The 121,896-nt window shown below is 44.3% G+C and overlaps 2 protein-coding genes and 2 long non-coding RNA genes across 5 annotated transcripts; 3 read left to right on the plus strand and 1 right to left on the minus strand.

The window, feature by feature from the left end:
• The first annotated feature begins 64,307 nt into the window (after positions 1-64,307).
• On the plus strand, positions 64,308-75,040 carry LOC132341486 (uncharacterized). The gene is made up of 2 exons (XR_009490235.1): positions 64,308-64,512; positions 73,559-75,040. It is a non-coding gene; the product is annotated as an uncharacterized LOC132341486 (long non-coding RNA).
• On the plus strand, positions 64,519-68,032 carry LOC132341487 (uncharacterized). The gene is made up of 2 exons (XR_009490236.1): positions 64,519-64,827; positions 67,379-68,032. It is a non-coding gene; the product is annotated as an uncharacterized LOC132341487 (long non-coding RNA).
• Positions 75,041-78,429: 3,389 nt separating the features above from the next.
• LOC132341484 (uncharacterized) lies at positions 78,430-88,717 on the minus strand. 2 transcript variants are annotated; one of them, XR_009490234.1, is made up of 3 exons: positions 88,329-88,705; positions 87,860-87,985; positions 78,430-81,902 (listed from the first exon to the last, which is right to left on the minus strand). XR_009490234.1 is itself a non-coding variant. In XM_059873067.1 (3 exons), exon 3 carries the CDS (start codon positions 85,082-85,084, stop codon positions 84,161-84,163), a length of 924 nt encoding a protein of 307 aa, XP_059729050.1. In that variant the 5' UTR covers positions 85,085-86,195; positions 87,860-87,985; positions 88,329-88,717; the 3' UTR covers positions 82,056-84,160. The 2 variants fall into 2 exon arrangements, 1 of the variants encoding a protein (XP_059729050.1); XM_059873067.1 differs by lacking the exon at positions 78,430-81,902 and adding an exon at positions 82,056-86,195 and having other exon boundaries at positions 88,329-88,717.
• Positions 88,718-113,166: 24,449 nt separating this feature from the next.
• Positions 113,167-120,574, plus strand: LOC132341482 (uncharacterized). The gene has a single exon (XM_059873066.1). The coding sequence runs from the start codon at positions 113,167-113,169 to the stop codon at positions 114,568-114,570; it is 1,404 nt and encodes a 467-aa protein (XP_059729049.1). The 3' UTR covers positions 114,571-120,574.
• The last annotated feature ends 1,322 nt before the right edge of the window (positions 120,575-121,896 follow it).

A 121,896-nucleotide genomic window follows, 5' to 3' on the forward strand; every position in this document is an offset into this window, starting at 1 on the left:
ACCTCTGAAAGGTCAATGCCATGATGGAAAGCATGGGAACATTGCAGGCGGGCATGCCATCACCTACCATGCTTTCCGCAGATTGGCCAGTCCTCATCATGGGTTTGAAGGATTGTTTTTTTACAATTCCTTTGCATCCTGATGGCAAACCAAAATTTGCCTTCTTGGTGCCAGCAATTAACAATACTGAGCCCACACAGCGATATCAATGGAAGGTTTTTCCCCAAGGAATGTGAAATTCTTCCTCCATATGCCAATGGTATGTGGCCTGTGCCTTGTCTGGAGTTCACAAGCAGTTTCCTGATGCTGATCTTTACCACTATATGGACGACATTTTGGTGGCTGTGTCCATCCAGGATGAGCTGCTGAGGATACAGCCTCAGTTGCTCTATGCTTTGCATTCTCATGGGCTGGAGGTGGCTCCAGAAAAGGTTCAACAACAACCTTCTTGGAAGTATTTGGGGGTCAAAATTCTGCAACAGACAATCCAACACCAGGAGGTGCAATTTGTACGTTCGGTGAAGACACTGAATGATGCCCAGAAATTGGTAGGTGTCATCACTTGATTACGTCCGTACTTGGGACTGACTGATGCACAACTGTCTCCTCTGTATGATTTGTTAAAGGGAGACTGATTTAAAGTCGCCTCGCACATTGACCCCTGAGGCATGTCAGGTGCTGGAGGAGGTTCAGCAAGCTGTTTCTGCTTGCCAGGTTTATCACATTGATACTTCCATTGATGTCACTGTGTTCATTACCACTCCAGATTCGCATCCCACAGGCATCATTGGCCAATGGAGTGACAAATGTTCAGATTCCTTGCACATCTTGGAATGGGTCTTCCTGCCCCATCAGCCGCAGAAGACGGCAATCACATTGTTTGAGCTAATTGCTCACTTGATAATCAAATGCCGGCAACGGTGTTTGCAATTGATGGGTGCAGATCCTGCAAAGATCATACTCCTGGTACAGCGGGAGGATTTTGCCTGGAGTTTTGCAAACAGTGTGTCCCTGCAAAGTGCTCTGGAAAACTTTTCAGGCCAGAGCACTTATCATCTGCTCAGACATGGGCTACTGCATATGGCGAAATTCACACAAATCTCTTTGCGGCCCAAAAATAGTCAGGAACCAGTGCAAGGACCCACTGTCTTTACTGACAGTTCGGGGAAAACAGGGAAGGCGATTTACTTGGAGAGATGGATCTGAGTGGCAGCTCCTGTAAGGTCATGAGGATGGGTCAGCCCAATTGGTTGAATTGAGGGCTGCTGTCATGGCATTTTCAACATTTTCCCAGGAACCTTTCAATTTGGTCTCGGATTCTGCCTATGTGGCCGACATTGTGCAGCAGTTGGGTTATTCAGTTTTGAAGGAGGTCAGTAATCCTGCCTTGTTTCATTTACTTATGACCTTGTGGTGTGCCATTCAAGCCCGGGTTCATCCATTCTACATTCTGCATGTGAGGAGTCACACCAATTTGCCAGGGTTTGTAGTGGAAGGTAACGCGAGGGCTGACAAGTTAGCTAACCCAGCGTGGGTAGCACCTCAGCCGGACACACTCGCGCAGGCCAAGGCATCGCATGGGTTTTTCTATCAGAATGCACATACCCTGCAGAAGCAGTTTCAGTTGATGCCAACTGAGGCTCATGACATTGTTGAGTCGTATGATGATTGTCAAGCGCTTGCTGTGCCTTTGCCGGAAGGGGTAAACCCCAGAGGGCTTCAGGCCTTGGAGCTTTGGCAGACTGATGTCACCCAGATTGCCAAGTTTGGCCGGCTCAAGTATGTGCATGTCACGGTGGACACGTTCTCCTCTGCAATGTGGGCTTCGGCTCACACTGGGGAGAAAGCCCGTGATGTCCTTGCCCACTGGAGGCAGGCCTTTGCTGTTCTGGGCATACCTTCTGCTGTGAAAATCAACAATGGTCCTGCTTACGCATTGCAGAAGGTGCGGCAGTTCCTGCAGTTGTGGGGCATGTCACACAGGTTTGGTATCCCTCATTCTCCAACTGGTCAAGCTATTGCAGAACGCCCTCATGGTACTCCGAAGTGGGTTCTTCAAAAACAAAATCGGGGAATGCAGGGTGAAACCCTGCACAGTCAGTTGGCAAAAGCTTTGTATACCATCAAGTCATCTTACTGTGCCACAGAAGTCAAATAATCCTGTCATTTGAATCATCACCTTTCGTTGCAGGCTTCCGATGAGACACATCAGCCTCAAGCAAAGGTTCGGGTGTGGAATTTAGTCACCAAAGAGCGGGAAGGTCCCTGTGACCTTATCGCTTCAGGGTGTGGGTATGCGTGCGTATCCACAGATACTGGGGTATGCTGGGTACCTTCGAGGTGTGTTTGTCCTGACCTGCGACCACAGAGACAGAATCTGGCCAACAGGCAAAATGGAAACTGTGACCAAATTTAAAGTCATCAAGTGGATGAATCATTGAGTGATGACTAAGATGCAGACGACGCGAGTGATCACTCCGATGATTCCTCCACGAGTGGACACTGAACATTGTTCATTTTTCCTTTTAACATTGTCAATTTTTCTTTTTTCTTTTTGTTTTTTAAACTGAATAAGGGTGAGATGTCACCCTGTTCTTCTAAAGTTCTTCTAAGCCTTCTGATGTTTACATTTTTGTAATGGAGTTTCTCACGCACTTTTCATGTAAATAATGATTGTTTTGCATTCCTTTCTGGAGGAGGAGAGAATTGATGGACTGTTGGTTTGACCAGTATGGTTGGAGATGTGGCAATTTCATCCTCCAATCCATGGTCACTTTTGGAATTCTGTAAATATCAAGGTCAGGAAATAAATGTGCCTTTTTTTGCCTTGGACATCTCAGCATGTGAGTGTCGTTCATTTCATCTCGTATTGCGACAGTGACTCTTGATTTTTTTGTCAGTTTTTGGCTTTGAGGGTCCTTCCCCCAGATCATCATCATCGTTGTCCACTGGCCAATCAGTTTTAAATGTGTGTTTTCCACCTCTCATTGTAGGAGTAACAGCCATTGGTTGAGGCTCACTGTCTGGTTTAGCTGCGGGCTTAGGCTCACTGTCTGGTTTAGCTACAACCTGAGTAACTGAAGTGTTGGCTGCAGCCTGAGTAACTGGGATAGCTGTTGATTTCTCTCCCTGCCTCCCCGCCTCTATCTGCTGCCCTACAGTATTTAGCAGTATGCGGTAATCATATGCCAGGGCCCAGATTATTGCAATGATCTTTTTCTCCTTAAAGTCATAATAGCACTTTTCTTTCAGGTATTTCTCCACGTCAGCTGGGTTCTGTATTTGTTCACGTGGAAAATCCCAGGCTATAGGGTCAGAAAATTCCTTCAGGGTTTGGTCTATATCCTCCCATTTCTTACACCACTCAGGATTTTCCACGCCTGGGTCTACTTCTGGGTCAGGGGTCTCATCAGCTCCTCTGGACATACCAGCCCTCACTCTAGACACACTGCAGACCATATAAAGGGAGTTTACCAGATGAAATACCAGGAAGGTGGTATCCTTGGCATTCAGGGGAAACAACATTCTCAAAAAGCATTGTAACAGATTCAAAGGAGAAAAAGGAAAGGAAAGGCTGAAAAGCCTTATCCCCCTCTCCTCCTCTAATAAACTGGGTGCAATTACTAATAAACCCCTAAAACCTGCTACTGGAACTAGGACGCAGGGTAGGACGAAGAAACAATAAGCCATACTTATCTTGAACAGACTCCAGTACCTTTGTAAACTCCCTATAAATCATTATCACCAAGCCCAGCACAACAGCTGTTGTAATCCATGCCCCTCTACTGTGAAAACAACATGTTAGGGACAATACTGGAGCTATCTCTGGATAGGAAAATAATCCTAGGGAGCAGAAAGGTATTAAAACCTCAAAAAAGCCTAGGGACCAGAAACACATGAAGGCCTCCAATCTGAGAGACATTATGAATTCAAGCAACATGGCTACTGACTGCTTTATCCCAATACAGAGTAAGTACAACAAAAATGCAATCAGTACAGGTTTCTTCCACTTTCTTGAGCCACGCGTTGGGCGCCAATAATTGTATTTGTCCTGGTTTAGGGCAAATTTGGGAGAAAACCTCCAAAGGGGTTTACTCTAGAAAGCAAATTCTAGTGGCTCCTCCCCCAACTGGTTTGGGAAAAAATATTTCCTTGGAGAAAAGTGGAAAAACTATTTATTTAATAGGCAAAGCATTCGCTAGCACAAAAAAGACAAAAATATTAAGCAATAAAACCTCTTGCCGCTCCAAAAGAGATGACAAACTCAGAAAGTCCCCTTCATGGGTTGCAGCTCAGCTTACTCAGTCTTATCAGTACCTCTGACGCTGTAAATGACACAGCCCAGGCCCGGCCTGGTGGGCCACAGGTGCGAGCTACCAGTGCTCTTCTGAGTGTTCAGTCCTGAACAAGTTCAAACAGTTCAAAGAAAAAGAAAAACTACAGTCCAAGGAACTTCTCTACCTCAGCTAGCTAAAAACTAACTAAAAGTAGAGGAGAGCTCTGTCTCACTGTCCATCCGTCCATCTGCGGACAACACAGTCCAGGAGCAGGAATGTGGAGGAGTGAGTGCGGTTTTTGATAACAAACTCTGTGCTTCTTCTTCCCCCCTCCCTTTGCTCTCAGAACCAATCTTAAAGGTGCAAAACTTATTTCTGGGCTAAACAGACAAATGGGGATACGGGCATCATAAAGTCACCCCTGGACATTATCACATAATTTATTTGTCTACCATCACTTCATTCCCTTTTCTTTTACTCCTAATTTTTTATGTTCTTGTAAAAATGTTAGGTATCAAACTCATTTCCAACGTGGAAGTTTTGGGCCTTTTTTGCTCTTCCTTTCTTTGGTACTAAGACCCTTTTTTTCCCCCTCGCTTTCCAAGGTCTCTATTCTTTCACAACCTTTTTTAATTGACCTTCTGTATACTATTTTTTTTTCCATGTTGCCTTATCTTTATTTCTTTCCCAACTTTTTCATTTTCTGTCCCGACATACACAGGGTCTTAGTGTTTCTGTGGTGTTATAGAGCTGTGGAGCAATGATTTTACAGGAGCCAGGTCTTTTCGTTTGCTAATTAGGTTTTTTCCTTTTTGCTGCCATCTGTGATTTTGCAATTTGTGAAGCAATCTCTTTCCCCGGCTGCGGCTTGTGGTTTTAAATCTTTAAGAATTTTTCGTACAAGCACAACTTATTTCATGTATATTTTACACAGGCATCAATTATTCCATAACATATATCACAATCCCTCCCCTTCTTCATAGACACATTAATTCTTGCTCCTTTCTATAATTTTTATACTTTTCAACTAATTGTGAGATTTGCTAAATCTGTATAACTACTCCTATTTCTATAACCTATTTCTTCAGTGTTTTTTTGGAGGAGAAAGGGACCCCCTTAGTCCTCTTCGGACTCCCCATTTTTATCTCATTCTCCTTGTGGTATTTCCTGGTATATTCTATAAACAATCCCATCTTCTTTTATCTGTTCCTCAAATTTAGCCAGGGCTTCTGCTGCCTTACTGTTTAATTCTCTTTCTCCTAATGTCATTATTTTAGCCACTGTTTCAGATTCTATTACCATCTGTGTAGCAATTGTCTTTTGTCAAGTAGGCAATTTTCCTTATCTCTCTCTCTGAGTGATCACAATCACTCCTCCCTTGGGAGGGGACATCTGCTGATAACAGGCTATTGAATGTCACTGCATGACTGATAAGAACTATAACATCCCATTGTGAGATGCTCCGCCCAGAAAGAGGAGCCAAGCATTGCTACTCAGATATAACGGGAGGTTCTGAAACACCAGCACAGCTTTCTCCATTGGATTCCCCAGAAGAACAGCAGCTGCCTCTTCTGGATCTTCAGAAGAAGAATACATCCTTTTCTACAGGACCCCCTGCTCCAACAGAACCACACCTGACACTTCAAGAGGACTGCAGCCACATTTCCAGTTAGACTGCTACTAACACCCTGACCAACAGGGTGCCAGGTTGAGTTCTGACTCTGTCAGTGTTGTTCTAGTGTACTGCATTGTTTATTTTATCCCTTTATTTTTCTTCCCCATTAAAAAACTGTTATTTCCTGCTCCCATATTTTTTGCCTGAGAGCCCCTTAATTTAAAATTTATAGCAATCCAGAAGGATGAGGAAGGTTTACATTTCTCCATTTCAGAAAAAACTCCTGCCTTCCTTAGCAAACTCCTGTCTTTCCAAACCAAGACAGATTTTGGCGCCCAACGTGAGGCTCGAGGGCACATAAACAAAAAAGGAATAACAGTTCTTGAGTAATCTAATTTTTGTGTGTGGCTATAGAAACCTCGTTAAGCAACACCATGTGGTCCATCTTGCCCTGGTTTGGGTGGCACATGATCATGGCTGTATTTCTCCCATTTGTAGGCCCTTATCTAAACATGAGTCCTATAACGAAGGCTACTGTAGCTATTATCCAGTTTGTTTTATGGGTAAATAAAGTGAGGAATTCATAGATTTTTAACTTCCTCTAGAAAGCAAGCACATAGATTCACAGGTATCACATATTAACTGTATGTTTTTAAAGTTACTTTAATAATGGCACCTGCTGTAAAGAAATGACACTGGAGAAAATCTTCTCCCAACCCTTTAACTATCTCTTTAGGTCCACCCCACCAGTTTTTGAAGAGTTCAAATCCACTCTAAATATTAATGATATCATACAGTGGCTGGTGTTGCTGATAAGCCTGTTCTATTTAGCATTTAGAGAGAAGGAGAGACTAACCCAGATAACTACCCTGACACCTACCCCAGAACCTAACATGCCACCAGAGCCTAAGGATGCTGCTGCCCCAGAGCCTGACCCTACACTACAGCCCACCCCAAATGTGAACTACCCAGATTAAGTAAAAGGTCTAGTGAAAAAGATGTGCCAGATGCTGAAAGAATACACTTCCCCAGCTAGTGAAAAGCCCTCTCCCTGCCTTGAAGAGGGAGAGTCTAATAGTGCAGCAGCGAAACCCACAGATGTTACAACTGTCCAGGCTCAAGCTGAACTGCAAAGGCAGTCACAGCCAGCAGCAGTTGCCCCTGTAGAAACAAAGAGATCTAAGATGAAAGCAGAGCACCTAGATAAAAGAGAACCCTCACAACCCACAAGAGAGCCAGAGGTTGCAATCATCACCGAGTCCCTGACATACGAAAGTCTCAGTAATCTGCACAAAGACATTTTATGACGGGGACGTGAGGCTTATACAACCTAGCTACTTCGGGTCTGAGATCTTATAAGTACAGGCGTCCAACTAGATAGTAGTGAGGCAAAGAATCTGAGACCCTTGACCCAAGACTCAAGTATCAATCAGATTTTTGTAAGAGAGCCAAAGTCCCTTTCCCTCTGGAAGCGGCTTTTAATAAGTGTCAGAGAGAAGTTTGTCCACCAGGAAAGAATGCAAGAGCACCACCATAAAATGCTCTAAAAGACTCTTGAAGAAAAGATCAAACAGCTGAGAGAAGTAGCAGTATTAGAAGTACTCTTTAGGAGGGATGGACAGCATGATAATGACCCCAACAAAGTCAAGTGCACAGGGCAAATCTTGTAGAGTCTAGCAAATGTAGAGCCATCTCAATACACCACCTTCATTGCAACAATTAATGCCAATACCAACCGAGAGACAGTGAGTTCTGTTGCCAACAAGCTTAGAAATTATGAAAGTATGGTCAATAGCCCGATGCAAGCTCACGTCTCTGCCATAGTCCAAGAACTCAGAGAGGAGATGAGGGAGATGAGGGAGGAGGTAAAGAAGAACAGTTCCCACATTGCACCAGTGCAAGTCACAGGCCCCAAAGTCAAAGCCCAACGTTCCCCAGCTAGAGAGAGAGAGTACACCCCACAGGCTGACCTGTGGTTCTTTCTGCGTGACCATTGAGAAGACATAGAAAAGTAGTCTATTTTCATATTTCAAATTTCTTCCCACCCAGTAAGTTTTCCCGCCCATCACACACATTTCTAACTGAGTGTTGTCACAACATAGTTTGTTACCTTGGAAATAGGCTACAAATATTGATTTCATTTTTCCCCTGATCCACATCATTCAATTACATTGATTACAAGTAGGAACAGGTATCTGCTCTGCATCCCTCTTATACATTTTATGTATGGGTGTTTTTCCTTCTGCAGATAGTGTTTCTGACTGCCCGTCCTCAGAAGTCGCTTTTTGGATATAACATACTGTTTTTCCGTCCAATTCACATATTCTATATCGAGTGCCATTTAAGGTACAGTGCCCACTACTGCAGTCTTCTGGGGCTTGGTATGCTGAAGTTTCTGTTACTCCTTGTCCCTCCAGGACAGTCTGTAGGCATCGTCCACACTCATTACCGAGACTCTGCCTCTCACTGCTGGGCAGATTTTCTGGGTGCAGACTAGTTGTCCTGCACATGACTAGGCTCAGGCCCATCAGGATTCCCCATAGGTGTACTCCTCTGCCCTTGCCTACCCCCACTGGGTTGCCACCAGTGGCAAGGTAAACCATCTTCTTGGCAGCAAGAATATTTTTCTGGGGTTCCATAACCGGACCGAGCCGCATACCACCTTTTAAAAGTGCCCCACCTCAATAGCTTGACTGCATTGGCTCTGCAGGGTACTTTATTCAGCCTCCGGCACTCGATTGTTAGGACTTGTGCTTTTGAATCCAATTTTCCCCCTATCCCGTTTTTAAACAAGTGATACCACTCTGGGGAGTCTAACTCTATTATGCCTAAATCAGTAGTGAGTTCTAAGATACGGCTATTCAGATACTGTTTGTCCTCTATACACCTTGTGCACAAACCCTTAGGTCATTATCCTCTCTTACAATGTGTGACCCAAATCTCGTGACAATATTCGCACTTAAAATAGGCTAATTGATAGCATTCACAACCAGTCACTATACAACTTATCTGATCCCTCTCGATCATTTACTGGGCCTGCACAATTTTATCTTTAAGTCTCCAGGGGGAGAGGTAACTTTCCACTCGTGTCTCTTCCCAGTGTTCGATCTTTTTCACCCGAGATGCATGTGTCTAGCCTTTCTCTGCTGTTCGAATTGCTATGTCTGTGGTTAAAAGGACAAAAAAAGGACCTTCCCAGTGAGGAGTGAGGAGGACTTCCCTCCAGGCTTTTATAAGCACTTTATCTCCTGGTTGTATTTTATGTATGGCGGACTCCAAAGGAGTGCTCTGTGTTACTACCCCATGTTTTCGCAATTCCTGTAGATTTTTATTTATTGCTATTAGATAGGGTCGTATTTGTCCATCTTCTATCCCAGGGTGTCCTACTGGCATCTCATGTTCATAAGGCATTCCGTATAACATCTCGAAAGGTGATAGCCCTGTCTCAGAGTGAGGCATGGTCCGGATGTTTAGTAAAGCTAAGGGGAGACATTTTAACCAGGACATCTTAGTTTCTAGCATTAGTTTTGATAATTGGGCCTTTAACGTCTGATTCATTCTTTCCACCTGTCCTGAGCTTTGAGGATGCCACGGGGTATGGTATTCCCACTGGATTCTTAAAGCCTCTGCTAGTTGTTTAATGATTTTTGAGGTGAAATGTGTCCCTTGATCGGAATCTATTTAATTTACTATTCCATATCAGGGTACAATTTCTTCTAGTAGAACTTTTGTCACTGTCTGAGCTGTAGCCCTAGAGCTTGGAAAGGCCTCTACCCAATGGGTTAATTTATCGACTATTACCAATAAAAATTTATACCTCCCTACTTTGGGAAATTCAGTAAAATCTACCTAGATCCTTTCAAAAGGACAGTATGCTATTGGGCAACTTCCCAATACTGCCTGTCATGCCCTGGCCCGATTGATCTTCTGGCAGATCATGCCTCCTTGCACCTCCTGCTTGGCCAATTTATAAATCCCCTTACATCCAAAGAATCTCAGAAATTGTTCTGCAAGGGCCTGAGCCCCCTAGTGAGTCTGCTGATGTAATCTCCTCAAAATTTTTCTGGTATAGTCCTTAGATAGTAGTTCTCTCCCATCTGGCAATCTCCACTTACCTTCCTCTAACCTTCCCCCTATTTTCTCATATCTTTCAATTTCCTTTTGGGAAGGATACGGGGGATATTCCCAGGTCTCACTCTCCTCGACTTCTGGGGTATGTACCTTTGATAAAGCTGCATTCTTAGCTTCCTTGTCTGCCAAATTATTTCCTCGAGTTCGAAACTGTATTCCGGCTTGGTGTCCTTTCACATGTACGATTGAAATCGCCTCTGGCTCCCTGATAGCTTCTAAGATTTGTTTTATTATTTCCTCATGAACCAACCCTCATCCTCAGGTATTAATTAGTCCTCTTTCCTCCCAAATTTTTCCAAAGGTGTAGACTACCCCAAATGCATATTTTGAATCTGTAAAAATTGTTCCTTTCTTTCTTTTTAATCCTCTTAAGGCTCTTAATACTGCACACAATTCACATGCCTGAGCTGACCAACTAGCACTCAGAGGTCCTGACTCTACTACTTCTCCCGTCTTGCCGTCCACAATCGCATATCCTGACTTTCTTTTCCCCTCTATAACTCTCGCTGACCCATCCACAAACCATTTTTCTCCTTCTTCAAATTCCTCCTCCTCCAAATCCGGCCTTATTTTTGTCTGCAGTTCCACCACCTCGGCACAATCATGAGTAGGCTCCCCTAAGGCTTCTCCAAACAGAAACTGAGCTGGATTTTGTGCAGTAGCTGTCCGTAATTCCAAATCATGTGAGTGGATCAATATAGCCTCATACTTCAAGAGTCTAGCATCTGTGAGCCATTTGTCTGCTTACTGTTGTAATATACTTCTTACGCTATGAGGAGTATAAACTACCAACAAAGCCCCAAAAGTTACTTTCTTAGCTTCTTCTACTAACAGTGCTACTGCCACAATTGCTTGTAAACAAGTGGGCCACCCCCTGCTCACAGGGTCCAAAAGTTTTGATACATACCCCACTGGTTTCTTGGCCCCTGCCCAATCCTGTGTTAATACTCCATGGGCAGTATGACTACTAACATCCATGAATTACTGAAATGGCCTTTTTACATCAGGAAGGCTCAATACTGGAGCTGCCATAAGTGTTTCTTTTAACTCTTTGAATCCCTCCTCATCTTGTTCTGTCCACTTTAACCCATCAGTACTGAGTTTCTCATACAGGAATTTTACCTTTTCACTATAGCCCTCAATCAATTGTCTGCAATACCCTAGAAGTCCCAGTAGCTGTCTAATTTCTCTTTTTGTCGGTGGGGAGGGTAAGGCAACAATTCCTGCTACTTTTTCAGGGTCTAACTTATTTTTTCCTTTTGTTAACCAATGTCCCAGATATTTAACTTCGGGCTCAGTAAACTGTAGTTTTGACTTTGAAACCTTTAATCCTTTATCCCCTAAAGAAATTTAGTAACACGATGGGACTTGCTCTTACGTCTTCCTCTTTTAGACCAGCTACTAATAGGTCATTCACATATTGTAATAATTTAGTTCCTTCTATTGTCACAAATTGACTTAATAATTGTTCAAGAGCCTGACCAAACAGATTTGGTGAATCTACAAACCCCTGAGGCAAAGCTGTCCACCTGAATTGCTGCTTTCTGTTTGTCTCTTGGTCTTCCCACTGAAAAGCAAAAAAGTCCTGGCTATCTTCAGCTAAGAGCCAAGTCCAAAAAGCATCTTTCAAGTCTATCACACTATACCAGCTATCTTCAGGAGAGATATTATTCAACAAGGTGTAACGATTTGAGACTGTAGGAAATAGAGTTTTAGTCCTCTTATTCACAGCCCTCAGATCTTGTACTAACCTATAACTACCATCAGTCTTTCATACTGCCAAGATAGGAGTGTTATGCCTAGACATGCAAGGTTCCAAAGCTCCTTTTTTATTAGCTAATCTATCACAGGTTTCAATCCTCTCCTTCCTTTCACAGGAACGGGGTATTGCTTGATTCTAATTGGATCTTCTGGTCTTTCAATTTCAATATGGATTGGCTCCATTTCTAGCCTTCCAGCTTCCTCTTAGGTATGCCAGACTTTAGGATCTATTTTATCCTCATCCTCTGTGGTTAACCTATATAAACTTACCACAAGCTGGGATTCTTGCACAATCAGACTTATTTCCAGAGTATCAAGTCTCTCCCTAGCAGATTGTAATCTGCTTCTTCGACCAGCAGTATATTCCCTAAGCAAAACCTAGTTTCTGATTCTATTTCTACATCTTTAATAACAGGACTTTGAAGGGCTCCCCTTTTGCCCCAATTACCATCTTAGTATCTTTGCTTTTAGCGCACCCTGGTGGCAACTGCTGAACCATACTCTGCTCAGCTCCCGAATCTACTAAGAATATCAGTTCCTGTTTTGGGGGTCCTATCTTCAGCTTTATCAAGGGCTCTCTGGATGTTCTGGACCCTAAATTAAAAAGCCCCTGACACCTCTAATCTTCCTGGAAGATTCTTTCATCTTTCATCCTCTTTTTGCATTATTTCTTAAAATGCCCTTTCTTCTTGCAATAAAAGCACTCCGGGATATTTCTCTGACTGTCTGAGTTCTTCTGGGAGGGGTTCTGTCTCCTCTGAGATTGGTGGTTCTGTGTTGGTTTTACAGGGTCTTGGGCATGTTCTTGTTTCTGTGCTTCCCTAACTGCTGCTACTAACACTTTTGCTTGTGACTTCTGCTTTTCTTCATCCCTCCTCATATAAACCCTCTGCACCTCTCTAAGTAATTCCTGCAATCCTTTCTCCTGCCAATTTTCTATTTTCTCAAGTTTCCTCCGTATATCTTCCCACAACTTTGCACCAAATTGTGTTTTTAACAGGATCTCCCCAATGGGGGAATTGGGGTCTGTCCCTGAATACATCTGGAGACTTCTTCTCAGCCTTTCTAACCATTCGGTGGGCGTTTCATCCCTCCCCTGGCATTCCCCAAATACTTTGCTAATGTTCTGCCCCTTTGGTACCACCTCCCATACGCCTTGTATTACCATATTCCTTAGTTCTATAATTTTCCGCCTGCCTTCCTCTGTCTGAGCGTCCCACCCCGGTCTCTGGCTGGGCCATTTCTGTTCCCCTTGCACTCCCTGGGGGTTTCTATGTTCCCAATCTTGTATCCCGGCTTGCCTTATCATTTCTCATTCCTCGTTGTTGAACAATGACCTCAGTATAGCACTAATATCGTCATACGAGTATATGCTAGTTCCTAGGAATTCATCCAGTCTATCTGCTACCCCCAAAGGATTGTCCATCAGCCTTCCCATTTCTTTCTTAAAGGCTCTTACATCCCCAGTATTAATCGGTACATTTACATATCCAATAATTCCCGGAGCGGTTGGCACTTCACCTAAAGGGAGGAGATTACGCTTATCTTCCTCATTCTCACTGTCATCATTATTTACCTTCTTTGTTTTATGCCGTGTCCTGCTGGCTGGGGGAGAACTGGTTTCCCCAGTAGGGAGGGTTTGCTTTTTCTTTTCTGCCGGCAGTGGTGGGGGTGGGGGCTGGGAATAATCCTGTGGATACTGCAAGGCAGAAGCCTGCCCTTGTAAGGGTGGGACTTCTGAGGACAATAACAAAAACGGGGGTACCTGGGCTTGTATGGGTTGGTGCGGGGGACCCGTGGGTATGGGCAAAGGGGCCTGAGCTTGCATGGGTTGAGGTGGGTGACTTAGATATGGGGGCGTGAGGTTATCTAAAGGTTCCCATGCTTCACTCTGGGTTGCGGCACCTTTGTGAGTTTTCATCGGGAATAACCCTGTTCTAGCACATTCCCATAATCTAGCATAGTCCCTTTCCTCTTTATCCTGTGAATTCTTACCGTCCACATAATTATTTAAAGCTTGGCAAGTCCATCTTTCAAAGGTGCCAAACATGGGCCAGACTAGATGTTTTCTAATTTCCGTATCTCCCCATATTTCTACGCAATAATGAATCATTTTCTCCTTAGATTTCCTTCTCCTTCTGGGACAATCCTCCCAATGTTCTAACATCCACCCCAACGGGCTGTGTCTCTGAATCTCGGGTAAACTGTTTTCTCATTCCTTTATGGGTTTCTCCTGGGTTTTTCCCTGAGCTTTACTTTTTCTCTGTCCCATCTTTCTTAGAAATACAACAAACTATTTTGCTAGCGTCTCCTTACCGTAACTCTGCTGAGTTCCAAAAAGGAATCCTAAATTTTAACCCGTACCGTATTTATGCCTAATCTTTATTCAGTATTACCAGTCTACTAGCCTCGCAGCAAACCGATCTGTGGGTTTTTTGGCTGGTAATGAGCTCTCTATTACCTCTCCTTTTTTTCCCTTCCTGGATTTACCAAGTCCTGGATCAAAAAGGTTTACCAGTTCCCAAACACCAGAGAACGTACCTTCCCTTTTGATCTTCCCTGTGATCGACCTCCGAACTTCCTGAGTTTCAGGCTTTACACGTGAAATAAGTTTTACCACATTACGTCCGCTTCCCCCTTGACCGACCACTTCCCTCGCGGTAGAGTGGAACTGCGATCTTGGGGTCCACATTCACCTTGTGATAATATCACATCTCGCACACGCACTCGATCACACCTCACTCAACCACGCGATACTTACAGTCCTTTTTCCCGCGTGGGCTCCTCGTGCATGTAGAATTTTATTAGTGAAAAAAAGCTGCACCACCGCTCCAAAGACCCTTCCCCAGGGTCTGTCTGAGTTACCTGAGAGCTCTGGGCCCATTTTTACCCCCTCTTTGATTGTGGCTCTGGCTTAAATTTAGTTTGAAATCTGATTGTTTCCAGGGGGTTTCTCAACCCCGTCAGGCTGCTGAAATCAGTGGGGCGCCTCCTGAACAGAGAAGGGGATCCATGGACCCCTAAATCAGATCACATCAGGGTCACCAAGATTGTTATAAGTAATAAATGATAAAGCCAAATCAATAATCAATAAAAAGGGTTTTTATTTCATGACCAAGATTTGGTCTCCGATAGCCACAATCAAAGGGACAACGTCGAGCCTGGGATCGGCACTGGGTGAACACTGATCCGAACTCTACCACTTCGGATCCCCTCTGTTCACGAATGCTGTCTCTGCTGGGCTAGTTTTATACAGTTTTTTCTGCCTGGGGCAGAGTTTTTCCTATTCTTCTCGTCACTTCACATATTCATGTAGTTTCCTTTTCTCTGTGCTGGGCTGGACAAAACCGTTTCTGGGAAGCAATGAATGCCAATTGTTGAGTTAGGGGAACCTGGTATTGGGATGTAGGCCCTTGACGATGCCGACTATCTTGATCATGGATACTTATTGGGTATTCATCGCTTGGGTGTCTTCTGGACTGTTCTGGGAAAGGACCCATCTCCTAACGGAGCCAGGTCTTTTCATTTCTAATTAGGTTTTTTCCTCTTTGCTGCCATCTGTGATTTCTCAATTTGTGAAGCAATCTCTTTCCCCAGCTGTGGCTTGTGGTTTTAAATATTTAAGAATTTTTCGTACAAGCACAACTTATTTCATGTATATTTTAAACAGGCACGAATTATTCCATAACATATATCACAGTGAGGAAACTTAGTGTGTCAGTACTTAAGGTTCTGGGGTGTCAAAAAAAGGTATATTAAAAGGTATATTATATTATATTATATTATATTATATTATATTATATTATATTATATTAATTTATTATATTAGTTGGAGAGGGCGAGACACCAAGAACAAGAGAAGTATGAATGAACAGGCCTGAAGTGTGAATAGACAGGTGATTGAATGTGAGATAGTGTCTCTCCTGCAGAGTGTGTGTGAGTGAAAAAGAGTAAGTACTCCTTAGATAAGGAGCCAGATAAGAGTGCCCAGGGGCACCAAAGGCGATTGCTACAAGGAGACCTTTCTGCATAAACAGAAAGAGATTAGAAAGATATACTCTCTTAAGTAAAAAAAGAGTATAACAGAACTTTTAAAGGGCTGGTAACAGTAAGTAGTTTTATTTACCTGCCCGAAAGCTTGTAGTAACTAAAAGTCACTATGGGCCAGAGCCCCAGTACATGGGGGTGGTGACCAAAGAGAAGTAATTAGAAGATTCCTCCTGGAAGCCCCCTAGGTGATTTACTGGATTACTGGAATAAGTGGGAAACAACTAAAAAGTTAGATCAAGTAAGGATGGTTTATTATTGTGTGGAACATTGGCCAAAGAGGAAATTACAACAGAAATCCTTAAAGTGGCCCTGGTATGGAAGTAGAGATAAGTGGTTGAGTGATTTTTTTATATCAGCAAGTGTGTAACCAAGAAAACCTTAATTCAGAAGAAGTAGAGTATATTACTTGCTGGGTCAAATTCTTAGGAGATTCTAAGATATACAAACTAAAAAAGGATAAAGAGCAGAAATCAGAGGAAAAAGAAAATGAGGGAGTTATTCAAAAAAGGTGTGATCCCTTGGACTATGTAGCCCCACCAACTCTCCCTCCAAACTTTCAAGCCACCCCTCCACTTAACACCCAGCCTCCTGCTTCTCAAAACCTACCTTTACCCCCTCCAATGATCCCTGCCTCTCCTCTATCTCCTCAGGGAATCTCCATGTCATTTTTACCTCCTCCAACAACCCCCCTCCCTTGTATATATCCACCCCTTGATGCTTTTTCCCCTCTGCCTCCTACCCCCACTAACATGCAGCTTGCTCAACCTGTAAGTCAGGAGACAACACCTTTCCCTGAGAAGAAACCTTTGGATATATCCTCCAACCTAACAACGGAACCCACCCAAAATGATAACAAAGAATTAGTGAGCCAGTCAAATGACCATTTAGATGCTGGCCCTTACTGTAATACCAGATCAAAATGTGGTGTAAGGCCAGAGGTAGATCCCGACAGGCTGTTTCCCCTGTGGGAACCTCCACTAGGTGGGGGGGGTAGGAAGATTAACTCCAGCCCAAAGATATAAACACTTATTGGTCGTAGTTGACCATCTAACCCAGTGGTTTGAAGCATTCCCCACAAGAAGGGAGACAGCCCAAACTGTGACAAAACTTCTCTTCCAAGGAATTATTCTGAGATTTGGGCTAGTAAATATTATTGATTTGGACTGTGGCCCCCACTTTACATCCAGTGTTCTGCAACAAGTCATCAGGGCCCTGGGAATAAAATGGTAGTTACACACCCCTTGGCACCCTCAGAGTTCTGGGAGGGTTGAGAGGGTGAATCAAACCTTAAAGAATATCTTAACAAAATTGGCCTTAGAAACCCAATGGAATTGGGTCAAATGTTTACCACTAGCCCTATTACGAATAAGAACCAGACCCAGAACAGATCTAGGGGTCTCTCCTTACAAAATGTTGTTTGGGCTGCCTTTCTTGCTTACCCTGTACAGTATTGGGGAACAACTAGAGGGAGGGACGACAATGCAAAAATATGTAGAAACAGTAACAACAACCCTAGAAGAACTAAGGAAAAAGGGCTAGCTTCCCCTAACTTCCCCACTGAACTGTAAAATACATGGTATTAACCTGGGAGACTGGGTATTGATTGAATCATGGAAAAACCCTCCACTAACTGCTGACTTTGAAGGCCCCTTCCAGGTGCTGCTTACAACAAACACCGCGTAAGAACAAAGGAGCGGGGGTGGACTCATGCAAGTCGAGTGAAGGGCCCAGTACAACCCCCAGGTGAGGCAGGCAAATGAACCATAGCCAGTAGAAACGATAAAGACTTGAAATTGATCCTGAGGAAAACACCAAAAGAAGTGCAACCCTGAACACAACCCCCCACAGGAAGCATCTACATTGTTATCCTTATATCCTTGAAGTGTGTTAATGTTTGTTATAGTTATACTATAAGTTTAAGTTTTAGTTCAGCTAAGAATTACATCTCAGTTTCTGGTACTATTCCATAGAGCACTCTCCTTGCAACCCTAATTGGGACCAAATTGAAGACAGGGAGTCGGTACAATAAGGGTCATGGCAGAATGTCTCCAGAAGAAGGGAAAACCAGAAGTGGGAGGCAAGACTGGATCAGGAACTACCTCCAGGAAAAACTCTCTGGGCACCAAGAAAACCCCTGTGGTTCCAGAGGTGAGGAGGCCAGCCCGTACCAGACTCCCACTTGTAGCAATGCTACTACTCATCCACTTCGGTGGAAGTGGAGGAAACACTTGTGAGAAGTGTTACTATCCCTTGTATAGAGGAGATACACTAAGTGTATTAATCAGAGTACACACAAACATGAATCCCAAATGTATCGATCACTCCCAGTTAACAACCTGTAAAAAAGATAATAAAATATATTGGCTGGCTTAAAATATTGCAAACCCAAGCCAGAGGATGTCAGGAGAGTGTCCAATGAAAGAAAGTTGGGTATGTTTTGAACAAGAAAGTTAAACCAACTTAGAGGATATATTCAAAGAGAAAGAAGTGCAATTGAAAAGACAAAGGGATAGAGAGGGACAAATATATGGTAAAAATATTTTTATTGATATGGTGGAAAAGATTACAAAAAAATTAATCTGACTGATTTTTGGGTGTGTGGGGGGACACACTTAAGTGACATTTGGCCATGGGATGGTATCAGTTTAGGTCCCCTAGACATTCTAAAATGGATTACATCAAGAAAAAACATGGTAGTACCCAAAAGAAGGGAAGGAGAGTGGAAGCTTAAATCAACAATAATGGGGGAAGAGTGTTTATCAAGAAAAGGGAAAATGTATACTATAGAAGTAGGAGAAACTCCATGTAAAAGATATCAAGCAGCAAATGATACACACACCACGTGGATCCCAGAAACTCCCCATTCATATTGGTCAATAGAAAAAACTGAAAGTAGATGTGTATACAGTGAAAAAGAAAAAATGTTTGAATGCTTAGGGGATTATATCAACCTATTCTGGGCAATAGAAACCTATTCATTCTAAAGCTATAGTTTCAAAGATCCTTACTACAAGCAATATTTTAACATTATACTTCAAAACTCTTTAAGGCTTAACTACAAGCAGAAAGTTCCTGTAAAAAGCAACATTCTTAAAACTTTAATTCAAATGCTTCTAAATCAACTTAAGGCTTTATAAAGGTTAATTGCAAACAAAGGATAGGTTCAAAGGCCTTCTTCCATGCTTTAGTTTTGTCAGTCATTATTAGAATTCGTCTTTATAACTGTCCCATGGTCGGTTTCCACACATATTACAATCACAAATACACACGTTGCCTGTACATACCTGACACAAAACACAGCTTTGTATTTCACAAGACCAAGGACGACAAATCTGCTGAAAACCACCCTTTGGTGAGTAAGAAATGGGAAACCGATTGTCTTTAGCAGAGCAGGATCTTTATTTTTATTTGAACTATAAGCTAGAAAGTCAAGATATAAAGTTTGAGAAGAAACAGCTTAAAAAACTTATCAGATGGTTTTCACAGCATTCCCAACCCTAGATGTGTCTGAGACACTCACTCCGCAATTTTGCGATATGGTTTGACTGAAATTATATATTAGGGAAAGAATAGGAGGTCCAGCTTGAAGCTGCGTCCAATATTCAGGACGGTATTGAAATAAACAGGGCAGGAGATATTTCTCCTTTTTGATGCCTTTATTAAAAGTGATCAGCTCCAGGTTGGGAGGCCCGACGCATCCAGAGTTTGGCCGTGGCAGCTCCCTGAAGTGACTCGGGGGAGGAGGCAGATGCAGCTTTGTCTACCAGGGGGCAGAGCTGGGAGGTCTATCCTCATGAGAGCAGACGGGGGTATACACACCCCTGGATCCCGATGTTAAGTTGGCAGTCTTGGGTCCTGGCTCCAAACAACATCTTCTAAGTTGTGGTGAGGGGCCATTAAGGTTTTCAGAGTCTTTGCTGGCTTCTGACCTCACCCCTGATGTCTAGAGACCACTTTGATCTCTGAATTCCATATTGGCTCGCTGGTTTAGGGGTTTATTAATTGCGTTTGGAATAGGGGCTTGCCCCATTGCATTTTGGCTCTAAACTTATCTGCATATCAACTCCTGGTCCCCTCCCCTCCACCGTCTGGGGGGGATGCCATCCTCCCACCTGGCCACAAGCAGGGTGATGCTGATACAATAGAGTGAATTCTCAACAATAGATGGCTAACGACCCGATACTTAACAGATGATTACAACAAGCAGCTAACAAAAGCACTCCTCTGCCAGAACTGGTTAAACTTGTAATTCTACAACTTTTGGGAAAAAAATGGGTAACCCTTTTTTTGTTCATAACTATTAAAATTTGTAACCTTGGAAAGTGAAAAGCAAACGAGAAGCAGCTGCAGAACACCACAGAGCAGAGAGAGGGCAGCCTGCAGCAGGAGCAGGAGGGGAGGAGAGAGAGAAGCTCCGGGGGGAACCAGAACCTTTCCCCGACCTGATCCAAAAAGCAAAAACCCCGGGACAGCAGAAGGGGGGGAGGGCCAGGCTAGCCGTTTCCCCCCCCGCCCCCCCACTCCCACCTTCAGACAAGGTGCAGACTCGTCCTGGCCAGGCTTGTCTGAAAACTACTCCTAGATCACATACCCCACAGATTTCCCCTCATTTTCCTCCCAAAAGTAGCCTCTGACACACAAAATCGGTGAATTTTGGCAGTAAAATCGAAAACAGCCAAGGAAACTATCCTCTCTGAAAACAATGGAGCACGTGGCAGAAGCCATAATGCCCAGAGGGAGAGCTCTGCCCTCCATGGGCAGGGTCCACCATCCTCCTCAGGCTCCCAACATTTCCTGTCCGAATCATCACTTGGCCTCTGCCCATCAGATGAGGGACACACCCCTTTTGTGGGCCGAGCCTGGTCGGTCTCCCTGCCCCTGCTCCCCGCTGACTCCCTGGGATGGCACGCCCCCTCCCTGCTGAGTGTGGGAACCGGATGTGATGCCCTGGAAGTTACCCCATCCAATATGGCAGTGCCCATATTGGCAGAACACCCCGACCAAAACAAAAGTTATTACTGCACCCCACAGTGTAATCCCCAAAAATCTGAGGAAGAGTTTCATATACCAGGAGGCACAGATACCTGGCAGAGGATAACAAAGGATGCAGTCCAGCAAGGAGAGTGGGAAATTGCATCGAAGCTGAAAGTGTTTCCTGTGAGATATACTCCAGGTGCTGTGCCCAGACCACATGGGCAACAGATAAACTTTGCAGAATTAAAAGAGATATGCAAAACATCCCGTTTGTATGGAAGGGAATCTGGATATTTCAGAGGTCTGTTACAAGCCACCTTTGCAGCAAATGTATCCACTCCTCATGATTTAAAAGAGCAGTGTACATCCTTGCTGTCTCCAAGAATATTCTTTAGGAATTGGCATGGAAACGTTTATTAAATGACCTTTTAAGAGGTTATGCAGGAACTCCAGCCACTGCCAATATAACTCTAGATCAACTCTTGGGAGAAGGAGCTCACACAGACCCACAGGGACAAGCCAGGGCACTCAATAGACAAATCCTCCAGGATGTCAAAGAAGCTGCCAAGACAGCCCTGTTACAAGTGCCTGATGGGAACAAACCAGAACCAGATTTCATAGAAATAAAACAAGAGATGGATGAGCCATGTGTTAAGTTTTTGGACTGTTTAAAAATGGCACTGGATGAGCAGATTCCAATAGATCGTGCCAGACAAGAGTTATTAAAATGTCTTGCAATATCTAATGCAAATCCAACCTGCAAAAAAACATTACGTGCATTGCCACAAGACCCTGAGCCCACCCTAACACAGCTAGTGGATGCTTGCAACTGCCTGGGTACCCCTGAACATGCAGCAGCCATGCAGGCAGAGATGCTAGCTAATGCCATCACAACAGCTCAGGAAAACACCCTAAAGCAGCAGGAAAAAGCTGTAGAAATGCAGACACAAACACTAGCAGAGGCTCTAACAGCATTTCAAGGGGCAATTGAAAACTAACAGAATCCAAGGGACATGTGCTATTCCTGCAGTCAAAGAGGGCCTTTTCAAAGGGAATGTCCAAGAATACGAAGGAGACCACCTCCAAAAAACAGCGGATACAGAGGTCTCTGTCAAAATGCTAACAGTTTTTGCCCAGTACAGGGTTGTCCATGCCATCTGCCGGGAAACGTGCAGCCGAGCACGGCTCAGTGGCATGCCATGACACAAGAACCACTGTACCAGAGGCCAGAGACCACCACAGGCCACCAAGTTCAGAACTGCAGCAGATAGTTGCAGGACTACCGAGCACAATGTCCCCAGTTACCAGACTGGAGCTGTCTACAGCCCAGCCAGTGATGCTAACAAATGCCATTGCTCACACAGTATCCAATGGACAGCTGGGACCTGAACCACAACCACATCAGTTCCTAATAGTGGGAGTGAACAGATCCCATGCAGAAGGTTTCCATATCATTCCAGCTGTGTTATCTGTCACTTGTTCACAGGAAATTACAGTGTTACCTTTATGTACAGACCCTCCATGCTTTTTACCCAAAGGACTAACCATAGCACAAGCTTTTCTCCTACCAGAGTCACGGAGCAACACATCCTTCATCGCTTGGACCAGGCACATCAGCCATAGGCAGCCTACACTCACCTGTGTCCTGAAGCACCTCGGGAAAGCCATCACCCTCGTTGGCCTGAAAGATAACGGAGCAGACGTCACTCTGATATCGAAACCGAAATGGCCACAGGACTGGACCATCGTGCCTACACTGGACCAACTGGCAGGTATTGGTGGTCACTGTGAAAGCTTTCGTAGCTTGCACTCAGTCACATTTGAGGGACCCAAAGGTCATGTTGCCACCACAAAACCATTTATAGTAGGAGCTGATATAGTTCTTTGGGGAAGAGACAGTCTCTCACAATGGGGTCTGAGACTAGAAACCAATTTTCAACAAAGGCTGTTGATGGACATAATACTCTAAAACTCACATGGACATCTAATACACCTGTCCTGGGATGACGTTATGATGCTTGTATCCCCATTTGTGTGTGCTGTTTATGCTGGATATTATGTTCTATGCCTTCAAGACTGGCTCTGAAGAGTGAATGTTTTGTTTTGGTTTCTTATCAGCCGCTCCCCCACGGCTGGCGAGACACAGAGACGGGACAGTACACAGTGCTGCTTTTGCTTTTTGCCCTGCTTTTCTCTTTGCTCTCGCTCTTGCTTCTGCTTTGCTCCTGCTTTGCTCTTGCTTTTTTGCTTTTGCTCATAAGTTAGTTTAGCTAAACAGTCCAAATTTCTTCCTGGACTGTTTCTTCTTTCCTTTTTGGACCTACTCAAACCTGCTCCGGACTGGGACCTGGGAAACACTGAGAGTTTGCACCTTGTGGCCTGCAGCAGCTACCCCAGCGCCGGAGGGACTGATAAGAGAGCAACCACCCCAGGAGAGACATTCTGAATTTGTCATCTTTTTCAGAGCAGTGAAAGAGTAGTGGTATCTGGTATTGTTCATTTTGTGTGCTGGGGGGTGCTGTGCCTGTTAAATAAAGAGGTTCTTTCAACTTCTCTCCGAGGAATTCTTCCTGAACTGGTTGGGGGGAGGGGCCATGTGGGTTTTCTTTCTGGAGGGGCCCCCCTTTTGAGATTCTCTCCAAAATTTGCCCTAAACCAGGACAAAATTTGGCACCCACCGTGAGGCTCGAGAGACAGTGGAAAAAACTGTTTTGAGTGCATTTTGCTTGTCATTATTCTGTGTTAGCATAAAGCAGTTAATAGCCATGCTTTTTGAATTCATAATGTCTATTGGGGTGAAGGCTTGCCTGCATTTCTGGTCCCTAGGTTTTTTTTGAGATCTTAATACCTCTATGGTCCCTTGGTTTATTTTCTTATCCAGAAATAGCTCTAGTATTGTCCCTAATACGTAGTTTTTACAGCAGAGGGGCAGTGACCAGAATAGCTATCCTGCTGGGCTTGGTGGTAATGATTTGTAAGAAGTTTATAAACATGCTGGGGTCTACTCCAGGTATGAATGGTTTGTGGTTATGGTTATGTTGCAGAAATGATTGAAAATTATATTTTAGTTAATAGATGCCTAGATTAGTGAAACAATATAAAATTAGCATGAGTAGCAGTAGTTATGCTAAGGCCGCAGTAGGCCCGGTAAACTTTAAGTGAACTTTAGTGCATGGTAGATCGGAAGATGTATTATCTAGAGAATGTACTAAACCTTATCTATGGAATGCACCTTTTGGCTGAGTAACGGGTGTCATGGTGTACCTAATAAATCTCTGTTGTTAAAGATGCTTAGCAATGCACATAGATTAAATGAAGCAATCATGTTAACAAAGGTATATAAACCCTGTAGATTCTGTGGCAAAATGGGGCTCTGACTTTGGACGGTAGTCCTCAGGTCCCCAGGGCCCTCAATAAAGCACGGCATAAAACAACTTTGTTGTTTTGTGTCTTTCTACTCGGATCGGGCAACAGTTATGCATCCAGTTTGTTAGAAGAGGAGCAGGGGATGAGGCTTTTCCGCCTTTGCTTTCCTTCTTCTCCTCTGAATCTGTTACATCACTATTGGAGAATGTTCAGTTTCCCCTGAGTGTTAAAGAGACCATCTTTCTGATATTTAATCTAGTAAGCTTCCTCTATACAGTCTGCAGCTTCTCTAGAATAAGGGCTGAGATTTCTAGAGGGGCTGATGAGACCCCTGACTCACTAGACCCAGGTGTGGAAAATCCTAAGTGGTGTGGGAAATGGGAGAATATGGGCCATATCCTGAAGGAATTTTCTGATCCTATAGTCTGGGACTTTCCGCATGAACAAATTCAGAACCCAGCTGAGGTGGGGAAATATCTGAAAGAGAAGTACCAGGATGACCCTAAGGAGAAAAAGATCATTGCAGTGAGCTGGGCCTTGGCATATGCTTATCGCACATTTCTAGATACTGTCGGGCAGCAGACAGAGGCAGGGGGGCAGGGAGATAAATCAGCAGCTATTCCGGTCACTCAGGCTGCAGCCAACACCCCAGGGTCAAAGCCAGCAGCCAAGCTAGATAGTGAGCCAAAGTCAGCAAAACCAATGGCTGTTGCTACTAGCACTAGAAGTGGGAAATGCACAGACAAGACTAATCGAACAGTGGATGATGATGATGATGATGATGCTGGAGAAGGACCCTCAGTGCCTCCTGACATAAAATCAGGAGTCAAAGCAGCAGGTGCAAGATCAGAAGCCAATATGGAGTCCTTTTCCCTGAAGGACCTCTGTGGCCTAAGGAAGGATTAAATTCAATGACCTGATGAATCGATAATTAGTTGGTTAGTCCGTCTTTGGGATGCTGCAGGGGAGGCTACGATTCTGGATGGCACTGAAGAGAGGCATTTGGGATCCCTGTCACATGATCCTGTCATCGACCAAGGAATGATGAGGGGGGTTAATCCTCACAGCCTCTGGGCACGGGTCTTGGACAGTGTTGCACAAAGGTACCTGTGTGCAGATGATCTTTATATGCAGCAAACACAGTGGAAGGCCATAGAGCAAGGGATCCAACGCTTGAGGGAAATGGCAGTGGCAGAGATTGTCTTCTCAGATGACGTAACAACTTGAACCCAGACTTGGCACCATGCATATCTGTGATGTGGCGAAAACTTTTACGACTCGGGCCACGTGAATAGGCTTCTGCCTTAGCCATAATGAAGCGGGATGAGAGGGATGAGACCGTGCTGGATATGGCAAAGAAGCTCCGAGCATATGCAGATGCTGTTCATGGCCCAGCACACGCCAGAATAGCAGCAGTGGAAACACGTCTGCAGAAGTTAGAGGATAAGATAGAGGAGAATCACAAGAAGCTCAGAGAGGAGATTAAAGAAGACCTTCCCTAAATCTCAGCAGTATAGATCAGAAGTTCTGGTACCCAACGCAGACGTTCCCCAGATGGAGAGAGAAGGTACACCCCACAAGCTGAGCTGTGATTCTTCCTGCGTGATTGTGGAGAAAACATGAGGAGATGGGATGGGAAATCTACTGCTGCTCTGGCACGACGGGTGCATGAATTGAAGGAAGACAGGACTCAGAGAGGGAGTTCCACCAAAAGGAAACCAGCTCCAGTTGCCCGTAGCCAAACTGCCAGATATGATGATGATGACGACATGTCCGACCCCCTTGAAGGAACATCCAAGACATATGCCCAATGAAAGAAGGATGACCAGGCTTAGAAGGGCCCTGCCTCTAGCCAGGCAGAGGCTAGGGAAAATCGTGTTTTGTGGTCTGTGTGGATTCGTTTGCCTGGCACACTGGAAACACAGGAGTATAAAGTTTTGGTTGACACTGGTGCACAATGCACATTAATCCCATCGAGACATGTGGGGACAGAGTCTGTTTCTATTGCTGGTGTGACAGGGGGATCCCAGGATTTCACTTTGGTGGAAGCAAATGTGAGCCTGACTGGAAATGAGTGAAAGAAACATCCTTTTGTGACTCGCCCAGAGGTGCCATGTGTTTTGGGCATAGATTACCTTCTAAGTGGGTATTTCAAGGACCCAAAAGGACTCAGGTGGGCATTTGGGAGACCCGCTGTAGTGACAGAGGGCATCCAGCAATTGAGCACCTTGCCTGGACTGTCTGAGAATCCATCTGCAGTAGGACTTCTGAAGGGAGAAGACCAACAGGTACCAATTGCCACTTCCACAGTGCATCGATGACAGTATAGGACCACTCGAGATGCTGTGATCCCCATCCATAAGATGATCCGAGAGCTGGAGAGCCAAGGGGTGGTCAGCAAGACCCACACACCCTTCAACAGCCCCATTTGGCCTGTGCGTAAATCTGAAGGAGAATGAAGATTGACTGTGGACTACCGTGCATTGAATGAAGTGACTCCACCACTGAGCGCTGCCGTGCCAGACATATTAGAGCTCCAGTACGAGCTAGAGTCCAAGGCAGCAAAGTGATATGCCACTATTGACATCGCCAATGCATTTTTCTCCATTCCTCTGGCAGCAGAATGCAGGCCTCAGTTTGCTTTCACGTGGAGGGGAGTGCAGTATACCTGGAACTGACTGCCCCAGGGGTGGAAGCACAGCCCTACTATCTGCCATGGACTGATCCAGACTGCACTGGAAAAGGGTGAGGCTCCAGAACACCAACAGTATATTGATGACATCATTGTGTGGAGGAACACAGCTGCGGAAGTGTTTGAGAAAGGGAAGTAAATAATCCAAATCCTCCTGGGAGCTGGTTTCACCATTAAAAAGAGCAAAGTAAAAGGACCAGCTCTTGAGATTCAGTTCCTAGGAGTGAAGTGGCAAGATGGACGGTGTCAGATTCCTACAGATGTCATTAACAAGATCACAGCAATGTTTCCACCAACCAATAAGAAGGAGACACTAGCTTTCCCAGGTGCCATAGGCTTTTGGAGAATGCACCTTCCTGAGTACAGTCAGATCGTAAGCCCTCTTTACCTGGTCACCCGCAAGAAGAACAATTTCCACTGGGGCCCTGAGCAACAATAAGCCTTTGCCCAGATTAAGCAGGAAAACGCTCATTCAGTAGCCCTTGGCCCAGTCAGGACAGGACTAGATGTGAAGAACATGCTCTATTCTGCAGCTGGGAACCATGGCTTGTCCTGGAGCCTTTGGCAGAAGGTGCCTGGGGAGACTTGTGGTCGACCACTAGGATTTTAGTGTCAAAGCTACAGAGGCTCTGAAGCCAACTATACTCCAACTGAGAAAGAAATCTTGGCTGCCTTTGAAGGAGTCCAAGCCGCCTCAGAGGTGACTGGTACAGAAGCGCAACTCCTTCTGGCACCCCGACTACCGGTGCTGGGGTGGATGTTCAAAGGCAAGGTTCCTTCCACTCACCATGCCACTGACACTACATGGAGCAAGTGGATTGCCCTTATCACTCAGCGGGCCCCTATAGGTAAACTGAATCGCCCTGGGATTTTGGAGGTAATTACAAATTGGCCCGAAGGTGAGAATTTCGGTGTCACAGATGAAGAACCAGAACCAGTGACACGGGCTGAAGAGGCTCCTCCATATAACCAACTGCCACCAGAGGAAACACGCTACGCTCTTTTCACGGATGGTTCCTGTCGCATCGTAGGGATGAACTGGAAGTGGAAAGCAGCCATATGGAGCCCCACATGACAGGTTGCACAAGCTACCCAAGGAGAAGGTGGATCTAGCCAACTTGCTGAACTCAAAGCTGTTCAACTGGCCCTGGACATTGCTGAGAGAGAGAAATGGCCAAAGCTCTACCTTTACGCTGATTCATGGATAGTAGCTAATGCTCTGTGGGGATGGCTGGAGAGGTGGAAAGAGGCCAATTGGCAGCGTAGAGGAAAACCAATGTGGGCTGCTGATAAGTGGAAAGACATTGCTACCAGAGTAGCCTGTGAAGGTCCGCCATGTAGATGCCCATGTCACTGAGAGTAGAGCTAATGAGGAGCACCAAAACAATGAGCAGGTAGACCATGCTGCAAAGATAGGGGTGTCAAAGATAGACCTAGATTGGCAACACAAGGGAGAGTTATTCCTAGCTCGATGGGCCCATGATGCCTCAGGCCATCAGGGCAGGGATGCCACCTATAAGTGGGCACGAGACCGAGGGGTGGATCTAACCATGGACAGTATTTCTCAGGTTATCCATGACTGTGAGACGTGTGCTGCCATCAAGCAGGCCAAGAGGGTGAAGCCCTTATGGTATTGTGGGCGGTGGTCCAAGTACCAGTATGGGGAGGCCTGGCAGATCGACTACATCACACTGCCCCAGACACGCCAAGGCAAGTGCCACGTGCTCACAATGGTAGAAGCCACCATGGGATGGCTGGAAACCTACCGTGTGTCTCATGCTACAGCCCGTAACACCATCTTGGGCCTTGAAAGGCAGGTCCTTTGGAGGCATGGTACCCCAGAGAGGATTGAGTCAGACAATGGGACCCATTTGAAGAACAGCCTTATCAACACCTGGGCTAGGGAACATGGCATTGAGTGGGTGTACCATATTCCCTACCATGCACCAGCTGCCAGAAAAGTAGAGAGGTACAATGGACTGCTGAAAACCCAGTTGAAAGCCTTGGGTGGGGGATCTTTCAAAAATTGGGAGCAGCATTTAGCAAAGGCCACCTGGTTAGTTAACACCCGAGGTTCCACCAACCGAGGAGGTCCTGCCCAGTCTGAGTCCCTGAGTATAATAGATGGAGATAAAGTTCCAGTGGTACATGTCAGAGGTTTGTTAGGGAAGACCATGTGGATCAATTCTGCCTCGAGTACAGACAAACCCATTTGTGGGGTTGTCTTTGCTCAGGGACCAGGTTGCACATGGTGGATAATGCAAAGAGATGGAGCAACACGATGCGTACCTCAGGGAGATCTAATTGTGGGGTGAGATTGATATACAAATATCACTGTTTGTTGGATGTTACTGCCTTTGTCTGTACATTATACCACACAGACAGGAGATAGAGGGAAATGTCTAAGTGTCGAAAGTCTGAGCAAGTGAAAGATGGAGTTTTGAGTGAGTAAAGTAAAAGTGGGGAATCCTGCAGCTCTGTAGTATGGGGCCTGGATTCAGTGGTCTGGTGTGGGGATGTGATGAGGGCATGATGGGTATTGCTTGTAATTTTGGGGGGAACCGAAGGAAGTTTTGTGTGAAAAAATGCATGATGTGTAGTAGTATGTTGATGATACGGGGATAAGGGGTCGAATGTCCTGGGATGATGTTATGATGCTTGTATCGACATTCGTGTGTGCTATTTATGCTGGATATTATGTTCTGTGCCTTCAAGACTGGCTCTGAAGAGTGAATGTTTTGTTTTGGTTTCTTATCAGCCACTCCCCCACGGCTGGCGGGACACAGAGACGGGACAGTACATAGAGCTGCTTTTGCTTTTTGCCCTGCTTTTCTCTTTGCTCTTGCTTCTGCTTTGCTCCTGCTTTGCTCTTGCTTTGTTTTGCTTTTGCTCATAAGTTAGTTTAGCTAAACAGTCCAAATTTCTTCCTGGACTGTTTCTCCTTTCCTTTTTGGACCTACTCAAACCTGCTCCGGACTGGGACCTGGGAAACACTGAGAGTTTGCACCCTGTGGCCTGCAGCAGCTACCCCAGCGCCGGAGGGACTGATAACAGAGCGACCACCCCAGGAGAGACTTTCTGAATTTGTCATCTTTTTCAGAGTGGTGAAAGAGTGGTGTCATCCAGTATTGTTCATTTTGTGTGCTGGGGGGTGCTGTGCCTGTTAAATAAAGAGGTTCTTTCAACTTCTCTCCCGAACTGGTTGGGGGGAGGGGCCATGTGGGTTTTCTTTCTGGAGGGGTCCCCCTTTTGGGATTCTCTCCCAAATTTGCCCTAAACCAGGGCACTGGGTCAGCCAGTGGCCCTTACCAGAAGAGAAACTTGCTGCATTAGAGCAGTTAGTACACGAACAGTTAAACAAAGGTCACCTTACTCCAACTACCAGCCCCTGGAACACTCTAGCTTTTGTAATCAAAAAGCCAAACAGTGGGAAATGGAGGTTATTGCAGGATCTCAGAAAAGTTGACCAAGTGTTTCAAGAAATGGGTTCTTTACAAACAGCTTTACCTTCTCCTGTTATGATTCCAAAGGATTGGAAGTTAACTGTTATTGATTTAAAAGACTGTTTTTTCAATATTTCTTTGCATCCAGGTGACGCACCAATATTTGCCTTTTCCATTCCATCCATAAATCATCAGGCACCTTTAAAAAGATATCATTGGCTTTCTCTCCCAGAAGGCATGCGCAATTCCCCCAGTATATGTCAGTGGCATGTAGCAAAAATACTTTCCTCAGTTTGTGCACAATACCCAAATTCCCTCATCTTGCATAATATGGACAATATTTTAGTAGCAGCAAAGGACCAAGCATCAATGCAGGAGACAACATATCAGGTCATCTCAGCAGTGGAGAAAGCAGGACTCACGGTAGCGAAAGAAAAAATATGGACACTTCCTCCCTGGAAATATTTAGGATACAGGATCATGGAACAAACTGTAACTCCACAACCCCTTCAACTAAAGAGAAATCCAAAGACACTGAATGAAGTACAGCAGCTAGTAGGGACTCTGAACTGGCTTCGTCCACTACTAGGCATTTCAAATCCAGATTTAGCCCCTCTGTCTGACCTATTGAAGGGAGACACAGCTTTAAACTCGCCATGAGAATTCAACAAAGAAGCTCAAAATTCTTTAGATAAAGTTATGTGAGCCATCCAATCACGCCAGGCTCATCGGTATAATCCTAACTTGCCTTTTTTGTTTGCAGTTTTAGGAGAGAATCCACAGCTTCACGGTCTAATATTCCAGTGGGATCTAGAAAAGAAGGACCATCTGATAATCTGAGAATGGGTTTTCCTATCTCACCAGCTGCGTAAAACTATAACAACTTCCCCTGAAATTATTTCGCAATTGATTATCAAGGCTATATCCCGAATGTTATCCCTTGCAGAGAAGGATTTTGCAGAAATCTTTCTGCTTGTCACATCCATCTATTTGGAATGGTTAATTCAAAATTCAGAGATCATGCAATTTGCCTTAGAAAATTTTACAGGGAAAATATCAGTCAATTGTCCCATAAGTTCATCTTTAAAATTAATTCATAAGCCCTTAAGAAGTCATGCACCCCTAGATGCAATCACATTTTATACAGATGGTTCTGGGAAGTCAAAAAAATCTGTGATTGCTTGGCAAAATCTAGAGACCAAAAAATGAGAATCAGATATTGAGGAAGCAGTTGCTTCTGCACAGATTATAGAGTTAACAGCAGTCATACGGGTCTTTTCAAAATTCACATTTCCCTTTAATTTAGTAATGGATTCAATTCCTAATGCAGGTGTAGTGGAGAGAGCAGAAGGGTCTCTGCTAAAAGAGGTTTCCAATGACCAGCTATACGGTTTACTCAAAAAACTAATCTTCCTTCTTTCCATTCAACAGGAACCTTACTTTGTAATGCACATTCGTTCACATTCTTCGCTTCCAGGTTTCTTAGCAGAAGGCAATGCCATGGCTGATTTGTAAGCCATGCCAACCCAGAATACACTTCCTAATGTTGTTAAACAAGCCAGAATGAGCCATGCTTTCTATCATCAAAATGCACCTGCCTTAGTAAGAATGTTTAACATCTCTCAGAATCAGGCAAAAGCAATTGTTCACTCATGTCCAGATTGCCAAAAATTTGCTATACCAACAATAGCAACAGGAGTTAACCCTCAAGGCTTAAATAGCCTGCAGATATGGCAAACTGATATAACTCAATATCAGTCATGTGCACGGTTCAAACATATACATGTATCAATAGACACATTCTCAGGGGCAATTTTTGCTTCTGCACATCAAGGAGAAAAAAGTAGAGATGTAGTTAAACATTTCTTACAGGCATTTGCATCCCTGGGTTTTCCTCAAGAAGTCAAAACTGACAATGGACCAGCCTACATTTCTAATAAACTGCAGGAGTTTTTCAAAACCTGGGGTATCAAACACACCACAGGTATTCCACATTGTTCCACAGGCCAATCTATTGTAGAAAGAGCACACAGGTCTCTGAAAATGGTCTTTGAAAGGTAAAAGGGAGGGACACAAGTGCTTTCTACAATAGAGAGGCTGAATAAATCTGTATATGTTTTTAACTTCTTAAATAATTATTTTATGGAGCAGGTACCATGGATTTTCACACATTTCAGCAATACCAGTCAAGTGAAACTCAAGGAAAGGCCACCAGTCTTCATCAAGGATCCAGAGACAGGACAGATTTTGGGACCCTATCCTCTTGTGGCTTGGGGGTGGGGGTTTGCATGCATTTCTACTAATGCAGGTCTTCGATGGGTCCCTGCAAAGAATGTTAAGCCACAGATACAGCCAATCCGGGAGCAGCAGAAGACACCAGAAGAATGCACAAACAACTGAGTGACAGCTGGAAGCAGAGACTGTTTTCTAAGTTTGTACTAGTTAAAATTGTTTAAAAGAGAGTTTTGCGCTGAAAAAGTTCTGTAAGCTATTGTTATTGTGTCAAAAAGTGGTTAACCTACCTCTATGTTCAAATCATGTATAGCCAGAAATTTGAGGCTTGCCTGGGAAAACACTTCACCAAAGTTAAGACAGAAGATTAGAACCAAATTTAAAAATTAATGGCATAACTACAAATTGTCGACAAGTGTGAGACTTTTTCAGTTCCTGTTCCTTTCTCCTCCTTCTTTTTAGATGTATTGAAAGGGTGAGATATAGTAGTGTGCCCCCTTTTGATGGACTGACAAAACTATCCTTTGTCCCCTCAAAAAGGAAAGAAGCCCAGAAGTTTCTCTCCTCGATTAGGTGAAAAAACCACCTCATAGGCCTAGGGGACTTCACCTCAAACTTAAGGACAGTTAATTGGAAAGAAGCCAAAAAGTCTCGCCTGGGCAAGTTACTAGAAAAAGAAGTGAACAAAGAAACTAATCGCTTTTGTAAGGTGTTTTACCAGGAGCAAGGACCTCCTGCATCTGGCTCGGTTTTTCTCTTTTTTTTGTTTTGCCTTTTATTAAACTTTTTTGTTTCCAACACTGCAACATAAGCCATCCTGCTGATTTTTATGCCTCCAAGGGTAGCCGAGCTATCTTGGGTGTGTTATAGGCCTCCAAGAGCTTATTAGACCTGGTTCAAGGAGGCTAATATAACATATGTAAAGTTACTGGGAAGGTAGACTGGGAGCTGCACAATTGGAGCAATAAAACCATCCTTTTTCTTACTGCCTAAGGATGCAAAATCAAACTTGGGAGTCGTGGTATATGATGATCTGTCCAGAAAGAAAAGGAGTTTATTTTGCAGAACCCAAAATTGGAACAATGAAATTTGGACCCCACAAAAGATTATCAATACTTATGGGCCGGATACCTGGGCCCAAGATGGATCCTGGGGGTACAGAACCCCAGTATATATGCTTAATTGAATCATCCATTTACAAGCAGTACTTGAAGTAATGTCTGATCAAACAACTCTGACCATTGATCTCTTAAACCAGCAGCAACAACAAACACGATCAGTAATTTACCAGATCCGATTGTCAGTGGACTACCTCCTTGCAGAGGAAGGAGGGATCTGCGGGAAATTTAATACTTCAGAATGCTGCCTAGAGATCGATGACCATAGTCATGTAATTAAAAGCATTACTCAAAATATTAGAAAACTAACCTATGTTGGTACGTAAAAATAGACCCCCTTGTTTGAAAACTTGGATTGGTGGGACAACTTGTTCACCTGGAATGGTAAATGGTGGCAGAAATTGGTCTTCTTTGTGGTGTGTGCACTAGCAAGTGTAATATTACTACCATGTGTAATTCCATGTCTAGTCCAGATAGTAGCCAGCATTGTCCAAAACAGCATCATGCTGCGAGGCAATGTAGATGGGAAAGATGGCAAAAAAGTAATGTTAATAAAAGAACAGAGTGATCAGAATGACAGAGATATGCTTGAACAGTACGAGAAACGGAGAAAAGCAGAAGTTGAATTTAAAAGGTTGATGCAGGCTAGAAGCCTGATCAAATAGTTAGAGAGTGAAATTATTAAAAATAGGTTAAAAACTGTTGTAAAATAGTTGATAATTGTTAAGCATGTACTGTTAGTTTGGTTATTATATTTTAAAACAGGTTAAAAGGGTAGTTATAAGAAATACGGTACTCAACGTACCATAAGACACCTAAGTAAAGTGCACCACCCCCCAAGTGAAACGAGCCAGCCCAGACAGAACTGTAACGGGCCAATCAAGCTCCTTAAACCTTCATGCAAATGAAGGATCCAAAAAGAAACCAATCCAAAGGGACAAAAAACAGGCTTCTGACCCAGTGAATCCGTGCCACTCCATCTGGGACATCGGGGACATTGCTACATCACTGCTCAAGAAGACTGCTTTGCAGCATCCTCGATGGGAACACTCCTGCTCGGCCCATGGGGCCCCATGCTTTAGGCCTTTCTTTTTCTTATAATAAATGCTGAAATCACCTTAGTACTGGGAGCCTGGTCCCATTTTTAACAGCCAGTATGATTTATTTCAGCGCTTACGCATGCTACCCAAGGACATGCGCACCCCCGAAAATTCCCAAGTCTACTTTATCCCCTAAACTGTTGCATATGCATAAAAGACATATGCATATGCATTAAACTGTCTTATCAATTTTATGAACTGGCCCAGTTTTTCAGTCACGTAGTTGTAATTTGGTGTTTATAACTCAGATTCAGTTTTTCTGTCTGCTTCAGTCTCAAGATCAGTGGAGGGTCTCTTCTTATCTCTCTTCAGCTTGGATGTGTGGTAGCAGGCCCCCAGCCGGGTAATAATTAGCAATGACTCTGTGATCCAGAAGGCATGAAAGACACTTCATTATTAGAAATCTACAGTTCTTATAGAACCAATGGTGGACCTAAGACCTGATTGGTCTCAAAGTGAAAACATCTCACACACTATTGGTGGCTATCAATAACACACTCTAGACAACCATATCTATAAACAATGGCTACAGAAAGAGAGATAATAATTGCTTGAATTCTTTTCCTCTAAGTTTTCCTCAGCTTCTACACAGCTTCCCAGGATTTTTCTGGGAAAGTCTGCGCCCGGTCTCTGTGGCCAGAGAGCTGCTGCCACATGGATGGTTGCATTCCTTTCTAAGTAGCCTTGAGTCTCCTTTGTTATCTCTGCAGGCCTTTTTGTGAGCACACAAGTTAAAAGACTAAACAAAAAAAAAAATTAAAATTGGTTTCTATCCCGAGTTAAATTTCCAACCCCCTGTTTCATATCCCATTTCTCTGATGTCAGAGAGAACTCCTTACCAGACACACATCTGGCCTGGGTTATCTCACCAATTCATGTGAGAGGGAGAATTCCCAGAGCTATTGCACTAGCTGATGGACAGAACAGATAAGCTGTTATAGATGGATAAGGAGATGATTTGCTCTCAAAATTAAAAGATAACTATTGTGTGAATATTAAGAAAAGCTTTAGTGATGTATAGTAACGTTATTGTAGTTTAGATGTCCTCTGTTCTCCCCATAGTTCCCTTTGCCCCCCCTGTATTGTGACCATGAGACAGCCTGGGGTTGTCTAGGACAGGTAAAAAAGAAGGCATGCACGTGTCCCTTGCATGGGGCAGTTGGAAAGGGAAAAGCTTGTTGCTTAGGGGGTGCGGCATGGCAACACCTGACATCCAATCAAGTTACAAGAAAGCAGTTTCCACCGATAAATGGCAAAGAAGAGCTGACTGACAGACTTTGGGAGGGGCCAGGGTTGGCTCATGCAACCCCCAGGGGTATAAAAGACTGAGCATCCATCTTGAAGATGAACTGGCCACGTGGTATCCACAAGGGGCAGTTCCCAGTGCTGCAGTTTTTTCCTTATGCAGTCCTTTGTTGCATTTTTGTTAAGGTTTAATAAACCTTTTTAAATTTTCAAAGTAAGCAGTTGTTTCTCACAAGCTCTTCTGTGGTAGGGGGGAAGTCCTGCCACAGAGTCAAGTGAAAATATATGAGAGGAACAACTCTGCAGACATCAAGGTTGGGGCAGAAGGAGTGGGAGGAGATGCTCCAGGTCCCAGAGCTGAAACCATGGTGAATCAGCTGTCCCTCTGCAGTACATGGTGAATCAGCTGTCCCTCTGCAGTACATGGTGAAACAGCTCTCCCATGGAGGTTAATGGGGGTGCAGAGATCCACCTGCAGCCCATGGAAGAGACCCATGCCAGAGCAGGTGGATGCCCAAAAGAGAGCTGTGAAGCTGTGGGAAACCCGTGCTGGAGCAGGGTCCTGGCAGGTATCTGCAGACTTGTGGAGAGAGAAGCCCATGCTAGAGCAGGTTTCCTGGTAGAACTTATGAGCCTGTGGGGGACCCACACTATAGCACCCTGTTCTTGGAGGACTGCACCCTGTGGAGAAGTGGAGAAGTGATTCATATTGGAGCAGTTCATGGAGAACTGTTGCCCACGGGATGGACTAACGCTGGAGAAGTTCATGCAAGACTGTCCCCCATGGGAGAGACCCCATGCTGGAGCAGGGGACGGACTCCTCTCCCTGAGCAGCATAAGGAACAACATGTGATGAACTGACTGTAACCTCCATCACCTGTCTCCATGCGCCAGTGGGGGAGAGAAGGCAGAGCTGGGAAGGAGGGAGGGGAAGGTGTTTTTAAGATTTATTTTACTTCTCATTATCCTGCTGTTGGAAGTTATGTAACTTTCCTAATTAATTTTTCTAATTACTGGTTTTAATTCACTTTTCCTTAATTGTTTTAATAATCATAAGTAGTGTATTAATCATGTGAAAAATGCCAATCATTTGTTTTAAAATTTTAAAAGTTTAATAGTAATAAAATGGTTATAAAAATAGTAATACTAATTAGAGTTATAAGAATTTGGACAATCAGAGTTAGGACAATAAAGAACAATAAAAAAACCAAAGAATTACGAATGTTTGGATGCTTTCCTCTTGAAAGCATGGGTCACTAACAAAGGATTAACTCTTAAAAGCGATAGCCTGTTGCATATTCATATATCTCATACATGATTCAAAAATTCTTTTCAAACAAAGGATGTTTTTGGGTATTGTCAACTTTCCCCCCTCATCTTGTAAATCAGTCATCTCGGTCCCCACCAAGTCTGGTTCTTGCCGATAAGAAGGCAATAATTCTTCTCTTGAGATCTTGGTGTCTTGTTGCTGTTATCTCTGTGCAAAGAATTTCTTGAGCTAGTTGGAAAAAGTATCTTAGATCGCATAGTTTCTATTTTAATATTATGTTATAGCCCAAAACTATATATAACACACTACTGAAAAGGATTAATACAGTATAACTTTCAAACATGACACATATAATATTCATTTTAATATTTGCGAAAAGCTAATCATATAATATGCATTTTTCCCAATAATAAGCAGTGCAATTTTCCAATTTAGCCTGCACCTAGCTAAGTTTTTTCATAGGCTATTATTGTTAGAATTTGATTGGAAAATCACTGGAACTTTAGGTTTAGCTAAACTAACCCTGATGACCTTCAATGAACAAAGACTGGGGGAGCTAAAAGCTGGACACCTGTTGTGAAAAATGCCAATCACTTGTGTTAAAATTTAAGAAGTTTAATAGCAATAAAATAGTAATAAAATAGTAATAAAAATTAGGACAATAAGAATTTGGACAATCAAAATTAGGACAATAAAAGACAATAAAAACCAAAGAATTACGGACATCCGGGTGTTCTGCTCTGCCACAGAACATGTTTTGCTAACAAAGGATTAACCCTTAAAGGCAATAGCCTGTTGCATATTCATATATCTCATACATGATGCAAACATTCCTTTCAAACTAGGGATTTTTCTGTTTATTCTCAACTTCCCCCCCTCATCTTGTTAATCAATCACCTTGGTTCCCACGAAGTTTGGCTTTTCCCAATAAGGAGGCAAAAATTGTTCTCTTGAGATCTTGGTGTCTTGTTGCTGTTATCTCTATGCGAAGAATTTCGTGATTATCTTATCCATTCCTTGAGCTAGTTACAAAAAGTCTTCCATCACATAGTTTCTATTTTAATACTATGTTATAGCCTAAAACTATATTTACCACACTACTTAAAAGGATTAATACAGAACTACAAAAAAATTAATACAACATAACTTTCCAACATTACACATATAGTATTCATTTTAATTCTTGTCAAGAGCCAATCATATAATATGCATTTTTCACACCTGGAATGTAGAATTTATACCCCTTCAAGGACATCTCACAGAAAACAAAAAAAAAAAAAAGAAGAGACTAAAAAAGGCATTTCAGCATGAGTTCTGTAAACTCCCTATCTGGGAAAAAGAAAAAGGGAGCAAAAAGACTGAAAATGTGACCTAATTAGTATGATAAGCAAGAAATTGATAACCAATAGAAGATAGAAGACTAAATAATGAAGAGAATTATGTAATTTAGAACCAATGAACATTAGTTTCTATGTTTGCTAAAAATGTATAAATAGGTGAAAAGTTTTGAAAGTCATGTCCATCTAGGTGGAGCTATCCCAGTGCACCCCAGCACTGTAATAAAGCAATGCCTACTTTCTAATACTTAAAAATAGTGTTAGAGAGTTTGATTTATACCAGCACTTCTGGCAACCATTTTTGGCGACCCAGGTGAGACTGTTTCTGAGGCTCCATAAATTCATGGGATTGAGAGGGGGGTCTAGCATGCACCCAAGGTTTTTCAGGAAGATCTTCAAATCCCCTGCTCCAGTGAGTTCAGGGCAAGACTCCAGGGATTTTATTAAGGTATTACTCAGGGTATAGCAGGTATACCTATCCATAAGCAGCAGTGGAAAGTCCCTGCAGAAACTGAGCTCTATAATATATAAGGGTTATAAAAGCGGTGATATAACTGTAAAAAAACAGTGTGATATTTGGGTTATAAAAAGTAATCACTAGTGATTATATAATTTACTTTTTTCAATTTTAAAACATTAGCTACAGCTGCTTGTACGAAGCAGAGAGACACAGAGTCCCCAGGGAGGTGCAAAGGAGAGCTGCTTTATTGCAAAAACCAGGCCTTTGTAAGCAGTTAGCCCACTATCGGTCACATTCCATTTAAGTATAACAAATATAATTCAACCAACCACCATACACCACGATGCGAACACATAATGGTTATATAACTTGCTTTTCTACCTCCAATTCAGCTGAGTCACTTTCCCATAATCCTCTTTTACTTAGCCAAAATAGCAGGCTTGAGCCATGATTTTACAAGAGTAACAAGGCCCTTATTTTATAAGGTTTGACCTATATGCAACATCTCCCCCTTTCTTTGTTTTTTTCTGTGAAGGGTTCATGCACCCTGATGCTAAAATAGTCTGCACCTGTAAGGTCATTATCTTATTAGGACTATTACTGATCATCTGCTGGACTCAGGATAAGATACATGGAATACAGATCGCAATCAATAAAAACCCATCAGATACAACCATGCCACTGACAAAGAGACCCACAGCATAGGAAAACAAAAAAGATGATGTTCAGTGTTCCCAGGCAGTGGAAGTAAATGGCTACTGTTCCAAAGTTCATATGGCTGGAGCTCAGGGGCCATGCTGTTTAGGCAGGAGGAAGTCCATTAGCTGGAAATGCTGACTTTGACATTACTGAGTGTCTTTCTGGAAGCATGGAGCAGAGATTAACTGAAGAAGATCAGCAGGAACACAATAACATGATGGTGGGTGCAGTGGGACACAAGGCCTCTGTTGGCAGGCTTCCTCTGAAAGCCTCCAGACACAGCCATGTTCCTGGCAGTCCTACGCCTGCTCCTGCCTTGTCTATGAGGGCTGGATGGTGATTCAGTCATTTTTCCTCTCACTGGGACTCGTCTACTCGGAGGTGATCAATGTTTGTACGGACAAGCAGGTAACCACCTTAGACCTGTTGGCGATGAAACACATGCATACCTTTTCTCCCAGGTTAGTAAATCAGCTAGGCCTTGCCATTGCACACCCAATTGTGAATCCTTACATAAAACTTTCAGAAATTGGTCCTGCCCCCCCCAAATTTCACCCCCTGGGGCCAAAGAGTCTCGAGAACAGAGATCTTCTTCTTCTTCACTGAAGATCGAGGGCACCACCACCCTCCTCACCCGTCGTCTCTGTTCACGCACTCCTTCACATCACTGCACTCTCTTGGCTCTGAGCCACTGCCTCCCCCTAAATGCAGTCTCTGTGTCACAGGAACAAAAAGTGGTTCTGTCCATGGGTATACAAGAAAAGTCCAGCCAAAGGCCACTCCATCATCTCCTCCCACCTAGGATTCTTCTCAGCTTCTCTCAGACATCTTTCACTTGCACCAACTTGCATCATACTTGCTCATTTCCTGCTTTTCCGTCTCTATCTCTCTCCTCATTCAGCTCCAGGAGGAATCAGCATTTGCAAGGTTTCCATCATCCAAGAGAAGGGTTAAAAGTCTCAGGCCCTGCCTGTCCATGAACTCCCACGACTGCCCTGCCCGGCACCTTCTCACAGCACCCCCCCCGCTTCTCCTTCATGCCAGCCGTGCTACCAAGGCCTGGTCTACCAGTTTGCCTCCTCCAGCAGCATGGCTTCCCCTCCCCCACCCAGCTCAGAGCTGGGCAGGGGAGGTCTGTTCTCTTTCACGAACCGCAACCAAGAGAGAGCTTCCCCCTGGGAGTTCTCAGCTTTTAACCCTCCTGTGTTCTCAGAGGCGTATCCATGTCCTCAGTGGCCACACCAGGTGCCAATATTCAAATCTGAGCACCTATTGGTTTGACCACAGCATCCCAAAAAACTGACTTCCTCTCAAACCATGACAGTGGTAAAACAATAAACTCACACTGAGAAAAAATCATCAAGGTAATACACGTAATCAGTAGCACATGAGAGATAGGATGGTGATTTAGAATGATACACCATCAATTCCCTAAATACTGTACCATCACCCAGAGTCTGCAATAGCTGGCAAGCCCTGTTTCACAATGAGGACCTGGAGAACCATTCCCAGGAAAGGTTTCCAAGTTTACCTCGAAAGGGGGGTCCAGCTGTTATAAGCCCACATCACTCAAACTTTACAGAACTTAAACTGAACAGACTTTAAGTGTAACAGAACTTCAAAGTAACAGAACTTAAACCTAACATCAGTTAGACTTAACAGAACTGAACCTTAACATCACTTAAACTGTACAGAATTGAAACATAAAAGAACTTAAAATTAATATCATTTAAATTTAACAAAACTTAAGTCAGAGTTGAGAGTGTTCCTTTAAAAGTTTCAGATACAACAAAATTTAACTCATCTTGACTCCATCATTACAAGAAAGCTACTGAAAATTTGTCATGCAACAGTTAAACATCACTGAACAATATGCAGGCAAACAACTGATTTGTGACTGAAATAGCAGCAACATGGATTTACTGGAGAGATTATAAGGGTGTGGCCAATACATTTTGATTTTATATAATTTAAGTTTAAGAATAGCTCATAGTCACTGCAAACAGCATTGAAAATACCTGTTCATAGTCAGGACTTTTCTGGTGTAAGAATAACTTCACCAGGGTATTTTAAAGTGCAGCTTTACTCAGAAAAATGACAACTGTGTATATCTTGGCAAATTGCACTTCAAAATCTGCTCAGTTCACAGATGGTAAGACAGCTTTTCAAGATTGCCTATACAATAGATTTGAGCTTGGACTATTAAAAGTAATGGGATATAAATATTTAGGGCTAAAACATCAAGGACCTAGTTATATAATACTGCCATGAGTTTTGCACATGTAACTTGCTTAGATCAGTGGGTGTGTAAGACTGACACTTGTATATAAACAGCTACAAAGTCATGGTTTCAGATTATTCTTATGGAGTGAGCTACTGTTTACTGCACTTGTGGTCCATCGATGTACTTACACTGTTTTGATATCAAGTCCAATTTCAATTTATATGTGGCAAGGAAGAATAACTACACTTTAATCACTAAATAGCTGTACCTGTTTGAAATGCTGTCACATGTTTCTTCATGGAGAAAGATTCACAATAAAATTACCTTATTAAAGCTGTGGGATAAAAAGCAAACAAAGCGGTAAAGCTGGCACAATTCTGTCTGCTTTTGCAATGAAGATTCATGAGCTAATTCTATCTAATTCACAAATAGCTGCTGCAGATAAAGCTCAGGGTTTGCCTTCAAGTGAGCAAAGGAATGCCTGATCTATGAGTGGCATAGGCCTCCCCTAGCTAATTGCTCCATACAAGTAAATCATGCAATGTTTTGAAATCGGGCTTGAAAGTTAATTGCTGTTCTGTTAATATCCACCCAAAATATTTCCAAGGAGGGATGTCCCGAATTTTCTAAGGGGGCACCATATCTTACAAATATGAATCTTTCTGTCCACAAACTAAAACATTATCCACATAGGGATAAATTGTGCTCTGAGGGTACTTGTCGGAACTCAGAACATCCCTTTGGGAGTCCGGAGTTGCTGGGACCCCTGCCAGGGGGCTCAGAGACCCTGGCACACAGCCCAGAACACCAATAGGTTCGATTATGACCCATGGAACAAATTGCCAGCTTTGTATGAAGACCTAAAAGCCACAGCAGTTTAAATAGTGTAATAATAAAGTTATCACTGGGTATAAATGTAGGTTTTGGGATTTTTAGTATAGGGGTTTTTGGGGACAAGATGGAGGAACTTGGGCGTGTCTAGCCTTTCTTCTTCTTCTCCTTCTCTACCTCCATCTTTAGTGGTGATGTTGGCACTTTCAGATTGGTTTAGAGTAGAAACTCACTGTCTAACATAGGTGATAGGTATTGGAAAATAATTGTAAACATGTTACACGTCGTTTTTAGTATATAAAGATAACACTGCCCTGGGGGCAGGCAGAGTGCCTCTGACTGTCCTGCTGAGCAGACCTCGGCTGGGCAGGAGGAAAAATTTTATAGATAAGATAAAATAAACAATTCCGAGACCGAAAACTGAAGAGCTTCGACTCATCCTTTGAACGCATGGGCTGAAGCAGATACTTTTAACACATCTCGGGGTCGCAAAGCCCTGCGATCCCCCGAGAGGTACTGACCTGCAAATACTTTTCCCAGTATACAAGTTTCTAATTTTTGTGGTAGCAGCTAACATCATTATAACTGAGCAAAGAATTGGTATTAATTCAGTGTAATCAGAATTTTAAATCACAATTCCTGAAAAGGGAGTATACATCCCACATCATGGCAAGTTCTACCAATCATGCAATATATCAGCATTTCTGTTGAAGAATTTAGACCTTGCTATGCTACCAGTATGCGGGAAGACACTACATTCACACAGAAAGCCTGGAATCTCTCTAATAAACAGTCCTGGCAAAATACACAGCTCATTGAAAATGCAAGGTTAGTTTTGACAGAGTTCCAGTAATGATGTCACAAATATCGCAAGGATACCCCTCTGCATTCTGGGGTTTGAGTACTCAACGTCACCTGTTAACTGAACGACAAACTCTCCCATATCAATCTCCTCAAGTCTCTGATGTCCATGTTTCAATGCATCCTCTTGGCATTCTGACAGCAATATGCCGTAGCATCAGTATTCAGTGTAGGCTATTGACACATGGAATAGAGACTCCACAACCAACAGGTTTGTGAAGTAGGTATGTTTATTCAGCGCTGAACACATGGGGGGGATGGCTCCACCACAAACATGCACATCAAACAGAGCAGACACTCTGTTTATATACACTTAAGATCATACATTAATGCGGCTCCGGGGTTTTCGGGGTCTCCCCAAAAATGGCTGCCGTGGGTGTCCCAGACAGCGAAGTCCAGTTAAGCACAACCTGTCCAGGCCCCTCAGGCAGGCTCCAGAGCTGCAGGCAATCTTAGCAAGCTCAGCTCTTAAGTCAGATCAGCTCTTTAGTGATTCTCAGCTCATTAGTGATTTTCAGCTCTTTGCTTGCTAAGTGCCTCAGCAGCAGATGCAGGGAGAGAGAGGACAAGCGCTGTATGAGGTTCCACAGAGATGTCTTTATTGGTATCTTCTGCAAAGGGTCTCATTGACAGCTCCTCTCCTGAACTGGGCAGAAGTAGAGGTTTATATAGGGTACAGGAGTTTTGGGAAACAGTCCAATAGTAAGGGTCGAGGCGAAAGTGACCTATAGCCTTACAGAGAGATAACAAGGGTCCCAATGTGGAAGGGTGGCTTCTTAGGTCCAGTCATCATGACTAGGCATTTCTTATCTTAGGCAACTGACTTCCAGGGAGGCCTTGCAGGCCCTGTGCCTGCTACAACACATATTTACGAAAGTTTCAACATTGCCTATACATATTCATGACCTATCCTTGCCTACTCTTGCTTGGTATGTTAATCAGCCTTTCATTATTCTGTGCTTGCGCACTGTCTTCTGATGGTCTCGGGCAGGGGTCACTGGATGAAGTAAGTAGTCATCCCCATGGTGTCCTCTGGATGAACCTTGTCCTTGTGGAGGCTCTCTTGGTGTCTGGTCGTCCTTCAAGGCCTCTGGCCATAGTCCAAACTAAAGATCCAGTTTTTACTGGTTTTTAGAGCACTAGTTCCTGCTTTATCAGTCTTAAACTATAGGTGAAATCCTGTTGTCACAGAGCAAAGGATTATCTGTTCCTAACACACTTGATTACATAGCAAACTACTGTCTCATAAGCTTAGTTATAAGTTCCCTATATCACTATGAATCCATCATGAGCCATGCTTTATGGTTCTGGGTTCAGGAGGGTAGGCCGAGCCAGGGTAGATATCCAAGGCTAACAATTCTCAGGGCCAGCAGGTATGCCAAGAGCTGGTGGTTCGGCCGCAGACCCCAGAGGGGGCAGGGGACCCATGGGATCCAAGGAGGTGACTGTGCCCGGGGGACCAACTGAGGCTGAGGGGGCTGCCACTAGCAGAGCAGCTGCATTGGGGGCAGCTAGCGAGGGAGCTGCTGTGGGGGGAACTGGCAGCAGAGAAGCCAATTGCGTGGGAGGCACTCTGCAGAGCAGCCTGTAGAGCGGCAGCAGTGGGGGAGCGGCCTGCTCTGGGGGGAGCCTCTCACTCCCAGGGGGAGCTCTGGGGGGGCTTCATTAATGCCCATAATATCATGCACTAAACTGAGGATTGATCCATTCACTGGATCCATTCTGTGGATCCGTTCCCTGGATCTGTGCCCGGGATCCATTCCCGGGTTCCTTATCAGTATCTTTTCTAGCACTCCCTGATGCAGCTGCACACAGGAGTTTTTAACATCAAGGCCTCTCTCATTTAGGAAAGAGTTACAGGGCTCTTTAACTCATAATTAAAGTTGCGCCAATGTGGAGAATGTGCTGCTATATCTTTAAGCTGCATCGAAGCTACTGGGACTCCTCCCCAGTTCCAGGATATTCACAGTCACGTGGTTCTTCATCCAGCAAACACCACTGACCGAACCTTAAAGGCATTTTGCTCTCTGTTGGACTGTGGTTCACAAAGAAAGTCCTCTGTTGTTGTAGCAGGGTCTGAACTCTGCTTTCTGCTTGCAGTCTGAGGGTTTTAAGGGTCTGCCTTGCTGAGTTGCAGTCCATCTCTTCATTGCAATCTGGTATACCGGTGTTCTGGGTCCATGGGCTTTGTTGTCGGCCACAGTTCTCCTCCTCACTGTAATCTTATCTCTCGTCTTTCAGGCACCAGTTGTACGAGGCAGAGTTATTAGCTGCACTCTATTACATTGGAGGTCCTTGGGCAAGGCAACAACTTTTAATGTAGGTGCAGGGAACTTTGGGTGGGCTGAGTCTCCAGAGCCCAAGGGAGCATGTCAGCAGGCAGAGAAGGTCAGGCCTGGACTCCCTTCCCAATCTAGACATCACTGAACTCTCTGGATTTATTCCCATTGTCCCGTTAGAGGGCTATTCCATATTTCTGGTATTTGGCATCCCCCAGGGGTATTAGTGCAATCTGTCAGCTGATTGATATTTTCTGAAGTTATTTCAAGATCTGGTTTTGAAATATTGCAATTCTCAACAGTATTTTTCTTGTGTCCATCATAAGGAATATTCCTCTACTATCCCTGTCCAATTGGCATGGGTACTGTTTCCTTCCCTATGTGTTCCCACATTTTTCTCAAATTGTGAACTAAGACTCCCCATGAGTCCCAGATTTCAAGATTTCAAGGCAAGATGTATTCTATTTGCCATCTGTATGGTGGTTGTCTTCTGTTAAGTGGGCAGTTTTCTTTATCTCTTCCACAACCACTCCTCCCTCCGGGGGGGGGGGGGTGGGGGGGGGGGGTGGGGGTGGGGGGGTACATCTGCTGATAATAGGCTATTGAATGTCACTGCATGACTGATAAGAACTATAACATCCCATTGTGAGATGCTCCACCCAGAGGGAAGAGCCAAGCATTCTACCCAGATATAATCTGGAGATTCTGGAATACCAGCACAGCTTCTCCACTGGATTTCCCAGAGGAACAGCAGCTGCCTCTTTTTCCACTGGATCTTCAGAGGAAGACTGCACCCTTTTCTACAGGATTCCTGCTCCAACAGAACCACACCTGACACTCCAGGAGGACTGCAGCCACATTTCCAATTGGACTGCTACCAGCACCCTGACCAACACTGTGTCAGGTTGTATTCCGACTCTGTCAGTGTTGTTTTAGTTTACTGCATGTCCTAGGTTGACTATATGATGCTTTTATCCCCAATCGTCTCATTCCGTTTATGTTGAATAGTAAGTTTTGCACCTTTAAGACTTGCTTCAAAGATTGAGGGGGGGAGAGGAGGCGCGCAGTTTGTTTTCAGACACTGAACTCACTCCTACACATTCCTGCTTCTGGACTGCGTGTTTCTGCGGATGAACAGACGGCAGGACAGGGCTCTTTTTTTTCTTGCTTTTTAGTTAGTTTAGCTAGCTGAGGCAAAGAAGTTCCCTGGACTGTGCTTTTTTCCTTTTTTTTTCCCTTTTCTCTGGACCTGTTCACACCTGCTCTGGACTGAACACCCAGAAGAGCACCAGCAGCTCGCATCGGTGGGCCGGGCCGGGCCTGGGCCACGGCATTTCCAGCGCCGGAGGGACTGATAAGGGACTGAGTGAGCTGAACTGGAATCTGGGGAGGGGACTTTCTGGGTTTGTCATCTCCTTTGGAGCAGCAAGGGGTTTTATTGTTTAATATTAAGTTTTCTTGTTTAATAAACAGTTTTTTTCCCCTTTTCTCCAAGGAAGTATTTTCTCCTGGACCGGTTGGGGGAGGGGTGGTAGAATCCGATTTCCTAGGGGGGCCCTTTGGGGTTTCTCTCCCAAATTTGCCCTGAACCAGGACACTGCATTGTTTATTTTATGCTTTTATTTTCTTCCCTATTAAAGAACTATTATTTCCTGCTCCCATATTTTTTGCCTGAGATCCCCTTAATTTAAAATTTATAGCAATTCAGAGGCCAGGGGGGGTTTACATTCTCCATTTCAGGGGAGGCTCCTGCCTTCCTTAGCAGGCACCTGTCTTTCCAAACCAAGACACCCAAGACACCATGGAACTGGATTTTCTGCTGAGGTTGGCATTGATAAACAAGCTGTTACAGAAACTAAGCAAAAAAAAAAAAAAAAAAAAAAAAAAAAATTACAAATTCCCCCCTCAAGAAATTAAATAGAAAACTTAACAGTGTTAGTTACTCTTGTTTCCTTCATATTTTCATGTGTAAAAGATTATCCACCACTTCACAATATATGGTTGCCGGTTTTACCTGTGTGTGATGAACTCAGTGCTTGATTCCTTCTTTCCTTCTACCTTGAGTGCAGTGTAGGTTACTAGGAGGACTTGTTATGGTCTCCTGGATTGGTCCAAAATTCCAGGTTCTGATCCACACTGTATCTCCTGGTTGGAAAGTATGTACATCCATAACTGTGAAACGTGCTGCAATCAAGCAGGCCAAATGAGTAAAGCCTCTGTGGTATATTGGACAGTGGTAAAAATACAAATATGGGGAGGCCTGGCAGATTGATTACATCAGACTCTCACAAAGCCACCAAGGCAAGCACTACATGTTTACAGTGGTGGAAGCAATCACTGGACGTCTGTGCCTCACACCAGTATCCAGAACACCATCTTAGGCCTTGAAAAGACATGGCTTCCCAGAAAGAATCTAGACCACACATTTGCCATTAAGAGAATCAAGAGTACAAGGGACACTGGTAGTATTAAAGTGTCCTAGGTTGATAAGGAAGGGAGTTTTTTGGGAGGTTGTGGTCAAACCAATCAGTGCTTAGATTTGAATATTGGCATCTGGTGTGGCCACTGGAGACATGAATATGCCTCTGAGAACACAGGGGGTAAAACTCTCTCTTGGTTCTGCAGCTGTAGGCTGGGTGGGGGAGGGGAAGCCATCCAGCCTTGGCTGAAGTAGGCCAGAGCCTTGGACAGAGAAGGGGGGATGAAGGCCCCTGCAGGATGGAAGGGTGGAAGAACACTGAGAGGAATTGGGCAGCCCCCCCCCCCCCCCCCCCCCCCCCCCCCCCCGGGGAGAGAGAGAGAGAGGGAGAGAGCCTGTGTCTGTGCTTGTGCCACCTTGAAATTTGATATCTTGTGCTGGCAGCAAAGCCGAAGGAAAAGGGGAGGGTGCAGCAAGAAGCATGGGAGTTCTGGGCGGGAAGAGCCCGAGATTTTAACCCTTTTCTTGGACAATGAAAACTTTGCAGAACATTAACCCTCCTAGAAGAGAGACAGACATGAAACAGAAGGAAATGGGCAAGTGTAGTGAAGGTCTGAGCAAGTGAAGGATGTCAGAAGAAGATGAGGAAGAATCCTAGGTGGGAGGAGACGATGGAGTGGCCTTTAGCTGGACTTTTCTTGCATAGCCATAGACGGAACCAATTTCCTATAACACAGAGACTGCATTTAGGGGGAAGCAATGGCTTGAGCTAAGAGAGTAACCTGCTGCAGTGGTGCTAAGTGCAGGAGTGGAGAGAACAGAGAAAGATGAGGAGGGTGTGGTTGTGCCCTCTGTCTTCAGTGAAGAAGATCTCTGTTCTCAAGACCCCTCAGCCCCGGGGGGTGAATTTGGGCGGGACTGGTGTCCTGAAAGCGAGAGACTGTTGCTTTTTTTGGAACTGGGCAAAGCATCCTTAAAGGGAAACCCTAGAAGCAATTCTGGTCCATGTGCAGTGGTGAGAGCACTGGACATGGAAAGAAGAGATCACGAGGACATATGTTCTCCAGGTGGTGCCATGTGTGACATGGAAACACAAGAGGTTTCAACTGTGTTTCCTGGGGAAGCCTATGGTACAAGAGGGACTCCTCTCTTCTTGATGAACTGAGAGTTGATTATCTGAGGGTTGGTGATGAACTGAGGGTTGATTATCTGAGGGGTAGTAACTTGACTGACAATCTAAAGTTTTGTCTCACTGTGCTTGGGTGGAAAACTGGGTGGAGGGAGGAGGAATGTTTCAGAAGGTTTTCATTTTGTATTTTGTGTGTGTTCCTTTTTACATATTGTAAGTTAAAAAAGTTTTTTCCTTTATTCCTAAGCTGGAGCCTGCTTTGCTCTATTTCTGGTCACATCTTACATCAGCCACTGGGGAGAATATATTTTCATGGGGGCACTGGCATTGCGCCAGTGTCAAACCATGACATAAAGTTATGTCCCTTGTGGAAGGAGTTACTACTAGGAACTATTGGAATAATTACCAATATATCCAGATGGGACTTGTCTGGGCTTGTCTAGCCTCTGTTGCTTGACCGAAAGGTGGCAACTGCGGTGTTTTCACCTCAGAGACACCTCTGGCTATGCTGGATGCTGCAGCTGGGCACTAGAGACAAGTCCAGACATGCAGAGCTCCGGTTTACCTCTATGCAGATGCTTTAAGGCGAGGTGAAGGAAAAGGAGCCGGGTCCTGTTAGAGGGTTTTGATCCAGAGTTTTATTCTGACCCGCAAGCTTCTGAATCCCGTAACAGCTCTAACAGAACCTCGGGAACCGCGTGGTTGCTGGCTCTTTTAACCTCAGGGAGAGGGGGAGGGAAGGGGTAGGGATCCCACCAACCAGGTGCAGGGTGGGCAGGTCTCAGGTGAACCCCCCAGGGATGCAAGGCATCTTTTGAACTCTGGCAATCACTCAACACCCTTCTGGAATGCCAGGGTTGATAGCACTCAGCAGGGGTCACGGTGGGGAGAAAGGAGAGGTGATTGGCACCTGGGAAAGGACCGGGATACCTGAGACAAGCTATGACATCACACCGCAACAAGGAACTCAACTATGGGGAAAAGTTAAACATGATGAAACTTGGAAATATGTATAGTATGGGAACTATAGTAGGATGGATTTTAGAATCCTTTTTTACTCCTCAGATATCTACCTTTGGGAACAGACTGGCCATTCACAATGGAAACTTTAGCAAATGCAACTCAATTGGGGTTTACTGAAATAAATGAACAGTTGCAAGCTATGACTAAAATGGCTTTACAAAACAGATTGGCTTTAGACCTATTGCTGTTACATGAACGTGGAGTATGTGGTCACTCAAATTTAAACAATACTTGTTGTGAGCACATCCCAAATGTGACTGCTAAATTGGATGATCAGATGGAGAGGATAAAATTGGTTGCCGCATCTAGCAGAGAATTAAGAGCGGGATTAGAAAGTAACTGGTTGAATAGAGTATTTAAAGGATTTGGATTTTCTCTGACTGGTTGGATGGCCTCATTTCTGCAAAGTATAATTGTGATCATAGTAATAATTGTGATTATGATCCTTGCTTTAAGGTGCATAAAAACCATGATTGATAATGCAACACGAGGAACTTCTATGATGTTAGTAAAAAAGAAAAGTGAGGCTTATGAAGGCTTAAAAGACAAGCTTCACAAGCCTCAAAGGGGGGGGAATGTTGCTAGGTGAAAAATTGTTTGCGCCTGGTAGGTTAAATACAATGCTTGTTATTGAAAAACCACTGGCCTATGGAACAGCACATCACTTATTCTGTAGGGAAGAAGAACTGGAGTGCAGCTAATAACTGAACTGAAAGGAGATATTAATGAACTTTCTTCCTGCAAACAAAGAGGAAGATAAGAAGGTGCAGGTAATACACTCCCCAGGGTGTAATAGTAATAACTGGTAACATTACTGATTGACTTATCATGTGTTTTAGGGCACCATAGGGCAGTGGATGAGTTTCTGTGATTGGCTAATGTTTTCGTATCCCCATGGATTTTGACGCTTTCTTTTATTCATGTGGACTCTTCTGCACTGAGTGGGTCATGGGTACGATGACTGTTTCTGGCTCCTGGTGAGGCAGCAGTGGGGAATGGAGGGATTAGAACAAACTGGAGACAGATGTAGGAATGTGCCCCCTGTTGACAGAGTGACCAGATTATCCTTTGTCTCCTAAAAAAGGAAAAAAACCCAGGAGTTTCTCTCCTCAATTTGGTAAAAAGACACCTCACAGGACCTTTGGGACTTCACCTCAAACCTAGGGCTACCAAATTGGACAGAGGCCAAAAGGTCCCGCCTAAGTAATTCACTAGAAAAAGAAGAGAACAAAGGAAATAATCGCTTTTGTGGGGTGTTTTAGCAGGAGCAAGAACCTCTTGCCCCTGGCGGCTCAGTCTTTCTCTGTAAGACCCTTGTTATTTGCCTTTTATTAAAACTTTTCTGTTTCCAACACTACCTCAGAAGCCATCCTGCTAATTTTATGCCATCCGAGGTAGCTGGGCTATCTCGGGTGTGATAGGTTCTCTGAGAGCTCATAAGACCTGGCTCGAGGAGAAAACCCATCAGACAGAGTTGCTTGGGTTGAAAATAGCAGCTATTTTTTGGCCCTTTTCATGCTCTGGAAATTCTTCTACCTGGATATAAAGAGAAGGGGGCTAGGGGACTGCAGGTAAGGTAGACAGGTGGCAGCTAGTGGTAGCTGTGAGAGGCAGCTGGTTGTGCTGTGCAGGGCAGCGGTGGTGGTGAGGTATGGTGCTGTGTGTGCATGCGCCTGAATTGTGGACGTGTGCCTGGGTGCAAGTTGGTAAATGTGAAGGGGATGAGGATGGTGGCGTGTGGTTTATTGTTAATTTGGCTTTTTAACTGACGGTAAGGGGAATGGGACATATGTCTTTTTTGCATGATCTAGGAGGTAACACAGAGGTGGATCAGGTAGAGAATGAGGTGGTATCTTGCTCTTTGTTGTCTTCCTCTTGCATTTCCTTGGGTTGCTATGAAGTACTTGTTTTCCTTGCAGTCTTCTGTAGCACTTTGTTCCTTCAATTTAGAGTGTGTGGTGGTAGTTCAGCTGGGCTTGAATGAAACTTCCACCTGAGCAGTTGAATGGGAGTGATGGTCATGCAATTTTTCATACGCATGTGTGTGTCTCTGGGGAAAAAGGTGAAAAGACAGGTCACAGGGGAAAAGCTTACCTTTAGCAAAGGTTTATATTTAGAAAACGTGTAGATTGTGACTTACGGGGGTGTCCTGGTTTGGAATGGGAAGAAATTCAGGAAAGTGATGCAAAGCTTTTTGTGTAACTGATAGTCTGTAGAACTACTGAGAAGCTGGACACGTCTCTGTGAAACACACATGTTAAAGACTAAAAACTCTGTGAACTCTCTCTTTCCTCTCCGGTCGGTGGGGAGGTGGCGGGCCCCGGCCCAGGTCCCCGGTCCCGGCCCCCGTCTCAGCCAGGCCGTGCCTGGAGGTCCTGCCGCAGGCCAGGCCCCTTTCCCCCTCCCTTGGCCGCTTGCCGGCACCCCCATCGTCTCTGGTCTGGCCAGGCCGGGCCCCAGCAGCTGCCAGGCAGGAAGGCGGGGAGGCTGCAGAGCCCGGGCCGGAGCAGGGCTGACCACGGCTGCGAAGATCTTATCATCAAATCCCCTCCCCCCAGCACGGCTGAGACCAAAGACCTCTGCAGACTGTGCAGAAAAGCAAAGACCAACCATGAGGACGATCCTGACACAGCCCAGCCACTGCTCCCCACCACAAGTTAGGTCAGGAAGGCCTCAGGCGTGATGTTAACCCTTTCATTGCTTCAATCGTCCCTCGAGTGAGAGCAAAGAACAAGATGCAAGTATGTAAAGCAACACATGAAGACATCGAGGTCAGTGAGGAAGAAGTTAAGTCTTAGATAGGAGGGAGGAGGAGAGACCTTGTTTTTAGAGCTGAAATCCTCTTGTAAGCTATAGAGAAAAGACTCTTTTTCCTTATAACACATGAAACTATGAAGAGATTGAAGTATTCAAATTGATATCGAGCAAAAGCCTCCATGCTAAGTGTGTAAAACGTGTATTTTATGATTGGCTTTTTGCAAATATTAAAATGAATATTATATGTGTTGTGTTAGAAAGTAATGCTGTATTAATTCTCTTAAGTAGTGTGTTAAATATAGTTTTAGGTTATAAAAAAAGTTAAAATAGAAACTATGCTGTTATGAATAAAAAAAGGGTTACCCATTTTTTTAAAGGTTGTGGAATTACAAGTTGAGCCAGTTCTGGCAGAGGAGAGTTCTTTGTTAGCTTCATGTAGTAATCACCTGTTGAGTCGGTTGTTAACTCCCTATTGTTGAGAATTCCCCTTTTTGTCAGTACCACCCTGCCTGTGGCCAGGTGGATGGCCCTTCTGGGACAGTGAAAGGGGGGGACATGGGGGGGGAGGGGGCACACAAATAAGCCAGCATGCAACGGGAGAACCCCCCTGTAGTATTGTCCACAAGGGTCCCAGGATGAGGGAAGAGACGAGAAAGTTGACTCCATGTTTCAGAAAGCTTGATTTATTATTTTATGATAGATAATATATTAAAACTATACTAAAATAATAGAGAGAAAGGATTTCACCAGAAGGCTAAGCTAAGAATAGGAAAGGAATGAATAACAAAGGTTTGTCTCTGATCGAGACAGTCTGGCCAGGTGAACTGTGGTTGGCCCTTAATTCCAAACAACCAGATGAGACCAATCACAGATTCCCCTGTTGCATTCCACAGCAGCAGATAAGAATTGTTTACAGTTTGTTCCTGAGGCCTCTCAGCTTCTCAGGAGGGAAAAATCCTAAGGAAAGGATTTTTCATAAAACATGTCGATGACACCCCCCCACCAAACTTAGCAAATAAACCCCTAAAAACAATGAGCCAACACAGAATTAAGAGATCAAAGTGATGTCTGGACGTGAGGAAGAAAGTCCAGAGCCTGCAGAGACACTGAGATCCTTTTTTGCCCCTCCCCCTAGCCAAGGAGGACCTCGGCTAGAGCCAGGACCCTGAAGGTCAAACCGAAAAAGTGTACAAGGGATATCCCTGGTGCTCTTGTGAGGACGGAACCCCCAGCTCTGCCTACTAGTGGACAAAGCTGCACTTTCCTCCTCCTCCGAGACACTCCTGGGAGCAGCCCAGTTGGGCCTTCCCACCTGAGCTGATCACTTTTAATAAAGGCATTAAAAAGGAGAAAGATCTCCTGCCCTATTTATTTCATATGCTATGTAAAACACTTTTTAAAAGAAAGGACTGGCAGCGAGATAGCAGCCACAGGACACCTAAATCTTTCAGAGAGAGAGAATTTATTGCCCTCATATCAGAAGAAACTTCCCGCCTCGAAGGCGCTGTTAGGATTCAGAGGAAGAAGTTGACACTGACCAAACAGAATCCTGTACTTGAATGTAATTTATGCATCATGGATGAGGTGTATGAATATGCAACAGGCTATTGTTTTTAAGGGTTAATCCTTTGTTAACGGGTGTCCTTTTTCGGGCTTATGCTTCCCAGAAAAGGTACCCAGACATCTGTAACTCTTTGTTTTTATTGTCTCATATTGTCCTAATCTCAATTGTTCAAATTTTTATTACTCTAATTATATTCCTATTTTTATAACCATTTTATTACTATTAAACTTTTAAAATTTTAAAAACAAGTGATTGGCATTTTTCACAATTCTTACTACCTTTTTTTTCCCTTCTAGTTACTTTTAATAAAATTTACTTTATACCCTCCTAAAGTTTTGAGCCTGCTTTGCTTTTCTACTAATCCTATCTCACAGCAGGAAGAAATCCCAAAATTAGAGAAATCTTAAATTAGCAAACCAAGACCACTACACAAAATTGGTGTTTCCGCCCGGTTTCTCACTGAAACCGCCACAAGGGGGAATGCGATTTATGAACACACCTTTCATAGGCAGTTTTTTGGACATCAGCAACACCTGAATGGTAGTCGGTCTCAGACAAGTTTTGTCAGTCTCTTCACAGCATTCTGGATCTAGGCCCCTGGCAAGCAACAAACTTCACTAGCTAATAGGTCATGTTGGCAGATGGGTGTCACTGCCCTGTAGGAGGGATTGCCCACTACAGCACTCACTGCATTCTCCTGGTGGTTGCCTGTAGGCAAGACTGGGGGTAGCACGGTCGGGACGGACGGAGACGAGAGATCTCTGAAGCCAAGTCGTGGAACTTGCGGTTTATTGCGAAGGGCATGGGTACAGGGCCCTGCTGGGAGCTGCCAGCTGCAGCTCGGAGCAGGCCCGAGAGAAGAGAGAGGATGAGAGGGTAATAATGTCAAAAGGCAAGAGCTAAGAGCATAGAAAAGTGAGAGTAAGAGCGCAAGAGTAAAAGCAAGAGAACAAGAGCAAAATCAAGAGTATAAGAGAGCGAAGTTCCCGTTACAATACAATAAATCATCTTCTGTGTTGAATATTCTGATTCTCACTAACCAATCTAGTACAACATACAAATCCTATAGCATTTACATACAGCCTATAAGAATCACTACATTATCATATTGTGCTACATTTTAAACCCAAAAAACTACTCTTCAGACCCCTTCTGCCAAGCTGGCAGGGTCTGCTCTGACCCTTGGACCTGCCTGCTTGCAGAGGGTATTGTTTCATCAAAAGGGGATTACCTTCAGCCGGCCACACCATTGTTTTCCTGTTGTTCAGTAACTAAGGGATTGACAGAGTCGACGGGAGACAAGCACATCCGATGATGATCAACAAGTCTCAGTTTATTGATTTAACATGCGTGCTCTTATAACAGTGATAATAAGGCTCATACATATTGCAAAACTGAAGCTCACTATTGGTTCGCTATAAAAGGTCAGCTCAACCTTTGCTATCAGATACTCAGGATGCCTATGTTTTCTCCCCTCATTAGCTAGTCTCTGCTTCTGCATCCCGTTATCGTATAACTTCCTGCTCAAGGACACTCTGGCCCTGCCAAAGGCCCCCCGCCAAAGGCCCATTGCTTTACCAGCTGTATTTTATCACGTCCCTTCTCTTCAAGCCACGTCTCCACAAAACTCTCCACACTTCCCCCGTTTTCTTTTTGAGCACGAAGGTTTGTCTGCCAGGTTTTTTCTATCATTCGACTGACCATATTCTGAATGCAATTAAAAATACAAGGCAAAATAAGCAAAAGCATCAAAACCACGCCCAATATCCCTATAGCATATATTACAAGGTTCCTTAGCCATGGTCCAAGTCCCAAGCTTTAAAGCCATTCGTCAATTCCTAGTCCTTCCTCTTCTTTGAGACTGTGAAGTCCCTGTTGTAATTCTTTTATTTTAGCATGAATTGATACAGAGTGGTCGGACAAATTCATGCAACACATACCTTCAAATTCTTCACATCCATGCCCATGAGCTAAAAGCAAAAAATCTATAGCGGCCCTATTTTGTAAAACAGCATGATTAACACTTTGCACTTCTGCAGTTAGCATATCTAGAATTTCTGATGTCTTATTCAACTCATCCTTGGCCCAACACCCCAATTGCTTTGCTAAGTTCATAGCTTTATTTGCAGCTCCTCCTGGCAAGATAGTTGAAACTATCACTTGTTTTAACTCACTCCAAAACTGTGGGATTCCTATCTGATTGCAGTCTAGGTCGTGCAAGCTGCGTCTCTGCCTGCTTGAATTTCGGCTCAATTGCATCAATAGAGACACATTGGGGTGAAACAATGACAATTTTCCCAAATAGCAAGGTCCTCCCTGTGGTTTGGCCTGTATACCATTCCAAGCTCTGTCTCCACAAATTAAAAATATCCCTGTGGGTAATTTCTTCGGGGCAGTGATATTACTGCCGTTGCATCGGCTATAAAGCTGCTTATGCACTATACCTGATTCCAGGGATGAATCTAGGGTAGCCCATTTCCCTCTATTCTGATTAAGATCCTGGGAGCCTAAGGGCTCAAAACTGATCCAATTGCCCTTTAAGGTGTTAGTCATACTGGCGTTTGCACTTCCAAAGAGATCCAACTCCTCAGGAGGAGAGTGCAAGGTGGTATTAAGTGACAGAATTATTTGACATTGACGGTAGCCATCATTTTGTGTAGGGTTTGTAGGGTCTGTAATCGTCGAAAGGTTTTTGCACAAGGTTTGATTATCTATCAGACCACAAAACTCCTTGGGAGACCACACAGGCAGGCCCACTAAGCACGTTCGAAAGGGGTTAGTAACTCCTCCTAAGCTAAGACAAAGCAATGATTGATTAGTTTGATTAGCAAGCGTTATCCATATATTGTCTCTTGGCTGATTAAAGCGCGTTACTCCTACTACCCCAGCTATCACAGCACTAAGCAACACAACAAAAATAAGCTTCATTTTTCCCTCTTATTTTTCTTCTTTTTCCTTTTAATCTTCAGCGTCCCTAACCGTTGTAATTTTAGATCCTGTAATTTTCTTAAGCATTGATCCAATTCTTCATCGGGATTCCCCTTAATGGGCCCTACTACAGAATGCTGTGTTAAGGGCACCAACTTTCTACACCTTGCAGATGCAATATAGGACCTACTTTGAGCTTTAACCCTTTTTACAATATGATTTAATTCCCACCGATAATAAGCCAAAATCTTTTGTTCAGGCGCTTCAAAAAGATTTAAAGCCGAACCTATGTCCAATCTTGTTTGTTCCCTCAGCTCCCTTTGCCAGCTATCAAAACGATGGTCATACCAGCACGTACCACACCGCAATTGCCGGATCAAGGACTGCTCTATCCAAAAGGTCTTACAGCAGCCCCCACAATACAATGCCACCCAAGCAGCACAACATGAACAATTACAATCAAGACAGTTCTGGCCCGCTGGGCCCCTTATGTAAAAAGATGACAGTGATTCAATAGTTTCAGTCAGCTCCTTAGTAGTCTGGCAGTGTGTCACAGCCCTGTTGATTGCCTTTGAGTGTCCCTTCAGCTGTATCAGTAGTGGTCGTAGGATCACTGGCAGCTTCTCCTCTAGTCGCTTCTTGTCCACTTCTGTCAGATTGCCCACCAACCGCTGCATTGAGAACAGGTTTAGTCCACTTTGCGGGTACCCACACAGCTCCTGCAGGGGTAGAAACACAGAGATATCCCCTTCCCCAAAACAGGACCTTAGCAGGATCCTTCCACAACCCTGTCTTGGGGTCCCTGTATCTTACCCATACTTCTTTTTCCTGCTCAGTAACCTCACTTGACTTGCAATGCAGTTCTGCTGGGGGTTGTCCTGCGTCCCCAAATACACACAAATGATTGATCACAAACAAACTTTTTAACAACCTTGCCTGGGGGTCGGTCACCCCTTCGTGTTTGGCTAGATACCTTTTCAGGGTACCATTAGCCCTTTCAATAATAGCTTGTCCTGTCGGGGAATTTGGGATGCCTGTAATATGTTCAATCCCCCAATTCTTTAAAAATTTCTCTATCCTCTGACTGATATAAGCAGGACCATTATCCGTCTTAATTCTTTTTGGCGTCCCCATTACTGCAAAACAGCTCTACAAATGTCTTTCCACGTGTATTGCTTTTTCTCCTGTCTGTGCTGTTGCCCAAATATATTTGCTGTAGGTATCAATAGACACATGCACATATTTTAGCCTACCAAAACTGGAGACGTGTAACATCCATTTGCCATAACTCATTTGATTGCAAGCCTCGCGGGTTTACTCCCATGCCTAGACCACCACCCCCATTGTGGTGGCTGCAAATTGGACAGGCCCTAACAATAGCTTTTGCTTCTGCCAGTGTCACCTTGAATTCTCGAGTTAGGCCTTTTGCATTTTGGTGAAACATGGAGTGAGCTTCCCTTGCTAGCTGTTGACTTGACATGGGTGTGCTCTGCACCACAGCAACCAATCTATCTGCTCTATCGTTCCCTTCCCCTAGACCAACATTCCATTTGTGGCTTCTAACATGAATCACAGCATAAGCATGCTCCCTTGATCTTGTGGCATTTTTAGCTGTACTAGCAATTCGTACAGTCTCTGATTTTGTACCTCCTTTATGGAGGAATCTTCAATTCTAGCTACAACCCCAGCAACATACAAAGAGTCTGTAACAATATTCAGTGGTCCTTTAAGCTGTGATATTGCCCATACTACTGCCAAAACTTCCATAGTCTGTAAACTGTCCACTGCCTCTGCCTGTAAGATCTGATGTTTCCATGATCCTTTCTCCTGCCAAGTTATTGCGGCAGTTCTTGACTTCCTGCCAGCATCTGTAAATGCAGTAGTAGCACCTGCAATAGGGGAACTTTCTCGCTTAGGGCGAGTAATCCAGTCCCATTCCCCTATCCACTGAACGGGAGCTGGTCAAAGCTTTCCTGTTTCAATAGGACAGCATGCACCTAAAAGTGCCTCCTGTAGTTCTTCTGAATTGTTCAGGTACCAGTCTAAGGTATCTTTTTTCATTGGTATCCTGATTACTGCTGGTTCAGTTCCCGCTACTTGTAACATTCTCTCCCTGCCTTTCTTTAAGTCTGCTAACATTTCGATTTTTTGAAAAAGAGTTTTACTCTGTTGTAACACGGGGGAAATCCATTCCAATACCCTTATCTCCCCCGTTTTCTTTTGCAACTGAGATAGTGCACTGAGAAGGTATTTGGGACCGTTCCAAATGGTTAAGTCTATTGCCAACTCCGGATCACGCCGATGGACCTGTCCTTGGGTAACACAGTCCATTATTTGCTGAAGGGCGTTTTCCTGTTCTGGAGTAGCACGGATTGGACGCGTCGGGTCTGTACCCTTAAGAAGCGGACGTATTTCATCCAATAATTCGTTCGGTATCCCAACAATTGGTTTTAACCACTGAAGATCACCTAATAGTTTCTGAGCCTCATTCAAAGTTGTAAGCTTTGTCTGCAGCTGCAACTTTTGTGGTTTAACTATCTGTTCAGACATGGACCATCCCAAGTATTTCCATGGAGCCGTTGTCTGAATTTTCTCAGGGGCTATAACAAGAGAGTACTGTGCTAGTGTTGCCCGTATTTCCCGAATTTGCTGTTCTGTGAAAGGTGTAGGTTGGGCAAACAGTATATCATCCATATAGTGATAAATTACTGTGCTCGGCCACTGTTTCCTTAAAGGTTGTAATGCAGAGTCAACATAGATTTGACATAAGCTAGGGCTATTGCGCATTCCCTGCGGCAATACAGTCCACTCAAACCTTTGATCAGGCCCCTCCCTATTAATGGCAGGTAGCGTAAATGCAAATCGCCTCATGTCCTGTGGGTGAAGTGCAATAATGAAAAAACAATCCTTTAGGTCAATAATTAGTAGTGGCCAATCCTTTGGAATCATTGCAGGGTTAGGTAATCCTGGCTGTAACGCACCCATAGGTTCCATTTGATCATTAACAGCCCGCAAATAGTGGAGCAGTCTATACTTCCCAGATTTCTTCTTTATCACAAAAATTGGAGTATTCCAGGGACTAGTAGATAGCCGCAGGTGTCCCTGCTCAAATTGTTCCATTACCAATTGATGAGCATGTTGAAGACTTTCCTCTTTTAAAGGCCATTGCTTAACCCATACCGGGGTGTTAATTGTCCAGGTAATGGGAATCGGGAAAGTCCAAGCAATGGCTATTACCCCAAAGGGTGTTCATTAGTTAAGACCACTCCCAACTGAGCCAGGATGTCCCGCCCTATGAGGCACTGCACGGTAGGCGGCAATTGCATTATTGAAAAAATAGCTGTTAGCTGTTTTCCATCTATGTGAACCCGGAGAGAAGGAGAATGACTCGCCAGGGTTAAACGTCCAACCCCGGTCACTGTGGTGGCTGCTGGTTGCAAGGGCCAGTGTTGAGGCCAACAACTAGGGCTAATAATGCTAGAATCTGCTCCAGTGTCTAACAAGCCTGAGAATGACCTTTTCTGTCCTTGAAATTCCACTTCCACTCTTTTCCTGGGTCTCTCAGAAAGATTCAGAGTCAGCAAGGTGAGACCTCCAGTGGACCCAAAACTCTTTTCACCCCTCTCTTGTCCTTTTATTGTTTGTAATCCCTTAGTCATTTGCTCCAGTGGCACCAATTGAGCAATTCTCTGTCCTTTATTAATTTGGAGTGGTGGGAAAGGTGTATGCACCATAACCATAATTTCGCCTGTATAATCCGCATCAATGACACCAGGTAAAACAAATAATCCAAGCATAGATGCAGATGACCTCCCTAAGAGCAAAGCACCCACCGTTAGACCCTGTATAACAACAGGTCCCTGAATCCCCGTCGGGATTTTTTGTGGGTGTGGAGTCATCAGTGTAACCTCTACTGCCGCTGCCACGTCCAGGCCGAGGCTTCCTGTGGTGGCGGGTTGGAGACAGGGGAGGTTGGTAGTGCTGCAGCGACGCCTTGTGTCGGTGCGCGGCCACTGCAATTCGCGCTCCTGGCGGAGTTTCCCGACTTCCGCCGACAAGCGCCTGTATTGTGTGTATTCGAGCGGCATTTCTGGCACCAGATCCCTGTTGCTCAGCATTCCCGACGCATGTGACCCATGCCTCCGCATCGGTAACATCTCATCCAATTTCCTGTCGGAGCCGGGGTAAGTGCAGCTGACGCTTGAAGGGGTGCAAGGGCAGCCAACACCTGATTCTGAGAAGCCTTTGCTTGTTCTTGTAACCCTAATCCCAGCTGATTGATAGCATCTACCAAACAGACTTGTGATCTTACCAGCATCTGTGCCATTCTTTCTAGTGCTTCTTCTATGGTCCAGTTTGCACCTAGTGTATTAATTACACTCCTTGTATCTGAATTACAATTCTGAAGAGCACATTGTTTCAACAAAGCCCCTCTCATATACTCGGGTACCCCTGCCTTCTCAATCGCAGCAGCAGCTTTATCTATAAATGAACCGAACGATTCCTCCCGGCCCTGCTTAATTCCCATATACACAGGTACTCCTCCCGGTTCCTTCACTCTATCTATTGCCAATCTAACCAACCTCATTGCCTCTCGGCACTTGTCCGGTCCAATCAGAGCCTGTGCTTCAGTGCGAAGAAATGCTCCTAAACCCATAAGCTCATCCACAGTCACCCCATGGAGAGGGTCTCCTGGCTGCTGCTGTATCACTACACACTCATTAACAAGCGCCTGCCAATGTGCATTAAATAAAAGTTGTTGATGCTGAGTGAAAATCAACTTCACTATCCCTCTGCAATCAGCAGGCAAAAGTACCTGAGTATTCCAAACATAATCCAACATTTGTCTTGCTGGTTCACTAGTTACCCCAAACTGACTAACAGTAGATCGCAATTGTGATAGCAATTTCCAATCGAGAGCAGTGATTGTTGCTAGTAATCTTCCACCAGCCTGTGCCTGGAAGGTCACTGGGCATGCTAGCTGGGTTGCCGCACTAACTGCACCGTCATCCCCTCTCTCCAAGCCATCTTTCGCCAGCGCAGCCCAAGCCTCCCTTCGCTCCCTGGCAATGGCCTCCGCTAGGTCGCTTTCCGCCCCAGGGATCGGCTCATTACTCTGCAGGAATTCAGCAGTGGGGGGCCTTGGCCATGGCCCCTGCTCTTCGGGGGGTGCAGAAGGCTCACAAGCAACCTCAGGACCAGCTCTGGTAGAAGGTGATGGTGGAGGCGGCAGGACCACCTTTGTGAACACAGGGGGTAAAGGAGTGGTCTGATCCTGATCACTCCCATAACTCCTATTCTTGGTGTGAGCGGCAGATGCCTGCTCAGCTGCTTTCTTTTCTGCCTGATGCTGCAGAAGCTCATTGTGTACCACCCTCCAAAGCTTTCCCAACTTTCTAGCCGTCTTATCGTCCTCTAATGTAGCCTCCCATAATAAATCCCCGAATTTGCGCCACTCTGTCAACTCATGTACAGTATGAGGATTTGCAAAGACTCCCTTGGCATACCCATATGCTAAAAGCCCCGGTAACTCCTTTTGTAAATCTATCTCCTTAACCTGCCGCTTTTGTAAAAAAGCGGTAAATAAATCATATGCTGCTTGCCTTTCCATACCTAATTCGTCAGCGCTGTTGCAGCCCCTCAAGGTCTCGGCAGCACGTATCGGCCAGGCTGGTCTGTACAGACACCCAGGGCACGGCGCGTCTTAACTCTTCTTTTTCGCGCTTTTTTGCCGTCCCGGCTGCTTCGGGACCCGACCCGGTCGTCGCTCGTCCGTGGTGTCTGGCAAGGATCACGTCGGGGTCACCATTTGACGGAGTCGACGGGAGACAAGCACATCCGATGATGATCAACAAGTCTCAATTTATTGATTTAACATGCGTGCTCTTATAACAGTGATAATAAGGCTCATACATATTGCAAAACTGAAGCTCACTATTGGTTCGCTATAAAAGGTCAGCTCAACCTTTGCTATCAGATACTCAGGATGCCTATGTTTTCTCCCCTCATTAGCTAGTCTCTGCTTCTGCATCCCGTTATCGTATAACTTCCTGCTCAAGGACACTCTGGCCCTGCCAAAGGCCCCCCGCCAAAGGCCCATTGCTTTACCAGCTGTATTTTATCATGTCCCTTCTCTTCAAGCCACGTCTCCACAAAACTCTCCACAAGGGATGTCAAAGCTTGCTTTCATTTCAATCTCGCTTATAGTTTCTATATTCTCAAAATCTTTTGCCAGGCAATCATATTTGTAAGGCTTTCCTGTTTCATCTTCCCCAACAGTTGCCAAACTAGTATGGCTTTGTGAGTGATATAACATGCTCTTGTTGCGGTGTGAAGCAATATCCTGTCCCTCAGGTGTGCCAACTTCTTCCTTCCCCTCCCCCTTGCCCTCTTCCTTACTGCTGTCTGTCAAGTTCCACATTCCAGTAAGGGAGTCGTGTGATTGGCAGAAGTTCAAAAGATGCTTCTCAGACCTTGGGTCATTGGCCTGTCCAGGTGTCATTGTCCCCTGAGACCCTCCCCCTCCCACCTGGTTGGTGGCTCACCTATCCTTTCCCTCCCCCCTCCCTGTGGGCTTAAAAGACACTGAAACCATGCGGTCGGTATTCTGTTGGAGCTGTTACCAAGATTCAGAGCTCTGTGACCCTGGAATAAACTCTGGATTTAACCCTCCGGCGGAATCCGCTCTTTTTCCTCTTCACCATCACCTGAACCTTTTCCACTAGAGGTAAACTGAGTTTCTAACGTCTGGACTTATTCTGAGTGCCTAACTGCAACTTCCAGCCAGCCAAAGGTGTCTCTGAGGTGAAACACCACAGCTGCTGCCTTTGGTCCAGAGCACTAGGGCTGGACGAGCCCAGGCATGTTCCACCCAGCAATATTGGGATTTTATTCTATATGCTCTAACCTAGCAAGACGTACTGAAAAATACCTGGGTGTTATACAGTGAGAAGGTCTAGTGATTTCATTTTAACAACACTGAAGGAATGAGAGGCTTGCAACACTCAGATATCTCCATTCAACCAATGCTGCTGAAGTAATGGTAATTAAGTAGAAATACTACTTTAGATAATGGTGAATGTGATTTGTTGAAAAGTAACAAAAGGTTAGCACATAATTCCTAGAAAGCAGTAGATATTTTATATTTTTGATTGCATACTTATGTTGTTGTTCAGACTTAGTCTTGCTAGATTCAAAGTTTGGGGGGGGGTTGGTGGTGGTTTGGGTTTCTTTATTGCTGTATATGATTATCATGTTGAAACAAAGTAGAAATTTTCTAAGTTCCAGGGTAGAAATCTATTTTAATTTAAGTTAAATGTGCATCTTTTAGTTAAGCTTTGAATTTGAAACCTTAGCTATTTAGTCTGACTGCCTGTTCTTGCAAAAACCTAAGCTCAGAGAAACTGTTTCAGTGAAAGACACAGATAAGGAAGAGACAAATCAACTTAGCTTAAGAATTCTTTCTGATAACAAAAAAACTAGCGTTAGTCTGTAAAATGAATATGTATAACCTATTGTGAAATTGTATGCATATGTATTTAGAGAGAGAGATAAAAAGAGACCTGAAGATCCCAGAGGTACGCATGCCTTTTAAGGAGAGTAATCCCCGCATGCGTCCAATGCTGCAATAAACATACCAGCTTTACAACTTTTACAAAGTTGTAGAATTTTTGATTTTCTCTGGAAAACAATGTTCAAAATATCTTTCAAATCTAAACCCAAGAGAGACTGAAGTATTCAATGCCATTTAACACTTGAACAAAAGAGGAAAAAACCCCAAACAACCTGAGAACCAAAACAAACTAATAAACTGAAACTGGTATTTCACTTTGTGAGAAACAACTGCTCACTTTGAAAATTTTAAAAGGTTTATTAAACCGTAACAAAAATACAACAAAAGGACTACATAAGGAAAAATTCACAGTGCTGGAAACTGCCCTAGTGGATAACATGTGGCTGGTTCATCTTCAAGATGGATGCTCAGTCTTTTATACCCCTGGGGGTTGCATCAGCCAGCCCTGGCCCCTCCCAAAGTCTGTCAGTCAGCTCTTCTTTGCCATTTATCAGTGGAGACTGCTTTCTTGTAACTTGATTGGAGATCAGGTGTTGCCATGCCACACCCCCTAAGCAACAAGCTTTTCCCTTTCCAACTGCCCCAGGTAAGGCACACATGTGCACGCCTTCTTTTTACCTGTACTAGACAACCCAGGCTGTCTCATGGTCACAATACAGAGCGGGGAAAAGGGAACTATGGGGAGAATAGAGGACATCTAAACTACAATAACATTACTATACATCACTAAAGCTTTTAATATTCACACAATCGTTATCTTTTAATTGCGGGAGCCAGTCATCTCGTTATCCATCTATAACAATCTCTGCTTCAGAACTTGCTGAAAAGTCTTACTCTGAGCAATTAATGCTTATACAAGTGCAAAAATCCCAAGCTGTAGAACTTCTTTGCTTGGCTAGTGATGATAGTTGTATAAAATGCAGTGCTGAATATATGATATAATGCTATTTATTAATTATACAAAGATGAAATGTAGATGTGTCTTGGGGGGATTTTATGATGATAGTCTTTTCCCTGATCATCTGTTATATGCCCAAAAATGGTTACTGCACTGTCCTAGGGTGACTTTATGTGGCTGAATTGTATTCCCATTTGTCTGTTTAGCCCAGAAATAAGTTTTGCACCTTTAAGATGAGTTCTGAGATCAAAGGCGGGGAGAGAAGAAGAGCACAGTTTATTTTCAGAAACTGCACTCAATCCTCCACATTCCTGCTCCTGGACTGTGTTGTCTGTGGGTGGACAGACAGCAGGACAGAGCTCTCCTTTGCTTTTTAATTAGTTTTTAGCTAGCTGAGGCAGAGAAATTCCCTGGACTGTAGATTTTCTTTTTCTTAGAACTGTTTAAACCTGCTGTTGACTGAAAACCCAGAAGAGCACCGGCAGCTTGCACCTGTGGCCCACCGGGCCTGGCCTGGGCTGCAGCATTTCCAGTGCCGGAAGGACTGATAAGAGACTGAGGGAGCCAAGCTACAGTCCATGATGGGGGCTTTCTAAGTTTGTCATCTCTTCGGAGTGGCTAGAGGTTTTATTGTTTAATATTGTCCATTTTTTGTGCTGGTCAATGCTTTGCCTGTTTAATAAACAGGTTTTTTTGAACTTTTTATCCAAGGAAATCTTTTCCCCAACCAGTTGGGGAGGGGCAACTTGAATTTGCTTTCTGGAGGAATCCCTTTGGAGTTTTTCTCCCAAATTTGCCCTAAACCAGGACATGCACCTTTAAGGTGGGACCCGGGCGAGGGGCGGGGGGGGGGGGGGGTGGAGAGAGTTGGAGCCTTGGGGCTCTTCTGCAGGCTGTTTGCTTTTTCAAAGCCTCACTCCACAGGTGTTCATCATGTGGTGTGGACTGTGGGCTCTTTTGCTTAGTTAGCTTGGCTTTTTTGTTAGCTTAGGCAAGAAGGGTTTTTTTGGTTTTTTGGTTTGTTTTTTTTTCTGGTGTACGTTTGTTTCTTTGTTTGTTTTTCTCTTTCCCTGTCCTTGGAGACTGTGATAGCAATCCTTTGGTGGCTTTTTTTTTTCCAAGTGAATTGGACAGTTTGGTTTTGGTCCAAGATCAGAGACAACAATCTACAAGAGAAAAATTGGCCAGGACCAGCAGGAAGGCAAGGGGCCACTTTCTTTTAGCCCCAGACCTTGGAAGAGCTGAGCCGGGATGAGAAAAGGAAACCAAATCCTCTTGCGTCACCTGCTGTGAAGAGGGGACCAACACCAACGATTTACCGGGTTCCCATCTATTCTGCCCGAGCTGTAGTGTGTCTTTTGTTTTGGACTTTTTTTCCTTGAGACAGGAGCCAGTGCCTTTTTTTTCCCCACCACATTGCTGGCCATTGTGGGTTTTTTTTCTTTCCCTGGCATTTTGGGGTTTTTGTTTTGGTGGGGGAGGGGGGGTGTTGGTGTTTGTTGCTAATAGGTAAAACCTTATAAAATTAGGGCCTTGCTACTCTTGTAAAATCATGGCTCAGGCCTACTACTTTAGCTAAGTAGAAGACTATGGGAAAGTGACTCAGCTGAATTGGAGGTAGAAAAACAAGTTATATAGTCATTACGTGTTCACATCGTGGTGTATGGTGGTTGGATGGATTATGTTTGTTATGATTTAAAACTATGTAACTGATAAAGGCCTAACTGCTTAAAAAGGCCTGGTTTTTGCAATAAAGTGGCTCTCCTTTGTACCTGACTGGGAACTCTGTGTGTCTCTGCTTTGTACAGAGAGTGGTAAGGTCTGACAGTTCAATATCTAGCATTTATGCATCTTTTTTTCCCGTGCAGTGTGGGCACTCTGTCTGTCAATAAATAGTTGGGTTTTTTTCACTCTCTTCCACTAGTACTCGTTTCTTATCAGCAGAAAGGGATTGTTGGAATCTTATATTTTTTTAGAGGAAACACTCATTCCAGAGTCTTTTTCTCCTAAACTTGAGTCCTAGGGTGACGTCATGATGCTTGTATCCCCAGTTATCTGTTCTGTTTATGCTGGATATTATGTTCTGTGCCTTCAAGACTGGCTCTGAAAAGCGAAGTTTTGTTTTGTTATCATCCTGCTCACTCCCCCACAGTCGGTGGGACACAGACGGGGCAGTTCATAGTGCTGCTTTTGCTTTTTGCTCTTGCTCTTGCTTTTGCTCTTGCTCCTGCTTTGCTCTTGCTTTTGCTTTTGCTTGTTAGTTAGTTTAGATAGGCAGTCCAAATTTTCCCTGGACTGTTTTTCTTTCCCTTTTCTTGGAACCATTCGAACTTGCTCCAGACTGGGACCTGGGAAACACCGAGAGTTTGCACCCTGTGGCCTGCAGCAGCCATTCCCAGTGCCAGAGGGACTGATAACAGAGCAACCACTCACCAGAGATACTCTCTGAATTTGTCATCTCTTCAGAGCAGTGAATGAGTTTTGTCATCCAGTATTGTTCATTTTGTATGCTGGGGAGTGCTTGGCCTGTTAAATAAACAGGTTCTTACCACTTGTCTCGGAGGAATCCTTCCCAAACCGGTTGGGGGGACGGACCGTGTGGGTTTGCTTTCTGGAGGGGCCCCCTTTTGGAGGTTTTCTCCCAAATTTGCCCTAAACCAGGACAACTTGTCTCTAAACCGAGACAAAATTTGGCACCCAACTTAAGGGGCAAGAGAAAGTGAAGGAAGAAAAAATTACATTCTGGTTTGAAACACTGTGTTGGGATACAGCAATCAGTGGTCACCATGTTGCTTGCTTTAATAATGGCTCTCTGGAACCTAGACATATTTACCAATTCATATATAGGGGTAATTTTGTCCCTGGTATATGTCTTTTACATATCAGGGACACAAATCAGGATTGCCATATTGATGTGCCCGGTGCTAATAATTTATGAAAGTTTAACAGAGGTACTGGTAGTTATCGAGGATGTGTATGCTCTGTTGTTTTTCCATCCTGGTCTTGGTAGCCTTTTTTGGATTTTTATTAATAATTGCACCCAGTCTGTTAGGGGAAAAGTAGGGGATGATTTTTCCCAGCCCTCTATCTCCTTCCCCTTCAGATCTGGTACGTCACCTTTTGAGAATGTTCAGTTTCCCCTGGATGGTAAAGATACCACCTTCCTGTTGTTTTATCTGGTAGGTTTCCTCTGTATAGTCTGCAGCTTGTCTAGAATCAGGGCTGAGATTTCCAGAGAGGCTGTCCAGACACCTGCCCCAATTGTGGAAAATTCTGAGTGGTGTGGGGTGTGGGAGGACATAGGCCAAATCCTGAAGGAATTCTCGGCCCAAATAGCTTGGAATGTCCCCCCTGAACAATTTCAGAATCCAGCAGAGGTGGGGAAATATCTGAAAGAAAATTGAAATGACAACTCTAATGAGAAGAAGCTCATTGCAATGTGCTGGGCCCTGGCTAATGCTTACTGCATACTGCTAGATACTGTAGGGCAGCAGATACAGCCAGAGGGGCAGGAGGATGGATCAGCAGACACCCCAGTCACTCAGGCTGCAGTTAAACCAGATGGGGAGCCTAAGCCAATAGCAATTGCCCCTGTCCAGAGAAGGAAACACAAAATCAAATCCGTTTGCCCAGTGGATGATGATGGGGAGAAAGTATCCTCACAGGCAGCAGAGGAATCCAAACCAGAAATCATTATTGAGTCTCTGTCCATAGAAAGTCTTTGCAGTCTAAGAAAAGATTATCGCCAATGGCCTGATGAATCTATATTAAATTGGTTGGTCTGAATCTGGGACTCTACAGATGATAGTATGATTCTGGATGGTACTGAAGCAAGGTATTTGGGATCTCTGTCATGTGATGTGAGTATTGACCAAGGGATGACAAGGGGGCCCAAAGCTCTCAGTCTCTGGACACAGCTCTTAAGAAGCATCAAGGAAAGAGACCTGTGCCAAGATCTCCAGCTGCAGCAAAGCCTTTGGAATCCCATGGCACAAGGGATTCAACGCTTGAGAGAACTGGTGATGATAGAGATAGTTTTCTCAGACAACCAAACAATTAAGAGTCCAGACATGGTAAAATGTGCACCAGTGATATGGCTAAAACTTGCTAGACTCGGGCTACAAGAATATGCCCCTGCTTTAGCAGTGATGAAGTGGAATGAGGGGGATAAGACAGTGGGTACTATGGTAAAGAGGCTCTGGGCATATGCAGGCACTCTGCACAGCCCAACACAAGCAAAAATATCAGCTGTGGAAACAAGTCTGTCAGAGCATATAAAGAAAATGGAAGACAGGATTGAGGAGACTCATCAGAAACTCAGGAAGGAACTTAAAGAGGACTTTATCCAAATCTCGCCAGTATAGACCAGAGACCCTGTTACCAGAAGCAGATGTCCCCCAGCTAGGGAGAGAGGGTACACCCCATGTGCTGACCTGTGGTTCTTCCTGTGTGACCATGGGGAACATATGAAAAGGCGTGATAGAAAACCCACTTCTGCCCTGGCAGCACGGGTGTATGAACTGAAGGAGGGAAATACTCAGAAAGAGAGTTCCACCAGAAGGGATGTAGCTCCAGTTTCCCAGAGCCAAGCTACCAGGCATAACAGAAGGGAAGATGACATGTCCAGTCCCCTTGAAAAAATCTCTAGAATGTATGCCCAGGGAGGGAATGATAGCCAGGGCTAGAGGGGCCCTGTCTCCAGCCAGGGAGAGGCACGAGAGAATGGCGTCTTTTGGACTGTGTGAATCCTATGGCCTGGCACATCAGAACCACAGATACAAGGCCTTGGTCAACACTGGTGTGCAGTGCATGTTAATCCCATTGGGACATGTGGGGGCAGAACCTGTTTCTATTGCTGGGGTGACAGGGGGAATCCAGCAGTTGACTGTTGGAAGCTGAGGTGAGCTTGACTGGGAAGGAGTGGCAGAAACATCCTATTGTGACTGGCCCAGAGGCCCCGTGTATTCTGGGCATAGTTTTCCTCCGGAGCAGCTATTTCAAAGACCCAAAGGGACTCAGGTGGGCTTTTGGAATAGCTGCTGTGGAGACAGAGGGCATTAGGCAATTGAACATCTTGCCTGGGCTGTCCGAAAATCCTTCTTCAGTTGGACTCCTGAGGGGGAAGAACAATGAATACCAATTGCCACCTGGACAGTGCACCACCGGCAGCATCAGACAAATCGAGATGCCATGATCCCCATCCACAAGATGATCTGTGAGCAGGTGTCATGGGTTTGACATTGGCCAAATGCCAGTGCACTAATGAAAAAATCATTCACTCCTCCGCAGCTATAGCTGAGCAGAAGAGGAAAGAAAAAGAAATTAAAAGGCTCATAGGGTGAGATAAGGATTAGGAGAAAATACTTTAAGGGCAAAATAGGCCCAAAACTTTAAAAGGTATAAAGAAAAAAATCTACTAACAGACTTAAAAGAGGATAATGACAAGTAAAATAAACTTTTAGAACACCTTTTCCCTCCCCCAGCCCTTCTTTCCTTCCCATCAGGAGCACAGGGAGACAAAACATGGGGTTTTTAGTCAGTTTGTCACTCCTAAAAAAATCATTCTTCAGTTCATTTGGGAGAGGAGTCTCTTTTGCTATGTCATGGGGTCCTTCCCACGGGAGACAGTTCTCTGTGAACTTTTCTAATGTGGTTCAAATTTTCACAAGTAGCAGTTGTCCTGGTTTAGGGCAAATTTGGGAGAGAATCCCCAAAGGGGGGCCCCTCCAGAAAGCAAACCCACACGGCCCCTCCCCCCAACCAGTTTGGGAAGAATTCCTCGGAGACAAGTGGAAAGAACCTGTTTATTTAACAGACACTGCACCCCCCAGCACACAAAATGAACAATATCGGATGACACCACTCTTTCACCGCTCTGAAAAAAGATGACAAATTCAGAAAATCTCTCCGGGGGTGATCGCTCTGTTATCAGTTCCTCTGGGGATGGGGTAGCTGCTGTAGGCCACAAGGTGCAAACTCGGTGTTTCCCAGGTCCCAGTCCAGAAAAGGTTCGAGTAGATCCAAAAAGGAAAGAAGAAACAGTCCAGGAGGGAATTTGGACTGTTAAGCTAAACTAACCAATGAACAGAAGCAAAAAAAAGCAAGAGCAAAGCAGGAGCAAAGCAGAAGCAAGAGCGAGAGCAAAGCAAAAAGCAGGGCAAAAAGCAAAAGCAGGACTATGTACTGCCCTGTCTCTGTGTCCCGCCAGCTGTGGGGGAGTGGCTGATAAGAGACCAAAACAAAACATTCACTCTTCAGAGCCAGTCTTGAAGGTATGGAACATAATATCCAGCATAAATAGCACACACGAATGGGGATACAAGCATCCTAACATCACCCTAGGACATTGTCCTGTCCAAACTTGCTGCAATGTGAGTCCCTCCCACAGGTAAAGCAGTCTTCCCACAACTGTTTTTCATGGGCCATTTGGTTCATGGGGTACAGTCTTTTAAGAATGAGCTGTCCTAGTATAAAAGCAAAGGTCCTTTTCCTCTGTCTCTGGAAGCAAGGGTTTTCCCTCTTTCTGTTCAAGCCTCTCACCAGATCACAGCTTCTCAGCATCCACATGCTTCAGTGTGAGTGCATTTTTTTCACAGGCTGCGGCTGAATTCTGCACACACCCCCCCCCCCCCCCGGCCATGCACTTCATGAATTACAGGGAAACAGTTTGTTGTATTATAGTCCTCACCATGGCTTGCAGAGGAATCTCAGGTATGACGCTCAGAGCATCTCCTCCCCCCCCCCCCCTCTTTTGCACCAACCTTAGTGTAGCCATGTTGTTCTCCTCATGTGTCTTCACCTTTTCCTTTTCTCTGATTTGGGAGAGAATTGGTGTCTGTAGGTTCGTTTGTTCTCAAGTTCTATCAATTGAAAAGTTTTTATAGAGTTCTGCAGTGCTGAAAAGTTGATTCCATCTGGGCTCCACATCAGGAAATTCTTCATCATGCTTCTCACTGCTGGTCACGTGGCCTCCGGCAGCACTGCATGAGTTTCTCTGGCCTCTGGCTTCACTCATTGCCTCTCTTCATGTGGGGCACCAAAAAGGAGAAAAGCTGCTGCCACCAATTTTGCCTCTCTGTCGGCAGCATGGCTGGCTAAAAATGGCTAAGCAAATGAAGTTCATTGTGAGCCATGCTGAAATAGCAGCCGTGTGGCACTGCTCCCAGATGCATTGTCTCGGCTACATGGTTGGTGACATGATCCTGGACATGCTGGAGCTCCAGTACGAGCTGGAGTCCAAGGCAGCGAAGTGGTACGCCACTATTGACATTGCCAATGCATTTTTCTCCATTCCTCTTGCAGCAAAGTGCAGGCCTCAGTTTGCCTTCACCTGGAGAGGCGTGCAGTACACCTGGAACCGACTGCCCCAGGGGTGGAAGCACAGTCCTACTATCTGCCATGGACTGATCCAGACTGCACTGGAAAAGGGTGAGGCTCCGGAACATCTACACTACATCAATGACATCATTGTGTGGGGGAAAACAGCAGTGGAAGTATTTGAGAAAGGAGAGAAAATCATCCAGATTCTCCTGGAAGCCAGCTTTGCCATCAAAAAGAGCAAAGTCAAGGGATCTGCCAGAGAGATCCAGTTCCTGTGAGTGAAGTGGCAAGACAGACAGCGTCAGATATCCACAGAGGTCATCAATAAGATCACAGTGATGTCTCCACCGACCAACAAAAAGGAAATGCAAGCTTTCCTAGGTGCCATAGGTTTCTGGATGATGCACATCCCTGACTACATCCAGATTGCGAGCCCTCTTTACCTGGTAACCACAAGAAGAACAAATTTCCATTGGGGCCCTGAACAGTAACAAGCCTTCGCCCAGATCAAGCAGGAGATTGCTCATACGATAGCCCTTGGCCCAGTGTATTGGTTTTTCACAGCCTAGTTTTGGCAGCAGGGGGGCCACACAAGATGGCTCCTGTGGGAAGCTGCTGGAAGCTTCCACCATGTCCAGCAGAGCCAATCCTTGATGGCTCTGAAGATGGACATGCTGCTCACCAAAACTGGGCCAATGAGGGAGGCTGGTAATGCCTCTGTGATGACATATTTAAGAAGAAAATCAAAATTAAGTAACTGGTTTTTGCTTTGAGTCAGAGAAGAGGAGGAGGTGAGAACATGTGAGGGAAAACAACATGGCGACACCAAGGTCAGTGGAGAAGGAGGGGAAGGAAGTGCTCCAGGCGCCGGAGCTGGGATTCCTCTGCAAGCTGTGATGATGACCATGGTAAAGAAGGTTGCCCCCCTGCAGCCCATAGAGGTCCACAGGGGATGCAGAGATACACCCTCAGCCTATGGGGGGAGGTGCCCATGCTGGAGTGGGTGGATGCCTGGAGGAGGCTGTGATCAAGTGGAAGACCTGGTGGAGAGAGGGGACCCCTGCTTCCAAGCTGGAGCAGCCTGTCCTTGAAGGACTGCACCCCATGAAAAAAGAGACCCATATTGCAGCAGTTTTGGGAGGACTGTCTGCCCATGGGAGGGTCTCACGTTGCAGCGGGTGCAGAAGGACTTCTGCTTGTGAGATTGGACCCAAGCTGGAGAAGTTCACAGGGAACTGTCTCTCGTGGGAAGGACCTGACAGTCTCACAGGGGAAAGACTCCTGTCTCAGAGCATGGGAAAGAAAATCTTGGTGATGAACTGATCAAAACCTCCATGCCCTGTCTCCCCGTGCTGTTGGTGGGAAGGAGGGAGGGGCTCTGGGGAAATGGTGTCTAAAGGGCTTATTTTGCTTCTCATTATCCTCCTCTGATTCTCTTAGTAATAAAGTTACTTTGAAGCTTAAGTTGAGCCTGTTTTGCCCTTGAAATATTTCTCCCAGTCCTTATGTCAACTCATGAAGCCTTCATCAACTTTTTTTCTCTCTCCGCTGCCCAGCTGTTGCGGTGTGATGTCATAGCTAGTCTCAGGTATCCTGGTCCTTTCCCAGGTGCCAATCACCTCTCCTTTCTCCCCACCCTGACCCCTGCTGAGTGCTGTCTGTCAATCCTGGCATTCCAGAAGGGCATTGAGTGATTGGCAGAGTTCAAAAGATGCTCTGCATCCCTGGGGGCCATTGGCCCATCCAGGTGTCCCTTTCACCTGAGACCTGTCCGCCCTGCACCTGGTTGGTGGGATCCCTACCCCTTCCCTCCCCCTCTCCCTGAGGTTAAAAGACCCAGCAACCACACGGTTCCCGAGGTTCTGATAGAGCTGTTACGGGATTCAGAGGCATGTGGGCCAGAATAAAACTCTGGATTGAAACCCTCTAGCAGAACCTGACTTCTTTTCCTTCACCTCGCCTTAAAGCTTCTCCAACTGAGGTATACCGGGGCTCCTGCATGTCTGGACTTGTCTCTAGTGCCCAGCTGCAGCATCCAGCTTAGCCAAAGGTGTCTCTGAGGTGAAAACACCGCAGTTGCTGCCTTTTGGTCAGGCAGCAGAGGCCAGTCAAGCCCAGACATCCCATCCGGCTATATTGGTAATTATTCCAATACCCAGCTATAGCAAGAGAGGGTGAGCAAGCGACTTTCATTGGTTCCTGGCATTGGGCCAACATCAAACCACAACACCTGGTCAGGACAGGACCAGAGGTGAAGAACATGCTTTACTCTGCAGCTGGGAACAATGGTCTTTACTAGAGCCTTTGGCAGAAGGTGCCTGGTGAGACTTGAGGCCAACCACTGGGATTCTGGAGCCGAAGTTAGAGAGGGGCCAAAGCCAACTACACCCCAACAGAGAAGGAAATCCTGGATGCCTATGAAGGAGTCCAAACTGCCTCAGAGGTGATTGGCACAGAGGCACAACTTCTCCTGGCACCCCAACTACCAGTGCTGTGGTGGATGTTCCGAGGAAAGGTTCCCTCTACTCACCACGCCACTGATGCCACATGGAGTAAACAGATTGCCCTGATCACACAGCATGCCTGTATTGGAAACCCAAATTGCCCTGGGATCTTAGAAATAATTAAAAATTGGCCTGAAGGTGAAAACTTTGGTCTCACTGATGAAGAGGAGAAGGAACAGGTAACACATACTGAGGAAGCTCCACCATATATCCAACTGCCAGCAGAGGAAGCATGCTATGCTCTTTTCACTGATGGTTCCTGTCACATTGTAGGGATGAACTGAAGGTGGAACACAGCTGTATGGAGCCCCACATGACAGGTTGCAGAAGCTACTGAAGGAGAAGGTGAATCAAGCCAACTTGCTGAACTCAAAGTTGTTCAGCTGGCCCTGGACATTGCTGAGCGAGAGAAGTGGCCAAAGCTCTACCTCTACACTGACTCATGGATGGTAGCCAATGCTCTGTGGGGATGGCTGGAAAGGGGGAAAAAGGCCAACTGACAGCATAGGGGAAAACCAGTCTGGGCTGCTGACTAATGGCAAGACATCGCTGCTCGGGTAGAGCGGGTAGAGAAGCTGCCTGTGAAGGGCAGTCATGTGGATGTCTATGTCCCCAAGAGTCAGGCTAATGAGGAGCACTGAAACAATGAACAGCTGGATCAGGCTGCAAAAATAGAGGTGTCACAGACAGATTTGAATTGGCAACATAAGGGGGAGTTGTTCCTAGCTCAATGGGCCCATGATGCCTCAGGCCATCAGTGCAGAGATGCCACCCATAAATGGGCAAGAGACCGAGGGGTGGATTTAACCATGGACAGTATTTCTCAGATTATCCATGACTGGGAGACGTGCACTGCCATCAAGCAGGCCAAGTGGGTGACACTCTGTGGTATGGTGGGCGGTGGTCCAAACAAAAGTATGGGGAGGCCTGGTAGATTGATTACATCCCACTGCCTCGAACCTGCCAAGGCAAGCACTACGTGCTCACAATGGTAGAAGCCACCACTGGGTGGCTGGAGACCTACCCTGTGCCTCACGCTACTGCCTGTAACACCATCCTGGGCCTTGAAAAGCAGGTCCTTTGGAGGCATGGTACCCCCCAGAGAATTGAGTCCGACAATGGGGGCTCATTTCAAGAATAGCTTTAAAAACACCTGGGCTAGGGAACATGGCATCGAATGGGTGTACCATATTCCTTATCATGCACCAGCTGCTGGGAAAGTTGAGCAGTGCAACAGACTGCTAAAAACCACCTTGAAGGCACTGGGAGGGGCGACTTTAAAAAACTGGGAGCTGCATTTAGCAAAGGCCACCTGGCTAGTTAACACCCAAGGCTAGTATTCATTTCTTATTGGCAGAAAGTGATTGTTGGAACCCTTTTTTTTTAGAGGAAACACTCCTTCCACAGTCTTTTTCTCCTAAACTTGTCTCTAAACCAAGACTTGTAACCCTGAATTTCTAGAGCTATACATGAAATTTGAATGTGTAAGCTGATCTAAAACGACTATGACTTAATTCTTCAGTTTCTCCACCTGTTTTTAAATATGCTGAGAGGTGAGCAAATAGTCTTTTTCTTCCAAAAGTTAGTTTTGTTATTTGGAATTCCTAAAGTTTGGGAGTTTTTTTGTTTGGTTTGGGTGTTGTTAGGGTTCTGGGGTTGTGACACCTTTGGAAGAACTACTTTTTTTGTATTTGTCATCATTATTGAATTGTTCATAATAGAAAAGTTACTAATTCTGAACTGAAGAAAAAAAGCCACTTAATTTATCTTCCCATCCATTTAAAGTTGTTCAGAAATAATTTAATTATTGGAACACTTTGACTTAAAGCTCTTATGTGACTGGTAATCCATTACTTGAAAAATACATCTTTGGTGGTTGTTTTTTTCTATCACTTTGAATGTGTTTAAATGTCTAGGAGTGTATAATAGATTGATGCAAAGAATGTATTGCAAGTTTTTAGTGCTCCAAGTCATTGTCAAAAGATGAGTTTCTGAAGTTACTGAAATTTGAAGTTACTGAAATTCAAGTGAATTTGAGAAGACCAAAAGCAAATAATCATGGTAAGTCTCAAATTAAATGCATTATTAACTGTCCGAATCCATGTGGTCCGAACAGTAATGGAGTCTGATGACACCTTATAAAACAGAGCCTTATTGAAGCAGTAACAAATATGAGTGACAGTGGCCCCTGCAGTGACTCAACCAATCACTGTGTCGTGGTTTAGGAATGGTGTTCCCCAATTTAATATTCCCCACTGCAACACTCCAAACCACGCTCTGCTCTCTCCTCCCTCCCCCTGGAGGGGGTTGGAGAGGATAATTGGAGGCACAAAAGGTAAAGATCATGGGTTGAGATAAGAACAATTTACTGAAAACAGCAATGAAATAAGAAACAAACAGTAACAACAACAATATTAATTAAAGGGTATACAAGAAAAGATAATTATTTACACACAGGAAAAAAAATCTCACCACATGGAAATTGGTAATACTTGAACCTCTGCCACGCTACCCCCGACCGCAAGTGATGTGAGGTGATATAGAATAACCACCCCTTCTGGCTACTGCAAAAATTAACCCTGGCCTGGCCTGAACCAGGACACACTGATAGCAAACACAAACTCATAAACAATGCCATGGCTCCATTGGACTGCCAGGGACATTTGGTGTCTGGGTCATCAACAGTCAATCATGCAAATGCCTTTTGAATGCACCAGAGTCGCATTGTCCCTTGGCTCCACCAATGGTAGTGTGGTTTGAGAGAATTGTACCATATATGAATAATGTAGGCTGCATCCTACTTATGCTGCTGAGGTTGGCTGGGCAGGGAGGGTGTTGGCAGTCTGTCTACACTGCTGATATTAGTCAAGATTCTTGACCTTTCAGCAAACAATTAAGTTGAACTGTTACATTTAGAAATTAATGCTGATTTGAGGCAGGCATCATGTTGAGATGAGCACGGGCAGGTAGGAGAGACCTTATTGTTCTCTATAACTACCTGAAAGGAGGTTGTAGCAAGGTGGAGCTTGGTCTTTTCTCCCAAGTAACAATTGATAGGATGAGAGGAAACGGCCTCAAGTTGCACCAGGGGAGGTTTATATTGGATGTCAGGAAAAATTTCATCACCTAAAAGTTTGTCATGCATTGGAACAGGCTGCCCAGGGAAGTAGTTGACTCACTATTTCTTGAGGTATATAACACACCTATAGACATGGTCCATAGGAACATAGTTTAGTGGTGGGCTTGGTACTGTTAGGTTAACTATTGGATTCTATGATCTTAGAGGTCTTTTCTAACCTTAATGATTTTATGAACTTTTCCAGTGTGGGTCCCTCCCACGGGCTGTAGTTCTTCACAAACTGCTCCAGCATGACTCCTTTCTATTGGGTACAGTCCTTCAGGAACACCTGCTGCAGCATGGATCCCCCACAGGGTAACAGGTCCTGCCAGAAAACCTGCTCCTGTGTGGACTCTTCACAGGATCACAGCCACCTTCAGGGCACATCTACCTGCTCCAGTGTGGGGTCCTCTATGGGCTGGAGGATGAATATCTGCTCTGCTATGCACCTCCACAGACTGCAGGGGAAAAGCCTAAGTCACCATGGTTTAGTTGACAAGGTGGCCAAAGGTTGGACTCGATGGTCTTGGAGGTCTTTTCCAACCTAAATGATTCTAACAGCTCAGAGACACTGTGGATTAATACACGCTTACCTCTGTCATGTTTCACTTAGAAAGTAGACAGTAGTATTTAGATGTAGAATAACACAGGGAACTTTTATAGCATTCTTCAGAGATCAACACAGTCAGTGGGGTAGGATTCCAGCCTTCCCAGCAAGCCCCCAACCTTTAGCATTCACCCAAATATTTCTGGCTGCTGTTGCCTTGGTGTTTTGGGGTAGCTGAGATGCAGAGAAAATGTCACTGCACTCTGCTGCCTCTTGGCTCCTTAGCCTGAAGCAAGAGGCTTATTGTTCTGTTGCATGGTATTACTGGTATTTGAAAAGTGACTGTGGTGGCCCTTGCAAAGATAGTCTCTCCCCTTTCTTGCCAGCAGCATGTTTTTCTTCTTGTTTTTCAAAATGACTGACATTGTCACAATAAAGAAAGGTCTGCTATGGACAGTTCCTGATAAGAGCAAGGACTGGTCCCTGATAAGAGTAAGGACTAGCTTCCTGGAGCATCTTAAGCCAGCCAAAACTGGCTTTGTGGTCTGAAGAAATGCCAAGGGTCCAAGGAGCATGCGCAAGGAACAGAGGTGAAAAGTTCAGTGCAAAGAAGAGGACCTTACTTCATCTTAAGCCCCCAGCCCATGACCACCAGAAGGCACAATGCAGGCACAACCAGGAGCAGCCAAAGGCTGGGACTATGGAAATTATTTCCCAGAACTCATTATAATAAAACTCTCCTTTTTGGGGAAAGGTTATGAGTATGTATAGGCTCTTTCACAATTATCTTTAATATGTAACGTCTTTATGTATAAAGATCAGGTTAAACACCGCAGCAGGTGCGCACATTTGTGGTGGAGAGATCCCCTGTGCACCCAGCGTGGAATAAACATACGTACTTTACAACCTTGCAGGTTGTGGAGTCCCTATTCCGAGTCAGTCAAATGAGGTTGAAGGCCTCCAGAACAAAGGAGCCCCTGTGAATTGAAGCCAACCAGGATCACAAGCTGGCCTCATTCTCCCCTTCCTATCTATAAGCCATATCAGAGAGCCAGTGGAAGCACAGAGAGATGAGGTAAAAAGACTGGACAGGAATGTGGCTGATTTCCATCCCTTGCTATCTCCTCCAAAGGCAGACCATCTAGCAGAATCTTTTGTCTGTTTGATATAACTTTGGTCAGTGCTGGCGTGCATTCCATTCAAAACCTGCTCTCAGTATAAGGCTGGAATGGATGTTCACTTCATTGGATTATTTATCTATTTATTGAATCACAGAATGGCTGAGGTTGGAAGGGACATTTGGAAGTCATCTTGTCCAAACCCCTGGCTCAAACAGGGCCACCAAGAGCTAGTTGTCCAGGACCATGCCCAGATGACTTTTGAATATCTCCAAGGATGGAGACTCCACAGATTTGTAAAAAAACGGGAGCACACCCCCAGTACTAAAAGTGATTTCAGCATTTATTATAAAAAGGGCCTAAAGCAAGGGGGCCTGCGGGCCGAGCAGGAGCCTTCCTGTTAGCGTTCAGGAGCCCATAATCATGAGAAATGATTATATGCAGGTGCTTTTATTGAAGAGCTCTGGGTGTCAGGGGTACAAACCCAAATCTGACTCCGACATAGGTTCGGGAAGGATATGCTGTTATATTCTACCGTTATATAACTTTCATGTTAATTATTAAACTTGTATTGTTCAATTGTATACATAGATTTCAGCCAAGCATAGCCTCCTTAGATTAGGAACATACAGTTTCTCATGGTTCTTCTTATGATTATACAATGATTATTTTTAATTAGTAAACAATCATCACATCTAACAATTATATCATTTATCATACTACTTACGTAGGTGCAACGCAAAGCTTAACATTTCAGAGTCTATCTTGACATTTTTTCCAGGGCCCCACTATGGTTTCTCCCCCCTTTGAAAGCATTTTCACTTCACTATACGTGCAAATGCTTTTACTTGATACAGTCCTTTACTTGTCAATTTATGCTTGATGTTCTTCAAATCCAGGGTTGATGTAAACATTGTCGTGGATCTATCACGAAGTGGAGAACCAGAAGATAGTGGGCGTGGATCTCGTGTCAGTGCTTTTATTATTTTCTGGTTCCAGGATGTTTTCTTCTGTATTTCTCTCCTTAAGATGCTGTAAACTAACCAGATTGCAAAGAATACAATTAGTAAGATTATCACACTCTCAGTAATAGACTTAATCCATGAACTCACATTCCACCCTAACCCTTTAAAGATTTTTCCTAACCAGCTTGTAGTCAAATCCTTTTGCTCTTCTTGTGTTTCATGCTCTATTTGTTTCAACTGATTGATGTCATATTCTACATCTGCAGCTACATTTGGGATATGAACGCAGCAATGATCAACTCGTCCCTTTTAAAATCCACATAGTCCATGCTCCTTCAGGAGTAACAAATCTAAGGCTAATCGATTTTTTAAAGTCATTTTTGTGGTGGCTTGTAATTGTACGTTTAATTCTTTAAATCCTTCCCGGGTGACTCTTGCCGGTCTATCTACATGACCAGTAAGTTTGTACAGCATCTCTCTACTCTGATAGTTTGCTGTAGGACCAAGCAAAGACTCTAGGGCCCACTCAAATTTCACTCTACTAGAGGGTTCTTGCCAAGTGTCATCTGGATTTTCATTATCTAGAACTTCTCATCTTGTTCTTATCTGCAGAAGTTCATGTTTTGCATTAAGTGGGGACTTTTTCCAAATTGGACATAAGCTTGGGAGGCCCAAAGTAATTTCCTTTTCTTTCCCATCTACAGGCAGATGTGTTGTCCAGGTACCATCGCTTGTTGCCCATACAAATTGTCCTGGACTTTGGTTTGTACTCCTGGTGCAATCTACAACTACTTTATAATTCATTTTGCCTTGTTAATGTTTGATCCCTCTGCAAGCACAACCAATCTGTAGGCTATTGCCAGGGGTGGCATCTGTTTTATCTCTGCATTATCAGAAGTGCAGTCATAAGTTTTATTGCAGGCCCACCAACTTACTTTGTCTGCCCACGTTCTGCTACTAGTGGCAGTGTACGTTACTGCTGGATCTGTTTCATTCTCAGAACCTTCCCACTTAATACACCAAGGGGTGTTTGCCATATATTGGAATTTTTGAAGTATACTCACAGACCACGCACTGTCCCAAGGCTCTGTCTGATCTTTCTGATCCTCGGCCTCACACTTCCATACCAGAGTGGTTTCTGTAACATTTTCTATGATCTTTTTATAGTGTGGCAAATAGCATTGCCATTGTGTGATGCCTCCCGACTGTCCCATAGGGGTTCCTAATATGCCATCACTTAAAATACAGTCTTTCTGGCTCATAGGTCTCATCCATGTTCTTATTTTCTCCCAAGTTTCCTTGACTACTTGCCTCGACTCGGGTACCTGTTTGCATGTAATTGTTTTGTTCTTTTGTATTTCAGGTAGTTTTGATGTTATGATTCTCTAATTTACTGGGTCTCCTGCTGCCTTTGGTATTGGCAGACAGGCAGTTATTCTACTGGTGTTTTGTATTTTGGCAAAATCCTTGACTAATCTAATCATTACATTCTTAGCCCAAACTGCATTAGAAATTTTTATCACTTGTGTTTCTGCCTCTCTCTTCATTCTAGAATGAAGAGTGGTTAGTTGATCTTTTTGCATTCCACATCCCAAAGACAGTAATGACCATAACATTAGCACAATTACTAATAACATTCTCAAAGTAATTAAACACATTATATCTGCAGTCTCGGTTCCACAGTTTACACAGTCTGTGATCCAGGATGGACTTTCTTCACTCGGGTACAGTGAATTCAGGGGTCCACGCCGGCTATTTTGACTGCTGTAAAGGTGGTCAGCAGTACCTGATAGGGTCCACTCCACTTTTCTTTCAGCGGTTCTTTGTTCCAGTTTTTAATGTACACCTCGTCTCCTGGATGTATGTTATGAACTGCATTCTCAAGAGTTATTGGTCTATTCCACATGAGGATGCTCTGGAGCCACGCTAAAGTTTTCCCGAGAGACAGAACATAATTATACACTTCCTGCTTTCCTGTGATGTGTACATTAGAGTTAGGCTCAGGAGATTCAGATGGTTTCCCATAAAATATCTCATAAGGACTGACTGACATCCCGCTCCTAGGTTTTATCCTAATCCTCAACAGTGCTATTGGCAAAGCATGGGGCCACTGCAGTTTGGCTTCTTGGCATATTTTACTGATTTGCCTCTTTAGTGTCTGATTCATCCTCTCTACCTGTCCACTTGACTGGGGTCTCCACGGTGTATGGAGGTCCCAAGTTATCCCCAGCAATCTACTTAGCTCTTTTACTACTGTAGCTATGAAATGGGGCCCCCTATCTGATGATACCCCTAGGGGTACCCCGAACCTGGGAATAATTTCTTGTAGTACCTACTTAACTGTTTCCTTTGCTTGGTTTGTGCAACAGGGAAGGGCTTCTGGCCATCCAGAAAATGTGTCAACCCGCACTAACAGGTATTTGTATCCTCGAGTTCTTGGCAATTCTACAAAATCTACCTGCCAATAGTCTCCTGGCTCTATTCCTATCCGAATTCTTCCTAGCTGTGACTGTCGCCTAGCCACTGGGTTGTTTTTCAAGCAGATATCACATTTTGACATGACTGGTTTTGCCATTGTTAACATCCGTACTGAAATTAAACTCTGCTTAAGCAATTTTACCAATGCCTCTGCACCCCAATGACATTTGTTATGTTTAATTTGTAGAACTTCTCTCATTATCAAGGGGGGTACCACTATCTGTCCTTGTGCAGTCACATGCCATCCTTCCGAATTCTTTTGTGCATTTAGTAAACGTGCCAGTCTCTCATCTTCTACTGAATATTTTGTTTCTGGAGGCAAATTGAATTGGGATACATTGAGCTTTGAAGGTATCAATGCCACTGTTGTTTGCACCTCTCGAGCAACCTGTCGGGCTGCCCAGTCTGCCTTTCGATTTCTTTCACAGATTTTGGAGTTTCCTGATTGGTGTGCTTTACAGTGTATAATTGCCACTTGTTCAGGTTTTTGTACTGCTTTTATCAATTGCAGGACTGCATCTTGGTGTTTAATGTGCGTACCTCGAGAAGACAATAATCCTCTTTCTTTCCACAGTGCTCCGTGTACATGCACCACTCCAAAAGCATATTTTGAGTCAGCCCATGTACTGACCTTTTTCCCTTCACTTAATTCTAGTGCCCTGGTTAAAGCAACCAGTTCTGCGTTCTGGGCAGATGTATTTGGTGGTAATGCCTTTGCCTCCACTACTGTACTGACTGTTGTTACCGCATATCCAGCGTATCTGGTTCCGTTTTCCATGAAGCTGCTCCCATCTGTAAATAGCTCTCACTCCGGCTGCTCTAGCGGGACGTCTTTCAAGTCTTCTCTTGCTGAATAGGTGTACTCTATCACCTCTACACAGTCATGCTCTAATGGGCCTTCTTCAGTTGTGGTACCTAGGAACAAATCTGGATTCAAAAGGTTAGTTGTTTTTAATGTGACATCATCCTGCTCAGTCAGGACTACCTGGAATTTTATCATCCTGCTTGGAGATAGCCAATTGCCCCCCTTCTCTCCTAAGACAGTGGTTACCATGTGTGGTACATAGACTTCTATGTGTCTTCCCATAGTAAGCTTCCTGGATTCTTGTATCAGCATCACAGTGGCTGCGACTGCTCGCAGACATGGAGACCATCCGGCACTTATGTTGTCAAGTTGGTTGGAAAAGTAGCCCACTGGCCTTTTCCAGCTTCTCAGACGTTGGGTCAGGACTCCTAGTGCTAGGCGTAGACTTTCATGTACAAACAGCTGAAAATCTTTAGACAGATCAGGTAACCCTAATGCTGGAGCAGTTGTCAGTGCTTCCTTTAGTTTTAGGAAGGCTTCTTTCTGTGGCTTGCCCCAGGTGAATGGTTGTGTCTTCTGAGCTTCATACAGGGGTTTCACAATCAGTCCATAGTCCATGATCCACAAGCAACACCAACCTGCCATCCCGAGGAAGACTCGCAGCTCATGTAAGTTCTGGGGCTCTGGAATAGCACAGATAGCTTGGATACGGTTAGTACCTAGTTTTCGTTGCCCTTGTGAAATCTCTCATCCCAGGTAAATCACAGTCTGTTGGGCAATTTGTGCCTTTCCTCTGGATACTTTGTAACCTCCCATTCCCGGTGAATTTAAAATCTCAATGGTTACCTTTATACAGGTTGCTTTTTCTTCTGTAGCTATTAGTATATCATCAACATACTGCAACAATAGGTATTGGTCTCTTGGTACTTGCCCATTTTCGGTCCAAATCTCCAGCTCCTTTGCCAGTTGGTTTCCGAATAGGGTCGGCGAGTTCTTGTCCCTTGTGGAAGTCGTGTCTAGGTGAGCTGGGTCTTTCTTCCGTTCCCTGGGTTTTCCCACTCAAAGGCAAACAGTTTCCTACTTTCTTTGTCAAGGGGGATGCAGAAAAAGGCATCTTTTAAATCAATTACAGTAAACCCTTCATATATCTCCTTTACGGATATCAGCAATGTGTAGGGATTTGTTACTACTGGATAAATGTCCTTTGTTATTTTATTTATTGCTCTCAAATCCTGCACTAATCTATATTCACCATTTGGTTTCTTTACTGGAAATATTATGTCCTAACCTGTTTTACAGGTTCTATGTCTAGTCAGCTGCTATATTCTCCCAACACCATCGTCTTGGTAACGTTTTCCGGCTGGAACTGATTGCCCTAGTGAAACCTGCCTGGGCATTCTTGTTACCAATGCTCCTCCCGCTTGCAATACGCGCATTGATTTAGGCTTAACCCTTGCATAACTGGTCCTCTACCACGACTACCTCTGCCACTTCTCCTAAAATTTGGGTTCCCTTTTCTTTGTATTACTGCTAAAAGATTTTGCTGCTGCCTTTTACTAGCTTCTCTTTCGCGATTATTATATACTTTCCAGGCTACCTTCAGGATTCTGAGTTTTCATAACTATTTTTTTTACTACTAGTGCCACCTTATCAGGATTTTCTCTATAAGTTCCAGCTGACTGTTTCTAAATAATTAAATCTGCAGGAGAAAAAGGCACTTTTACATACACTGGCCTTTCTACTCCTACACCTTGTCGCAAGGGAGCAATCACAGTCCGTTTTTGTCTGCCTATGTCTTTTCTTTCCACAACCGGGGCAAGCTTTGACCAGCTTCGGGTTCTGTGGGCTACTGGGGTCGCTGATTCATTACTATTACTATCTTTTTCACTTGCATCCCTCCCTCTCCTTTCTATCACAGTTAGGTTTTGCTCATCTTCCGAGGAAGAGGAATCAGGTGACGGTGGGAGAGGAGGATAAAGAGGGAAAGGTGTACTAGATGAGACAGGTTCAGGATCAGGTGAGGTAGGGGCAGGCAGTGGGATAGGGACAGACGAAGCAGGTGGGATAGGGTTAGGTTCTCTTGGTCTTATTGGAGCTACCTGTAAATCAATATCTGTATAATTTTCCCTACTCAGACTTTCTTTCAATACCAAATGTTCTACAAAACGTTTCTCGCAAACCCCACACTTATCACTTGCAGACGCTCTAACCACCATTAATCCACATTTATCCTGCCATTCTGGCTTTCCCCAAAAAAAGAAAAACAAATCAACATACGGAACCTCATCCATTGTTTTTTTTTCCTTGTTTTTTTATTTTTCTTTTGTTTTTCTTTTTTTTTTTTCTTTTCCTTTTTGCTTACAAAACGACATTGACTGCGAAATGGTGTTATATTGCAACGTCCCGTATTTTGGCCATTTTTCGCCATTCTCCAAGACATATTCTGGCCACCATGTATTGCAATAATCAATCAACTTAGCTTTACGTAATTCTTCCCCAAAATTACCTTGTTTCCAATGTGCTAATAAGAACCCCAAAGGAGAAGTTTGCGGAATAGAGGCATTGCTGCCCAAAATCCCTTTGAGCTTCTCCATCCAAAAATACCACAAATGCCGAACCTGCAACGCTTTCGCGATTGTCTTACGGACAGCGCCTAGGCAATACCACCAGGAATTCCTTAGCCCAACCAAGCGTAGCTTTTGCTGCATCTTATTGGCAGGCACCCAAACCAAAATAAAAGCACCTTACCTCTCTCCTGGGGACGTTGTGAGCAGCAGAGGCGGTCACAGCCGATGGGCTCCCCGAGAATTCCTCGGTGCCGGCTGGAGCGTGATCGAGTCATGAACTCACTCAGCAGCGCTCGCAGGGTCCCATCTGGGTCGCCAAAATGTTAGCGTTCAGGAACACATAATCACGAGAAATGATTATATGCAGGTGCTTTTATTGAAGAGCTCTGGGTGTCAGGGGTACAAACCCAAATCTGACTCCGACATAGGTTCGGGATGGATATGCTTTTATATTCTACCGTTATATAACTTTCATGTTAATTATTAAACTTGTATTGTTCAATTGTATACATAGATTTCAGCCGAGCATAGCCTCCTTAGATTAGGAACATACAGTTTCTCATGGTTCTTCTTATGATTATACAATGATTATTTTTAATTACTAAACAATCATCATATCTAACAATTATATCATTTATCATACTACTTACGTAGGTGCAAAGCAAAGCTTAACATTTCAGAGTCTATCTTGACATTTTTTCCAGGGCCCCACTATCATTCCCATCTGTCACCAACATGTTCTATGAAAAATCCTTTCCTTAGGATTTTTCCCTCCTGAGAAGCTGAGAGGCTTCAAGAACAAAATGCAAACAATTCTTATCTGCTGCTGTGGAATGCAACAGGTGGATCTGTGATTGGTCTCATCTTGTTGTTTCTAATTAATGGCCAATCACAGTCCACGTGTCCGGACTGTCTCGGTCAGAGACTATTGATTGCACTGAGCTAGAGATGACTGCTGGGGATATTTCTCCTCAGAGACACCTTTAGCTTGCAGGCAGTTGCAGCCAGGCAGTCGGAATGAGCCCATGCGAAGTAGAAACTCAGTTTACCTCTAGTGGAAAAAGTTCAGGCCATGGTGAAGAGGAAGAGAGCGGGTTCTGCCAGAGAGTTAAATCCAGAGTTTATTCCAAGGTGACACAGTTCTGAATCTCAGTACAGCTCCGACAGACCAGGACCACATGGCTTCAACGCCGTTTAAGCTCACCGGGAGGTGGGAGGGAGAGGATAGGTAAGCCACCAACCAGGTGGGAGGGGGAGGGTCTCAGGGGACAATGACACCTGGACAGGCCAACGACTCCAGGTCTGAAAAGCATCTTTTGAACTTCTGCCAATCACACCATGCCCTTGCTGGAATGTGGAACTTGACAGACAGGAATTAGGAAGAGGGCAGGGGGAAAGCAAGGAGGAAGTAGAGCTTCACACCACAACAAGAGACAAGCCTTTGTTGTTCATTCCTTTTCTATTATTAGCTAAGCCTTCGGATGAAATCCTTTCTTCTATTCTTTTAGTATAGTTTTTTACATAATATATATCATAAAATAATAAACCAAGCCTTCTGAACATGGAGTCAACTTTCTCATCTCTTCCCTCATCCTGGGACCCCTGTGAACCATGCATCACCCATCAAGGATGCTGCAGCACCGGCACTGGGTCTTCTTGAACAGCAATGTCCCTGATGTGGAGTGGCACGGATTCACTGGGTCAGATGCCCCTTTTGATCCTGTTTTTTTGTCCCTCTGGATTGGTTTCTGTTTGGATCCTTTCATTTGCATGAAGGTTTAAGGCACTTGATTGGCCCATTACAGTTCTGTCCAGGCTGGCTCGTTTTGCCTGTGGCGGGGTGGGGGGGGGTGGTGGTGGTGTGGTGGTGCACTTTACTTAGGTGTAATATGGTACGTTGAGTACCGTATTTCTTATAACTACCCTTTTAACCCCTTTTACAATATAATAACCAAACTAACAGTACATGCTTAACAATTATCAACTATTTTACAACAGTTTCTAATCTATTTTTGACAATTCCCTCCTCTATTTGATCAGGCTTCTAGCCTGCATCAAACTTTTAAAGTTTAACATCTACTTTTCTCCGTTTCTTGTACTATTTAAGCATATCTCTGGCATTCTGATCATTTTTGTTCTTTGATTAACATTACTTTTTCGCCATTTTTCTCTTCTACGTTACCTCACAGCATGATGCTGCTTTGGACAATGCTGGTTGCTATCCGGACTAGACATGGAATTGCACATGGTAGTAATATTACACTTGCTAGTGCACACACCACAAAGAAGACCTATTTCTTCCACCATTTACCATTCCAGGTGAACAAGTTGTCCCACCAGAGTCTCCAAACAAGGGGGTCCATTTTTGTGTTCCAACATAGGTTAGTTTTCTAATATTTTGAGTAATGCTTTTAATTACATGACTATGGTCATCGATCTCTAGGCAGCATTTTGAAGTATTAAATTTCCTGCAGATCCCTCCTTCCTCTGCAAGGAGGTAGTCCACTGCCAATCGGATCTGGTAAATTACTGATCATGTGTGTTGTTTCTGCTGGTTTAAGAGATCACTGGTCAGAGTTGTTTGATCAGACATTATTTCAAGTACTGCTTGTAAATGGATGATTCAATTGAACATATATACTGGGGTTCTGTACCCCCAGGATCCATCTTGGGCCCAGGAAGCCAGCCCATAAGTATTGATAAAGCTTGAGCACTCTGATGAAAAAATTGATGTGATAAAATTGCCTGCTGCAACACATTAGGTACAGTTTTGATTGCAGCAGCAGCTACTAGAGAATCTACATAGGCATTGCCTTTAACAAAAAATCCAGGTAACGATGTATGGCTGCAAATGTGCAGGATGAAGTAAGGATGTTTTTGAGCATCAATAACTGTCCATAACTTCACTAACATGATAAACAATGGTTTCTCTTGATTATTATACAACTCTGCTTGGTCTAGATGCTTAACCAAATTGGCTGCATAAATGGAATCAGTAACTATATTTACTGATTCAGGAAATAAAGTTAAATTTAAAAGAACAGCACAAAGTTCAACCAATTGAGGAGATCCCTGTTGAATCATTGTCTCATATTCCCAGTGATCATCCTTTCTCCAAGCCACAGCTGCTTTTCCAGTTTTCCCGGATCCATCTGTAAAAACTGTTATACCCTCCACTGGAACAGGAGAACAAATTTGTTTGCCTTCAAAAGGAATCTCTTTGGCCAGTTTTAGAACAGGATGAGAAGGCAAATGGTATTGTATTTGGCCTGTAAAACAAGATAAGGCAGATTGCAACTCATTATTATTTTGAAAGCACCATTCAAAATACCACTGTTGTACAGGTATCACAATGGTCACAGGGTCGTGTCCCAAAATCTCATGACAACGCCTGCGACCTTTGATGATAATATCTGCAAAAAGCTCATAAAGTCCTGGAGCTGTTTTTTGAGATCTGAAAGATAAAGATATCCATTCCAGAATATGCAGTTGATCTTCCCAATTATCACTCCATTGACACAGTATTCCACATGGTATTTCATGGTCCTTCAAAATAAACAATTGAACACCAACAGAGGTATCTATCCTGTTAACAAATTTGTGCGCTAAAGCTAATTCAATTTCTTCTAGGGCCTTTTTTGCTGCTGGGGTCAATTGCCTCTCATGAGTAGAGGAAGTGATGCCTGAGAGCAAATCAAACAATGGTTGCATCTGATGATTAGTTATGCCTAAATATGATCAAATCCAACCTATTAAACCAATCAATTTCTGTATAACAGTAGCAGTTTTAACATCAATGTCTAACTTCACCGGTTGAGGCATAACTTGAGTGTTAGTCACCAACATACCTAGATATTTCCAAGGCATGTGTTCCTGCACTTTCTCTGGGGCAATGATCAGACCAAAAGCTTTCAAATTTGTCACAGCACATTGTTTAAGAGCTGATAATTGTTGTTTGTTATCAGATGCCAACAAGATATCATCCATGTAGAGATAACAGTAGCAGTTATTAAATTGCTCCCGCATTTCTGACAAGGCCTGTGCCACAAACCATTGACAATTAGTTGGCGAATTTTTCATGCCTTGGGGAAGTGCCCTCCATTGATATCTTTTATTGGGTTCAGCATGATTTATGGAAGGCACAGTAAAAGCAAATTTTTCTTTGTCTTGCTCAGCCAATGGAATAGTGAAAAACAGTCTTTCAGATCAATGACAACTATTTGCCATTCCTGTGGAATCATCGTAGGTGTAGGAAGGCCTGGTTGTAAAGCTCCCATTGTTGCCATTACAGCATTTATCTGCCGTAAATCATGTAAAAGTCTCCATTTTCCCGATTTCTTTTTTATTACAAAAACAGGGGTATTCCAGGGGCTGAATGATTCTTCAATATGTCCTGCTTGCAATTGTTCTGTGACTAATTCTTGCAGGGCAGTAAGCTTTTCGGTAGTAAGGGGCCACTGGTCAACCCAGACAGGTTTATCTGTCAACCATGTCAAGGCTACAACTGGACGTTCATTGCCCTGCATCACAGTGGCCCCTATTAAAAATCTGTAGTAATTTTGACACCCCATTGAGATAAACAATCTCATCCCCACAAACTTTGAGGAGCATTGGCAACATAGGGTCTGATGTTAGCTTGTTGGCCATCAGGATGTTTCACGTTAATTACAATGGCTGACAAACCACCTGTTGTAGCACCATCCAACCCCAGAAGTCCAAAACTTGCATGAGTGAGAGGCCACGACTGAGGCCAGCAAAGTCACGAGAGTATAGTGACATCTGCTCCAGTGTCAATCAAACCTTTTACTGATATGGTTCCTGGATGACATCCACTGGCAGTGAGAAGGCATGTCTTTTCTGGACGGTTCTCCATTACTTTCTCAGTCCAGAACATTTGAGGTACTCCTGTTGATCCAAAACTTCCTGTGCCGCGACTTCGGTCCACTGCATTTGGAACAGAACTCACAAAAGATACAATTTGAGCAATGCAAGTTCGTTTCTGAATAGTGACAGGAGAGTCATCAATGGATACCATAGCATGAATCTGTCCTAAATAATCAGCATCAATAAGTCCTAGATGCACATGAATACCTCTAAGTGTAGTACGTGATCTTCCTATCAAAAACGCACTCAATCCCCGTCCTATTGGACCATAGGCATCGAGGGGCACTTTATATATTTCTTTTGTCAGAATGGTTACTGTGTTGGCGGTGGGTATATCAATCCCTGCAGAACCACTTGTTGCCCCTGAGTATTGTTGGCAAATGGGTAGCTTTGCAGTGCTGGGAAGGCCTGTATCTGCTGCTGTGATTGTTGGGGTATTTGTTTTCCCACGCGCCCCTTCGTGCTCTTCTTGCCGTTTCTCTACTATAGCTGACCGTTTGCATGATATTTACTCCTGCATTGTTTAGCATCGTGACCAAATTTAGCACAACGATTACACACAACATCACTGCTTGCAGTTGGCTTAGATGTTGTTTTCTGGGTATTACACGGTGTCCTTACATGCCCTTGTTGTCCACAATTATAGCATTTTGATGAAGGTCTTAGAACTGCAGCAAGAGCTGCCATTTTATGCTCGACTGAATGTTGGGAATTGGTTACATGACAAAGGTCACGTAGACATGCTCTGGATAGCTGAGAATTGGAAAAGTACTGGCCCAGCTAATCTGAGGCCCTGCACCTGCAAGGCCGCAGTGGCCTTGGGTATAGCTGTAGTCGGATAACAAGATGATGTAGCCGAGAGCAGAGCATGAGAAAAGGGAGATGTAAGTTGTAAAGAATGAAGAAGTAAGAATAACCAATAGATTTCTTAGCTTAAAGAATATGCATGAGCTTATTACATGTTGTGCTTAAATGTCTGATGCTCTAATCAATAAACGAAGCTTGCTGATTCTCACATTGAGATGACCCGAGCTTCCCACACTGCGACAAATGGCGCCTCGAACAGAGACCCTAAAAGAGGGGGGAGGCAAAAGGGCTGGTGCTCCGCGCCTTGAACAAGGACCCTAGAGAGGGGGGTTGGCAAAAGAGCTGGTGGTCTCCGTGCCCTGAGCGACCCTACAGAGGAGTCTCGGCTTGAACCTGTTGGCCACGGTCCAGTGCAGTATCCGTGTGGGTCCCGCAGCAGCACGGGAGGCAAAGAGCTACTACTCCGGCCCCGAGCGACCCTAGAGAAGAGTCTCGGCCGATGAACGCCGCCAATGTCTTGGAAGGGCTGCAACAGCGCTGACGTTTAAATTGAAAGGTATGAAAAGACAAGGCGCGTATGATTTTTTTTTAAATGCTTTTTAGAAAAGTGGGGACTATAAAGTATTGACCTGGGAAAAGAGCTCCCAAGATTGCTTGCATATAGACTGCAAGCCGCAACGTAACCAAGCAAGAGTTAAAGAGCCTGTTACAGCAAGCAAACAAACAGTAAGATCTTTATTAATTGGACGTGAGACTAACTTTACCACTTGGTAAGCAGCGGGGCGGTAAAAGTAACATCTAGCTCCCCCACTGGGAGCAGAAACTGCTGCGGCCACTTTGTGCTTTTTTTTTCTTCTGCATCGCAGCCCGCAATTGCATTCACAGCGGTGCCGGCAGGAGTCGACCCTGTATTACCCGTGCCGACCCCTCCCGTGGCCGCCTCTCCAGTAGAGCCCGTGAGAGCTACGGCCGCGGCTGTCCTGCCGCCTCCCGTGTCGGCTCCACCAGCAGCTGTCTGCGCCTGCACTGCAGCTTTCGGCACCCGGAAAGGACGCGGCTGCCATCCCCAACCCGGCAAGAGATGCATTTCCTTCAGCTTTGCAGCCCCCACCGACTCCCGCGGCGACCCCACCTTCGCCTGCCGCGCCGGTAAAGAAGATTGGAGTCGACAATAGCGACCACCAAGCGGAACCGTCTTCGGAGCCGCCCCTCTGCCCCCAACAGTAGCTGCCAGCGCCTGCGATCAGCCGAGATTCCCTCCCGAACTTTTCGAACTGTCCCGAGACTGCCCCTGCGGAGGCAGCTGAGACGGGGGGGAAGAAGAGGAGGAGGGGGGGGGACGCCATCCTGCCCCTGCCATGCAGCAAGGGCCTGTGTAAAAACTCAGCGTTTTTCACAAGCCGATTCGAGTCTAGTTTAGAAGTTCCTGTTAAAGTTTAAAATGCTTAAATTCCCCTGCTCGCCCCAGCGGCCTAGAAAAAGTAACTCCTAAAAGTTCTGCCTCTGTTCCCCAGCCCGGGGGGGGGGGGGGGGGGGGGGGTGAGAGTAGTACCAAGGAGCTGTAAATTAACCCTGTGAGTACACCAAAGAGAACTGCATAACTGTAAAGAATCTAAAAGCATGTGTTATATAGACCTTTTTAACCATTTGTACTTTATTTTTAGCTTTTTAAGTTGCAGAGGTTAACTAGAAACTTACAAGTAGAATTAAGCTTTAGTGTTGATAGATAGCTCAAAACTTTAGGCCTAAGATTATAGCTATGTTTTATTGTTAAAGCTAATATTATAATAAGTGTTATAGCTTTGTTAATAGTATTAGTTTTGCTTTGTTTTTGCATGTGCTTATAAAAAATAGTGTAAAAAATAATATTTACTGCATTTAATCAAACATTGCTTGTGCAAAAAGAAAACGGGGAATTGTTGGGAATTGGTTACATGACAAAGGTCACGTAGACATGCTCTGGATAGCTGAGAATTGGAAAAGTACTGGCCCAGCTAATCTGAGGCCCTGAACCTGCAAGGCCGCAGTGGCCTTGGGTATAGCTGTAGTCGGATAACAAGATGATGTAGCCGAGAGCAGAGCATGAGAAAAGGGAGATGTAAGTTGTAAAGAATGAAGAAGTAAGAATAACCAATAGATTTCTTAGCTTAAAGAATATGCATGAGCTTATTACATGTTGTGCTTAAATGTCTGATGCTCTAATCAATAAACGAAGCTTGCTGATTCTCACATTGAGGTGTCACCGAGCCTCCCTCACTGCGACAACTGAACCAAGCAGTAATCATTACAGGCAATGTGGGTTCCCCAGGTAAAGTGTCAAGAATCTTTCTGCAGTCTGGGTTTGCATTCTCTTTAGCCAATATTATACACAATTTATGTTGCAAAGATTCATCATCTACCTGTTTTTCAATAGCTGCAGCAAGTTTTTCCACTAATTGCAAAAATCATTCTCTCATCCCTTGTTGAATAGTAACATATCTCTGTTTTGGAGCTGCCATTTCCATTGTTTTGATTAAAGCACTCATACCAATTTGCTGAGCTTGTGCCAAAATTGAAGGATCCCACCTTGCCTTTAAATCCGGGCTAGCAAAAGGCCCAGTGCCCAGTAAAGCATCAACACCCACAGCATGACGAGGGTCGTGTTGAGGCAACTGCATATTTGTTAAAGCTGTGCGCTCAGCCACTCGCCTCCAAGTGTCTTGAAATACACCGTATTGTACTGGCTGGAATAAAATTGTAGCAAGATGCATGATGTCATAAGGTGCAAGCAGATCTGCATTAATTGCATGTATTAATTGCGTTACCTCTGAGGAATTAATACCATACTGAGCCACTTTCAGTTGGAGATCTTGCACAACCCTTCAGGCAAAGACGTGATGACTATCATCCTGCCCTGTTCCAGGAGCTGCTTTAAAAACTGGAAAAGCCATAGGGTTATCACAAGCACCATTTGCATTAGCACTGTTTTCCTGAGGTACTCTTGGAGCACCTAATCTTTCTACGATGTCCCAATTCTTTTCTTCAGCTGCTTTCGTCCTAACAAATTCCCAAAACTCCTGAGGCTGTCGAGGAAGCACAGTTACTTGACATGGGGGCAAAGTCCATGGGGCAGTAGGGCTAGAGCTATTAGAAGGTGAACTGTCAACAGTTCCTTGCCCCAACTCAGGTGTTACTGCGGGAGACTCATCACTTGATTCGCTGTTGCTGTCACTGTCAGGTAATGGAGGATACGACCTTGCAGATTGTTCATGTGGCTCAGAGGGAAGCGGGGGAGCAGATGGCTGGACTAGAGCAGAGGGAAGCAGGGGGGCATACAGCTGGGTTTCTCTCTCTTCTAAAGACATTTCAGCTAACTGGCATAGCGGTGTAGTATATACAGGCACCATTTCGAGCTGCTGCGCAGGTGTGAGATAAAGAGGTTTAGGGGTCTGATAAGGACATACTATGGCAGGTTGCCCAGAAGTTTTGGCAGCTTTCCCAGAAGCCTTGGCAGCTTTCCCACAAGCTTTGGCATCCAGCCCAGAAGCTCTGGCAGCTTTCCCAGAATCTTTGGTAGCCTTCCTGGTAACTTGCATGGCACCTGCACCTTCTTCAAGGATAGATTCACCAAGTTCCCCATCAGAGGCCCCCTCTGCCTCATCCCCCCCGTCAGTTTCTGTTATCAGCCACGATTCTTCCTCCGTGTCCCGCTGTGCTTGTTCTTGCTCTGTTTTCCATTCCTTTAATGCCTCAAAGAGCGATCCCCAAGGAACAGTTAGATCGACAACAGTTTTATCTCCCGCTCGGATGACTTCCCACCGTCTCTCCCCGACTTTTTTTCATGCTTTAACACTAAATGCTGTGTCAGGATCAGTGCCAAAATCCTGTGATTTAGCCCACAGCAATATACTACGAAGGGCATAGTCTGGAGTATTAATTCCCTTATTTCTTAACAAAGCTTTCCATGTAGCCAAAACATTCTCTTCCTCTTTAGATAAATTATGTCCCATTATTACTAGTTGGTGGCTCACCTACTTCCGGGTGTCTTGATAGGAGAAAATCAGGTCTGGACCTCCCTGTGGCTTCCACCCGCCACTCTCAGCTGCACCAACACCGCCTCCCCCACTACGTCCCAGTGGATCACAGTTGCCAATTGCTAGGACCCCATATGGGTCCAGGCCGAGTATGTTCTTAAGGGTGTTGTGTCACTCGGCGATCACCAGATGTCGCTGTCGAGGCAGTCACGACACAAAGCAGAGACCACAAGCAGTCGCAGATGGCAACTCTTTATTATTGAACATGGCTGATCTTTTATACACTTTCCATTTGTTTATGCTTCTTCTATCTTAACTATTGGCGACAATAAATCAACATAACACCATTGGTGAACAGTTACAGTGACTTCAACTAACTTTCTAAAAATACTTCGTCCAGCTGCAAAGTTCTCTTCTTATCTTTCTTTAATTCCTCACTTCTCTTGGTCTCCTTGGTTACAGCCTTGGAGAGAGCTCCTTATCAGCTGCTTCTTGCTTCTCAACTTCTTCTCGCTCCTTTAGCTAACAGGCCCGTTGTTAGCCCCTTCCACAGAAGGGGCCTTCAAAGCCAGCAGTTAGTGGAGGGTTTTTCCATGATTTAATCAATACCCAGTCTCCCGGGTTAATAACATGTATTTTACAGTTCAGTGGGGAAGTTTGGGGAGGGTAGCCCTTTTTCCTTAGTTCTTCTAGGGTTGTTGTTACCGTTTCTATATATTTTTGCATTGTCGTCCCTCCCTCTAGATATTCCCCAATACTGTACAGGGTAAGCAAGAAAGGCAGCCCAAACAACGTTTCGTAAGGAGAGACCCCCAGATCTGTTCTGGGTCTGGTTCTTATTCGTAATAGGGCTAGTGGTAAACATTTGACCCAATTCCATTGGGTTTCTAAGGCCAATTTTGTTAAGATATTCTTTAAGGTTTGATTCACCCTCTCAACCCTCCCAGAACTCTGAGGGTGCCAAGGGCTATGTAACTTCCATTTTATTCCCAGGGCCCTGATGACTTGTTGCAGAACACTGGATGTAAAGTGGGGGCCACAGTCCAAATCAATAATATTTACTAGCCCATATCTCAGAATAATTTCTTCCAAGAGAACTTTTGTCACAGTTTGGGCTGTCTCCCTTCTTGTGGGAAATGCTTCAACCCAGTGGGTTAGATGGTCAACTATGACCAATAGATGTTTATACCCTTGGGCTGGAGTTAATGTAGTAAATTCAACCTGAATACTCTGGAAAGGTCTTATGGCTAATTTCCTCCCTCCCAGAGTGGTTTTTCGCATCACCTTTCTGTTGACTTTTGGGCAGGTTAAACATTCTCCTGTGATGGATCTGGCTATTTCATATATTCCCATTCCCATGTAATATTTCAGGAAATGATCACATATTCCTTGTGTTCCCCAGTGAGTTAATTGGTGTATCTCCTCCATCCCTTTTTTGGTTATTATTCGGTTGAATATTTGTCGCCCATCTGGGGTCCACCACTTTCCATCCTCTGTTGTTACTCCTCCCATTTTCTCTATTTCCTTTAGCTCCTTGTCACTGAGATTTGGTATCCCCTCTTCCCTTATTTTTCCCTGGTCTTCTTTTACCCTTAGGACTATGACTGGCTCCCCCATTTCTGAGGCTGCTTCTTTGGCCGCCAGGTCTGCTAATTTGTTTCCTTGGATTTCAGGGGTATCTCCTTTTTGGTGGCCTTTAATATGGACTATGGCAATTTCTTTTGGTCCTCTGCAGGATTTGAGTAATTCCCTGATCAGACTTTCATGTGCCAGATTTTTCCCTTTTGAGTTAAGGTATCCCCTCTCTTGCCATATTTTTCCAAAGGTATGAGCTATCCCAAAGGCGTATTGAGAATCCGTGTAGATTGTCCCTATATCATCTACTAATAAATCTAAACCTCTCTTTAGGGCATATATCTCACAACTTTGTGCAGACCAATTCGAGGGTAATTTCCCTTTTTCTTTCATTTCCCCTGCTTCAATAATGGCATATCCTGATGCCCTTTTTTCCATTACAATTAGAGAAGATCCATCTATATACAGGACCCTTCCATATGGTAAAGGGTCTTCTTCTAGGTCTTCTCTTACTTTTGTTTGTATCTCAATTAGCTCCATACAGTTATGCTCTAAATTTTCCAATGGTTCCTCGGTTAAGAATTGAGCAGGATTTAAACATTTTGAGGTGACAATCTTTAGATTCTCGATATTCATCAGGGTTATTTCATACCTCCGGATTCGGCTGTCTGTTAGCCACTGAGGAGCTTTTTGGCTGACCACTGTCCTCAAGTCGTGGGATGTGTGTACTCGAATCCTCCCATTGAATGTAAGCTTTAGAGTATCTTCTAATAAGGTAGCTGTGGCTGACACAACTTGAATACAGGCTGGCCACCCCCTTGCAACCGGATCAAATAATTTTGACAGATAAGCCACCGGCTTCCTGCTTCTCCCCCAGTCTTGGGTTATTACTCAATATGCTATCCCTTCATTAACATTAACAAACAGATTAAATGGTTTTCTTAAATTAGGCAGGCTCAAAACTGGGACTTTCGTCAATTGAGCCTTTAAGTCTTTGAACCGTTCAATATCCTCTGGAGTCCAGGCTACAGGTTCTGTGCTTATTAATTTTTCATAAAAAAATTTTGCAGTTTGAGTATACTGATCAATCCATAATTTACAATAGCCCATTAGACCTAATAGCCTTCTTACATCTCTTTTTGTCTTGGGTGGTGGAATTGACAGGATCCTCACAACTCTTTCAAAACTGAGCTTTTTGTATCCTTTTCCAATTAGGTGCCCCAGGTACTTTATCTCTTCTTCTTCAAATTGGAGCTTTTTCTTTGATACACACTTGCTGATATAATAAATTACATAACCACTTATCTCTACTTCCATACCAGGGCCACTTTAAGGATTTTTGTTGTCATTTCCTCTTTGGCCAATGTTCCACACAATAATAAACCATCCTCACTTGATCTAACTTTTTAGTTGTTTCCCACTTATTCCAGTCATCCAGTATATCAACAAAGGGGGCTTCTAGGAGGAATATTCTTATTCTTTTTCCTTGGTCACCCTCCTCGTCTACTGTGGGTCTGACCCCTATGACTTTTAGTTACTATAAGCTTTCAGGCTGTTAAAAAAAATACTTACAGTTATGGGCCCCTTTAAAAGTTCTGTTTTAATCTTTTTTAACTTAAGAGAGAGAAGATCTCCTTCTAATCTCTTTCTGTTTATGCAGAAAGGTCTCCTTGTAGCAGTCTACTTTGGTGCCCCTGGGCACTCTTATCTGGCGTTCTTATCTGAGGAGCACTTACTGTTTGTCACTCACATACACACATTCATTCACACCTTCAGGCCTGTTCATTCATACTTCTTGACTTCTGCTTAGCCAAGTTTTTGGTTCTTGTGCCTTTCCCACCCAGACTATGTAAGGTACCTTTTTTTGACACCCTAGAACCCTAAGTACGGATACCAAAGTTTCCCCACTGACCTAGGTTCAGCACCCCATGAATTTCCCTTTTCTTTTACTGAACAGAGGAAGTGAAACAGAGTGGAAATTTACCAGGGTAGAAATCCATTTCAGATTTAGGTGAAATATGCCGTTTTGAATTTTTAAGTATGAGAAATAGCTACTCACTTTTCATAGTTTAGGGAGGTTTATTAAACCTTATCAAAAATACAACAGAAGACTGAATAGAGAAAAAAGGTTACGGTGCGGGGAGCAAAAGATTTTCCCCGCCATGTGCTCTTCCCCTCACAATGGAAGTTTCACCTTTTTAACCCTTTAACCCCTCCCAAAATTCTGTCCATCAACCCCTTCTTCACTGTCCAGTGGTGGAGATCTCTTCCTCAAATCCTGATTGGAGTTCAGATGTCACCATAGTGACAAGCTGGCCCTCCCAGATGTCTCAACTCCAGCTGTCCCTTGATAACCACACAAGGGGGTAAAACATAACTATAAATCTATAAAACTTTTCTTAACCTATATACATGATATTTGTTGATTAATTGTAAGAGTCAATCATCACATTACTCATCTATCACATTAAGTCTGTAGCTTGCTAGCATAGCTGAGATACGCTGTTTTAATTTGTTTAGTCTGTGCCCAAGACTGCCTGTTCTTGCAAAAAACCTATGCTCAAAAAACTGCCTCAGCCAAAGGAAAAAATGCAAAAGAGATAAGAGGGGCCCCTTGAACTTTGAAACAGATGAAAACCAAAGCTGAGGCTGCAGGAGACAGGTCAGGATGTCTGAGAAGTTCTTCCTGTACTTTCTGATAAAAGAACTCGCTGCAAGTGTAACATGAAACCAGTAAAATGAATATGTATGAACCTATTGTGAAACTCTATGCATATGTACCAGTAAGGGGGGATAAAAAAAGGATCAGGAGTTCTCAGGGGCTCACATATCCTTTACAGGGAACAATCCCCACATCCAGCACTGCAATACACATACCAGCTTTACAACTTTTACAAAGTTGTGGAGTTTTTTTCTTTACACAAATCAGAAGGAAACATTAGCAAAACTCTTAGACTTACAGGAAGCAGACCCCTGTTGCCAGAGAATCACTGGTCCGTGTAGGCCCCCCCACCCTGACCCCTTCCACCTCCCCTGAGGTTTGGCTATCCCTCTTCCCTAGAGATAGCCTCAGAATCAGGGGTTCAGACATCAGCACCTTGCCCAACCTGGACTTCCCAGCCCCCATACCCTTGAAGGAATGGGCCACATGACCCCTCGCAGCCGCGGTGCTAAAAGGTCCTACGATACTGTAGCCCCCCCTTGCCTTGGGGTTGGCCTCTCTGGGCTTCAGTACCGCCGGGCCTCCGGGAAGGCCCCTGAATCTGGTCACCTCAGGTGTCAGTTCACCTGTGAGGCTGTCTGCATGTCACTCAAACCTTCGCTGCAGCTCCCCACAGGCCCGGGAAGCTGAGGTTGATTTGCGTGCTACTCAATCTCTTTCACCACGGCTCCCCACCCGCCCAGGCAACAATGGCTTGTTTGTGGGTCACTTATACCTTTTTTGCCACAGCCTCCACCCGCCTGGGGAACAGTGGCTTGTCAGGCTTTAATGGGGCCTGCCCCGTGTGCCGGAACAAGGAAGGTTGGGGGGGGGGGGTGCCTCACTCAGTCTTCTCTCTTTTGCTTCCCTCCATTCCCAGCTGGTCTTCTTGCAGAAAGACGGAACCTTAGTAATAGGAGGTCCTCACTCACTTTGGGGCTCCGAGCTGCTTGAGCTGCTGGCCCTGTCTCAAACACGCTCTACACACACAAACTCACCCCCCCATCCTCTCGGTCCTTCCCCCTGCCCATGGATGGGTGATACTTACTGGCTCCGCTGTGCCTCAAGGTGTGCTTCAGGCCTGTTTCCCCAGATATCAGTGCAAGATCCCTCCATGGAGGACAGGTGGCTGTCCCATCCTTCGGTTGCGTGAGGTCGTATCTCAGCGAACCCCTAAAATTTGTTAAAAACGGGAGCTTGCTCCCAGTACTAAAAGTGATTTCAGCATTTATTATAAAAAGGGCCTAAAGCAAGGGGGCCTGCAGGCTGAGCAGGAGGCTTCCCATCGAGGATGCTGCAGCACCGGCACTGGGTCTTCTTGAACAGCAATGTCCCTGATGTGGAGTGGCACGGATTCACTGGGTCAGATGCCCCTTTTGATCCTGTTTTTTTGTCCCTCTGGATTGGTTTCTGTTTGGATCCTTTCATTTGCATGAAGGTTTAAGGCACTTGATTGGCCCATTACAGTTCTGTCCAGGCTGGCTCGTTTTGCCTGTGGCGGGGTGGGGGGGGGGTGGTGGTGGTGTGGTGGTGCACTTAGGTGTAATATGGTACGTTGAGTACCGTATTTCTTATAACTACCCTTTTAACCCCTTTTACAATATAATAACCAAACTAACAGTACATGCTTAACAATTATCAACTATTTTACAACAGTTTCTAACCTATTTTTTACAGCTTCTCTGGACAACTTGTTCTGATGCTCGGTCATCCTCACAGTAAAAAAGTGCTTCCTTATGCTCAGAAGAAATCTCCTGTGCTTCAGCTTGTTACTCTTCTCCTGTCACTGGGCACCACTGAAAAGAGCCTGGCTCTGTCTTCCTTTCACCCTCCCTTCAGATATGTATATATCGTGAAAAGATCCCCCCCAGAGCCTTTTTTTCTCTTGGCTGAACAGTGCCAGCTCTCTCAGCCTTTCCTCATAGGAGAAATGTTATAGTCCCTAATCATTTTTGTGGCCTTGTGCTGGACTCTCTCTAGTGTGTCTGTCTTATACTAAGAGAGCCGAGAACTGGTCACAGTCCTCCAGGTGTAGCTTCGAGAAGAGGGGAAGGATAGTCTCTTGTCCCAGATTGCAAGGCAAGATGTATTCTATTTGCCATCTGTATGGCAGTTGTCTTCTGTTAAGTGGGCAGTTTTCCTTATCTCTTCCACAAACCAATCCTCCCTCAGGGGAGACATCTTCTGATAATAGGCTAGTGAGTGTCACTGCATGACTGATAAGAACTGGAGCATCCCATTGTGAGATGCTCCACCCAGAGGGTGGAGCCAAGCATTCCTACCTGGATATAATCTTGAGATTCTGGAACACCAGCATGGCTTTTCTCCACTGGATTTCCCAGAGGAACAGTTGCCTCTTTCCACTGTACCTTCAGAGGAAGACTACACCTTTCTACAGGATCACTGCTCCAACAGAACCACACCTGACACTCCAGGATGACTGCAGCCACATTTCCAATTGGACTGCTACCAACACTCTGACCAACAGGGTGTCAGGTTGTATTCTGACTCTGTCAGTGCTGTTTTGTATTACTGCATTGTTTATTTTATTTTTTTTTATTTTCTTCCCTAATAAAGAACTGTTATTCCTGCTCCCATATCTTTGCCTGAGAGCCCCCCTTAATTTCAAGTTTATAACAATTCGGAGGGAGGGGGTTTACATTTTTCCATTTCAGTGGAGGCTCCTGCCTTCCTTAGCAGGCACCTGTCTTTCCAAAACCAAGACATCTCTCTCAACCTGCTGGCAATGCTTTGCCTAATGCAGCTGAGGATACCATTGGCCCTTGCCTCAGGTCACATTGCTGGCTCATGTCTAACTTGGTGTCCACCAGGACCCCCAGGTCCTTTTCTGCCAGGCCTCTTTTCAGCTGGGTGTCCCCCAGCATATACCGGTGCCCAGGGTTGTTCCTCCCCAGGTGCAGAACTTGGCACTTCCCCTTGGTGAACTGCATGAAGTTTCTGTCAGACCATTTCTCCAGCCTGTTGAGGTCACTCTGGGTGTCAGCACAACCCTCTGGTATATCAGCCCCTCCTCCCAGTTTTGGTGTCCTCAGCAAATTTTCTGGGGGTACACTCTGCCCCATCATCCAGATCATTAATAAAGATGTTGATCAGGACTAGACCTAGTCTTGACCCCTGGGGTAAGACGGCTAGTTGCTGGCCTCCAACTGAACTTCCTTTTGTCACCTATGTACTCATAGAAGCCTATATTTATACAAATATTTATATAATATAATGTCCTGGTTACAGGAGTATGGTCTCAGTTCAGCACTATGTGGGTGTAACCAAATTGTGTATTCTGCCACCCTCTATGTTATTTCTGATGAACTGTTAATGATGGATCCTTTGCAGTAGCTGCCCACTGCACACTCGACACCTCAGGCTACAAGCTGGGTGTTAAATGAGATAAGAAAAAAAGAGGCAAAGCCTGTGAGGCAGAGTAGTGTTTCTTTTTCTTCACAAACCATTCAGCTGTGATAACTCCCCTCTGGGGAAGCACCAGCACATTCTCACCCAGCCTGATAGATCATCTCTGCTAATGAGCCATAATGGGCTCAGTGGCTCCATCAGAAAAGGCAGCTGCAACTGACTTAGACCATCAAGAACTCCCAAAATATCCCATGACTCACAGGATTACATCATTCCATTGTGAAACTCCCATCCTGGGGGAGGTACTGAGCATTCCTCACCTAAACCTGAGAGTGGAAGGATTGAATGTAAGAAAACAAAGTGCAGAAGGTAATCTCACACCTGAGGAGTTGAAGCTGTACTAATCACCAAAGAGTAGGAACAGGCCTGCCATTAACAGGCCATAGCTGTGTCCAATAAGAAGTGTGCTACAAAAGAGTGGGTTAGCTAGTTGAGAAGAGAGATGGTGTTTGTTGGCTGTGCTGTGAAGGGAATTGGAGTTGTGAAGAAGAAGGAGTCAGTGCTGTGAGGAGCTGCCCATGAGAAATCACTGAGAAGGTATGAGAGCTTTGCAATACGATGACAACAATTGGTGAGCCCGATGTCATCCCATGGTGATTTGGGCAGAGAACTGTAGAGAGAGCAGTAAGGAGGTGATCCTGTGGAGGTTGGGGGAAAAAGGAGTTAAATATTCAGCAGTGTAATCCCATGGTGATTCAGGAAGATGACTGCAGACCTAAGAGAAATAAGACGGTGGAGCTTAGGAGCTGAGCAGGCAGACCAAGAGCCTGGGAGCCTAAAAATCCAGATGAGTTGTAGCCAGGCAGACCAAGAGCCTGGGAGCCTAAAAATCCAGATGAGTTGTAGCCAGGCAGACCTGAACCTGAAAGAAATGCAGGCAGACCTCAGAGCCTAGAAGTCTGGACAATGTATGGGACACCACCCCCAAGAAGAAGAGTGCTGGATATGAGGGGTGGATGCTACACACTTTACTTATTTGGCACGTTGGAGCCAGCCCTGCGCCCCTCTGCCAAGGTATGGCTGCAGTCCAGCGGAGACCCAGGACAGTGCTGGGTTCCCCCAGAATGGCAGTGTGTGCAGCAGGACACAAGCTGTAACATGGAGCTCTGAAAGGCAGAGTCAGAGCTGCACAGACAATATGTAAGAGAAGCCTTCTAAAACTGTATAGTGGCCATCTCCACAGTAACCTGATGTGATTTGGGATTGGGCGGTAGGGTGAGATGCAGCTGCAGATGGAGCCCAGCGCAGCATTGAGAGCAGCAGGGGATGCTGCCTGGTCCGGACCTGACAGATTTCAACTCCTGGAGTACAGGTGAGCCGCTGGGGGCGCAATAAAAAGTAACATGGCAGTGTGTGCAGCAAGACACAAGCTGTGTGATAGAAGTAGCAAATGGCATAGCCACCACAGCAGTCAGTGCCTCAGCAATAGCATAGCCCCTAAAGAGTACGAGAAAAAGTTTGCTAAGTCGCTGCTACACGAGCACTAGAACAAAAGCAACATAGAGCTCTGAGAAGCAGAGTCAGAGCTGCGCAGGCAACATGTAAGAGAAGCCTTCTAAAATTGTATAGTGGCCATCTCCACAGTAACCTGATGTGATTCGGGATTGGGCTATAGGGCGAGGTGCAGCCAGAGATGGAGCCCAGCATAGCATTGAGAGCAGCAGGGGATGCTACCTGGTCCGGACCTGATAGACTTTGACACCTGGAGTACAGGTGAGCCGCTGGGGACACAATGGGAAATGACATATCAAGAGAAGAACAGATTGTTTCATCTACATGGAAAACAGAGCAGGGCAAAAGAGGCTTGCAGTGGCCAACTAATACAACAAAGAACTGTAAAAGGAAGAAGGGAATTATTAAAACAGCAGTTAGAGCTAGAGACGGAGTAGCTCTATCATTCAGTATAGTGTATTCGTTTGCTGATGAAACATGTGCATTTTGTTTGTGAATTGCAACTATTAATCTTTGATTAAGCATAAGTAGAAAGTTTATATTCCATAGGCATAAGTACGCTCGACAGATACTGGATCAATGTTCAAGTTCTATAACTATTGATAAAATTATGTAACTGTTGATTTGTTACTACCTTTAACTTATATAGCCTTTAACTTATTCTTGTGAGTTGTCTTATAAAGTTGCACAGCTATTGATATTGTCAATATTCTAGAAGTGTAAGTATAAGAGTTTCTGATAATATGTAATGTAAGTTTGAGTAATGAGTCAAAGTCAGCGCACAGACACATTCCAAAGTTAAATAGAAATTACACAAAAGATATTTGTACTGGGTTTACTATCTTTTGCAAAGGGCCCTGCAAAAGATAGTAAACACAACATTAGTTTAAGAAGTCTTAGGTTGATGTTCTAGACTGTGAAAAGCAAAATTAAATCAGTACTTAGAAATGTATGTTCTTACTGTGACGTGTTGCCTAAACATTTGTATAACTGAAATATGTGAATATGTTATAATATCAATTTACTCAAACATATCTTTCTAGAGATGCTGCAACTTTGTAATTAAAAGCAAAGGGGGAATTGTGGAAGGATAGAATGTAAGAAAACAAAGTGCAGAAGGTAATCTCACACCTGAGGAGTTGCAGCTGTACTAATCACCAAAGAGTAGGAACAGGCCTGCCCTTAACAGGCCATAGCTGTGTCCAATAGGAAGAGTGCTACAAAAGAGTGGGTTAGCTAGTTGAGAAGAGATGGTGTTTGTTGGTTGTGGTGTGAAGAGAGTTGGAGTTGTTAGTTGTGAAGAAGAAGGAGTCAGTGCTGTGAGGAGCTGCCCATGACAAATCACCGGGAAGGCATGGAATTTTTGAAATAAGATGACAACACCTGAGCATATATAATTGGGTTTAGGGATTTTGGACACCATCACTATTGATGGATCCAGAGAAGGACTGGAACTTCCACAGGACCACTGCCTTGGACAAGACTGCAATCGACACTTCAACAGGACTGCAACCATCACCCTGACCAATGGGGTGCCAGGTTGTACTCTGACTGTGGGTTTAAGCCAGTTTTCTCTGTATCATTGCATTTATTGTAATCTCTAGTAAATTGTGCCTCTGACCTGAAATCTCTCTCAAGGTATTGGTGGGGTTCATCTCTCCTGCCAATTTGCTTTCAAACCGGCACATATATATTTGTTATAGATGGATAATGAGATGATTTGCTCTCGCAATTAAGGGATGAATATTGTATGAATATTAAGAGAAGCTTTATTGATGTATAGTTATGTTATTGTATTTTAAATGTCCTCTGTTCTCCCCATAGTTCCTGGCCCCCCCCCCCCCCCCCCCCCCCCCCCCGTATTGTTGCCATTAGACAGCCTGTGTTGTCAAGGACTGGTAGAAAGAGGGTGTGCACATGTGCCTCTTCCATGGGGCAGTTGGGAATGGAAAAGCTTGTTGCTGGGGGAAGGGGGGGGGGCGTGGCATAACAACACCTGACCCTCCAATCAAGTTGCTAGAAAGCAGTTTCCACCAATAAATGGCAAAGAAGAGTGGACTGACAGACTTTGAGAGGGGCCAGGGTTGGCTGATGCAACCGCCAGGAGTATAAAAGGCGAAGCATCCATCTTGAAGACGAGCCAACCATGTGGTAGGCAACCATGAAGGCAGCTTCCAGGCCTGTTTTTCCTTATTTAGTCCTTTTGCTGTATTTTTGTTAAGGTTTAATAAACCCTTTAAGCTTTTAAAGTGAGCAGTCGTTTCTCACATATTTAAAAGAACACTTAATCAAACTCTAAACAATAGGACCTCTACCCTTCTTTATAGATGTGAGGAAGGTGGACATAAGGGATACTAGAGTGGGGAGAGTAGTTTGAAACTACAGGTCCACCACTGAGTATCAACAGGTTGTTTCTGACATCATGGCCTTCTGCTAGCTTACAGTCAGATATCACCCAAGCACAAAGGTCTCCCTACCTCTCTTCCTGTTCTTTTGTTCTTGAACAAGAGAGTCAACCAGTTTCTTTCCACTGTTGTCTGGGGACTACAGGCTGGACAAACCCATGAAAATTTTCCTTGGTGGTGCTCACACTGGTGGCATGCAATTACTGAAGTGCAACGTTATTTTTTCACTTAAATATGAGCCAAACATACCATTGGTTTTCATTTCCCTTTGCCTGATGTCAGATTTTACAAAAAGTTGATGATGTGCAAAAGCAGTCAGGGATGCTTGGAGAAAGAATACTGTGTGTGAGAATGGTATGTTTTTCCTGGTGACTATGTAACCTTTCCACTACATACTCCAAGGCTGCAGTAGCATTGTTTCTACCCCTGTGGTTCTCGTGCTGTTGTTATCCTGGCCTTGTACCTGTGAATATGGAGATATGGTTATGTCTGTCATGGCAGTTTCTCATGGGAAAGAATTGCCACCAGAATGACAATCACTCCTTGTTCTGCACTGAGGGGTGGGGTGCAAAGAAAGAGAGACTGTGCAGGTATCTTTCTTGATATCAATAAGAAAACCCTGATGACAAAGGGCCTAATAAAATGGCTGTTTTAATAAGACAGAATAAGAGTAGTATTATGGACAGCAAGTAAATGTTACGTCCCTTCAGATGCTGAGAATCTCATGCTCATGCACTGTCAGAGCCTGGATGACTTTCCCGTGGTACATTACGCAGATTTTGTTCATGGAGGGAAGGTCCTCCTTTTCAGTCATTTGAGCTGTTATATAATTTTCTTATAAGAAAACAACTCTATTCATAAAGGAAATTCTTGTTGCAATTTTAGATTAGGGCAAGGACACGCACAGGTGGCACCAATGCTGGCACCAAGTGGGAACTTCCTGCAGGCTGCTCTGTTGCAATGAGCTGGCTGAGTTTATCCTGCGAGCAAGGGATTTGTGCAGTGCTGTATGTGCAACAGAGTACAGGCCTGTGCCTATTCTGGTTAACAGTTATGTGGATCATTAACTGCTCAATGTACACCAGTTTTCTGATCAGAATCACTACACTACAACCACCCCCAGTCCCTTGCTTGCAGCTTTTGGTTTACATTGGGGGGGAGGGGAAAGACTAACTGAATAATAAGATAGATAATAATAATTGTGAAAAATGCATATTATATGATTGGCTCTCTGCAAATATAAAATGAATACTATATGTGTTATGTTGGAAAGTTATGCTGTATTAATCTCTTTTAAGTAGTGTGGTAAATATAGTTTTAGGCTATAACATAATATTAAAATAGAAATTATGTCATGTAAGATACTTTTTGTAACTAGCTCAAGGAATAGATAAGATAATCAAGAAATTCTTCACATAGAAATAACAGCAACAAGACACCAAGATTCCAAGAGAAAAATTATTGCCTCCCTATCAGAACAACCCAGACTTTGCGGGACCAAGAGATTGATTTACAAAATAAAGGGGGGAAGTTTACATTAAGCAGAAACACCCTTAGTTTGAAAGGAATGTTTGAATCATGTATGAGATATATGAATATGCAATAGGTTGGCTATTGCTTTTAAGGGTTTCGTGGTTTGAGAGGAAGTGAGTTTTTTGGGATGCTGTGGTCAAACCAATAGGTGCTCAGATTTGAATATTGGCCCCTGGTATGGCCACTGATGACATGGATACGCCTCTGAGAACACAGGGGGGTTAAAAGCTGAGAACTCCCAGGGGGAAGTTCTTTTGAGTTCCGTCTGTGAAGGAGAGAGCAGATCTCCCCTGCCCGGCTCCGAGCTGGGCAGGGGAGGGGAGGCCATGCGGCTGGAGGAGGTAGGCCGGGCCTTGGACAGAGAAGGGAGGTAAAGGCCCCTAGAGGATGGAAGGGTGGAGGAGCACTGAGAGGCTTCAGGCAGCCCACCCCACCCCCCGAGGGAGAGAGAGAGTGAGCAGGTGTCTGTGCCTGTGCCACCTTGAAATTTGATAGCACGGCCGGCATGAAGGAGAAGGGGGAGGGGTGCTGTGAGGAGGCGCCTGGCTGGGCAGCTGTGGGAGTTCTGGACAGGCAGAGCCTAGGACTTTTAACCCTTTTCTTGGATGCTGGAAACCTTGCAAATGCTGATTCCTCCTGGAGCTGAATGAGAAGAGAGACAGAGATGAGATAAGAGGAAATGGGCCACGAGAGAAGCTGAAAAGAATCTTAGGTGGGAGGAGGTGATGGAGTGGCCTTTGGCTGGACTTTTCTTGTATGGCCATGGACAGAACCATTTTTCTTGTGACACAGAGACTGCATTTAGGGGGGAGGCAATGGCTTAGAGCCAAGAGAGTGCAGTGATATGATGTGATGTGAAGGAGTGCGTGAACAGAGACGACGGGTGAGGAGGGTGGTGGTGGTGCCCTCCGTCTTCAGGGAAGAAGAAAAAGAAGATGATCTCTGTTCTCGAGACCCCTCAGCCACAGGGGGTGAAATTTGGGGGGGGGAACAGGTGTCCCAAAAGTGAGAGACTGTGTTCTTTTTGGAACTGGGCAAAGCACCCTTTAAAAAGGAAAACCCTAGAAGCAGCTCTGGTCCATGCACAGTGGTGAGAGCACTGGGCATGGAAGGAAGATGCCACGATGGCAAAATGATCTCCGGGTGGTGCCACGTGTGACATGGAAACACAAGAGGTTTCAAGTGTGTTTCCAGGGGAAGCCTATGGTACAAGAGGGACTCCTCTCTCCTTGATGAACTGAGAATTAATTATCTGAAGGGTGGTGCTGGACTGAGAGTGGGTGATCTGAGAAGTGAATGTATTGGAAATTTGGTGGGCGGAGGAGGAATGTTTTTGGAAGGTTTTCATCCCGAGTTCTGTGTGTTTTCTTTTATAGTTGTAGGTTAATAAAGGTTTTTTTTTCCCTTTTATTCCTAAGCTGGAGCCTGCTTTGCTCTATTTCTGATCACATCTCACAGCAGACACCAGGGAGGAGGCATTTTCATGGGGGCACTGGCATTGCACCAGGCTCAAACCATGACAATGTGTTAATCCTTTGTTAGCAAAATGTGCTTTTGTGACAGAGAGCATAAGCACCCGGACGTCCGTAATTCTTTGCTTTTTATTGTCTTTTATTGTCCTAACTTTGCCCAAATTCTTATAGTCCTAATTTTTTTTACTATTTTTATTATTATTTTCATTACTATTAAACTTCTAAAATTTTACACAAGTGAATGGCGTTTTTCACAATTGGTGCCATGACTTGGATCTAACACCTCACTGCTGAGACCTTAGACCTTGGAGGATTCTGAGTGAGGGAGGCGCCCTGCAAAGTTTGGCAGCCTCGCTCTGTTTCATTTGGCGTCATTGGCAGACACAGGTTCCAACCTGGTGGACAAAAAAAGACAATAAAACAAAGAAAAGGGAAAAGGCTCCCAAAAACCACAGTAATTTGCCCCCTAAGACTAAGTGTACATGAAGACCCGGAAAGGAAAAAGAATTGTAAGTACTTTTCAGGGGGGCAGGTACAGTGGGAGTGATAGTGGCGCCCTGGAAAATGCTAAGATAAACTCTGAAATGTTAAGCCTTGTGTTTTACCTGTGTAAGTAGTATAATTGCTAGCTGAAATGATTGTTTAGTGATGAAAATAATTATTGTATAATCATAAGAAGAACAATGAGAAACTGTATGTTCCTAGTCTAAGGTGGCCATGCTTGGCTGAAACCTATGTATACTATAGAACAATGTAAGTTTAATAATTAACATGAAAGTTATATAAGGATAGAATATAAAAGCATATCCATCCCGAACCTATGTCGGAGTCAGATTTGGGTCTATACCCCTGACACCCAGAGCTCTTCAATAAAAGCACCTGCATATAATCATTTCTCGTGATTATGTGTTCCTGAACGCTAACATTTTTGGCGACCCAGGTGGGACCCTGTGAGTGCTGTTGAGCGAGTTCGCGACTCGATCACGCTCCAGCCGGCACCGAGGGATTCTCGGGGAGCCCATCGGCCGCGACCGCCTCTGCCGCTCACAACGTCCCCGGGAGAGAGGTAAGGTGCTTTTATTTTGGTTTGGGTGCCTGCCAGTAAAACGCAGCGAAAGCTACGCTTGGTTGGGCTAAGGAATTCCTGGTGGTATTGCCTAGGCGCCGTCCATAAGACAATCGCGAAAGCGTTGCTGGTTCGGCATTTGGTATTCTGGATGGAGAAACTCAAAGGAATTTTGGGCAGCAATGCTTCTATTCCACAAACTTCTCCTTTGGGGTGCTTATTAGCACATTGGAAACAGGGTAATTTTGGGGAAGAATTACGTCAAGCTAAGTTGATTGATTATTGTAATACATGGTGGCCAGAATATATCTTGGAGAATGGCAAAAAATGGCCAAAATACGGCACTTTGCAATATGGCACCATTTCACAGTTAATGTCATTTTGTAAGAAAGAAGGAAAATGGGATGAGGTTCCGTATGTTGATTTGTTTTTCTATTTACGGGAAAAGCCAGAATGGCAAGATGAATGTGGATTAATGGTGGTTAGAGCGTCTGCAAGTAATAAGTGCGCGGTTTGCGAGGAACGTTGTCTAAAACACTTGGCGTTGAAAGAAAGTCTGAGCAGGGAAAATTATGCAGATATTGATTTACAGGTAGCTCCAATAAGACCAAGGGAGCCCAGCCCTACCCCACCTGTTTCATCTGTCCCTATCCCACTGCCTTTCCATACCTCACCCAATCCTGAGCCTGTCTCATCTAGTACACCTTTCCCTCTTTTTTCTCCTCTCCCATCGTCACCTGACCCCTTTTCCTCGGAAGATGAGCAAAACCTAACTGTGATAGAAAGGAGGGGGAGGGATGCGAGTGAAAGGAATAGCAATGGTAATAAATCAGTAACCCCGGTAGCCCACAGAACCCGAAGCCGGTCAGAGCTTGCCCCGGTTGTGGAAAGAAAAGACGTAGGCAGACAAAAACGGACTGTGATTGCCCCCTTGCGACAAGGTGTAGGAGCAGAAGGGCCAGTGTATGTAAAAGTGCCCTTTTCTCCTGCAGATTTAATTATTTGGAAACAGTCAGCTGGAACTTATAGAGAAAATCCTGATAAGGTGGAACGGGTAGTAAAAATGATCATGAAAACTCAGAATCCTGACTGGGATGATATACAAGTAATATTAGATACTTTAATGGACTCCACAGAGAAAGAGATGGGTCTTAAAGCAGCCAAAGAAAGGGCAAGGGAGGATATCAGAAACGGACTCGTAACAGGAAATTTAGATCTCAATTTCCCAAATGAGGATCAAAAATGGAATCCTAATTTACTTTGTGATATGAGGAGACTACAGAAATATCAGGAGGTGATCCAAATAGGAGTTCAGAATGCTGTGCCCAAAACCATAAATTGGTCTAAACAATATGAAGTTTGGCAGGAAAAGAAAGAATCTCCCACTGCGTTTTTAGAGAGGCTTAAGGAGGCTGCAAGGAAATATACAGATCTCCAAATAGACACAGAACAAGCAAAGGTTCAGCTCGCTCTCATATTCTTGGGACAATCACAAGACGATATTCGGAAGAAATCGCAAAAATTAGAAGGGGAAGAATTAAGGAATCTGGATTAGCTACTTGAGGTAGCCTGGAAGGTATATAATAATCGCAAAAGAGAAGCTAGTAAAAGGCAACAGCAAAATCTTTTGGCAGTAATACAAAGGAAGGGTAGCCCAAATTTCAGGGGACGTGGCAGAGGTAGTCGTGGTAGAGGACCAATTATGCAAGGGTTAAGCCTAAATCAATGTGCGTATTGCAAGCGGGAGGGGCATTGGAAGAGAGAGTGCCCAAACAAGCCAAACAACCGGTTTCACCAGGGCAATCAGTTCCAGCAGGAAAACATTGCCAAGGCAATGATGTTAGGTGAATATAACAGCTGACTAGACGTGGAACCCGTAAAACAGGTTAAAGAACCTGTCATAACTATACAGCTAGAGCATAAGGAAGTCAAATTTCTAGTGGATACTGGAGCTACCTACTCTGTGCTGAATGATCTACAAGGAGAAATTGGAAATAAGCAAACAACAATAGTTGGGGTTACAGGGAAGGAGGAAAATCGGCCATTCTTGCAACCCCTAGATTTGTGCTTTGGGAACAAGACTTTAACACATGAATTCCTATATGTACCTGAGTGTCCAATTCCGCTTTTAGGGAGGGATCTGCTGGCGAAACTTGATGCGGTAATAACCTTTGAAAACGGGGAACTTGTAATGAAAATACCTGAATCAAAGACGGGACAGATTTTAATGATCAAAGAAAAACCAGTTCCCTCTAACCCTAGGGAGGTAGATGATGCAGTGATTCCTTCTGTATGGGAAACGGATATACCAGGGAAATCTAAATTGGCACAACCAGTGCATGTGGAGTTAAAAGAAGGGGCAAGGGCTGTACAAATCAAACAGTATCCCATAAAACCAGAAGCACGGCAAGGAATAGTAAAAACTATTGAGAAATTCTTAAAGTACCAAATTTTAGAAGAATGTGAATCAGAATTTAACACACCAATATTTCCAGTAAAGAAACCAAATGGAGAATATAGATTAGTGCAGGATTTGAGAGCAATAAATAAAATAACAAAAGACATTTATCCAGTGGTAACAAATCCCTACACATTGCTAACATCCGTAAAGGAGATATATAAATGGTTTACTGTAATTGATTTAAAAGATGCCTTTTTCTGCATCCCCCTTGACAAAGAAAGTAGGAAACTGTTTGCCTTTGAGTGGGAAAACCCAGGGAACAGAAGAAAGACCCAGCTCACCTGGGCGCGATTACCACAAGGATTTAAGAACAGTCCGAGCTTATTTGGAAACCAACTGACAAAGGAGCTGGAAATTTGGACCGAAAATGGGCAAGTACCAAGAGACCAATACCTATTGTTGCAGTATGTTGATGAGATAATAATAGCTACAGAAGAAAAAGCAACCTGTATAAAGGTAACCATAGAGATTTTAAATTCACTGTGAATGGGAGGTTACAAAGTATCCAGAGGAAAGGCACAAATTGCCCAACAGACTGTGATTTACCTGGGATGTGAAATTTCACAAGGGCAACGAAAACTAGGTACTAACCGTATCCAAGCTATCTGTGCTATTCCAGAGCCCCAGAACTTACATGAGCTGCGAGTCTTCCTCGGGATGGCAAGATGGTGTCGCTTGTGGATCATGGACTATGGACTGATTGCGAAACCCCTGTACGAAGCTCAGAGGACGCAGCCATTCACCTGGGACAAGCCACAGAAGGAAGCCTTCCTAAAACTAAAAGAGGCATTGACGACTGCTCCAGCATTAGGGTTACCTGATCTGTCTAAAGATTTTCAGCTGTTTGTACATGAAAGGCTACGCCTAGCACTAGGAGTCCTGACCCAACGTCTGGGAAGTTGGAAAAGGCCGGTGGGCTACTTTTCCAAACAACTTAACAACATAAGTGCGGGGTGGCCTCCATGTCTGCGGGCGGTCGCAGCCACCGTGATGCTGATACAAGAAGCCAAGAAGCTTACTATGGGAAGACACATAGAAGTCTATGTACCACACATGGTAACCACTGTCTTAGAACAGAAGGGGGGCCATTGGCTATCTCCAAGGATGATAAAATTCCAGGTAGTCCTGACTGAGCAGGATGATGTCATATTAAAAACAACTAACCTTTTGAATCCAGCTTTGTTCCTAGGTACCACAACTGAAGAAGGCCCATTAGAGCATGACTGTGTAGAGGTGATAGAGTACACCTATTCAGCAAGAGAAGACTTGAAAGACGTCCCGCTAGAGCAGCCGGAGTGAGAGCTATTTACAGATGGGAGCAGCTTCATGGAAAACGGAACCAGATACGCTGGATATGTGGTAACAACAGTCAGTACAGTAGTGGAGGCAAAGGCATTACCACCAAATACATCTGCCCAGAACGCAGAACTGGTTGCTTTAACCAGGGCACTAGAATTAAGTGAAGGGAAAAAGGTCAGTACATGGGCTGACTCAAAATATGCTTTTGGAGTGGTGCATGTACACGGAGCACTGTGGAAAGAAAGAGGATTATTGTCTTCTCGAGGTACGCACATTAAACACCAAGATGCAGTCCTGCAATTGATAAAAGCAGTACAAAAACCTGAGCAAGTGGCAATTATACACTGTAAAGCACACCAATCAGGAAACTCCAAAATCTGTGAAAGAAATCGAAAGGCAGACTGGGCAGCCCGACAGGTTGCTCGAGAGGTGCAGACAACAATGGCATTGATACCTTCAAAGCTCAATATATCCCAATTCAATTTGCCTCCAGAACCAAAATATTCAGTAGAAGATGAGAGACTGGCACGTTTACTAAATGCACAAAAGAATTCGGAAGGATGGCATGTGACTGCACAAGGACAGATAGTGGTACCCCCCTTGATAATGAGAGAAGTTCTACAAATTAAACATAACAAATGTCATTGGGGTGCAGAGGCATTGGTAAAATTGCGAAAGCAGAGTTTAATTTCGGTACGCATGTTAACAATGGCAAAATCAGTCATGTCAAAATGTGATATCTGCTTGAAAAACAACCCAGTAGCTAGGCGACAGGCACAGCTAGGAAGAATTCGGATAAGAATAGAGCCAGGAGACTATTGGCAGGTAGATTTTGTAGAATTGCCAAGAACTCGAGGATACAAATACCTGTTAGTGCGGGTTGACACATTTTCTGGATGGCCAGAAGCCCTTCCCTGTCGCACAAACCAAGCAAAGGAAACAGTTAAGTAGTTACTACAGGAAATTATTCCCAAGTTCGGGGTACCCCTAGGGGTATCATCAGATAGGGGGCCCCATTTCATAGCTACAGTAGTAAAAGAGCTAAGTAGATTGCTGGGGATAACTTGGGACCTCCATACACCGTAGAGACCCCAGTCAAGTGGACAGGTAGAGAGGATGAATCAGACACTAAAGAGGCATATCAGTAAAATATGCCAAGAAGCCAAGCTGCAGTGTCCTCAGGTTTTGCCAATAGCACTGTTGAGGATTAGGATAAAACCTAGGAGCGGGATGTCAGTCAGTCCTTATGAGATATTTTATGGGAAACCATCTGAATCTCCTGAGCCTAACTCTAATGTACACGTCACAGGAAAGCAGGAAGTGTATAATTATGTTCTGTCTCTTGGGAAAACTTTAGCTCGGCTCCAGAGCATCCTCGTGTGGAATAGACCAATAACTCTTGAGAATGCAGTTCATAACATACATCCAGGAGACGAGGTGTACATTAAAAACCGGAACGAAGAACCGCTGAAAGAAAAGTGGAGTGGACCCTATCAGGTACTGCTGACCACCTTTACAGCAGTCAAAATAGCCGGCGTGGACCCCTGGATTCACTGTACCCGAGTGAAGAAAGTCCATCCTGGATCACGGACTATGTAAACTGTGGAACCAAGACTGAAGATAAGATGTGTTTAATTACTTTGAGAATGCTATTAGTAATTATGCTAATGTTATGGTCATTAATGTCTTTGGGATGTGGAATGCAAAAAGATCAACTAACCACTCTTCATTCTAGAATGAAGAGAGAGGCAGAAACACAAGTGATAAAAATTTCTAATGCAGTTCGAGCTGAGAATGTAATGATTAGATTAGTTAAAGATTTTGCCAAAATACAAAACACCAGTAGAATAACTGCCTGTCTGCCAATACCTAAGGCAGCAGGAGATCCAGTAAATTGGGGAATCATAACATCAAAACTACCTGAAATACAAAAGAACAAAACAACTGCATGCAAACAGGTACTTGAACCGAGACAGGTAGTCAAGGACACTTGGGAGAAAGTAGGAACATGGATGAGACCTATGAGCCAGAAAGACTGTATTCTAAGTGATGGCATACTAGGAACCCCTATGGGACAGTCGGGAGGCACCACACAATGGCAATGCTATTTGCCACACTATAAAAAGATCATAGAAAATGTTACAGAAACTACTCTGGTATGGAAGTGTGAGACCGAGGATCAGAAAGATCAGAGAGAGCCTTGGGACAGTGCGTGGTCTGTGAGTATACTTCAAAAATTCCAATATATGGCAAACACCCCTTGGTGTATTAAGTGGGAAGGTTCTGAGAGTGAAACAGATCCAGCAGTAACGTACACTGCCACTAGTAGCAGAACGTAGGCAGACAAAGTAAGTTGGTGGGCCTGCAATAAAACTTATGACTGCACTTCTGATGATGCAGAGATAAAACAGATACCACCCCTGGCAATAGCCCTACAGATTGGTTGTGCTTGCAGAGGGATCAAACATTAACAAGGCAAAATGAATTATAAAGTGATTATAAGATGTACCAAGAGCACAATTAAAAGTCCAGGACAATTTGTATGGGCAACAAGCGATGGTACCTGGACAACACATCTGCCTGTACACGGGAAAGTAAAGGAAATTACTTTGGGCCTCCCAACCTTATGTCCAATTTGGAAAAAGTCCCCATTTAATGGAAAACATGAACTTCTGCAGATAAGAGCAAGACGAGAAGTTCTAGACAACAAAAATCCAGATGACACTTGGCAAGAACCCTCTAGTAGAGTGAAACTTGGGTGGGCCCTAGAGTCTTTACTCGGTCCTATAGCAAACTATCAGAGTAGAGAGATGCTGTACAAACTTACAGGCCAGGTAGATAGACTAGCAAGAATCACCCAAGAAGGATTTAAAGAATTAAACGTACAATTACAAGCCACCACAAAAATGACTTTGCAAAATCGATTAGCCTTAGATTTGTTACTCCTGAAGGAGCATGGAGTATGTGGATTTTTAAAGGGACGAGTTGATCATTGCTGCGTTCACATCCCAAATGTAACTGCAGATGTAGAATATGACATCAATCAGTTAAAACAAATAGAGCATGAGGCACAAGAAGAGCAGAAAGATTTGACTACAAGCTGGTTAAGAAAAATTTTTAAATGGTTAGGGTATAATGTGAGTTCATGGATTAAATCTATCATTGAGAGTGTGATAATCTTACTAATTGTATTCTTAGCAATTTGGTTAGTTTACAGCATTTTAAGGAGAGAAATACAGAAGAAAACGTCCTGGAACCAGAAAATAATAAAAGCACTGACACGAGATCCATGCCCACTATCTTCTGGTTCTCCAGCCCGTGATAGCATCCACGACAACTTTTACATCAACCCTGGATTTGAAGAACATCAAGCATAAATTGAGAAGTAGAAGACTGTATCAAGTGAAAACATTTACACCTATAGTGAAGTGAAAATGCTTTCAAGGGGGGATAATGATAGTGGCGCCCTGGAAAATGCTCAGATAAACTCTGAAATGTTAAGCCTTGTGTTTTACCTGTGTAAGTAGTATAATTGCTAGCTGAAATGATTGTTCAGTGATTAAAATAATTATTGTATAATCATAAGAAGAACAATGAGTAACTGTATGTTCCTAGTCTAAGGTGGCCATGCTTGGCTGAAACCTATGTATACTATAGAACAATGTAAGTTTAATAATTAACATGAAAGTTATATAACGATAGAATATAAAAGCATATCCATCCCGAACCTCTGTCGGAGTCAGATTTGGGTCTTTACCCCTGACACCCAGAGCTCTTCAATAAAAGCACCTGCATATAATCATTTCTCGTGATTATGTGTTCCTGAACGCTAACAGAAGGAATGTGTGTGAATGAGAGGCAGGCTGGTTATCCCAGACCTGCTGTGTGAGTGAGGAATCTCCCATGTGTCACGATCCGCTCATACAAACGGATCTCATGATGGTTCATTAGCTGATCTCAGAATGCAAAAAACACAACACGGAAAGGGGATTGCACTATCAATCAAAGAAAATGTACCTTTATTGAATGACTACAGCAAATGTGTTAAAGGAATTAGGGAAAAGAAAAGAATAGAAAAGAGAGGGAGAAAGAGAGTTTAGCTACTAAACGTAGAGAGACAAAGTCCTCGTGGGTCCAGTCGATGGAGTTCGCCTAGTCATGTCGGGGAAGATCTCAAAGTCCTGGTTAACTCAAGGTTCTGTTATAGTCCATTGCTGAGAGGGGAACAGATCTTGAAATTACTGAGGGGGAAAAAAGGTATTGAAGATGGGTACAGACAGTCCATGTTCTCAGCAGGATAAGTCAGTATCAGCAGTGAGAGGGACCCATTGTTTCACGACTGGTTTCTATGGGAAACCAGTCTAGGTCCAGTGAACACATCTGCAGGCAACACTTAGCAGGCATCCCGCTTCAGTCAGACCAGCACCCCTGTATCAGAATTATGGGGGTCTCAGTCTCAGTCCTTGGATGGGGGGCTTCAATCTCCGTCTGTCACGGTGGTAGTGGAGCAAATGAGGGATTTTCCGTGGGGGGGGTTGTAAAAAATGAAGCCACAGGGGTTAGCTTCTTAGACAGATAGCTGAATCCCCGTAAGATCAAAGCGCCCCAGGCAAGTAGCCTTAAGGCCGGATACCTCAGCCCTTCGGGGGCTGAGTTTCCGAGCCTGAAACTACTGCACAGCCGTGGCCCCTTAGCAAGCTCAGTGATTGTCAGCTCTTAGTGATATCAGCTCTTTTATGGTTTCAGCTCTTTAGCTTGCCAGGGGCTTTGGCTGATCGGGGCTTTCAGGAAAGCAGACGAGAGAGAGATGGAAGGCTGGCATCAGAGTGTTCCACAATGGTTTATTCTGAGGGGTTTGCGAAGTGTCCGAATGCAGCTCTTCAAACAAAATTGGCCAAGACAGCCCCTTTTATAGGGTTAGGGGGGCTTGGAAACTGACCAATTGTAAGGGTTAGGGAAACTAGCCTATGGGGTCACAGAGAGATAAGCAGGCCTGGAGGACCAGAATGAAGACTTCTGGTTCAATTCCTATGACTCAACATATTCTTATCTCTAAGTATTCCTCCATGGGGCCGTAGCTGGCCCTGTGCCTGCTACAGGGGGTTACCATAGTTGCCCCAG

The sequence above is a fragment of the Haemorhous mexicanus genome, chromosome W, assembly GCF_027477595.1.
Source record: "Haemorhous mexicanus isolate bHaeMex1 chromosome W, bHaeMex1.pri, whole genome shotgun sequence".
Classification (NCBI taxonomy): domain Eukaryota; kingdom Metazoa; phylum Chordata; class Aves; order Passeriformes; family Fringillidae; genus Haemorhous; species Haemorhous mexicanus.

Coding starts and splice junctions, on each gene's coding strand:
- LOC132341482 (XM_059873066.1), top strand. CDS start 113,167: ATGGAGAAACTCAAAGGAATTTTGGGCAGCAATGCTTCTATTCCACAA.
- LOC132341484 (XM_059873067.1), bottom strand. CDS start 85,084: ATGGAAAACGGAACCAGATACGCTGGATATGCGGTAACAACAGTCAGT.